The sequence below is a fragment of the Lagenorhynchus albirostris genome, chromosome 16 (genome assembly GCF_949774975.1).
Source record: "Lagenorhynchus albirostris chromosome 16, mLagAlb1.1, whole genome shotgun sequence".
Classification (NCBI taxonomy): Eukaryota; Metazoa; Chordata; class Mammalia; order Artiodactyla; family Delphinidae; genus Lagenorhynchus; species Lagenorhynchus albirostris.
The window spans coordinates 67,860,736-68,004,914 of record NC_083110.1 but is presented as its reverse complement, the minus strand read 5'-3'; the positions used below and the strand labels follow the sequence as shown (position 1 = coordinate 68,004,914).

The following is a 144,179-nucleotide window of genomic DNA, read 5'->3' as shown; positions in this document are numbered from 1 at the left end:
CTGCAGAACTGACTGTACAAATCTTCCATCTCTGAATTATTGGGGTCAGGACAGAACAAGAGTTCAAAAGATGATCTGAATCTAATTTTTCCATAATGTACTCAGCACAGTCAGCCTCTGTGTGCCATCCCATCAACTAGGAGCTTTCACAGTCTTGGGTCTCGGGGGACCTCCGCCACTGCTCTGTCTGCCAGGCCGGCACTGTTTGCCACCCAGGGGTCATCAGCTTATTTCCACTCCATTCCCTGTGTGACCTTTATCAGGCCTCCAGAAGAAAGGCAACGTCCTGAGGACAAGGGCCCAGACTAGATTCACTTTTGAGAGTTAAGTCACGTACTTTTGGGCTATAGTGGGAAGATCCAATTGTGGGGAGTCAGGAGGCCTGGCTGGGTTCTGGCCCCGTCTCTGTTACCAACCAGAAGGTGTCCTTCAATGACCCTTTTCAATTCACCGTTGTAGGATGAGGTTGTTGACCTTGAAGTTCTCCGGGATCCTTTCTAGCTCTAAAAATACATGATTTTATAACATAAATGGGGGCAACTGTGGCTAAAACCATCTGATGTTAATTTGGGCTTAAAACCATTCTAATGAATGTTTTCAGGCTTGGGAGGTGGCCTGCAGTGCACTTGCCAGAACCAAGCTGACCTCTTCCAAACCTCAAGTCTACACGAGGTTCGTGGCCTTGGGGAGCCATTTGGAGTCTCCAGGCTGGGCAGATGGTGCAGAATTTGGTGCCACTGACAATAAAGTTTGGTCAGTATCTGCCTGGACCCTGCAGTAAAGAACACATCAAGTATTTTCTTTCCGTTTTTAGCTGGATGGGGCTCAGTGCAAACACAGAGCTGGAAACTCCAAATGAGGACACAATATTTTAATAGGTAGTCTGTCAAGAACATTAAAACGCCTCCAAGGGGTGCTGCAGACCTGGAACTACAATGGCATCGGCCTGAGTCCAGGCTGTCAGAACAGTCTCTGAAACTTTGCTTTGGAGACACTGGGGAGAAACAGGACAACTCCCACATGGGAACTGTCTTGCAGAAAAACTGGTCTCTAACAGCATCTGACCCCACATCAAACATCTGCTGGTCTCCTTTAAAAAAAAAAAAGGGGGGGGGAATAAAGTGAAAAAAGTTTTCTTAAAAATTTTTATTAGAGTATAGTTGACTTACAATGTCATGTTAGTTTCATGTGTACAGCAAAGTGAATTAGTTACATGTATACATACACCCACCCTTTTTTAGATTCTTTTCCTATATAGGTCATTACAGAGTATTGAGTAGAGTTCCCTGTGCTGTTCCCTTATTATCTATTTTATATATAGTAGTGTGTATATATGTCAATCCCAAATGTCCCAATTTATCCCTCCCCCAACTTACGCCCTAGTAACCATAAGTTTGTTTTCTACATCTGTAACTATATTTTGTAGATAAGGTCGTTTGTACCCTTATTTTAGATTCCACATATAAGCAATATCATATGATATTTGTCTTTCTCTGTCTATGTCACTTAGTATGACAATCTCTAGGTCCGTCCATGTTGCTGCAAATGGCATTATTTCATTCTTTCTAATGGCTGAGTAATATTCCATTGTATGTAAGTACCACATCTTCTTCATCCATTCATCTGTTGCTGGACGCTTAGGTTGCTTCCATGTCCTGGCTATTGCAAATAGTGCTGCTAGGAACATTGGGGTGCAAGTCTATTTTCGAATTAGAGTTTTCTCCAGATATGTGCCCAGGAGTGAGATTGTTGCATCATATGGCAGTTCGATTTTTAGTTTTTTAAGGAACCTACATACTGTTCTCCATAATGGTTTTACCTACCAACCATTTACATTCCCACCAACAGTGTAGGAGGGTTCCCTTTTCTCCACACCCTCTCCAGCACTTATTGTTTGTAGATTTTTTTGATGATGGCCATTCTGACTGGTGTGAGGTGATATCTCATTGTAGTTCTGATTTGCGTTTCTCTAATAATTAGCAATGTTTAGCATCTTTTCATGTGCCTCTTGGCCATCTGTATGTCTTGTTTGGAGAAATGTCTATTTAGATCTTCTGCCCATTTTTTGATTGGGTTGTTTGGGGGTTTTTTGACACAGCTGTAAAATGTTTTTCTTGTAGGGGAAGAGCAAAGCAGGCATGACTAAGGGTGGCCACCCTTTCGCATGAGCTTTAGACAAACCATCTAGTGTGACTGTAGAGGGAACTTTGCTCAAAGAAAACGCTGTTCACAAAAATTTTAATTCACAAAGTAAAGAGTGAAGCGTAAAGGGATTTTTCACTTCTCTAAAGGATTTACTGTAAGTTCATTTGAGTAGGATGGGGTTTCCCAACAGGCTGCTTACAGGTAGAAAGGAAGCCCATCTCCCAGGATGTGGTGAGCAGAGGTTGTCTGGGATCTGGATACACAGAGGGGGGCTCGGCAGCATCAGATGCTGGGCCAGGCTCCAGGAGAGCCTTGGCTGGTGGTAACAGGTGACCAGCTCTCTCCAATACTCCCTATGTGATGCCATCCCCTTACTGTGTCTGCCACATGTGTATGCATTTCTGACATGGGAGAAGACTTTTTTCCAGTTATAAAAAAAGGTTATACAGTGTAGAGAATGTCCCAGGACTAAAAGTGGGCTCGCTGAAACTCTGGGACACCTCTTTAAACATACCTCTTACTTATATGGTAGTAAAGAGTGACCTGGATATTTCAAAACCACAGATAGTCCAAAAATAATTTATATCAGGCACACATGTGATTGTCTTGTATTGTTTCTTGAGTCCTGTCACGAAATCACATATTTTTAGAATGGGAAGATCAGTTAGTTCCTTTACTTAAAAAAAAAATGTGGTTAATAAACACATGGCATAAATTTACCTTCTAACAATTTTAAAGTGTACGTTACAGTATTGTTAACTATATGCATCTTGTTGTATAATAGATCTCTAGAACTTTTCATCTTGCAAAATTGAAACTCTGTACCCATTGAATAGTTCCAACTTTCCCGCCTCCCCCTAGCCCCTGGCAACCACCATTCTACTTCCTGTGTCTAAGAGGTTGACGACTTTAGATACCTCATATAAACGGAAGCATGCAGTGATTGTCTTTTGTGACTGGTTTATTTCATTTAGCGTAATATCCTCAATCCTTATCCATGTTGTAACATGAGACAGGATTCCCTTCTTTTTTAAGGCTGAATAATATTCCATTGTATGTATATACCACATTTTGTTTATCCGTTTATCTGTTGATGGATATTTAAGTTGCTTCTACCTCCTGGCTATTGTAAGCAGTGTGGTAGTGAACATGGATGTGCAAATATCTCTTCAAGATCCTGTTTTCAATTCTTTTGGATAAATACCCAGAAATGGAATTGTTGGATCATATTGTAGTTCTATTTTTAATATTTTGAGGAAACTCCATAGTGTTTTCCATAGCACCAATTTACATTCTCACCAGCAGTACACAGGGTTCCCTTTTCTCCACATTCTCACTGACATTTTTTATTTCTTGTATTTTTGTTAATAGCCATTCTATCAGATGTGAGGTGATATCTCATTGTGGGTTTGATTTGCATTTCCCTGATGATTAGTGATGTTGGGCATCTTTTCATGTGCCTGTTGGCCATCTGTATGTTTTCTTTGGAAAAATGTCTATTTAGATTCTCTGTCCATTTTAAAAATCAGATTCTTTATTTTTTTGCTACTGAGTTGCACTAGTTCTTTATATATTTTGGGTATTAAACCCTTGTTAGATACATGATTTGCAAATATTTTCTCCCATTCTATAGGTTGCCTTTTCATTCTGTTGATGGTTTTCTTTGTGCAGAAGCTTTTTAGTTTGATGTAGTCCCATTTGTTTACTTTTGCTTTTGTTACCTTTGCTTTTGGTGTCAAATCCAAAAAAAATCCTTGCCAAGACCAATGCCAAAGAGTTTACCACCTATGTTTTCTTCTAGGTGTTTTATGGTTTCAGGTCTTATATTAAAGTCTTTAATCCATTTCAAGTTAATTTTTGTGTATGGTGTAAGATAGCGGTCCAATTTAATTCTTTTACATGTGGCTGTCCAGTTTTCCTAACATTTTTTACTGAAGAGACTGTTCTTTCCCCATTGTGTGTTCTTGGGTTTTTTGTCATAAATTAAATATATATATTATATACACACACATACATATATATATATATATATATACACACACACATATATATATATTTATATTTACTTCTCTCTATTCTGTTCCATTGGTCTATGTGTCTTTTTATGCCAATACCATACTGTTTTGATTATTATAGCTTTGTAATATAGTTTGAAACCAGGAAGCATGATATCTCTAGCTTTGTTCTTTTTTCTCAAGATTGCTTTGGTTATTTGGGGTCTTTTGTGGTTCCATACAAATTCTGAGGTTCTATTTCTGTGAAAAATGCCATGGGAATTTTGGTAGGCATTGCATTGAATCTGTAGTATGGATATTTTAACAATATTCTTATCTATGAGCACAGAATATCTTTGTTTATCTGTGTCTTCTTCAATTTTGTTCATTAATGTCTTATAGTTTCACCTCCTTTGTTAAATTTATTCCTGGGAATTTTATTCTTTTGATGCAGTTGTAAATGGGATTGTTTTCTTAATTTCTCTTTCTGATAGTCCATTATTAGTGCATAGAAATGCAACTGATTTTTTTATATTGATTTTAGTTTTGTAAAATCGATTTTTTTTCCTGTAACTTTACGAAAATCGATTTTTTATCCTGTAGCTTTACCGAATTTGTTTATTCTATCAGTTTTTTGGTGGAGTCTTTAGGGTTTTCTGTATATAACATCAGGTCATCTGAAAATAGAGACAGTTTTACTTCTTCCTTTTCAATTTGGGTGCCTTTTATTTCTTTTTCTTGCCTAATTGCTCTGGCTAGGACTTCAATACTATGTTGAATAAAAGGCAAGAATGGGCATCCTTGTCTTGTTCTTGATCTTAGAAGAAAAGCTTTCAGCTTTTCATTGTTTTTTTTTAAATACATCTTTATTGGAGTATAATTGCTTCACAGTGCTGTGTTAGTTTCTGTTGTACAACAAAGTGAATCAGCCATATGCATATATATATCCCCATATCCCCTCCCTCTTGATCCTCCCTCCCACCCTCCCTATCCCACCCCTCTAGGTTGTCACAAAGCACCGAGCTGATCTCCCTGTGCTATGCTGCTGCTTCCCACTAGCTATCTATTTTACATTTGGTAGTGTACCTATGTCTATGCTACTCTCACTTCACCCCAGCTTCCCCCTCCCCCTGCCATATCCTCAAGTCCATTCTCTATGTCTACATCTTTATTCCTGCCCTGCTACTAGGTTCATCAGTACCCTTTTTTTTTTTTTTTTAGATTCCATATATGTGTGTTAGCATACGGTCAGCTTTTTATTGTTGAGTATGATGTTAGCTGTGGGCTTGTCATATCTGATCTTTACTATGTTGAGGTATGTTCCCTCTATACCCACTTTTTTAAAGAGTTTTTATTGTAATTTTTAAAAATTAATGTGCAAAGATGGGTCTTTAGTTGGGGAGGTATTCAGAGCAAATTTCTTGATATCATAAAGTTGGATGAATTGTGGTTTTCCCTTGGTGGGTAAGGAAACTGGAGTTTGGGGACCATCAGACATGGAGATAACATTCCTGGTGGAGAGGAGCCCATGGAGAAAAGGAGCAGGGAGAGATCCCCAGTGATGGGAATTAATATATCAGGGAAGTGATGCCTGATGTTGAATTATTACTGATTCCTGTGTTCTCCCACCCATTTGCTCCAAACCCTTAGTAAAGATATATTGCTGTGTCCATGGTTCTGTGGGGAACAAAGGAGGAGCAGTGGGAGCTGATGTGGGACAGAAAGAGGACAGCGGCAGCAGGGGGAGGCCAGGAGTCACAACAGGAGTAGGGAAGATGGTTAGAACATGAGCCCCTTGGAGAGCCAGGAAGTCTGGAGATGGTGCTGGGCCTCACACTGGGAAGGGGGTTGCATTTTGCTCATTTATTTAAGAAAAGGGGGCTCAGGAAGGCTAAAGGGGGACACCAGCCCTGCTCCTAAAACTGGCAACAACCCAAGTTAGGAGGAGAAGGTGCACAGACATGGGCACACACAGGAAATATTCCTGATAACTAAGGGAGCAAAAGCTAAATGCCCATTTATTGAATAGAAAAGACAGGAAGTGCTATACGAGTTTAGAATTCAGAGAGATTACTTTGGTTGGGGTCAGTGGTCGTGCTGGTAAATGTTTAACAACTGGCTCTCTGGGAGGAAAAGAAAAGTTTTCCTGTGTAGCATTTGCCAATTTCCATGGTGTAAATACCATACTTCCAACATGGTCAACTTCAAGTCACCAAGATGACTTCATGGAATGTGGAGTTGGGAAGAGACACACAAGGACATACCATGATAAAGTAGTTCCACCACAAAGGCACAATGAATGTAAATAAATGTGAGCACAGATTACAGTCAAATGTATTATAATAATTCAGAAGTGATGAGTTCTGAGCATTTACTACCTTCTTAAAAAATATAATTTATTTCATTGTAAGTTTACATATATTTAATTTTTAATTATGCCTGTGTTCAATAATCAGCTTGCAAAATTCCTGAAAAAATTACCAACTGGCTCTTTTGAGCTGGTATGAACCAAATTCAGCATAAACTGGCTACAGTGTCAGGGAAGGCATTCTGCAGAAGGTGAGACTTAACCTGGGCTTTGGAGGATGGATAGGAGTTTGATGGTCATGGCAAAGAGTATTCAAGGCAAGGTAAAAGATGTGGCAAAGGGTGGCCAGTAAAGTAGATGACATGAGAAACAATAATGAGGGTTTCTCCTACTTCTGTATTTTAAGGTTAAGAAAGTACTTTTAAAAAACATTTATTTATTCAGTTGCACCGGGTCTTAGTTGTGGCAGGCAGGCTCCTTAGTTGTGGCATGCAAACTCTTAGTTGTGGCACACATTTGGGATCTAGTTCCCTGACCAGGGATCGAACCCAGGCCCCCTGCACTATGAGTGTGGAATCTCATCTACTGTGCCACCAGGGAAGTCCCAGAAAGTACTTTTTTAACCAGAAAAAAACCCAGAAGGGATGGAAAGACCAAGTAGGATTAAGTATTCATAATACACATAAAGCATACATGGCACCAAATATTCATGATACACTAAACACACATAAGTACATACATATGAGACGCTCAGTATTCATCAGGTCTTAACGTGGCCACACATTCTGGTCCCATATGTCCTCTGCCAGATAAAATTCATAGCTGCTCAACAGGCTAAAGGAGAAGGTACAGCTGTGGCCCTGAGTGCTTGCCCCTACATCTCCCTGTGGAGCAAGTGTGCATTATTGGCCCAGGTACCTTCTGTCTATGGGTCCCTTTGCTCAAACCCTCAACTTTGGTTCTCATAATCAAACCATCAGTGAGGAAGCCTGATATGGCTGACAGAGGCTGGATATGTGAATATTGCATAATCCAGGGCTCGGGAAATGTGGTCTTTCATTCCACTCGGACCTACCCCATCTCCTTCCTCTTGTTTCTTAATTTTTAAATTGCTTTAATAAACTGTATTAATGGCTCAGTCCATTCTGGCTGCTGTAACATAATACCATAGGCTGGGTGGCTTATAAACAACAGAAATTTCTCATGGTTCTGGAGACTGGGAATTCCAAGATAAGAGTGTTGGCAGATTCAGTGTCTGGTGAAGACCTGGTTCATAGATGACTATCTTCTTGGTGTGTCCTCACGTGGTGGAAGAGATGAGGGAGCAACCTGGGGTTTCTTTTATAAGGGCACTAATCCCATTCATGAGGGCTCCACCCTCATGACCTCATCACCTCCAAAAGGCTCCAGTTCCCATTTCCATCACACTTGGGATTAGGGTTCAACATACGAATTTTGGGAGAGACAGAAACATTCAGTCCATAGCAGTTCATTATCTATGGTTGTGTAACAAATTACCCCCAAATTAGTGGCTTTAAATAAATATGTAATATTTCATAATTTCTGTGAGTTAGGATATCGTCCTCTGCTCAGGGTCTCTCATAGGCTATAATCAGATGTTGGCAGGGACTGCAGTCCTCCCAAGGCTAACTGGGGAGGATTTACTTCTAAGCCCGCATAAGTGGTATTGGCAGGATCCTCCAGTTTCTCACAGGCTGGAGAGAGACCTCCCTCAGTTTCTTGCCATGTGGGCCTCTCCATAGGGCCACTTACAACATGAACCTGCCTTCCATCACAGGGAGGAAGTGAGAAAGCAAGAGTCTCTTCATAACTTAATCTCAGGATTCACATCCCATCACTTTTGCCTGATTCATTAGAAGTAAGTCATGAGGTCCAACCAGTACTCAAGGGGAGGGGATTACACAAGGATGTGAATACCAGGAGGTGGGAATTCCTGGGGGTCGTCTTAGAAGCTGCCTGCCACCTAATGTTCTATGACTTCTGGCTTAGCCAGTCTGGTGGTAGACTTGGAGGCTGCTGTTACATCGAAGTCATTCCCACACCACAGACCCTACAGTCGTTCCCACTCTAGTCTCACGACAGCCTTGAGTGTAGGTATTATTATTACTGTTGTTATTATTTCCATTTTATAGCAAAAGCGTTGAGAGTTAAATGACTTGTTTAACTTCTCAAAATTAGTAAGTGGGGTCAAGCCAGACCTTGAACCCAGGTCTTCTGACTTCTAGGCTACGGCCTTTGCAATTTACTGTATTGTACTCAGTTGAATATGTCCCCCCCAATTCATGTCTACCCAGAACCTCCGAATATGACCTTATTTGGAACTAGGGTCTTTGCAGATGTATTTAAGGTGAAGTCATACTGGATTAGAGTGGGCCCTAAATCTAATGACTAGTGTCCTTATAAGATGACCCTGTGAAGACACACACAGAGGGAAGATAGCCATGTGAAAGTGGAGGCAGAAATTGGAGTGATGCTGCTACAACCCAAGGAATGCCAGCAGTACCAGCAGCTAGGAACCAGCAGCTAGGAAGAGGCAAGGTAGGACTCTTTCTTAGAGCCCCCAGAGGGAACACGGCCCTGCCATCACCTTGATTTCAGACTTCTAGCCACCAGAATCATGAGACAATAGATCTGTGTTGTTTTAAGCTACCCAGTTTGTGGTTATTTGTTACGGCAGCCCTAGAAACAGGACATGTATTATCTCCCTGGAAAGATTCCAGCCAAACTTCCCCAGTGTCTACAGTGTGTTGAGGGGGCTTCTGATAGTGAGTCAAGCTGCACAGCTACCCTGGTTTAGGCCCCATCTACCAGCCCCTCGGAGGCTCCGTCTAGAATTCAGTCTCCAGTTCCCCTCCTGGGGAGCGACATCTGTCTTCTCTAATCCCAGGCCAGAGCCCCAACCCAGGGATGGAGGAGGAGAAGGGACACAGTGAGTAGATTCATTGCCTGTGATCTCAGGACAGAAGCATGGGTACATGAGATTTTCTTTCTTCTTCCATGTGACAGACCAAAGATTAGAATCCCTCCTCCCTTCTCCCCCTCACGTTCTTGAACTTGAATGCACTCGGGGCAATTTGTTCACAGCAGCTCTGTGTATGTGTGTGTAAAGTTTTTGGTCATCTCAGCTTCCTCGTAATTGTGCTGGTTTATAATAAGAAGCAGAGGTCAGGGTTCAGAGGGAATAGAGATGGGTGTGGAGAGTGGCTGTGGGACACATTGTTCTGTGCATCCAAGTTGGCAGGTTCACACAGAGGAGTCAGCAGCGTTGTGCAACAGAGAGGGAGGCTAGAAGGATGTTCTCCAGATTTAGTGCCACAGCAAGGGGCTTGTGTTCCTATTTGCAGAGTCTTTGAACTGCGAGAATTTCAGAGGAGGACAAATAGCTCATCATGTGACTTATGATTAAGATGTAAGGATTATGTTTAAAATAGTGCTTAAAAATGACCGCCACGCTCCAGCTCATCTCCTGGTGAAAGTAGTTGGGCCACTTGTGTCCACCAGCTCCCAGTGACTAGTAATTCACAATCCATGGCCCAAAAGGCTCTCGGGCTACGAGGGACCTTAGAGTGATCTGCCTACTCATTTGGCAGACAGAGTAGCAAAGGCACAGAAACCCTCTCCTGTCTACTCAGAACCTTCCCTGTCCTACCCCCGAGCCAGATGGTCCAAGGGCTCTGCTCTGTTTCTCTCCCTACTTGCCCCTCTGCTGTCTTCTTAAATTCAATCTCCATTCCTACAGCACCTATAGTTTAATTTGTGGGCTCCAGTGGGGTGTAACCATCCATCCAGCATCCGTTCATCCACCCATCACATAGTTATTGAGCAAACTGCTATGAGTCTTCCACTATGAACCACGGATATGGAGATTATTAGGACAAGATCCTTGTTCAACGAGCTTATAGTCTAATCAGAGAGAGAAAACTTGTCTGCAAGTAGCTGGACCTCCAACAAGACTCCTTCAATGGAGTGCAGACTAGCTCCCACCTATCAAACCATTTGAAGAAGTGGAGAAGAAATTGTAACTAGAGGACATGGTCCTCTGTTGACCTATATAATTTGAAAATTTTTTGGAATATATATTTGAATTTTTCAAAATAGCTCTGATTTTAAATATTCTTTTCAGTTCATGCATCCTGACTACTGGTAAGGAAAAGCTGGATGTCATTGCAGTCAAAGGTTTTCTCTACCCAGTCTGTCTTCTCTGCTGTGTTCCTTCTCTGACTCAGACAGATTCATTCTTTGGACTTCAATCTTGTTACAATGTATCTGTCCTTGGAAGGGTAATGCCCTAAGCCATATATCAGGTCCATCTTCATCCATCACCTGAAGCCCTGCTCTGGATGGGCTTTGGATGGGGTACTGCACAGGTGATACAAAGGTGCTTAAGTATGTCCAGGAGCCCTGGGCTACTGGGCTGAATAGGGGATGGAATCTTATAAATATCATGAAAGAAGCACCAACTGAATGCTTAGGGGATATTACCACTGGGACTTGGAACAAGTATTGGGGATGACTGGGAAGAAACTGAGAGAAGATCACGGGAAGTGGGAGAGAATCAGAGAGATTCTTTTGGCCATTTCATCACTTTGCCCAGCGTCAGCTCTGTTGGACAGGAGCTTACCGGATGGGGGCCTGGAGACAAACCATTACAAGGCAGCATCTTTCAAGTCTCTGTGTTTCAGTTTTATAGATAAAGGGAGCCCTGCTGTCTCTTTCCCCGACAGCTTAGAGAGAAAATAAGTCAACATTGCCTTTTAGGTTAGTGCAAATACCTTTTCTCTATGTGTAGGGACAAATGGTTCCCTGAGAGACAAATATTCACGCAATCATGGAAAAATTTAACCAGAAATCAGGGAGCATGCCAGGGAGTGGCCACAAGGCATCAGAACTTTATCCAGCCTGGTAGCCCTGACACATGTCCCTGTGCTGTCACAGAGGTCCTCATCCCCCCCAAAGACTTTGCCTTACTGCTGTTTCAACTCCAATTGTCAAGGTAATTTAAAAATAAATATGTTCTATAACGTGCATATCTAAGTGGATGTACAAGTTTAGCATAGATTTGTTATAAACAGACATTTTCCCTCAAGAAAACATACTCTGGACTTCCCTGGTGGCGCAGTGGTTAAGAATCCGCCTGCCAATGCAGGGGATATGGATTCGATCCCTGGTCTGGGAAGATCCCACATGCCGTGGAGCAGCTGAGCCCACGTCCCACAACTACTGAACCCGCGTGCCACAACTATGAAGCCTGCACACCCTAGAACCTGTGCTCCTCAACAAGAGAAGCCACCGCAACGAGAAGCCCGTGCACCATAACGAAGAGTAGTCCCCGCTCGTCGCAACTAGAGAGAGCCCGCGCACAGCGACGAAGACCCAATGCAGCCAAAAATAAATAAATAAATTTTTAAAAAAAGAAAACATATTCTGTTCATCTAAACATATTTGGAGCACCAACTGTTTACCAAACACTAATGGGGCTGAAAAGCCAAGAGTCACCGACGTGAGGCATGGTGTCACAGTCTTCTGGGAAAGAAGCAGAAGTTGCGATTGATGCCTGCTGGGGGCGTTTCCTCTTTAGACCTAAAACTGCTCTATAAGCTACACCATCAACTCAAGGCTCCTGATGGACTCTCTTAAATGCCACTACAAGGAATCTAAAGTGTTGTACCAATGTTCCTCTCCATTGATATTGTCTGAAACAAAGTTCAGAAAACCTCTCTTTTATCAATGTTTCAACTTCAGTCAAATGACTGGTTGCTTTCCGCAGTGGTGCTTCAAGCACTCGGTGGGCTGTGTTCTCTCAGTCAGCAATCTTGTCAGGAAGACCGAGGTCAGGAAAGACCTCGGAGCAAGGTCCAGAGAAGGTCAGTGACCTCTTCCAGGTTGGGCAGTGAGTGAGGATGCCGGGCATGGCCTCCCACATATGCCAATTTACCAGGCAATACGTTTATCTCACCTCTGGCTGGGAAGAACCTTAGATGTCTATTGTGTATCAAAGCCCTCACTTTCCAGATAAGAAAACTGAGACGATTGAGACCAGAGTGGGCTACTGACTGTCCAAAGCCATGGAAGTATATGTTTTTAGAGAGAGAAGTCACCTTTGGTCTTTTATGATCTAGTTTCATCTCTAACCCAAAGGAGAATCACTTTTCACACGCTCTTCACCAGGTGATCACCCAGCCTCTGCTTGAACACCTCTGGCGGGGACGACATGACTTTTCCTGTCCATTCCATTCACAGATGTGTCTAATTGTTGTCTCACCCTTCTCTATAATAAGAGGGCATCTGCTTTCCTGCTGCATCCATGGACAGCTGCTTCCAAAGCTACCAGAACAAAACCTGGAGACTTCTGTGTCCCAGGGGAGTTACTCCCCCCATGGATCCCTTTACTGACTTGACTGCTAAGCTTGCCTTGCCTCAGTTTCCAGTGAGGGTTAGGTCCAGATAGACTTTATTTAGTGTAGCTTAGTATGTTTGTTTATTTTGCTTTTATTTATTTTTATTTTTTTAAACATCTTTATTGGAGTATAATTGCTTTACAATAGTGTGTTAGTTTCTGCTGTATAACAAAGTGAATCAGCTATACATATACATATAACCCCATATCTCCTCCCTCTTGCATATCCCTACCACCCTCCCTATCCCACCCCTCTAGGTGGTCACAAAGCACCGAGCTGATCTCCCTGTGCTCTGTGGCTGCTTCCCACTAGCTAGCTATTTTACATTTGGTAGTATATATATGTCCATGCCACTCTCTCACTTCATCCCAGCTTCCCCTTCCCCCTCCCTGTGTCCTCAAGTACATTCTCTACATCTGTGTCTTTATTCCTGTCCTGCCCCTAGGTTCTTCAGAACCCTTTTTTTTTTATAGAGTCCATATAGATGTGTTAGCATACGGTATTTGTTTTTCTTGTTCTGACGTACTTCACTCTGTATGACAGACTCTAGCTCCATCCACCTCACTACAAATAATTCAGTTCTTTTATGGCTGAGTAATATTCCATTGTATCTATGTGCCACATCTTCTATATCCATTCATCTGCTGATGGACACTTAGGTTGCTTCCATGTCCTGGCTATTGTAAATAGAGCTACAATGAACACTGTGGTACATGACTCTTTTTGAATTATGGTTTTCTCAGGGTATATGCCCAGTAGTGGGATTGCTTGGTCGTATGGTAGTTCTATTTTTAGTTTTTTAAAGGAACCTCCATACTGTTCTCCATAGTGGCTGCATCAATTTACATTCCCACCAACAGTGCAAGAGGGTTCCCTTTTCTCCACACCCTCTCCAACATTAATTGTTTCTAGATTTTTTGATGATGGCCATTCTGACTGGTGTGAGATGATACCTCATTGTAGTTTTGATTTGCATTTCTCTAATGATTAGTGATGTTGAGCATTCTTTCATGTGTTTGTTGGCAGTCTGTATATCTTCTTTGGAGAAATGTCTATTTAGGTCTTCTGCCCGTTTTTGGATTGGGTTGTTTGTTTTTTTGTTATTGAGCTGCATGAGCTGCTTGTATATTTTGGAGATTAATCCTTTGTCAGTTGCTTCATTTGCAAATATTTTCTCCCATTCTGAGGGTTGTCTTTTGGTCTTGTTTATGGTTTCCTTTGCTGTGCAAAAGCTTTTAAGTTTCATTAGGTCCCATTTGTTTATTTTTATTTCCATTTCTCTAGGAGGTGGGTCAAAAAGGATCTTGCTGTGATTTATGTCATAGAATGTTCTGCCTATGTTTACCTCTAAGAGTTTGATAGTGTCTGGCCTTACATTTAGGTCTTTAATCCATTTTGAGTTTATTTTTGTGTGTGGTGTTAGGGAGTGTTCTAATTTCATTCTTTTACATGTAGCGGTCCAGTTTTCCCAGCATGACTTATTGAAGAGGCTGTCTTTTCTCCATTGTATATTCTTGCCTCCTTTATCAAAAATAAGGTGACCATATATGCATGGGTTTATCTCTGGGCTTTCTATCCTGTTTCATTGATCTATATTTCTGTTTTTATGCCAGTAACATACTGTCTTGATTACTGTAGTATAGTCTGAAATCCGGGAGCCTGATTCCTTCAGCTCCGTTTTTCTTTCTCAAGATTGCTTTGGCTATTCGGGGTCTTTTGTGTTTCCATACAAATTGTGAAATTTTTTGTTCTAGTTCTGTGAAAAATGCCAGTGGTAGATTGATAGGGATTGCATTGAATCTGTAGATTGCTTTGGGTAGTAGAGTCATTTTCACAATGTTGATTCTTCCAATCCAAGAACATGGTATATCTCTCCATCTATTTGTATCATCTTTAATTTCTTTCATCAGTGTCTTATAATTTTCTGCATACAGGTCTTTTGTCTCATTAAGTAGGTTTATTCCTAAATATTTTATTCTTTTTGTTGCAATGGTAAATGGGAGTGTTTTCTTGATTTCACTTTCAGATTTTTCATCATTAGTGTCTAGGAATGCCAGAGATTTCTGTGCATTAATTTTGTACCTGCTACTTTACCAAATTCATTGATTAGCTCTAGTAGTTTTCTGGTAGCATCTTTAGGATTCTCTATGTATAGTATCATGTCATCTGCAAAGAGTGACAGCTTTACTTCTTTTCCGATTTGGATTCTTTTTATTTCCTTTTCTTCTCTGATTGCTGTGGCTAAAACTTCCAAAACTATGTTGAATAAGAGTGGTGAGAGTGGGCAACCTTGTCTTTTTCCTGATCTTAGTGGAAATGCTTTCAGTTTTTCACCATTGAGGACGATGTTGGCTGTGGATTTGTCATATATGGCCTTTATTATGTTGAGGAAATTTCCCTCTATGCCTACTTTCTGCAGGGTTTTTATCATAAATGGGTGTTGAATTTTGTCAAAAGCTTTCTCTGCATCTATTGAGATGATCATATGGTTTTTCTCCTTCAATTTGTTAATATGGTGTATCACGTTGATTGATTTGCGTATATTGAAGAATCCTTGCATTCCTGGAATAAACCCCACTTGATCATGGTGTATGATACATTTAATGTGCTGTTGGATTCTGTTTGCTAGTATTTTGTTGAGGATTTTTGTATCTATGTTCATCAGTGATATTGGCCTGTAGTTTTCTTTCTTTGTGACATCCTTGTCTGGTTTTGGTATCAGGGTGATGGTGGCCTCGTAGAATGAGTTGGGGAGTGTTCCTCCCTCTGCTGTATTTTGGAAGAGTTTGAGAAGGATAGGTGATAGCTCTTCTCTAAATGTTTGATAGAATTCGCCTGTGAAGCCATCTGCTCCTGGGCTTTTGCTTGTTGGAAGATTTTTAATCACAGTTTCAATTTCAGTGCTTGTGATTGGTCTGTTCATATTTTCTATTTCTTCCTGATTCAGTCTTGGCAGGTTGTGCATTTCTAGGAATTTGTCCATTTCTTCCAGGTTGTCCATTTTATTGGCATAGAGTTGCTTGTAGTAATCTCTCATGATCTTTTGTATTTCTGCAGTGTCAGTTGTTACTTTTCCTTTTTCATTTCTAATTCTATTGATTTCAGTCTTCTCCCTTTTTTTCTTGATGAGTCTGGCTAATGGTTTATCAATTTTGTTTATCCTTTCAAAGAACCAGCTTTTAGTTTTATTGATCTTTGCTATCGTTTCCTTCATTTCTTTTTCATTTATTTCTGATCTGATTTTTATGATTTCTTTCCTTCTGCTAACTTTGGGGGTTTTTTGTTCTTCTTTCTCTAATTGCTTTAGGTGCAAGGTTAGGTTGTTTATTCGAGACGTTTCCTGTTTCTTAAGGTAGGATTGTATTGCTATAAACTTCCCTCTTAGAACTGCTTTTGCTGCATCCCATAGATTTTGAGTCGTCGTGTCTCCATTGTCATTTGTTTCTAGGTATTTTTTGATTTCCTCTTTGATTTCTTCAGTGATCACTTCGTTATTAAGTAGTGTATTGTTTAGCCTCCATGTGTTTGTATTTTTTTACAGATCTTTTCCTGTAATTGATATCTAGTCTCATAGCGTTGTGGTCAGAAAAGATACTTGATACAATTTCAATTTTCTTAAATTTACCAAGGCTTGATTTGTGACCCAAGATATGATCTATCCTGGAGAATGTTCCATGAGCACTTCAGAAAAATGTGTATTCTGTTGTTTTTGGATGGAATGTCCTATAAATATCAATTAAGTCAATCTTGTTTAATGTATCATTTAAAGGTTGTGTTTCCTTATTTATTTTCATTTTTGATGATCTGTCCATTGGTGAAAGTGAGGTGTTAAAGTCCCCTATTATGAAGTGTTACTGTCGATTTCCCCTTTTATGGCTGTTAGTATTTGCCTTATGTATTGAGGTGCTCCTATGTTGGGTGCATAAATATTTACAATTGTTATATCTTCTTCTTGGATCGATCCCTTGATCATTATGTAGTGTCCTTCTTTGTCTCTTCTAATAGTCTTTATTTTAAAGTCTATTTTGTCTGATATGAGAATTGCTACTCCAGCTTTCTTTTGGTTTCCATTTGCATGAAATACCTTTTTCCATCCCCTTACTTTCAGTCTGTATGTGTCTCTAGGTCTGAAGTGGGTCTCTTGTAGACAGCAAATATATGGGTCTTGTTTTTGTATCCATTCAGCCAATCTGTGTCTTTTGGTGGGAGCATTTAGTCCATTTACATTTAAGGTAATTATCGATATGTATATTCCTATTCCCATTTTTTAAATTGTTTTGGGTTCGTTATTGTAGGTCTTTTCCTTCTTTTGTGTTTCTTGCCTAGAGAAGTTCCTTTAGCAGTTGTTGTAGAGCTGCTTTGGTGGTGCTGAACTCTCTCAGCTTTTGCTTGTCTGTAAAGGTTTTAATTTCTCCATCAAATCTGAATGAGATCCTTGCTGGGTAGAGTAATCTTGGTTGCAGGTTTTTCTCCTCCAACACTTTCAATATGTCCTGCCACTCCCTTCTGGCTTGCAGAGTTTCTGCTGAAAGATCAGCTGTTAACCTTATGGGGATTCCCTTGTGTGTTATTTGTTGTTTTTCCCTTGCTGCTTTTAATATGCTTTCTTTGTATTTAATTTTTGACAGTTTGATTAATATGTGTCTTGGCCTATTTCTCCTTGGATTTGTCCTGTATGGGACTCTCTGTGCTTCCTGGACTTGATTAACTATTTCCTTTCCCATATTAGGGAAGTTTTCAACTATAATCTCTTCAAATATTTTCTCAGTCCCTTTCTTTTTCTCTTCTTCTTCTGGAACCCCTATAATTTGAATGTTGGTGCGTTTAATGTTGTCCCAGAGGTCTCTGAGACTGTCCTCAGTTCTTTTCATTCTTTTTTCTTTATTCTGCTCTGCAGTAGTTATTTCCACTATTTTATCTTCCAGGTCACTTATCCATTCTTCTGCCTCAGTTATTCTGCTATTGATGCCATCTAGAGTATTTTTCATTTCATTTTTTGTGTTGTTCATCATTGTTTGTTTCCTCTTTAGTTCTTCTAGGTCCTTGTTAACTGTTTCTTGCATTTTGTCTATTCTATTTCCAAGATTTTGGATCATCTTTACTATCATTATTCTGAATTCTTTTTCAGGTAGACTGCCTATTTCCTCTTCATTTGTTAGGTCTGGTGGGTTTTTATCTTGCTCCTTCATCTGCTGTGTGTTTTTCTGTCTTTTCATTTTGCTTATCTTACTGTGTTTGGGGTCTCCTTTTTGTAGGCTGAAGGTTCGTAATTCCTGTTGTTTTTAGTGTCTGTCCCCAGTGGCGAAGGTTGGTTCAATGAGTTGTGTAGGCTTCCTGGTGGAGGGTACTAGTGCCTGTGTTCTGGTGGATGAAGCTGGATCTTGTCTTTCTGGTGGGCAGGTCCACGTCTGGTGGTGTGTTTTGGGGTGTCTGTAGACTTATTATGATTTTGGGCAGCCTCTCTGCTAATGGGTGGGGTTGTGTTCCTGTCTTGCTAGTTGTTTGGCATAGGATGTCCAGCACTGTAGCTTGCTGGTCGTTGAGTGAAGCTGGGTGCTGGCGTTGAGATGGAGATCTCTGGGAGATTTTCGCCGTTTGATATTATGTGGAGCTGGGAGGCCTCTTGTGGACCAGTGTCCTGAAGTTGGCTCTCCAACCTCAGAGGCACAGCACTGACTCCTGGCTGGAGCACCAAGAGCCTTTCATCCACACGGCTCCTTAATTTGGGATGATTCGTTGTCTATTCGTGTATTCCACAGACGCAGGGTACATCAAGTTGATTGTGGAGCTTTAATCCGCTGCTTCTGAGGCTGCTGGGAGAGATTTCCCTTTCTCTTCTTTGTTCTCACAGCTCCCAGGGCCTCAGCTTTGGATTTGGCCCCCGCCTGTGCGTGTAGGTCGCCGGAGGGCGTCTGTTCTTTGCTCAGACAGGACGGGGTTAAAGGAGCCTCTGATTCGGAGGCTCTGGCTCACTCAGGCCAGGGGGTAGGGAGGGTCTCGGAGTGCGGGGGCGGGCCTGCGGTGGCAGAGGCCGCCGTGATGTTGCAGCAGCCTGAGGCGTGCTGTGCGTTCTCCCGGGGGAGTTGTCCCTGGATCCTGGGACCCTGGCAGTGGCGGGCTGCACAGTCTCCCTGGAAGGGGGGTGTGGATAGTGACCTGTGCTCGCACACAGGCTTCTTGGTGGCGGCAGCAGCAGCCTTAGCGTCTCATGCCCGTCTCTGGGGTCTGCACTTTTAGCCGCGGCTTGTGCCTGTCTCTGGAGCTCCTTTAAGCAGCGCTCTTAATCCCCTCTACTCGCGCACCAGGAAATAAAGAGGGAAGAAAAAGTCTCTTGCCTCTTCGGCAGCTCCAGACTTTTCCCCGGACTCCCTCCCGGCTAGCCGCGGTGCACTAACCCCCTGCAGGCTGTGTTCACACCACCAACCGCAGTCCTCTCCCGGTGCTTCGACTGAAGCCGGAGCTTCAGCTCCCAGCCCCGCCCGCCCCGGCGGGTGAGCAGACAAGCCTCTCGGCTGGTGAGTGCCGGTCGGCCCGATCCTCTGCGCTGGAATCTGTCCGCTTTGCCCTCCGCACCCCTGTTGCTGTGCTCTCCTCCGCGGCTCCGAAGCTCCCCCACTCCGCCACCCGCAGTCTCCGCCCGCGAAGGGGCTTCCTAGTGTGTGGACACTTTTCCTCCTTCACAGCTCCCTCCCGCTGGTGCAGGACCCGTCCCTATCCTTTTGTCTCTGTTTATTTTTTTCTTTTGCCCTAACCAGGTACGTGGGGCGTTTCTTGCCTTTTGGGAGGTCTGAGGTCTTCTGCCAGCGTTCAGTAGATGCTCTGTAGGAGTTGTTCCACGTGTAGATGTATCCAGGTCTTGTTTTTGTATCCATTCAGTCTATGTCTTTTGGTTGGAGCATTTAATCCAATTACATTTAAGGTGATTATTGATATGTACGTTCCTATTACGCTTTTCTTGATTGTTTTGGGTTTGTCATTGTAGGTCTTTTCCTTCTCTTGTGTTTCCTACCTAGAGAAGTTCCTTTAGCATTTGTTGTAGAGCTTGTTTGGTGGTGCTGAATTCTCTTAGCTTTTGCTTGTCTGTAAAGGTTTTAATTTCTCCATCAAATCTGAATGAGATCCCTGCTGGGTAGAGGAATCTTGGTTGTAGGTTTTTCCCTTTCATCACTTCAAATATGTCCTGCCACTCCCTTCTGGCTTGCAGAGTTTCTTCTGAAAGATCAGCTGTTAACCTTGTGGGAATTCCCTTGTATGTTATTTGTTGTTTTTCCCTTTCTGCTTTTTTTTTTTTTTTTGGCGGTACGCGGGCCTCTCACTGCTGTGGCCTCTCCCGTTGCGGGCACAGGCTCCGGATGTGCAGGCTCAGCGGCCATGACTCATGGGCCTAGGCGCTCCGTGACATGTGGGATCTTCCCAGACCCGGGTACGAACCCGTGTCTCCTGCTTCGGCAGGCGGACTCTCAACCACTGTGCCACCAGGAAAGCCCATCTCTTGCTGCTTTTAATATTTTTTCTTTGTATTTAATTTTTGATAGTTTGATTAATATGTGTCTTGGTGTGTTTCTCCTTGGATTTATCCTGTATGGGACTCTCTGCACTTCCTGGACTTGACTATTTCCTTTCCTATATTAGGGAAGTTTTCAACTATAATCTATTCAAATATTTTCTCAGTCCCTTTCTTTTTCTCTTCTTCTTCTGGGATCCCTATAATTTGAATGTTGGTGCATTTAATTTTGTCCCAGAGGTCTCTGAGACTCTCCTCAATTCTTTTCATTCTTTTTTTCTTTATTCTGCTCTGCAGTAGTTATTTCCACTATTTTATCTTCCAGGTCACTTATCCGTTCTTCTGCTTCAGTTATTCTGCTATTGATTGCTCCTAGAGAATTTTTAATTTCATTTATTGTGTTGTTCATCATTGTTTGTTTGCTCTTTAGCCCTTCTAGGTCCTTCTTAAACGTTTCTTGTATTTTCTCCATTTTATTTCCAGGATTTTGGATCATCTTTCCTATCATTATTCTGAATTCTTTTTCAGGTAGACTGCCTATTTCCTCTGCATTTGTTTGGTCTGGTGGGGTTTTATCTTGCTCCTTCATCTGCTGTGTGTTTCTCTCTCTTCTCATTTTGCTTATCTTACTGTGTTTGGGGGTCTCCTTTTCGCAGGCTGCAGGTGCATAGTTCCCATTGTTTTTGGTGACTGCCTCCAGTGGCTAAGGTTGGTTTCAGTGGGTTGTGTAGGCTTCCTGATGGAGGGGACTAGTGCCTGTGTTCTGGTGGATGAGGCTGGATCTTGTCCTTCTGGTAGGCAGGACCGCACCTGGTGGTGTGTTTTGGGGTGTCTGTGAGCTTATTAATATTTTAGGCAGCCTCTCTGCTAATGGGTGGGGTTGTGTTCCTACCTGGCTAGTTGTTTGGCATAGGGTGTCCAGCACTGTAGCTTGCAGGTCGTTGAGTGGAGCTGGGTTTTAGTATTGATACAGAGATCTTTGAGAGAGCTTTCGCCGTTTGGTATTACATGGAGCTGGGAGGTCTCTGGTGGACCAGTGTCCTGAACTCGGCTCTCCCACCTCAGAGGCACAGGCTTGACACCCAGCTGCAGCACCAAGACCCTGTCTGCCACACGGCTCTTTTGGGAAGTCTGAGGTCTTCTGCCAGTGTTCAGTAGGTGTTCTGTAGGAGTTGTTCCACATGTAGTTGTATTTCTGATGTATCTGTGGGGAGGAAGGTGATCTCCACATCTTACTCCTCTGCCGTCTTGAAGGTCTCCTCCCTATTTTGCTTTTATATATTAATGATAACCATCACCTTCAGAAAGTCCCACCCATTTTCCATTCCTTTCTGAAGTGCAGAAGGCTCTCATTAGAACCTCCGTGAGTTCACTGCACTGTTTAAAATCAGGCAACAACAACAAAAAGCTTGCGTGTGCCTCCCCTGACACGCCTGCTTAAATATAATTATAGATCTGTCACAAAATGTGCGGGCTTATGACGGGTTGTCAGAGTCTTTCCCGAAGTGGGAGAGGTTGGGGGAAAAATTTTTTTTAAGTTAACTGAAAAGGAACAAAGAGGAACAAATCAAGGACCAAATGTTTTTATGACAGTTTTGCATAACTACAGCGTGGCAGGCTTTGCCTGGATTCATGATAATGCAGAGGGTTCCTGGAGGAGAGAAAAATGAAGTTGTGTGCTGTACACTTAATTGGTCTCGACATCTCTCTTCTCTGAAGTTTTTATTCTTTTAACCCAGTGAGGAAGCAGGTGAGATGAAAGAACTAAAAATGTTCATTTTCTCTCATGCAGATGTAAACTGAGTAGACCAGAGGGCAGCCACTGAATACACACCCGGGTTTCTTTAAATGATGCCCTGCTCACATGATTCCCGTTATTAGTTGCGTTTCACGTCATGATGCCAGAGGGTGATGGGCTCTTAAGGATTTCTCGAAAAAGATTTTAAAATTTCTCTTTAAAGCCATTTGGATTTGCGTCACAACACGAAGGAGAAGAATTCAGATCCTTCTGGGTTCCGTAAATGGGATCGGCGGAGGGTGTTCTCATTTTCTTCATTTCTTGGGGCCACCTCTTTGAGGTCCTATGGGCAGCAGCCCAGGCCTCCAAATGCTGAATGGATTCCTCTCTGGCCCATGCATCCGGTTGCTTCAAGGGCCAGTGTAGACACAGCCCCACCTTGCACAGCATTTGCAGAAACAATTTAATGTGGGATGTGGGACTGACCTGGTGCAGTGGCGCCTCTGCGGCCGTTGGGCTTTTCCATGGGCTTCCCTGCAACCTTCCCTCCTTGTTGTCCAAAACTGAATCTCCCTAGCACTCTAGTGATTTGGCAATGACTCAACAGAAATAAGATTTCAGAGCTCTGCCTGGTTTCGAATGTGCTTTCCACTTTCTCACCAACCCACTTCTCTGACCACACCTTGCCCTGAATGAGAAGTACATCAGCAGGAAGACTCACTGGTCCTTCAATTGCTCCAGTGGCATATTTCTATTTAACTCTCCAGTGAACTTCCCCATCCTTCACGCAGCCAGGCTAAAGAGGGCATTTCATTCAGACATGGCTAGAATGCCCTGCCCCAAAAACAGCATCGTGAAAATCAGCTTACCGTTTCTTCCAAATGAGAAAGCAATCCCACCCTTTTTAACTCCCAGGAGCAATTGTAGTGAGGATTATGAACAAGCACCACAGATATCAATTTTCAAATGTAAGAACCTTTTCAAGTGCCCTAACCCTAATTGTAGACTATAGCAGTATGATGGTTTTAAAAGCCAGGTTGATGATGCCTCAAGTTAAGTTATATTATACCTGCACGTGCAAGGGAAAGGGACATCAAAGAAAAAATGGATTTGGATGGCGAACAGAAATAGATGCCGGGCACAGACATTGAACACATCTGGCTTTCCTGGAGCCTGATGTTCGTTTCTTAGGCGAGGACAGTTAGGACTTTCGTGAGAGCTGGGTGTGGCTTTGTTACGCCCTCTTACTTTCCTGTGAGTCTCTGAAGGCTTCTCATTTCCAGGCACCAAGGATGTATCAGTTGTCTTAATTAAAGTCTTTAAAGCCTATTCCTTCTTTTTTTTTTTTTTTTTTTTTTTTTGCGGTACGCGGGCTTTAACTGTTGTGGCCTTTCCCGTTGCTGAGCACAGGCTCCGGACACGCAGGCTCTGCAGCCATGGCTCACGGGCCCAGCCGCTCCGCGGCATGTGGGATCTTCCCGGACCGGGGCACGAACCCGCGTCCCCTGCATCGGCAGGCGGACTCTCAACCACTGCGCCACCAGGGAAGCCCTAAAGCCTATTCTTGTATTTTAACAAAGGAAGGTAATCTTTCGGGTGAGAAGTCAAGGTTGACCCAATGAATGCATGCAAAGTCAGGATTAGGTTATTATCAAGGAAACGCAGCTTCCTTACTGTCAACCTAGGGGACTAGAAAATTGCTTGGGAGAGGGAGGTCTTTGGGGGAATTGCTCAAGTGGAAGAATGACAACTATTTGTAATTAATATGTCATTTGTCTTTTTTATGGGCTTTGCGTTTTTGAATTTATTCTTGTATGTAATTTTAACTCTACCTCTTAAGATCTTTTTACCCTTTGATTTATCTAAATGTATCAGGTTGTAAAGTGACAGTATCTTAACAGAAGGGGTTTGCCCTCTATGAAGCAGATTGGTGGCTGGAGAGTCTCAGGGACTTGGGTTTGAGTCCTGGCAGCGCTCTCTGGGTGACATTGGGGGCATGACTCCTAAGTGCTGTCTCCTGGCTGATAAATGGGGGATAATAACACCCTCACTTCCTGTGGTGCTGTGAAGGGTAGGATGACATAATGCACACAGCCACTTATACCAGGGCTGGGCACATGATGCAAAGAACATTAGCTCGTTCAGGGATTTCCGAGGAAAATGGCACTGAGAGTTTCCGATTCATCAGACAAACGCCTGCATCTGTAAAGGTCTCTGCTCTCTATCATGCTTCCTAGGACCAAACCAGACAGCAAGAACACCCCGGCTGTGCCCACGTTTAAGCCCTAAGTAAATAACAGATATAATCTCATGGGGAGCAAGTGCATTTTGTTATGGGTATGGAAATATTTTATCAGTCTTCAGACAAAGTAAACAGTAGATGAAAGGACGCTTTTTTCCAATTTTTCTGACGTGTACAGCGAGAAAATAGCAGTGTGATCATCTCAGCGGCCTTAGGGGAACCTGGGGTACAGTAAACAAGACCATGATGGTGTTGAGTGCAAAATAAGAGTGCTGGATGGGCCTTTCTGGACCCCTGGGTTCTAAGCCCAGTTCTGCCACTAACAGTGGGACTGGGATAAGTCACAAGCTCCATGGGTCTGATTCCCTCTGAGAATATGGTGGCTCGCCTAGCTGGTCCCCATGGTCCTCAAATCAGCTCTCAACAGCTGTCATTTCCCACTCTGGGGGTTAATAAAAGCATTTTATGACAGCAGCAGGCTTAGAAAAAGGATCAAGGCAAGATGTGTTTTTCTTCCCAGATATCTGTGTCTAGGGAAAACGACTCCACTGGCTATGCTCTGGGGTGACACAAGGCATCCCAGCCATCACCTCTCATCGGGATCCGCTTGGGGATTATGAGGTTGATGGGACTTATGGTTAAATGGAGTCTTCTCCATTTGGAGGAGAAACACCTTTAACTGAAGCCTGTGGTGATTATCAGATGGCCGAAAAAACCTACCCAGTCTCCATCAGCATGATGGAAGGTCTTCACAGGGAGTTTTAGAACTTTCCATATTTAGTTCCAAACTGCACATACTAGTCACTCTCTTGCAAACCGGCCAGCTGTCTCTCAGTGGGAGTGCATGCTACTGTTTCTTCCTGACGTGGGTTTACTTGACACTGTCGTGCCTGCTCCGTCTGAAAGCAGAGTCCACTCGCCCTAACCAGAAGAACTGGAGAATCACATGCAGATCTCTGTGGCTCTTATATGAGGAAGGAGCCTTTTGCAGGAAAACGGGCCACCGGTTTGGTCGTGTGTCTGGTTTAATTGCTCATGATTTGTCAAGGTATAGCTGTCCTTTTAAAGTGCTACATAAGCAGAATGGAAGCAGAATTAACCCAAAGAATGCCTCATTTCCCATAATTCACTCCCCGAGTAAGCTGTTTACCTTCCATCAGCTCGCCAGCTACTGTGACATCTGTAGTAAGGGTGTCACGAGAAGTCCCTCGGCTTTGCTGCCGTCAAGGGCTTGCTTCCCACAAAGTGAGTGACACTCTTGCTGTTCTCTTAATTATTTTTATTTAGATTCTTGACTCCAGTTTAAAGAAGGAAGGCCTTATTTAATCGATCGTTTTTTAAAAGCAAAGGCTGGTATTGAGACTCGGGGTTGAATATGTGGTTATGAGGGGCACACCTAGATACTGGTGAAGCTAAGTGCAGGATGGTGCTAAAAACAAAAACAAAGTAAAACAAACAAACAAAAAACCCAGAAGCAATGAACTTGTGAGACTGTGACAAACCGTCCGCGAATTAGTGAATGAATGCTTTCCACCCAGGCCTGGTGCCTGTATATAGAGCACACAGCCGGGGCTTCAGACTCACCAACCTTTTCAAGGAGAGCAGCTTCATAAAATAGGTTGATACAAGATGGCAACACCTTTGCTGGGCTAAGACGGGAGAGGTGCCAAGGCCTGCTTTCCTTTTTTTCCCTCGCTCCTTTCCTTCTTTTTTTCTTTAAACCAGAACTTCCTACTTGTCTTAGTTTCCTGTTGCTTCTGTAACAAATGACCACAAACTCAGTGGCTTGAAACAGCACAGATTTGCTCTCTAACAGTTCTGGAGGTGGGAAATCCAAAATGTCTCACTGGGCTGAAATCCAGGTATCAGGACTGCGCTCCTTCTGGACGCTCTGGGAAAGAATCTGTTTCCTTGCCTTTGTCAGCATCTGGAAGCTGCCCACATTCCTTGGTGACATATTCAGAGGTTCCAAGGGCCAGGATGTGGTCATTGTCAGGGAGCCCTTATTCTGCCTTCCACACATCCAGAATCACTGAGTGCTCTGAGCGAGGGTGTGGGGATGGGGGAGGGCAGTGATTCCACACGCCAGTGATGCTCAGCGTGCTGCTCTAGCTCTTGGAGTCAGCTAGGAGTCCAGAGCTTCTGGAATGGATTTGGACCAAACCTATCATTCTGGATTCTTTCTTGCAAAACCATGCGGCCCGCTGTGCATTTTACCAAAACATGAACTCAGTGCACATGACAGAGGCAAGTGTATAAAAAAATATAAAGAATTATCCAGCATATTTTACAAATCTGAAGGCACCCGGAGACAAAAGGAAAAGATTTTCTGTTGAATTTAGCCCTTATTCTTCACAGGTAGACGAGTCTCTCAGATAAGAGTTTAGGAAGGGGAACCTTGTCTGCAGCGTAAGATACGAAAAATCCCAGAGTGCTTTTGAAGCAAGGATAAAGGGAGTTTTCACCAAGCGAGTGCATTTATTTTGACCCAACCCATACTTACCATTGTCTGCACCTGTTCCTTACCCTACGGTAAATACAATTAGGATGTTTTTCTTAAGCAAAGACCGTTGCTGAGTTTCCCCTTAGAAAGCAAAGGGCTGCCACTACCACCAAAAGCAAGAGCAACAGATATATTCTAATGCCTTTGGGACAAAACACATTTTTAAGGAAAATGTTTTCTTTGGGGGACCTAAAATTGTCTTTAAAAGATTCCTTCCCGGGACTTCCTTGGTGGTGCAGTGGTTAAGAATCTGCCTGCCAATGCAGGGGATATGGCTTCGAGCCCTGGTCCGGGAAGATCCCACATGCTGCGGAGCAACTAAGCCCGTGCGCCACAACTGCTGAGCCTGCGCTCTAGAACCTGCGAGCCACAACTACTGAGCCCATGTGACACAACTACTGAAGCCCACATGCCTAGAACCCACGCTCTGCAACAAGAGAAGCCACCACAATGAGAAGCCCGTGCACCGCAACAAAGAGCAGCCCCTGCACGCCACAACTAGAGAAAGCCCACGTGCAGCAATGAAGACCCAGTGCAGCCAAAATAAATAAATTTATTAAAAAAAAAAAAGATCCCTTCCCTTCCCGCCCCTCCTCCCCCCACAGAATCACAATCTCCAAAAAAAATAATTTTGAAAGTAGAGGAGGTAGGTTGGATAAATGTCCATGGAACTTCTGGGCTATTCTCACTTCTTTTTGAGGGCCAGCAGCCTGCTGTGGGTTAGAAGATTATGTTCATTTGTAATAAATTTTGAGGCTAGGAAAAGCCAAGCTAATAGTCCTTTGACAAAGACCAATTTCATGCCCTTGTTTTAATCTTTAATCTAGTCACCATATGTTGTTTCTGAAGGATTAGTTAACTAAAAGACCTTATTTTGAGGACAAGCTGGACTAACGTTGGCAATATGCCAGAAAAATGAGAAAATAATTGCAGAAATGTCTGCAAAAATGCTTAATAATTTCTTTTATTAATAAAAATTTTAAAACTTAAGCTGGACTGGAAAGAGAATATAGATTTTACTCCAAATTCACGAGCTTTTAACCCACAAGAAACAAATGCCCACAATTCTTTTAGAGAACACAATTAAAGGTCCACAGATAATCGTAATGACAGTACCTATGGGGTAGAGACATCTCTAAATCAACTGTATTTCTGAGGTAAAATTTAAACCAGTAAGCAAGCACTACCCAGTTAGAATTCAATATTACCTTCTTGTTATTTTTTTATACAATAGTAAATATTTGCATAGAGTTAATTTGCATAGTTGCTGTATTGTTTTCCTAAGGCTGCTGTAGCAAAGAACTACAAACTTCGTGGCTTAAAACAATAGAAAAGTTTCTCTCCCAGTTCTGGAGGCTGTAAGTCCAAACTCAAGATGTTGACAGGGCCATGCTTCCTGAGTCCAGAGAAGGGTCTGTTTCATTGCTCTTTCCCTAGCTTCTGAGGGCTTCTGGCAACCCTTGTCGCTCTTTAGATTGTAGATGCATCATTCCAGTCTCTGCCTCTGCCTCTGTCTTTATGTAGCCTGATCTCTGTGTGTCTCTGGATCTCTGTGTCTTCACATGGTCTTCTCTCTCATGTGTCTGTGTCCAAATTCCCCTCTTTTTATGAGGACACCGGTCACTGGATTAGGACCACCCTAATACCTTATGACCTCATCTTAAATAAGCGCATCATCAAATACTTCCAAATAAGGTCACATTCTGACCGTTACCATTTCACTGGCTCTGCATTTCCATCCGTATAATGGGAATCACATTTCTTGTTCCTGTCTGGTTTTAGTATAATGGATGTATTATTAATTGTTCTCCAGTAAGATCTATCCTTTGAGTCTTACTCCTGAGATCTAGTAAGATAGGAGGTAAAACTTTCTGTGGAATTATTTTCATGTAACATGAAAATTATTAAGCACGGAATCTTTTTTCATATAAGCTTTTCAGACTTGCATTTCCTAGAACATACCTTGGGGAAGATCAGTTTAAGAATTTGCCCTATGTATCCAGTAAAAATAATAAAACTAGAGACGTAGGTATGTGATCTGAATGCTTGTGTCCTTCTCACCGCCCCCCTCCAGTTCATATGTTGAAATCCTACCCCCCAAGGCAATGGCATTAGGAGGTGGGGCCTTTGAGAGGTGCTTAGGTCATGATGGTGGAGCCCTGTTGAATGGGACTAAGCTCTTATAAAAAAGGCCCCAGAGAGCTAGCTCCTCCCTTCCACCATGTGAGGACACATGAGAGATTGACAGTCTGCAACCCAGGAGAGGGCTTTCACTGGAACCCAACCATGTTGGCACCCTGATCCTGGACTTCCAGCCTCCAGAACTCTGGGAAATTTATATTGTTTACAAGCTACCCAGTATATGATATTTTGTTATAAGCAGACTGAACAGACTAAGAGAGTAAGTAATATTCTTATCTTCAACACACACACACACACACACACACACACACACACACACACACACACGCTGAACCACTGAGTGCCGCATGAGTTTTTGGCTTTAGGAGACTGTTTGGAGTTTCTACAAGTGCTGCTGAACATTTTCATTAGCTCTTGGATAAAGGCCTTCTTTCGTTGACAACTTTAAAAGATTTATGATGACTTTGGAGATGGCTACAGTTGCCAGTCATAAAAGAAAAAACAATCTCATGAGCACAAGGCAGGGAATGATGGTCCTTGCCTGCAGTACAACCCAAGAGGATGGGGGAGAGGAGGTCCCTTGTGGAATGACAGTGTGCAGGGCTTGGCTGACTCACTCCCCGGGGAAACTGGTTAAAATTATAAGAAAGGAACCATTAAAACCTCTGGAAATGGTCCTAAGGACAAACAGTAAATGAAGAAACGTCTATTCAAGAAAAATCTACAAGAATGTGGTGAAGAGTTGAGTCTGTGGTATTTGAAACAAGACTGCTTCCTCCCTCATCTCTCCAGCTCAGTGAGGTGAGGACTCCACTCCAGACTGCTGTAGCCAAGAGCACAAGGCTGCCTAACCCCCCAGCTCCAAAATGGGGGGGCTTCCTTCCTGCAAAAAAGCAGGACTTGAGTGTTTCCAGCTCCCAGCTTCCTGCTTCTGAGGCTGAGTCCCAGGCCAGTGTGGTCAGGAGGTGGGTGCTCCCTGCTTCTGTCCAGCCCTCGCTAGTGGAATGAAGGCTGTACCTTGGGTAAAGTGCACCAGAAACACTGGGGCCCCTATTGCGCTTGCCTGGCTCCTGAGGTATTGGTAGAGGCAAAGCCAAGAGGACCTCGGGCTGCGGCCACCCCAACCCGCACTGAGCACTTAACCCCAAAACAGGAATGTCACTCAGGGAGAAGCTGTTGTGTCATTCCTGGTTCCAGAGCCCCGGCTCAGAGATTTTGCCCCAGGGGAGAGGGAGAGCAGGCTGTTAAACAGTTAGCTCCTAATCTCTTTCCAAAGGAACTGCTTTTATTTATAACAGAGTGAAAAAGCGCAAATATAAAGGCACTCTGAAGAACAGTGGAGGCTGTGGTTAAAGGCAATACAGAGGTGATTCATGGACTTAAAGGACAGCCTAGATTAAAAAGATTTGGCTTAGACCGTGGGGTGGCCGGTTTGGAGGAGAGAACTGAGAAATAAAACAGCTGAGGAGGAGCCCTCATGAGGTCAGAACAAATCACAAATGCTGACCTCAGAGACTGTTCCTTTAAAGGAGCCACCATTTGATTGGACTCATTTGTAGAGCAGTTGAGTGCACTGTTGAAAACAATAGAGCAGTCTGCTGGAAATTAGTAGAGTTTAACAAACAGCTGGGTGTGGTCAGTGGAGGGGGAGAAAAGCCCTCTCGATACCGCAGTCACTCAGGGGTTATGGCAGGGACACCCAGAACTGCACCTTCCTAAGGAGCAAAATCAGAGTCTTATCAATGTGTGTATGTATTGGGTTGGGGAAGGGGTGGAGAGACTTACAGTAAAATAATCCAGCCAGTTACTAAAATTAAACAAGCAAAACAACAATAAGAAGTGGATGTCAGTATCCAGAGTTGCTATGTCATTGAATATGTCCAGTTTCCAACAAAAAAAATTATGAGGTATGCAATGAAACAGGAAAGTATGACCCATACACCAGGAAAAAACAAAACAAAACAGCCAACAGTAACTGCCTGTGAGAGCACCAGATGTTGGATTTAACAGAAAAAGATTTCAAAATAGCTACAATAAATATGTTCACAGAACTAAAGGAAAGCATGATTAAAGAAGTAAAGGAAGGTATGTTGCATTAAATAGAGAATGGCAATGAAGAGATAAAAATTATAAAAGAAGCAAATGGAAGTTCTCGAGTTTAAAAATATAATAATTGGAATAAAAAAATCACTAGATCAAGAGAATGAGAAGACAAGTGACAGATTGGGAGAAAATATTTGTAAAAGACTTATCTGATAAAGGACTAAAAAGCCAATAATAAGAAAATGAGCAAACTGATTTAAAAAGGGCAAAAGACCTGAATAGACACGTCTCCAAAGAAAATATACAGATGGCAAATAAGATGCTCATCGTTATATGTAAAAGATGCTCATCATTACATGTAATCAGGGAAATGCAAATTAAAACAACAATGAAATATTACTACACACCTATTAGAATGGCCAAAAACTAGAACACCAACAAGACCAAAATCTGATAAAGATGTAGAGAAACAGGAACTCTCATTCATTACTGGTGGGAATACAAAAACGGTACAGCCACGTTGGACAGCTTGTCAGTTTCCTTACAAAACTAAACATACTGTTACCATACAGTCCAGCAATTGCACGCCTTGGTATCTACCCAAATGAGTTGAAACCTTATGTCTACACAAAGACTTGCACACAGATGTTTAGAGCAACTTTATTCAGAATTGCCAAAACCTGGAAGCAACCAAGATATCCTTCAGTAGGTGAATGAGTAAATAAGTTGTGATACATCCAAACAATGGAATATTATTTGGCTCTAAAATAAATGAGGTATCAAGCCATGAAAATACATGGAGGAATCTTAAATGCATACTATTAAATGAAATAAACCAATCTGAAAAGGCTACATATTGCATGATTCCAACCATGTGACTTTCTGGAAAAGGGAAAAACCACAGTGACAGTGAAAAGGTCACCAGTTGCCCAGGGTTAGGTGGGAGGGAAGGATTAACAATAAGAGCACAGAGGAGTTTTAGGACAGGAAACTATTTGGTATGATACTGTGATGGTAGATACATATCATTATACATTTGCCAACCGTAGAATGTACAACACCAAGAGTGAACCTTGGTGTATGTTATGGACTTTGGGTGATAATGATGTGTCAGAGTAGGTTTATCAGTTGTAACAAATGTACCCCTCTGGTGCAGGATGTTGATAGTGGGGAGGCTGTTCCTGTGTTGGGTCAGGGTACATAGGGGAACTCTATTTCCTGCTCAATTTTGCTGTGAACCTAAAACTGCTCTAAAAAATAAAGTCTATGAAAAATTCACTAAAGAAGCTCAAATGTAGATTTGAACTAGCAGAAGAAAAATTAGTGAACCTGAAGATACATAAATAGAAAATATGCCAGCTGAAGAATAGAGAGCAAAAAGAAAGATGAATGCAGCCTCAGAGAAATAGGGGAAACCATCAAGCATGTCTGTATACACACAATAGAAGTATTGGAAGGAGAGGAGAGAGAGAAAGGAGCAGAAAAAAAAACCAAATAAATTTTCCAAATTTATTGAAAAACAACCTACACATCCAGGAAATTCAATGAACTCCAAGTAGGATAAATACATAGAGATTGACAAATAAACATATCATGGTAAAAAATGGTGACAGTCAAAGACAAGAGAAAAATCTTGAAAGCAAGAAAAAAAAACTTCTCACAAGGGCATCTCCGTAAGATTAAGCACTGACTTCTCAGCAGAAACAATGGAGGCCAGAGGTTGGGGAATAACATTTAAAGTGCTCAAAGATAAAAACTGTCAACCAGATGGAGTTACTATAGAACCCACTAGTTGAAGGACATGGTCTACAACAAGGCTGATCTCATGTTAGATCAACTGACTACAAGCCTGGTGGGATTCACCATCAAGCCACAGAACTCAGGACAACACTATAGTTACATGTAAATGAAGACACATGTAGTGTGAGGTCTGGGAGGACCCCAAACACAGAGCTTCAATGCCTTTTCCCAAGGGAATCAGTGTATGTCACCCTTCTGGCTCAGTGATGTGACCAACCAGGAGCTCTACCATTCATGCCCAGAGTTTTTATTAGGTTATCATTACATAGGCATAATTTATTGAACACTGGACATGTGATTGAACTCTGTCTCTAGCTCTTTCCTTCCCTCTCCTCCCTGGAAGTCAGGAGGTCAGGCTGATGTCATGTGACTCAAAGTTCCATCCCTCTAATCACATGGTTGATCTTTCCAGCATGACCAGCCCCCATCCTGAAGCTATTGATACCTAGGGGCTCACTGTGAGTCAACTCATTGGCATAAATTTAGTTGTAATCCAAGGGGCTCATAAATAACAAAGATACTTCATCACTCGGGAAATTATAAGCGTTTTAGAAGCTCCATGCCAGGAACCTTGGGCAAAGACCAGATAAATATAATATTTTTTATACCACAGTCATGGTGTGTCATTCTTTTTATATGTTGCTAGATTGAGTTTGTTGGTATTTTTTATTGAGGATTTTTACTTCTATATTCATAAGAGAGATTGGTTTATAGTTTTCTTGTGATGTCTTTGTCTTCTTTTTGGTAGCAGGCTGATAGGATGAATTGGGAAGTATTCTGCTATTTTTTTGGAAGAGTTTTGTGAAGAATTGGTGTTAATTCCTCTTTGAACATTTGGTAGAATTTACCAGTGAAGCCATCTATTGCTGGGATTCTTTTGTGGGAAGTTTTGCAATTAATGATTCAATCTATTTATTTTTATAAGTCTTTTAAGACTTTCGATTTCTTCTTGAGTCAGTTTCAGTCATTTTTATCTTTTCAGAAATGTGTCCATTTTATCTGTTAAAATATTCATTTTATTCATTCATAATCCTTTTTATTTCTATAAGTTCAGTAGTAATGTCCCCTCTTTCATTTCTGCTTCTTTGTATCACTGTTCCGGAGATGGTAGTGGGGATAGTGCCCTACACTTCTGGAGCGACACTCATGCTTTGTGAGCGTGGCACTGAGTGGGGGTGGCAGCCTCTCATCTTCTTGGCTTGTGTCTTATGCTGTGGAACCTCTGTCGAATGAGTGAGGTGGGGTGAGGTGTTCAGGGCCCCAGCGTTCTTGGCTTGCTGTGCCTGGGGTAGAGCCTTTACTGTATGAGTGAGGCTAGGTGGAGGAAGGCAGCCCATGACTCTTGGCTGCACTCACCTGGAATTTAGCAGAAAGGCAGGGATAAGAGGGAGGTGGGCGGGGGGAGGGGGGTAAGAATGCAGGCAGCCTGCCCTCCTGGGGAACTACTGCAGCCCTTACCTGGGAACTGGAGAGAGGCCACACCCACCCAGAGTGGGGCTTCTGTTACACTGATCTGGGGCAAAGGGAGCAAGGGAATGGGTCATGGTTCTAGTGCCATGGATTCTTGAGGTTTTAGTAGATTTTCTTGAATAAATGTTGCTTCCTTTGCTGTATGCAATTGGGACAATTTACAGAGATAGTTATTTATAGATAGTTTTCACCAGTTATGATTCACTGGAGAGAGGGTCCTCAGAACTCCTCATGTGACATTCCAGAAGTATGCCTAATCTCCAGCATTAGTTTGCCTTTCCACAGAATGCACTTTAAGTTTTGGCTTTATAACTTTAGGTGGCTGTGGACAGTTCAGGGAGGGCTGGTGAAAAACAGGAGAATAAGACAACAGGGCTTCCCTGGTGGCGCAGTGGTTGAGAGTCCGCCTGCCGACGCAGGGGACACGGGTTCGTGCCCCGGTCTGGGAAGATCCCACATGCCGCGGAGCGGCTGGGCCCGTGAGCCATGGCCGCTGAGCCTGCGCGTCCGGAGCCTGTGCTCCGCAACGGGGGAGGCCACGGCAGTGAGAGGCCCGCGTACCGCAAAAAAAAAAAAAAAAAAAAAGAGAAAGACAACATAGGAGGCCTATATGTGGGGAATTAATATTGAATTGAAAAAAATGTTAAAATATGATATGATTAACTTTGAAAAGAGAAGGTTAAGGTTATGAAGAGCTTAGTACAAAGTGGAATGCTTATAATGCAGAGCAAGACACATAAGTTAGACACACATAATCTCTTTGCAAGGTTGTTATATAATAGAACATATTGCCCATAAAGGTTGCAGAATAGCATTTTAAAACAGACTGGATCCTTTACTTTAGGTGGTTGATCTCCTGAGTGACTAAAATGCAGCTTCCCCATCACCACATTCATTATGGTAGAATTTGACAGAGGTACTTTATTAACATAAATGATTAAAATAACATCAGTGTTGTACCTTTTACCTACAACACTGAGCCAGAGTGAAGCACCCACGAATATTTTAAAGTTTTTAATAGCAAAGTGCAATTAAACCGAATGAGGTTCTGGGCCACGCGGATGATTATTTTGTTCTTCCTCCAGAAAGCTAAACAAATAAAAGCAGCTGTCTTTCCTACTTGACTTTCCGCAAAAGGCTGAGTTGGGCTTGTTGCTCCCCAGACTGGGGCACAGGGTAAACAGCCTCGTTAGATCCCTGGCAATGCTTGGATTCTTAGGGCATGTCAGCTTCCTGAACATGGGTAAGCTATTGTTTTTCCCTTTCCAGGATGAGGAGATAAACCCTACTTCAAATATTTATCCTCCTTATCTTTTTTTTTTTTTTTTTTGGCGGTACACGGGCCTCTCACTGTTGTGGCCTCTCCCATTGTGGAGCACAGGCTCCGGACGCGCAGGCTCAGCGGCCATGGCTCACGGGCCCAGCCACTCCGCGGCATGTGGGATCTTCCCGGACCGGGGCACGAACCCGTGTCCCCTGCATCGGCAGGCGGACTCTCAACCACTGCGCCACCAGGGAAGCCTTATCCTCCTTATCTTGCTTACTCTAGCAAGGGACTTGGTTGTGGTGTCATTTCAAATGAAATGCCAAATATAGAACAATTTCAATTTAAAAAGATAGATATTATTTAATGAGATGCCTCTTTGCAAATTAAAATCTCAAAAATATTAGGGGAAATGCATGCTTTCATATGTTGGCAAGATTATAGAACTTGGCCTTTCTTTGGGATCCTCCCACTCTTCCAGTGGCAGTTCAGTAGTTTCTTCAATAAGAGGAAGAAGTAGCTGGTATAGTGATACTACCTGACAGCTTCTCTTAGCAACAGAAAATATACGGAACATATATTTAAATGGTAATTTGCAAAGTTTGGTTAAAATTACTACTTATTAAAGTTGTGCTCTAAGATACTAGGATTTGACTTTGGGGTCAAAAAGGGAAAACTAGTAACTACAGGTGGTGAAATATATACACAAATTATACATACTAAATTATATATGTATGTCATGATTATATACATATAGATATATAGATTTAGATAGTGATCAATATATATATTAATATATATTGAGTATTATAGAGTCCTAAGGCATAAAAGTGGTTTAAAGTTTATAGAGATGTCTTTAAGCTAAAAAGCTAAATTCTATCTGAGATAAAAGTCAACTTAAAGTGCTTTGATGAACAGCAAAAGTACAGTACTCACTAATGTGAAAAAAATTCTCATCTTAGTTTCATTAAAACCTAGTGATTTAAAAGCTGATTTGAAGCAATCCTGTTTATTTGGGGGGTTATCCCCCTCTTGGAAAATAACTAGCTGCACTGACACATCCGTGGATGCTGACAAAGTGTTGTTTCACGTACTGAAAGGCAAACTCCAGACTGCAGGAGTTTGGAAATACATTTGCCTGTCATTTCAGTTATCCAGGTTCCTTGATTATATCTGCTCCTAGACAGTTGACAAGATAAGGACTGAGCACAAAATATCACCAATGTCGATGTATTCCACGTGTCATGAAAAAAATCACATAATAAAGAGCAGTATATTCTTTGGAAAGCTTTGAAGATCAAGGTCACAAGTCTGTAAAATAGCACAATTACTGTACATTGGGCAGCCCATGATTTCCTGTAAACCTTCATTTTAATGGAGTTTAAAAATATCCTAAGTAAGGTTTTATATACATAAAGGATATTTAAAATATTTATTGTTGCATATTCATAAAGCAAAAAAGGGAAGGGATGAATATCCAATTTTTTTTTAACTCAAGATCCTTTTCTTTCTTTCTTTCTTTCATTTTCGGCTGCGTTGGGGCACGCGGGCTTTTCTCTAGTTGCAGAGAGCAGGGGCTACTCTTTGTTGCGATGCGTGGGCTTCTCATTGCAGCGGCTTCTCTTGTGGAGCACTGGCTCTAGGTGCATGGGCTTCAGTAGTTGTGGCACTCGGGTTCAGTAGTTGTGGCTCGCGGGCTCTAGAGCGCCAGCTCGGTAGTTGTGGCGCATGGACTTAGTTGCTCCGCGGCATGTGGGATCTTCCCAGACCAGGGCTCAAACCCATGTCCCCTGCACTGGCAGGTGGATTCTTAACCACTGCGCCACCAGGGAAGCCCAAGATCCTTTTCTTAGTAAGAAGTTTCTTACTGCGTTAGGAGTTCAAAACGGCAATTGCATTAGGCAGAGATTGGATTTGCACAAAATTATAATAACAAAGTTACATTTGGTTACCTAAAAGTGTTTTAAATCATTTTCTGGGTCCTATTAAAAAATCTGTGTATCTTTATAAACATATTGATATTTGAATTGGTTTATAGTGTATGTTTCATTCTAGAAAATGTTATAAAGTCCTAAGGCATAAATAACAAATTATTATTTTGAAGTAAAACTAAACAAAAAGATTTTTTCCATATATATTCCAAATCACAGAATCTTAGAATGATTCAGAACTTGAGGTCATCTGGTTTCATTTCCCACCCACTGTGATAAATACTTGATCCAACTACCTTATAGCCTCTATTTGAAGACATTCATGGGCAGAGAACTCAGTGCTCTCTGTGGCATGAATGACTCAATGTTTGGAGCATGGACTAGTTGTTAGTCACTGGGCTAAGTGCTTTTCTAATATTATCAAAAAATAATTCTGTGAGGTATTAATATCCAGTTAGATGAAGAAACAATGTTGGAGGTGAAGTAACTTGCTCAAGGCCATTCTGTTATTAAGTGAGTGTCAGGTCAGCTGGAACAAAATTGGTGTTTTAGACATGACACTATGCTGTGTGACAAATTCACTCTCATTTTACATGAATTCTCTTTGCATATTCTAAGATAACCATCACAGGCTTTCCTCACTCCTACCCCCAAACAAACATTTTCTTTCTCATATTACTTCTCATTACCCTCTGGTTACCCTTACCAGGCCACCCACAAAGCTAGCAGAAGTAATCTTTTTCCCACTTTAATTTGCTCTAAAAAGTTAGAAATATTAATTTGCAAAAGTTCAAACAATACAAAAATATATCAGGTCAATAAATACTAGTCTTTCCCTATCCTCTGTATTTAACTCTATATAATTATTAGGAATTTGTTGTGTCCTTCCAACTAGCTATTTCTTGTTTCTCTCTGTATATGCAGGCAGCCCTTGCTTTGAACAATTCTGATGTGCACAGTTTCAGTGAGTATAGTTTAACACCAGTTCCCCAACAACACAACTCCAGTTTCAGTTATCACAGTATACTAACTGTTATTACCTATGTACAAACCTCACTGCCAGCTCTTCAGTCCACAAATCACCATGTAATAACAGATGTGTCCCATGACCATGACTAATAATGTCACTTTCAAAGTCTGTTAGTGACTAGTCACTGTTCATGTTATTTAGTTCATGCACAGATAGCAAATCATGCAGTTGTGTTGCCTTGTCGTCTTCTAGTGATAGAGCCATGTGACATTTTACAAAAGTGGAAAATCGAAAGAGGGAATTGGCCTGAAAGACAAAAGGTACAGCAAAGAAATGAAAAGTGAAAACACTGGAAGTGAAATTTGAATGGAACGTAAATAGAGTTACAGAGGAAACAGCTGCCCATGGGAATGTTTGATGGACTCTAGGTACACAACCAGAGAAACTGAGTGAACTTATTAACATAAATGAGGAGAGTGGCTGTGATGAAAAGAATGATGATGTCTCAGAGGAAGTGACACTGGCAAAAAAAAAACACTTCACATTAAAGGAACTCTTGGAGAATATAGCACAGTACTGAAAGCACAAAGATTAAAATGTTGGTAGCTCATCCAGACTTAGAAAGGAGTGTGACAATTTGCCAGGGCAGAGGAAAGGTACTTGCTCTATCTCATAAATTTATGATGGGAAGAGAGCAAACAATGTTCAAATACTCTTGATAAGTTTTCTTAACAAAGAAATGAAAACTTTAACTCTCAATATTTGTAATGTTTTACATTAGTGTGCTAAATATTAGCTTTATTTTTAAAAATTTCCCATACATTTATAACACTAAGAGTTTTTAGTATTTTTAAAGGTCATGGAAAATAATACTTTCTCCCATTGATTATTAAGATTGCTTTGCAGTTTCAGCTTACATGCATGGTCTTTTTTTAAAAAAAATATTTATTTGGTTGTGTGGGGTCTTGGTTGTGTGGGGTCTTAGTTGCGGCACACGGTCTCCTTAGTTGTGGTATGCGAACTCTTAGTTGTGGCATGCATGTGGGATCTAGTTCCCTGACCAGGGATCGAACCCGGGCCCCCTGCATTGGGAACACAGTCTTATCTGCTGCGCCACCGGGGAAGTCCCTGCACGGTCATTTTTATAATCTTGCATTACTGTACAAAGATTGTCTGTCATTTGTGTGTGTGTGTGTGTGCGTGTAAACAAATATGCACCTGTATAGAACTAGTTTTTTTTTTTTTTTTAACTAGAAGTTGGTACCTTTTGACCCCCTTCACCCATTTCACCTATCCCTCACTTCCCAGCCACCAGTCTGTTCTCTGTATCTATGAGCTCAGTTTTTTGGCTTGTTTGTTTGGGTTTTTGTTTGTTCTTAGATGCACATGAAAGTGAGATAATACGGTATTTGTCTGTCTGACTTATTTTGCTTATCATCATGTCCTCAAGGTCCATCCATGTTGATGCAAATGGCAAGATTTCCTTTTTTATGGCTGAATAATATTTTGTGTATATACGTGTGTATATACACACACGTATATACACGCACATATATCACATTTTCTTTATCCATTCATCCATAAATGGACACAGGTTTTTTCCATATCTTGGCTCTTGTAAATACTGCTGCAATGAACATGGGGGTGTATATATCTTATCAAGTTAGTGTTTTCATTTTCTTCAGATAAATACCGAGAAGTGGAATTACTAGGTCATATGGTAGGTCTATTTTTAATTTTTTTAGGAAACGCCATACTGTTTTACATAATGGCTGCACCAATTTTAATGCATTCCCACCAACAGTGCACAAGGGTTCCCTTTTCTCCACATCCTTACCAACATTGTTTGTTTTTGTCTTATTTGATTATATAGTTAAAAAAATAAAATAGGATATTTACATTAATTCTGTTGATGGACATTTAGGTTGTTTCCAGTTTTTCACTATTACAATTGCTGACACACTTTTGCGCACATATGCAAGTACTTGAACGAATCGATTTCTGTTAAGTACAACTACTGGGTCGAGACATTTATGCATTTAAAATTTTGATAGATATTGCCAAACAGCCCTTGAAAAAGATGTATAATTTATATTCCTTTAAACCATTACAAAAGTGCACATTTCCATGTGCCCTCACCAAGACTTCTTAAATTTTGCCAATTTCATGGGCAAAAAGTCAGATCTATCAGCAAATCCTATTGGGCTTACCTCTACAATGTGTCAAGTTCTATCCACTTCTCCCATACTAACCCAATTCATAATCCACTCTTTATTGCTTGGGCTAATAGCTTCCTAACTGCTTCCTCTCTCCTGGCCCCATTCCTCATAATCCATTTTTCACACAGCAGCCACAGTGATCTTCAAACACATAAACCAGATCACATGACTCCCTGTTTAACATTCCTTAATGGCTCCTAGCTGAACTTTGAAAACTCAGAATGCAAATCGCTCAAAATGTGGCTGCTGCCTACCCTCTGACATTGTCCCCATCCTCCTGACGCCCACCCAGTTCAGCAAGTTTGTACCAGCCTCACTGCCTTAGGCTTTTAACGGAATGCAGGTGCACGAAATTGTATTATCCATAACCCTTGGCTTTATCACTCTCAGTAAAAACTCCTGAGTCACTTAACACACAAGCTAGGCTGTTGATACAACTCACATCTAACGGTCACCCTCATCTCCCTGCCTCCCGCCCAAACTACCTACCAGTCTTAATCTGGTAGTTATCATTTCCTTGTTTCTCCTTTTTGACAGAATTTTATCTATAGGTATTCCTAAAATATTTTCAGTTGTTTAAAATGCTATAGAAAGAGTATCATGACCTACAGGATTCTAAGCAGTAAAATTATCTCATGATATACTTAAAACAGCACAGAAGAGAGAAACATGGCTTTAGAGGGAAAATATTTAATCTATTTCCTGAAAATACTGTACAAAGCTTTAGAAAAGCGGCATTAGGTTTCAGTGCACAGTATAAACAGATTCTTGTTTTCTATAATCACACATATTATACACTTCTTTTGAGTTGGTAACGAAGGCCACTGTGTACTCATTCCAACCATCTTCTGTTAACACATGCACTTGAAAAAGTCACTGAAGATAGACTTGAAATAAATGTAGAAACAGTGTTGTATAAAAATATATTACTCCATCTACATGACATGCTTAAAAATGCAGACCAAGTAAATTCTTTTAGAACTTGACCATATCTAGAAATATCAATAGATGACCCTGTAAATTGGATTTTCATTGCTTTCATTATTTTTGAAGAAAAAATAGATATAATCAAACCCTTGGAATGACAGAGATGAAGTTAGCACAGCAGACCAACTCTATTCTCAAAAATAAAATCACAAGTTTATACACACAGAAGAAGGCAAGAGTCTTGAGTTTTTAAAATCTGACAGATTTATGAAATGTTACAATTTGAGTGACTGTGTGTGTATATGTATGTGTGTGATATATTGATTTGTCCATAATCCACACATGAAGTAATGACAGCAGTTCAAACACTTCTAAACTGGCTCTCGATGTACCCTAACAGTGAACATTTCAAACTTTAAAAAAATATTAACCTATGTATAACATAATTAGAAACATATACCTCCAAGTAGAGAGAAATTACTTCTGAAGTCATGTCGGGTACTGTTCTCCTCCTTTGGAAACTGACGTATTAGGAATTTTAGAAGAAAAATTTACCACAGCAAAACCAATCTACTGTATCTGTTATTCTGGAAACATATAGTTCCTCACTGAAACTTCTATAGAAACTACTATACTATTGTTTTCCAAAAGCGGGAAGCCTAAGGTGTGGAGAGGAAGTGGTCGTGTGTTTTTACAGGTAAATTTGGACGATGAACATCAGAGGCACTCGGGGAAAACACATTCCAACTCCATACAAACACACACTTGTTAGTGTTTGAACAGTGTAACGAACACAACAGGTAGCCATCCTGCACGTGCTCACAGAATGAATATATTTCTGGTGGGATTAAGAATAATGACTACAACATCTGAAAATGGAAGACAGCTCCAAGGCTGAGCCCTTCTTCATTTTCAGAAAGGAACGTGTCTATTTTTACCCTTTGTTACCATAATTTATCAACTGTTTTGCCCTATATACCTTAACACATACTTTTCATGAGCATAGCACACTAGTTAAAGAATAAAAAATACTGTTTAAACTGGTTCTATTCAAATCTGAGGGCTAATTTTTTTCCCCTCAGTATTATGAGGTCTCATTTCATTTTATTGCAAATGTAAATATGTAACCAAGTATATTAAAAGCAAAAGGTAGTAAATTCTGCTTGTCCATCTAACTCATAAAAAAATCTGACACTCTTACTTAATTCTGTATTACTGAAAAACACCAGGTCTGCAAGTTGCTGCTTAAAGAGGAAGGAATTCATACCGTGCCCTGACATGTTACAGAAATACTTCTGAGTATATGGCTGTTAGGCGCTCCGCTGTGCTTGTTTAGTGCTTCTTAGTATATGGTTGTTGGTATAGGCCGGGAAGTAGATTTGGAAATACTTGCGATTCTTTCCTTTTGGTCGTGGGGCTTTCAACAGAACAAAATGTCCTTCGGTCCACTTGAGAGCAACATGCCAGTGAGGAAGAGGGACACACCAAACAAGGAATAACTGTAGCCGGACAAACATTCCACAAGTATCTAGGGTTCGCATTTTCCAACTCCAACCTTTGAAAAAAACTAAACCAAATCAGCACACTAAGAAATGGAGGGGATGCAGTCAGAGAAGCTGACCACGCTGCCTCCTGTTCTGCTTTTCCCAGGCTGTGGTCAGACCGGCAGCCTCGGCCCGAAGCAGCCAGGCTGACCTGCAGTCTAATAATATGTGAAAGGGCCAAGGTCTGCTGGTCACAGAACACACACCGGAGATCAGTCCAGGCTCTACCTCTTAACGCCATGCTTTCTATTACCCTATTGCAAGGAAGTGGGGGGAAAGAAAGCAAACTTTTAATTATTCAGGACAAAATCATGACTTGTGGCTAGCGTGAATTCATTTAAAAAAAACCATGTGCCACAGGAGTCGGAAGAGGAGGAAACCTTGGTGATTAACAGTGAATTCTAAAGTATGACGCTATCATTACCTTTTCAAGTTGATGTACATTTCTTTAAGGGTTTCAGAAGTGGACTTTTATAACAATGTTAACAAATTATAATATTTAAATTAGCAAACGATTTAAATGAAAAACATCTGCATTCTTGTATTTAGATGACCATGAATCGTAATCAATGGTACGTAGCATTTTACTTCATACCTTTTAACAGTACCTAAAGCTGGAACGATAGGTTGACCTGGTGAAAACTTTACTATAATAGAATTGCAAATATCTGAGTCTTGCGGGGTGGGGTGAGGCCTACATACTTCAGTGCTATTTACGAATCAAGTAGGCAGATGACTTTGTGTTAACAGATTGGCCAAATATTACGTTTCTAGGGCTCACTTTGGTTATTAAAACGGTATTTTCTTAAATATGAATAAGCTTTTAAGGGTTTGAGAGAGTCCTGTGCTAAGAATTCTGTGAGAAGGTCTTACAATTACGTTCTGAAGACTAATTAAAATAGCACTTTTGGAACTAGAACTGAAAAGCTATTTAATTCTTTAATACATCCATCTGCTAAGAAAAACTGGATAATATCTGAATTTAAGAAAGAATGGTACATAAAATCTTCTGGGAAAAACAATTATACAGACTGTTCCAAACCCTGAAGGATAACTATGTATAATGAAAAGTCCCCAAAGCTAGTAAAATTAAACGGATTTACTTTACATTTCAGTCACCACTAGGATTTTTGGGGTTCTTTGTGTTGATTAGTTACTATATATAACTATGAAGATTTATGCTTAAAAAAAAAAAAAATTGAGAGACAGGCATCACAGCATGGTAGTTGAGTAGATGTACCCAGGCTTGGCCAGTCCTCAATGTGTGATCTCCATTACACTGGTGTAACTGCTTATAACTTCTGTATGTCTCAGTTTCTTCATCAGGGAAATAAGGAAAATAGTACCTCCCTCATAAGGTGGTTGTGAGGATTAAATCAGTTAATACACAGAAAGCACTCAGAAAAGTGTCAGGCACATAGTAAGCAATGAATAAATTTAGCTATTATTACTTTAAGTACTGCCAAAGGCTTAAGGAAGCATTCACAAAAGTAAGTACTCTTAATCCCAGTCTGTTTTCACTCTACATGCAGGAGTACAGCTAGGAATTAGGAGATCTGTGTTCAAGTAAAAGGTCCATCACTCACTAGTCACCCTTAGTCATTCAACAAAACTGGCTGAGCAACTGCCCGCACCAGGCACCGCTCCAGCATCAGCCGTTATTCGGGGAGCGCTGATCTCGAGACACGTTGCCAACATTCTAAAGCTGCTTCCTCATCTGTAAAATGGACATAAGATCTACCTGTCTGATTCATAAGGTTATTCTGAAGCTCAAATGAGGCAAAATGCATGAAGGCACTTGGAAGATTTAGGAAAGCACCGTCAGAGTATGTTCCAGGAATGTGGTTTAGGGTATGTCTGGACCCTCTAAGGAAGTGTATTACTCAGTTCCAGGTCTTAAAAAAACAAAACTGTAGGTGTTTCTTTATAACAACGTTTATAAAACAGTACTATGTTTATTATAAAACTTTCTCTTCTTGAATTCCAACTCTGTGGAGAGTATTAAATACCAAACAAACAGTTGATAGAGAAATTCGTTTCCTTTAGAAACTGTGGTTGCAAAGAAAATGTGAAGCCATGTGTTTATAGACATAAGTTATTATCATTATTATTAACTAAGCCAATAACTAGCAGTTTCATTTTTTACTAACTGCTATACAAACACTATTTCATTGAGTCCTTACAGCAACTCCATAAGGCAGGTATAGCAACCCCAGTTTATAGGGCAGAATCCAAGCGACTGCAAAGTCTGTGCTCATAAACGCTACGCTACATCACACGATAAAAACTCCAGCAGAAAAAGCCATAATCATTTCTGTCTCCACCATATCACATACTTAAGAGAAGTGGTAGATCAAAGAGCTCTAAACTGTGTTCTGATCTTTGGTAATAAAAGTGACGTTAGAAAAGCTATTATAGAACAAGTCCTTACTGTTCAGTTCATTTTAAATCTTTAAAGCACATTCCCAGTTGGGTTTTTTTTTTTTTTTAAATAACCCATTGCTCAATTTAAAAAAAATTACGGAAAAGTAGAAAACAAAAATATTCACAAGTCCACCATTCATAGTCCGCCACTGACACAGTCCCTCTGCATATATATTTTTATGCAACTTGTGAGCTATGAACTTTAGTTTTTGATGACTGTTCTTAAACATGATGCCAAATATAATGGCTAGACTGTTTTTAATTGGCAGATATAAACTAATGCTAAATGTTGGGTAAGCAGAAAATTATATTACAGAGGTATGTATTATTAATGTCTTCGCAAATTTTCCAACTATGGAAAAACAAGCAGAGAATAACATTTCAGTGGTACTAGCTCCAAAGTATGTTGGCCATGTGAGAAATTGAGTTGATCTTTGTATCTGCATAAGTATATATACACATACATACATATATATATATATATATATATATATACACACACACACACACTCATCTACCTATACTAAGCTTTTTTTGGCTGTTTTAAGATTTATAGGTTTCTGCAGACCTGATAACACTATAGCTAAATATATTATTAGAACAGTTAAGGAGAAACTTGTTTAGTCATTGAACTTTACCAAAGTTACCCTTATGGGTGATTAAACTGTAAAGCTTCCCCTGTGAAAAGGTTAAATATTTGCTTCAGACAGCATTTTCAAGATAAGCAAAATGCTTTTCAGAGCTATCAATCCTGACTACAAATTCAGAAAAGAAAATTCTACCGTTTGTGAAATGATATCATAACGAGTGGCAGAAAAAATGGTGACAAAGCAGAATAATTTAGGGCAAAGATCCCAGGTATCATGTCTAAGTGTATGTAATGCCACATTACTGGCACTTCGATTACAGTGACTAACACTAAAATCTTTTTTTAAACTATCACTGAACATAACTTTTGCTTTTCCTCATGCATAAATTAAAAAATATGCAGAAATCTTTATAGAAAACAAAGTCAGGAATCACAAAGTTTTTAAAAATAGACTTTCTAGTGCTTCCTCTTACGTAAGAGATTTATGTTAGTCATAAACTCTAGGAACCTATTTATATTGCTTAATATGATTTACAAAAAATCATACCAATCCATATAAATAATACTTTGAATGTAGAAAACAATGCAGACTAGTGGCTGGCTAAGAATAAGAATGTTCAGTAAAACTGTACTTTGAAAGTCAAGAAGAGCATAAGCTTAATACTAACAGAAAACTGTCTAGATAAAGTGAACATCTAAAATATTTTTGGATTTTAGTGTATATGAAAATACATACAGTGTGTATATTTGTGTATAATACTGAAAAAACAGTTATCAGGCATTCCTGAATTAGCAATTTAAAACTGTATATACTTCTTTCAGAGAGTGAAATTATTGTCCTTAAATAGGAAAAAATTAAGCCAACCTATCCTGTCCAACTGGAAATGAGAACTATAATAATAAAATGAGATTAAAAAATTACCATGGCCTATTCTCCATAAAAGAGCAAATTAATGTTATATATCCTTTTATTACAGAACATATTTTTTTTATGGAGAGAAAAGGTTTATGCGGTACTTATATATAATTTTAAACAGAATTCCTTTTAACTTTACATTTATAATACTTCTCTTTAAAAATATCTTTAGCAGGCTACAAATTAAATGAAAGTCATGATCTATGCATTTCCTTACTTCAGATTTAGGTAACTTGAATAAAAGAAGTGAATAGTATGTTCAAAACTATAGTTCAAAAAAATATAAAGATATGGGCAGATGATCATGCTTAAAAATTACACTTCAAATTGAGCACTGGTTTTGAAGGGAGAAGGCATATTATGCTATATTGTCTATAAATATTTACTGAATAAATATGATTCTCCTGTTTTTAAAAATCTTATAAGCTGACTAAACCACAAACATGTTGAATCAGTTTTAGTAAAAACAAGCAGAGGCTTTTAAAATAGTTATAAAGAGAAATTATGATTAAAAAAAACCTTTCAATATCTTCTGGTGACTATTTCTTTTAAGGTTAAAAAAAACCCCACCAAAAAAGTGTCATCAAATCACTGTATGTTTCAGCCTTAATATTTTAAAGTAATATATTAAGATATACTATACATATTAATAGCATGAAAGTACTTCACATTGAAATTTTCACTTTGAAGCCTTGACAGTAATTTTTAAAAACATCACAATAAATGATCATAATTTAAATTCTGAATATGGGAACCAAAAAAACCCCCAAACCCAACAACATCTGCATTTAACGCTTCAACTGAAATGTAAACTTCTAAGACAACATACATACCCATTTGCATCAGATTCAGTGTCACAGTTCTTTAAGTGGTATCACAGACAGTAATGTGTCCCAAAGTCCCTCCTTTCTCCTCGAAAGTCATAACATTTCTGTGGATTCATCCGTTATTTGGTAAGACTGTTCATTCAGAAAAAAGTTAAAGGAGTGAGCCTGTATGTCCTTAGAGACTCTAACTTTTAGAAATATAGAAATATATTTTCTGTATATTGAAACGTACAGAATATTTAACATACCATTAATAATGGTATGTTAAAATAGCAAATAATTTAAAATAGACTGAATAAATATATCTCAAATGAGAAAATCGCAGAAGAGAACAAAGAACATTTTTACCACCTAGGTACTCTTTAAGCTGCTACTGTGATGAAAAGACGTTTTTGGGGGCCTAAAACAGAACTTGCACCTTGAATGGCAGGCGTCCTTATAATATGTGGACTGGATCTTAACTCTGTTTAAAGTTATTGTGCAATTTACACATTCAGATGTGCTGCTTGATAAATGTAAAAAAGTTAGTTAAAATATTTGGTATCGGGGCTTCCCTGGTGGCGCAGTAGTTGGGAGTCCGCCTGCCGATGCAGGGGACACGGGTTCGTGCCCTGGTCCGGGAAGATCCCACATACCGCGGAGCGGCTGGGCCCGTGAGCCACGGCCGCTGAGCCTGCGCGTCCAGAGCCTGTGCTCCTCAACTGGAGAGGCCACAACAGTGAAAGGCCCGCGTACCGCAAAAAAAAAAAAAAAAAAAAAAAATTTGGTATCATTATTGTTATCAGTATTCACTGCAAATTATCTCATGATAATATTCTGTCCTATAATGTGGACTTAGGTCTTGTGCCAAATAGCAGCACAGATTACAGGATCATGGTTCAAATCATGGTCAATGACTTAGCTGGTACACAGTGAGAAGGAAGGAATTTGTCTATAATAAATAAATAAGGAGCCTAGCTTTATTTTAGTATCAGTTGCTAGAACTCAACAATGGCTTTCTGGGTACCCAGAGGCAGAAATAAAGTTTCTTTTCATAAATTACACAGTGATGGTGGGGATGGAGAACAGGAGGCACGGGGATGCTAGCCAGCTTGCTAAAATATATACTTGAGTTCTACTGGAGGTATGTAGTCTTGTTGTGTATCGGTTATTTGTAAAGGCTGACTGAACAAAATTCCCTTCATCATACAGGCACTGCTGTCTGCACTACAGTAATAAAGAAATACGCTGATAGAGAGAACGGCTTCGAGTGATAAACAATCCCCGGGGATCTGCAGTGAGATTGTTGGTTGACTGGAAATGCTCTCTATCTCTCCAGATGGTATCTGTCCTTGAAGAAGCCATTCATTGCCTAGAAAATAAGAAGGTAAATTATTAAGACTGCATAAGAAGTCAAGTAGGAAATTGGACAGACCTTACGAACACTAGATTCATTCAATCAACAAATATTTACTGAAAGCCTCTAAGTGCCAGGCATTGTGCTCTGTGTGGAGGATACAAAGTAAGATAGAAGAAGTTCCTCGTCTAATCATGTTGATGTCAAATTAAAATTCTTCCTTTGAACACTGTAAAATAAATTATAAAGTTATTTCTATTGAAATCCAGATGAATACTGCCAATATGGTTATAGATTTAAAATGTGATTATGGAATTTAAAATGAAAACTATTAATAAGTTCTAGAAATAAACATAGGATACTTCAGAAAATAGATCATTTTTACCAGATAAGTGTCTAGAAATATAATATGCAAACTACAAAATAATCCAGGGAATACAAATGTATGTATAACTCTGCAGTGACTTTCAAGACGATGAATTACTGAATATCCAAAGGTGGTAATTAAAAAAAAGCCACTGATTTTTTTAGAAACAAGTAACACTGAATACATTATTCCAAGGGACTCAATGTAGAAACCGAATAGACTTTGTCTACCTCATTTTAACACACAAAACTCCTCTGAGACTTAAATACATAGATTATCTATGTAACAAAAGTCTAAAAAACCACTAAAAATCATTAAGTCTTCTAGTATTAAAGTTTTTAAAATGTTTTTATTCACCCAGTGCCTTCTCTCAGAAGGAACATATGCGTCATATTGAGGAAGTGCATACTTAGGCTGACACTCAGCATTAGCTAATTAAGAGCCATCACTTGGGAAATGCAGGACCTGCTTTCCTGCCATCTTAAATAGAATACATTGAACGTAATCTAACGATTTAACGACAACTCGGGGCCATCTGTACAAAAACTGGACCATCTACTGAGTAGTGATGAAATTCTATGTCTACTTTTTAGCTTTTCTCTCTTTTGACCTCAGGATGAGTCAACAGACTAGAGCACCTGCCTCTACTGGTCCTCTTCATCTCTCCTTTAGTTTATTGCTTCTAATATTCTGTTGATTGAAAAATTAAATCTGAGATACATATATCAAATAAGAGTAAGGAGAATGTGAAAGGCTGAGAATCTAAAGAGTTAAGTGCAGAGCTTTTAAACAATTCTTTTAAAATTCTCTGGCCTTTTTGCTTGCTTCTGGACTGAAGAATATGTTTTATTTTAATGTTTGATTTTGTTAGATAGCAGGCTAGTGGGGGAACTTCTTATGTTAAATAAAAACAGGAAAATAGTAAATTACACTATCTTAATGTCCAATTCTAGAAATAAAACAGTGTTTCTCTAGATAATTTTTGGACACATCACGTGTATCTAAAATAGACAGCTAAAAATAGCTAAGAACTTTCTCTTTAGATCACTTCACTTTCCTTTAATACTATCCATGTTTTGTACTCCAATAACTTGATACTAATTAACTTGTGTATTTGACAGGGTTAAAATAAACATGTTAATTTACCAGTATCCTATTAAAAAAATACTCTGTTAATTTAATTTTTCTGTGTGCGGTTAAAGAGCAGTTATCTCCAAATGATGCAATGCTTTCAGACTAATGGACACAGGCAGGACAGTTAAACTGGCAGTTGAGGACTTGCTCTGAACATACAGAGGACTGCGGAATGAATGGCCAGGGTTTGAGTTCTCTTCTGCCCAAACATCCTCCTCTAGTACTGCACGGGTCAGCCCTCTCCTTTGTGGGGAGTAGATGGGGGTTATTTCCCCACAGGCTCAGTCAGTCACTCCAGAGCCAGCAAACTCTAACTCAGCAGTTCCTTCCGGCAGATCTCTCTGTTCTCTTGGTGTGGATACCAAGTGGGCAGTTGCAGGACAGTAGCTGCTGCTCTGAGAAGGTACCAAGGTAAGAAGGCATAAAGCCTGGATCTGGGTGATGTACAAAAGAAAAGCGTGTGAGAGGGCCTGAGACAGGAGGAGTCGGGCAGCAAATTCAAAACTGAGTGAGAACCTGTGAAAGAGCACGGGAGGCTAGGACACAGCAAGATCACTAGGGACGGGAACTTACTACTGTTCACTTTCAAATTGTTGCCTACTCTCTTAGAGATGTTGGAAAGCACTGCTAGAAGACAAGCAGTACACTGATTACTTACAAGTTCATGAAATAAGTTCACACTGTGATTCAAACACACACCCAAATCTTTACATAATTTACAGTAACTGAATACTTTCAAGAATAGACTCAAACAGGAAATGTTCTGAGATTAAGAGATCACAAATTAGTGACTGAGGACAAAGGCTCTGCCTGGACTCTAATCATAGTAATTCATCTGTATTTAATTACACATCCTCCTCCAACAATGTTTTTTCTTCTACTTGAATGGCATACTTTTAAGCAATGGCTTTGGCATTCTTGTAGCAAGAAAGTTAATGGGGCTCAAATTCTACCTTTGGAATCCCTAGAGGAGAAAACACAGCTTCAGGCTTAATAACTGGTAAGTCAAGTCCTAATGATACTACTGAAATAAAATGAACAGCAACTGAAAGCTCTAAAGCGTTTGACAGACGCTATCTGGAAAAGTGAAAGATAATAATAAAACCACCAAAGAACTGAATTAGAGTTTGTGTCAAGTTAATTCAGTTAAAAGCAAGAATATATTAAAAAAAAAATCAAACTCCAGGGAAAAATCAATTTAATTCTTTAGAAGAGAATCTGAGATTTAGTGGTATAGTGGTAATCATAATTAATACTGGATCAGGACCCCAGAGACCTGCTGATTAAACTGCTTAGCCAATACCTACACTTCTGCTCCCTTGTGCCTCACCTTGGCTGGAGACAAACAGCCTCCACGTGGACTAGCCTAACTTTCAATTCATGACAGCCAGCCTCAAACACAGCCTCCCGGCCGTTCAGCAATCACACTGTATTTCCCTCATGCAGTCACCCTCCCACCTTCCTGACCCTCTTCTTTTTTCAAACCGCCAAAACCTCCCCCACCACCTCTCACTCCCACTCTCAGCTGATAGCTGTGCTTCCCAATAATTAAGAAAACAGAAGCATGCAGAAGAGTGCTTCCACAAGCATCCACTTCAGTTACCCATCTAGATCTCTGGGTCGCATACCGGGCCCTCCCTCCTTACCGTGGAAATGAGGTCCACATTCCTGGCAAAGGCCAGCCTGCCACCTCTCCTATCCTCCTATCCTTTAGGATACCCCGCAACACATACCATCAGTCCTTTCCTCTACTGATCTTTGCCATCAATATAACAAACACACTGCTCGCTCAACTCCGTTTTCCCCTGAGGGCAAGTGCTCTCTTTTCCCTTATCTTTTTAGCTCAGCTCCTCTAAGAGCTATCTATATTTACTTTCTCCAGTTCCTCTCCTTCAATTCTTTTTTAACCTGCTCTAATCAGGCACCTCCTCCATCACTCTGAAACGGCCCTGGTCGAGGACATCAATTAACTATAACATTGAATCAACGATCAATTCTTAGTCCTTATTTCACCTGATCTATCAATCGCGCTCAACACAGCTGATCCTTACGCTCCTTAAAACACCTGCTCCAGGAAACTACCCTCTCTCTTGGTTTTGCTTCTACTTGCTTATTCACTCTTCAGTCTTCCATGTGGGTCCCTACCTCCCTCCTTGATCTCTTTATGCTGCAGTGCTCTAGAACAGGGTCACCAAAGTATAGTCTGTGGACCGGTGCTGGTTCACAAACCATGGTGAGTTAAGTACAGAAACCGAGAGTGGGGTTTGGAAACTTTTGTAACATCCCAATGCATAACTGGTGGCTTTGAATTTTATGTCTTTAAAAAACTAACTTCGTTTTTAGGACTAATAACCCTAGAGCTAGTTTGAGATGGAGTAGCACAATGGAAAAGACACTACACTAAGAACCAGCAGAGCTGGGTTCAAATTCCATCTTTTGACCTAATTCAATATATGCCCTTCAGCAAATCACTTTATCTCTTTGAGCCCGTAGTCTCACTTATAAAATAAGAGTTTTAAAACAGATGGTGTCCTTTGGTGCCTCTCAGCCCTAATATTCAAGGGCCTAACATTCTAAGACCACACGAGTCTGTCTCATGTAATGAATTTGCTTAATAGCAAATGGCGGCAATTATGATTAACTTCAGGTGAGTTACACTGTTATTTAATAAAAGAATCTCAAAGGCTAAAGAAAACTGCTAAAGTGGGGTTCAATCTGGATCTTTCTGTTTTACAAGACCTTCCTCAAATCCTGCCCAACTGTAAACATATCACAAATGAGAAAAATTACTAGATCAAATCTCAAGAATTTATGAAATATTTGCATTTGCAAGATTACTGTCATACCTTCAGCTGATAGAAACCAGCAACTGGGTGCTCCTTCAGTTAGCTTTGTTCCTGATGGGAGGTCTAATCTTAGCTTGAACTGAAGAGTTTGCCCTGGAGATGCAGCCACCGGGGAAAGTCTAATGTCTGGAGCAGATTTAGGTAGTCTGGGTAAGGTCTTCTGTTTTTCTGCTGGGAATGGGCCGTCCACCATAGCACTTTCAGATCTGAAGACTGGGAGCTAGAAAACAAGAAAATCTGTTTTTTAAAGCACAAGTACTTTATAGTATTATAGACTGACAGACCTTATTTTCAGACTTCAGTACAAACATGAGATTCTGTGTCAAGGAAACTTAATTGCCATTCTCTTCTGAATCAGAAGTTGTTTACTTAAATTTCCTCATGATTATTTTGTAGGTTCAGAAAAATATTTCATCCTGGCCAAAAAACTGCCAACATTTATGAATGAAACTGAATTAACTGTCCAATATGTTCATAGATAGCAGGAAATTAAAATAAAACTTTATCAATTTAAATGTAGTGGATATAATATACACCCTCTTATAATTTTCATTGCCAACTATAAGATGTCATTCACCTTATATCAGAGATCTATGTCAAGAGAAATGACACTTATGATGGGAATCTGTGTTTTTATTTTAAAACACATCTTGGAAATTCCTACAATTTTAGGAAAAAAACTTGCATTTTTCCAGGCAAATGTGATATATAAAGGGCTAACTTGTATTAGAGACCATGTCCATATCTTTAAAATTAGAACTTACTTAAGTTTCTTCCAATCTTATTTTTAAGTCTTGAGAAATGTGGCTCCTAGAGCTTCCTTTAAAGATTATTTGGTAATGGATTCACCATAGGAAACAAAGATTACCCACTAGTCAGAGGATCATTAAAAAAAAAAAAACACCCAAGATTAAACAACCCAACCCACATAGTTTGTATGTGTAGTGTGTCAGTATGTCCATACATTTAAAAAGAGATGAGTCCTTTTTTTTTTTCCCTTTTCTGAAAGTTCATCAAATTCTCTCCAACTTCTAGAATCTTTCTCAAACACTCTTGGCACAAATGGAATTTTTATTTTAAAAATAACAGGATATCCTTGGAATAGGCACCCACTCACTACTCTACCCACATGTTTCACTTTCACCACTAGAGATGGCCTAACCAAAAGTGCCTCTGTTGTTGCTGAGGATCTTAGAATCTTTCTTAAAATGATGCCCTTTAACTTAAAGATTACTTACCACAGAAACTGTTTTTGTTTCTAAATCCATCACTTTAATTTGATGGTTATTGGTGTCTGCCACATATAATAACTGACCATTCTCTCCAATACACAAGCCTCCTGGTTCATTAAAAGTTGAGTCGGTGAAATTGGAACCGATAACATTACTTGCATCTCCAGTTCCCGCTAATGTTGTACAGTTTTTTGTTTTTGGATCCACAACTTTAATCTAAGAAGATAGAACAAAAATTTATATATCTGAAGCTCAACTGCACATTTCTAGTATGGAAAAGTATCATATTAAGCAAGCCAGAGAATTCCTGATTGACATTAGTATTCTTAATAAATCTCAGAAAAAGAACAGACATTTCCATATTTTCTTAAAAAGCCAAACATTCAAATTACAGTCTAAGGGGAGATATTTCATTCTGAGGGCTAAACACTATAAAATCCCCAGTTACGTCCTGTCTTCTAGAAGCAATCTTTGATAAAATTATTTATGGAATTAAAAAAAAAATTTTAATGTTCTTCTCTCCCCTCACAATGGGACAGAGTGGAACTGACTTTCTTCTCATGAATATCTAACATTGGCTGAGGATTTGGCTACTTACGTTAAACTTAATGACTCCTCGCTGTGTTTCAATTACATTAAATTCACAGCCTCTCATCACAAAAATATTAACATTTGGGTTCCACTGATTTTATAAAAAGGAAAAATGCACAGTAAGAATGCAGTAGAGACAAAAAAATGGAAATGCTGATGAAAATGGAATTACTTGCTAACAGGCATGGCAACTGTGCAAAGGCTCAAAAATGTTCATTCGTTAGTTGACATGTTGATTTCCCTGCTACCCGCCTTGTCCTCATTTACTCAACATGTTACTAAGCAGCTTTAATGGCTTGCAATTCACAAGTTTTGGCTAGTCATTGGGAATTTGTTCAGTCCTTTCCCCCCAGCTCAGAGTACCATCACATCCTCTCTGCAAGAAAGGACCAAGAAAAGAACAGAAAGGCTTATGTACAGTTGTCCAAAACTGTCACTCCTCGCTATATTTTAGCGGCAATTGTAGGAGGCTCACAGATCTTTCAGCATTTTAAATACCGCAAGTGAAAAGCAGGGTATTATATAATTCTTTCAAGACTCACCTTGTGATTGTAAGAGTCTGCCACGTAAACTAAATTCCTTTTCTTGTCCCAAGTTACTCCAAGTGGGTGTTGAAGCTTTGCATTGATTCCTACTCCATCAACATCACCAAAAGCAAATAAATTCTTTTTTTTTTTAAAAAAAGAAAGAAACAGCATGTATTAAAATTTTTTTACAGTGCTTTGTTAGGGTATAAAGTGAAAATTAAGATAGCTGTATATGCTACTTAAAGGGGAAAAAGTCTGATTTCATATAAATAGGGCTGGGCATTTGACTGAAATTAGAAAAAAATGATGGAATTCTGAACTTGAATTAATTTGTGGTGTTTAGGAATTTTATTCACAAAAATCACACATCTGATCAGGAACAGGTCAAGTCTACTGATCTGGTGCTCTTTCCACCCTACTGCCAGATATCTAATCTACGTTTTCCCCTTGCTTGGTAATCAATATTTTATCCTTCCTTTTCTCCTGAAACTTTGCCATTTATATATAATCAAGTCGAGTCATTTTATTTTCTTAGGTGGTTTTGTTACTTGTAGTTCTTCATACTCACATTTCCTTTGGTTTGACTTCCATTTTAACATGGACAAGCCAAGAACTTTCTCCTTCCTAAATTTTATTAACTCTTCACAATTCAGAAAATCACAAGCTTGTCAAGCAGGCACACCACACGAGAGCGCTTCTCATTACCATAGGATCTCTCTCTCCTCCCACGAGGTGCTTTACTGCTCCATCTTTCAGCGAGACGGTTCTCACTGTACTGCTCTCACTATCTGCTACAAACAGGCAGCTCCAGGGATCCTCTGAGGCCAGAGAAAGACCTGAAGGTTGGGCAAAACCGGCTTTGTGAGGATATGAGTTATTTCGATTCTCTTCATTTCCACTTCCAGCAAACCGAAGGCAGGTTCCTTTTTTTAACTCACTAAAAAAGACAAATTCATAGGTGAAGTCAACATTGTTATACTGTGTCCAATTTCATTAAACAAATGAATGTAAATCAATGGTGACAGCATTATATACAAAAAAAAAAAATCCAGTGATCTTGGCCTAAATTGTGCAAATCACCTTTCACTGTCGTTTCTAATCATTAACTTATTTATCCACTGTGTAGGGACCTTTCTACCTTTTTAAATTTTTGACATACACAAAAATGAAACTATTCTCAATGGCAAGACAGGAAATCACTGACAAAGTTAGAAATATAAGAATAAAGATCATATCATTGATGGGATAGTTTTTTTTTTTTCCTCCAAGTGATGAGAGGTAGGTACAGCTAGATCCCACCTTTACTTCCTGACCTCTTCTTAGCTTCATGCAACATTAGGTTCTGAAAGGGAATTAAAAAGATCTAGGTAACCTTTTCTAGCTCTTGATAGCTTAAAGCTTAAATTTTCATTAAAAATGTTTTATTTTCTTGTATATAAGTAGAGACTAGAAAAAAGAATTAAAAGAATAATTTGTGAAAGACAGCCAGGTACTCATTTTAAGATAATAATATGATTACACTGCTTTAACTAATCGATTGTACAAATCCATTTCTTATATACAGTAGGGAAATTTCTATTTAAAGGACTATCGTAATGATTCCTTTTGTAATGCAGAGAAAGTTTTATACCTTGGCTTCTAAGTTTATGTCAGAGGAACTGTAAGGAAGACATGGTAATGTCCTGGGTTGAGGGAAGGGAAGAAGCTGACTTCAGATGCAAAATAACGAGACTATATGTATATCATTTCCTAATAGGGCACAACATGCAAAAGTCTAAAATGACCATCATATCATTTACTAGTTGATATGATCCCAATGCTAACTTTGGTAGGGAGCCAGGAGTGGAGGCAAAGGGATACAAAATGTATAAATACAGCCATTTATTCAAGGAACTCGTAAAAATAACCTACTCAGAGGAATACATGTAATGACCAATATGCCAAACAAATAAAGGAGTTACAACAATTTTAAAAAGGAGTTCCCTTAATTAAAGGTAGAAAGAGTGGGGAGAAACGGTAACTTCTAAAAGCTCAGGAGCTATTACCACTTGAAGATCAGTAACAAATAAAGGGTCCTTAAAATTATACTACAGGTCAATGTGATCCAAATGGACACTTTACTATTGCAAACAAGTGACAACTCTACTTATGTGGAAATTTAGTCCACTGTTGACCATCTAGGTCCAAAACAGCCATCGCTTACAACAGCATATTCTGGTCACCTCTGCTACTACTTTCTTCCTCATCTTATATGTTATCGGTCCTGTCGCTGTTTGGGCTACTATCGTCTCTGGCCTGGATAACAGCAATCGTCTCCTCACTTGTAGCTCTGTCTCCAGTACCGTCACACTCCAAATGCTGCCAGTGTCCTTTCAAAAACACAAATCTTATGTCGCTTCCCCGCTTAAAACTTCCTATAAAGGTATAAGCAGAATAACTTTCAAATCTCTAAAGAAGACTCACAAGGCACTTCATGATCTGGCTGCTACTGACATCACTAGGGTCATTTCTTGCCTAGAAAACCTCTACTCTTCTGAACTCCTTTCTACTCTCTATCAGGTTTTAGTTTAGTACCATCTTCCAGGAAGCCTTCCTTGATACCTCAGATCTTATTTATATCAGGTGTTCCTCTTATTTATGTAAGGGACAACTTCCATTTAAAGGACTACTGCAGTGATTCCTTTTGCACACAGCGCCTGTACTTCCCAACTATTTTTTGTTTGTTTTTGCTGATCTGATTCTTCCTCTGAGAACAGTAACCACATTTTTTCATTTTATTCTTAATATAGTAAACATATCATTTCATCCCTACGGCCAAGCACAGTGCCTAGTTTGCTTAATAAATATTTGTTAGATGAATGATTAAATGTTGCAAAACATCGTACAAAGCAACACACACATATACACTCCTTAGAATATCTGATATTTTGGATTATCTATATAGCTGCCCCTTTCTACTGATAAAGGTAACTGAGGTGACTGACACTTACTTTCTAGGGTGGTTTGACAGTCTTTATGGTCTATGACTTTCATTCATTTATTTCTTCTGCAGACCCTTACTGAGCTCCTATCATGTGTCAGAGACTGTGCTAGGTACAGGGGACACAAAAGTGAATGCGAAAGGGTCCTTTCCTTTAAGAGGCAGTCTACTAGGAGAGAACAGTTATGTAAACAAGTGCAACCAAAAACAGAAGGTGAGAGAGAGAGGGGTGAGAGGGAGGGAGAGGGGAAGAAGGGAGAGGTGGGAGGGGAGGGCGGGGAGGGGAGGGCGGGGAAGGGAGGGAAAGAGAACCCTAACCCCAGTGTCAGGGAGAATAGGACAGGCTCTATAGAAAAAATACAAGAAAATTTGTAGAGACACTACTTTTCCAGCTTTATACCCCTAACAGTGGCAGCAATGCTACCAACATTTACTGTACATGCCAGGCACCAGGCTGAGCTCTTCACACACATTAATTCTCAAAACAAGCCTATGAGGTAGATATAAATAAGGAAACTGAGGCTTAGAAAGTTAAAGTGACTCTCCCAAGCTCATGTAGATAAGTGGCAAAGCCAGGACTCAATCTCAGGCCTGACTACAAAACCTGAGCTATTAACTACTCTGCTATGCAGTCTTCAGATATCTGAATTAATGATCAGGGATATTAGAAATACGCATTAAAATAAAAGATGCTCCCAGTTCTCCTTGTGGGTGCTCGGGGGGACCGCTCTTCCCAAGCTCCCCGAGGTTGGGTGTGGTCACGAGCCTTACTTGGGCTGACGAAATGTGGGTAGAAGTGATGTGTGTCACCTCTGAGGAGCTTTCAGAGCCAGTGAGCAACGCACCAGCTCTGTCTCTCTCTGCCAGGACAGCTGGCAGAGCTCCAGACGGTGGCTGCTGCGTCAGCCGGGGGCAGAGCAGTGCTCCCCCGGCAGACAGACCTCGCGCTAAGCCACCGGGCACCCGGGCTGCTGGTTACGGTAGCACAGCCCAGCACATCCTGAGCAGCACAGTGAGAGCTACGAGGATGAAGGCTTCGGGAAAAGGAGTTCTGTGAACGCCACGTTTACCCAAAGAGAGATGTTACCGAAGTTACCACTTACTTTTTCTTTGGTAATCTGCCACAGTCCAACAGGAATGCCCATATCTGGTGAGTCCCTGCCATGGCTATCCACAGAATGTCATCTCTTTGGACCTCTGAACCTTTATGAAAATAAACAGTAATTACTATAGATATATCTGGTTAATACAAACATTCCCAATCTTTCAGAAATTTAAATTAAGGGAAGACAGTAGTATGTTTATAAATCATCCGATAGAAGAAAGTAAAAATATTTGCAATGTTTTAAGTCATTTTGGGAATTTTTCCATTTTCCTCATGAAAAGTTTACTTCTTTAGACTTATAAATTTACATTCACAGAAATCCGAAGTATTCTTAATAGCAAAATGTCCCTCTGCATCTCTGGGCACAATGTTTTTAAGCGTCTGAGTTCTCATTTTATGTGGCAGAGGGATGGGTTGGCACACACTCCCCAAAGCAGCTCTGGCACCCAAGTACCTAAATCACATGCTCGGGGAATATAGGAATAGTTCTTTGAACAATTTCTCACGAAAGGACTGTATCTTTTAATAGTTTAAGAAATGTATATTTCTACCCCAGTATTTAGCTTTTAAGACTTAGACTCACATCACTGCTGCTCTTTAAAAATCTACTGTTTAATTGTGAACCTTTTTCAAAAAGATATGGTTGACATGTAATAAGGCTAAGAGTACACTATATTACAATATAGCTGTGTTCTAAAATTAATAAATAATGTTGTTTTTTTAGACTGATATTACAACTTATTACAATGTGACAAGGCTCTGTTTCTCAAATTAATTCTATTTTTAAAATATTTAATTAAGCTGTATTCTGAAGCTACTTTTACATGTAGTTGAGACATTTTCACTAAAATAATTTGGTCAGACATATGCTAAAATAAATATATCGGAAAGGCTATTTTATTTGTACTTTCTTTAACTTCAAGTAGTTGTGTCCAGAAGGAATTTTTCTTCCTTAACTTGAATTACTTTCAAGTGTCTTTTAATTTAACAAAATTAAATTTTGTTTATTTAATTTAAATTTTGTTTAATTTAACAAAAATAATGTTGATGGTCAATAAACTGTGGTTGCTACGTGCCAAGCACTTTACAGAGATTATCACTTGAATCTTCTCAAAAGGCCCTTCTTACAGGCCTTTTACAAAAGAAACTGAGGCTTAGACAGGTTAGCTAACTTACCAGAATCACAGAGCTAGTAAATGAAGGAACTGGAATCTGAACCCAGGAAGTCCAACAAGAAAATCTATTTAACGTGCTGCCTCTTTCGCTGTGTTAATTGCTATCATATGAAATCTAAAGGAAAGCAGTTTACTTCCATTTAATTTTTCAGTCAAATATTTTTAATAAACATAAATTAAAAGTGACAGTGCATCCATGTATTCTGGGGACTCAGTCTCTGCTTAATCACTTTAGAACTAGATCAAAAACTTTTCATTATTATATTCTTTTATTTTGCCCCTGCCATGTGAAGACAAAGGTTGAAGGTGACCGTCTATAAGCCAGAAGAGAGCTCTCACCAGAAACCAATCATGCTGGCACCTTGACCTTGGACTTCTAGCCTCCAGAACTGTGAGAAAATAAAATTCTGTTGTTTAAGCCACCCAGTCTGTGGCATTTTGTTATGGCAGCCCGAACTAAGACATTCCCCCTGAGAACAGAAATGAGACAAGGAGATCTGCTATCAACACTTATTTAGTATCATATGAAGGTCCTAATTCATACAAGAAAAAGAAGCAAAAAGCATAAAGATTGGAAATAAAACTATGATCATTAGAAGATGACATGGGTTTAAAGCCTCTCTACTTTGTCAAAGAAGAGCTGTGTTGGTATATACAGGAGTGAAAGACCAAATCAGGTCTCCATTATCTACTTCTCCAAACAGGCCAGGCTAGTTCAACTAGGGTCTACCTATGAGGCCAAAGCTTCATCGTAATATTAGTGTGAGCATCTGTTTGGTCTTAGTCTCTGTGTACTTATTTCCTTTAGAAGCTGGAGGTATGAGAAATAGTGTAGAAGCAGAGGCTGTGTCAGGTCGGGACTCAGGAGTTTATGATTCTACATACCAGTTGATGAGGATGACAATGACGACGGGGGGCATGGTGGTGAAAATGAAAACCATTCGGAACATCTCCTGTTTAAGGCACTGAGCTAATAATAAGCACTTTATATGGATTATTTCCTTTAACAACATTAGCAAGTCTAGTTATTATCATCTCCATTTTATGAAGAAATTGAAAGTCAAAGGGGTTAAATAATTTGTTGGTATTCACACAGCTAAATCTGGAATAATAATCCATTAGAGAGTCCAATTCCAGATTATTAGTGTTCTGATCAGAATGAAGGAACTACAGGAGTGAGCCTGTGCTCTTCTGGCCAACACTCTGCTTGGCCCGTTCTCTTTTCCCTCCCTTCCACCCCTGCTCCATGGACTTAGCTTTGGATTCAATTACCCAAGTGCATTTTAATGTGTGATCAGAAATTGAGATCTGATCAAAGGTAACCAAGGCTTTACACTCCAGTATTTGTGGCTAGGTCACTCCTTCTGCCCTTCTCTTCTTGTAGCCTCTGGAATAGCCGGTGGCCAAATAATCTCTTTCAAGTATTTTTTCCAGTCCCTCGCCTTTTCATTTTTGGTTTGGTTCAGCTTATCAACATCTTGAGATTTTTATAATGAGAATCTTATAGCAAACAACAATAACAACGGACACTTATATAGTACTTTCTATGTGCCAGGCACTGTTCTGGGTGCTTTCCATATAGTAATTCTCCCAATTCTCACAATAAACATTTGAGGTAGATACTATTAGTATCTCCCATTGAGATGAGGAAACTGAAGCATCAAGAGGCTGAGTAACTTGTCCAAAGTCACACAACTACTAAGATGTGAAACTAGTTAGAACCCAAGTGGTCTGGCCCCAGAGTCCAGGCTCATCACTTCCTTACTAAACTGCCACTCAAGAAGTTTTTACCCTGCCTAACCATTTCAGTGAGGGCTGAAGAGTTTGTTCTTGTAAATAAAATGGGAGTTTAAAAAAATGGGGGGGGTGTAGTCTGGCATTTATAATGTCTATCAAACTAATAATCATGTTTATACTGTTCATCCTGGATTTTTAAATCTAAAGTATATAGTTGTGGGACTTCTCTGGTGGTGCAGTGGTTAAGAATCCTCCTGCCAATGCAGGGGACATGGGTTCAATCCCTAGTCCTGGAAGATCCCACATGCCATGGAACAGCTAAGCCTGTGCACCACAGCTACTGAGCCTGCACTCTAGAGCCCGCGTGCCACAACTACGGAAGCCTGTGCACCTACAGCCTGTGCTCTGCAACAAGAGAAGCCACCACAATGAGAAGCCCGCACACCACAACAAAGAATAGCCCTTGCTTGCCGCAACTAGAGAAAGCCTGTGCACAGCAATGAAGACCCAACACAACCAAAAATAAATAAGTAAAATAAAATAAAATAAAAAATAAAATTTCCATCCTGTTGGGAAGAAGTATCTTGACTTTCCCCTCAGCTTTAAAAAAAAAGGGGGGCTTCCCTGGTGACGCAGTGGTTGAGAATCTGCCTGCCGATGCAGGGGACACGGGTTCGTGCCCCGGTCTAGGAAGATCCCACATTCTGTGGAGCGGCTGGGCCTGTGAGCCATGGCCGCTGAGCCTGCGCCTCCGGAGCCTGTGCTCCGCTCTGCAACGGGAGAGGCCACAACAGTGAGAGACCCGCGTACCGCAAAAAAAAAAAAAAAAAAAAAAAAAAAGAGTAGGGGCTTCCCTGGTGGTGCAGTGGTTGAGAATCTGCCTGCCAATGCAGGGGACACGGGTTCAAGCCCTGGCCTGGGAAGATCCCACATGCTGTGGAGCAACTGGGCCCGTGAGCCACAACTACTAAGCCTGCGCGTCTGCAGCCTGTGCTCCACAACAAGAGAGGCCGCGACAGTGAGAGGCCCGCGCAACGCGATGAAGAGTGGCCCCTGCTCGCCGCAACTAGAGAAAGCCCTCGCACAGAAACGAAGACCCAACACAGCAAAAAATAAAAATAAATAAATTTATTTAAAAAAAAAAGTATATAGTTGTATCACCAAGTATGGGTATTAGTTCCTTCTAACAAGAATGTGGCAATCATGAACATTTCAACCTTAAATTAAGAGTACACTTGGGACTTCCCTGGTGGCGCAGTGGTTAAGAATCCGCCTGCCAATGCAGGGGACACGGGTTCGATCCCAGGTTCAGGAAGATCCCACATGCTGTGGAGCAACTAAGCCCGTGAGCCACAACTACTGAAGCCCATGTGCCTAGAGCCCGTTCTCTGTAACAAGAGAAGCCACCACAATGAGAAGCCCCTGTACCACAACAAAGAGTAACCCCCACTCAACACAACTAGAGAAAGCCTGCGTGCAGCAACGAGGACCCAAAAATAAATAAATTTATATATATATAAAAAAAGAGTGTCCTTAGAATCACTGACTTACAGCAGTCACAAATTAAAATTAAAAAAAGGACAATGCCAATAGCTAAAAAGGTTTTGGGAGTTAAGTATTTTTAAAGGCAAAATGCCTCATAGTTATCAATTATCAAGAAGGATTAGTAAAATAGTTTCAGAAAACAGGAACAAAATCAGCAAATGAAATATGAATATAAAAATTACCTGTAGTCCAGCTTTTACAAATTCTGTGTTATTTTAAGCAACTATGATCAAAATAGATCCCACTGACTAGAAGCCTCTTAATGGCATCTGTGAAATCATCCATTAGTGTAAATGGTTTTTTCTGCGCAGCTTCTAAATCTCCCCTGTAAAGCAAAGCCTTAATCCACTAGGAAAAAGCAAGGAAGTCTGTCACTGCCAGGGCACAGGAAAAGACTAATTATAACTGGAGGAGGAGGAGAGGAAAAAAAAAACCTCTCTACCTCTGGCGGAGGGGCAAGGAAATGTCTTTGGCCAAAGACCCCAGACACCAAGCAGAGATTTCCCACTACTGGGAGAGAAGCAGGAAATGCTTCAAAACCACTCACAAATATAAGACAGAGTTAAGCTGCCAGAGAGAGAAGGAACAGAATCACTGAAAAAGCTCTAAGCTCTCCACCTTGTTTCATGGAGGCCCAGGCACACAGTGCCTCCCTAAGACTGAGGCTCACCAGAACAACAGAGAACTCTCCCTTAGCCCCAATGCGATCTAGTACAGAAAGACAGCAGCAGTCTATCCCTTGGGGATCTGTGCTGGCTGACTGAAAGCTGACGGGGGAGTACTAACACTAAGAAAAAGTCTCTAGCATCTAGCCCCCCAGGCTTAGGCAACAGCACACTGCTAGAGGACTGTGAAAGCTATGGTGATTTGACAGAACTCACAGCAATAATAAAATCCAGATCCAGGCCAGCTTCTGACTAAATTGACTCGACCTCCCATAATAATGACAAATACTATTGATCTCAGCCTCTATAGTTCCACGCATGACTGGAATTTAACAAAAAATGAGAAGACGCACTTAAATGTAAGCAAAACAAAATTAAAAAACAAACAAAAAAACATTTTCAAGAGACAAAGCGATCAACAGAAACAGACTCAGAGCTGACCTGAAATTTAGATCTATGACATAGACTTTGAAATCACTACGCTTACTATGGTAAAGAATCTAGAGAAAAAGACGGTCAACATACCTAAATAGATGGGGAATTTGAGAAGATAGATGAAATCTCTAAGAAATATTAAAATGGAAATATTGTTAGAAAAAGAATAATATCAGAAATGAAAAATTCCTTCAACAAGCTCATCAGTTGACTAGACACAGCTGAGGAAACAATCGATGACCCTAAAGATAAATCAACAGAAACTATGCACACTGAAACACAAAGAGAAAAGGGTGACATTTAAAAAAACCCAAAACCATAATATGTAAAAGTTGTTGAATATAATATTAGAATCTAACATACGAGTAACTGAAATCCCAGAAAGAAGAGAAAGGAGCAGAAAAACTATTTGAGAAGATAATGGTTGAGAATTTTTCCAAATAACGAAGGACATCAAGAATCCTAAGCAGGTAACTCCTCGACATATCAATCAAACTGCTGAAAACCAAAGAGAAAATCTTGAAGGCAGCCAGAGGAAAAAACACATTTTTTATACTAAGGAACTAGGAAAAGAATTAAATCAGACTTCTTGTTTATACTATGTAAGCTATAACACAGTGGAATGACATCTTTAAAATATCAAAAAAAAAAAAAAAGCCAATCCAGACTTATTTATGGAGTAAAAATAGCTTTCAAAAATGATTGCTAATTACTTTTTCAGACCCTCTCCCTCCAAAGAAAGGGCTAAGAGAAATCACTGTTAGCAGACATGTGCTGCAAGAAATGTTAAAGTTAGTTCTACATGCAAAAGCAAAATTATTCCAGCCAGACACGGGATTTTTAAGAAATCAGCAACGTTGGGAAACAGTCTGGCAGTTTCTTATAAAATTACACATACACTTATCATATGATCTAGCAATTTCATTCCTAAGCATTTGCCCAAGAGAAAATATATGTCCACATAAAAGCCTGTACACAAACGTTTATAGAGGCTTTAATCATAATTGCCATAAACCAGAGACAGCTGAAATGCTTACCAACTGGTGAGTTAATAAAATGTGGTACAACTGTACAATGGAATACTACTCAGCAATAAAAAAGAACTACTGATACATGCAAGAACATGGATGAATCGCAGAAGATTATGGTAACTGAAAGAAACCAGACATACAAAACTATACTGAGGAACAAGAAATCATTGTTGCCAGTGGGTGGAGTGGGTAGAGTGGGTGGTAGAGGGCGAGGGAGGGAGACTGAACAGAGTCATAAGAGAACTTTTTGGGGTGATGGAAATATTCTATATCTTGATTGTAGCAATGGTTATAAAGATTCTTCATAATAGAACTTATACCTATTAAGGGTAAATGTTACTTTCTGTAAATTATTACCTCATCATTCGAACTGAAAAAAAACCCTTATAAACACCAAGTCAGTGTGATAATAGTTATTCAGATATAAAAATACTACTACTGTTTTTATTTTGTTAAAATAAAAACACACTAGTCACATTATATAAAATTTATTCCTCAAAAAAATTTTGTATCATCTGATAAGAGGATAAATGTATTTTATTTAGAGCATATTAATGGAAGTCAGAGAAAGATATTATCTAAGCTGTAGATTACCAGACTAGCATACTAAATAGTTGGATTTCAATCATTAAAGGTCAAATAAGTACAACTAAATTTCTATCTAGGGAAATGCTGATTAAAGGGCCAAGGAAGGTTAATGGCATTTGGGCACACTATCCTTTCTGTAAATGATTTAAAATCAGGTGAAGTCTGAAGTACTTAGAGACTAGCAGGGGTTCTGACCTTTACGATAAAAGAAATTCTCAGGTTATTGTCGGGCATGAGTGGAGACAGCACAGACTTGGTATGCATTTTAGAAACATGGCAATGTTTCTGGTGAAAAAATGAATTTATTGGAGTTCTTTTTAATTATTTTTAGTGCATTATAAAGTTTTGACCATATTTAGAGTGATAATCATAAATGGACAAAGATGAAAATAACTTTTATAAAGTGATTTTTTGTAAAAATCAATTTATGTGAATTATTTCCATGCTTTTATCACTGTAATGGCATAATTAGGTTAAATATTCAGGTACTATTTAAAATACAAACACACACATTTACATATTACATATATATTTAAAATAATCAGAGGTATTTCAAGTCCCTTTCCCTAATCTCTTTTTGAAGTATGCTGTTCATTATCTGAGTCTTTTGGTGGGGTATATATTCAACTGTATATTGTCTTTGTTATTTTTCACTCTCTTTATCTGATCTATTTTCTTTCCTTTTAAGGTTTAATTTTTACTTAAATATGCATATGAATGGATAACTGTTCTACATAAAGTTTAAATAATAACTAAACATCCATGTGCACAACACCAGCTCAAGAAAAGGGAAGATTATTTGAAAACTTCCTGCATCCCTCTGTTAGCATATCCTCCTCCTCTTCCCAGAAGGAACTACCAGTCTAAAAATGTGTTTTTCATTATCTTCTTTGATTTTAAAATTTTACCATGTCTGAATGGATCTCTCAATGTATAGTTAATCTTGCTTGCTATTGAACATTCTATAAAAGGTGCTTTCTCCACTCAACAGATTTCCTGATACTTCTCCATGTTGTCAGGTGTAGCTGTGGTCCATGTTTGCACTGCAGAACAGCTTAATATATGAAGATACCACAATACCTTATCTATTTTTCATGTTTTCCTTCTGATAATGCCATCCTTTCTCATATTCCTAACTATGGTAGAATTTCAGAAATATTCAATATAATTCTTAAAGTATTAAAGAATTTAAGTGCTTACAAGAACAATTTTTCTTAACCACAGTCCCCTTTAAGTTGCATTTAATCCCACATCTGCTTAAACCAGTTGTACAATTACATAATTTAAATATATTCAAACCAATTCAATATGAATGAATTGGAAGGAAGTTTTTCCTCTGAAAACAAAGTTAATACTTTGGAAAGACAATAAAGGCAAGTAGCAAAGTCAAATTGTTAGTGAATAAGATGTGGAAAGACAATTAAAAAGAATAGGTTTTAAAATTTTCAGCCCTGTTTTCTTTGCAGGTGTTTTAAAAACTCATCACAGTTTAAGGAAACCAAAACAATACATTGTGATTGGTATAAGACTGTCAGAAAAGACACACTTAAACATCAAAAGACTAGTTAAAAATGTACATTCTATAGGGCTTCCCTGGTGGCGCAGTGGTTGAGAGTCCGCCTGCTGATGCAGGGGACAGGGGTTTGTGCCCCAGTCCAGGAGGATCCCACATGCCGTGGAGCGGCTGGGCCCGTGAACCATGGCCGCTGAGCCTGCGTGTCCAGAGCCTGTGCTCCGCAACGGGAGAGGCCACAACAGTGAGAGGCCCGCATACCGCCAAAAAAAAAAAAAAAAGTACATTCTATAAATGTACATTTATAGTCCTTAAAGCATTTTTAGTTTTATGATTAACAGATTTTTTCTTCCATATGGATCAATTATCATACCCAATCAGTTCAGTAAATTATTCTACTGGGGCTTCCCTGGTGGCACAGTGGTTGACAGTCTGCCTGCCAATGCAGGGGACACGGGTTCGTGCCCCGGTCTGGGAAGATCCCACATGTCACGGAGCGGCTGGGCCTGTGAGCCATAGCCGCTGAGCCTGCGCATCTGGAGCCTGTGCTCCGTAGCGGGAGAGGCCACAGCAGTGAGAGGCCTGAGTACAGCAAAAAATAAATAAATAAAAATAAATTATTCTACTGGATTATTTACTTCTACTTTTATTTCACAAAGTATTCAGGTAGTTTACAAGGAAATAAACCCTAGTAAGATAAATAAATTTAAAATAAGAAAATTGAAGCAATAGGTAAATAGAGTAGAAAAGAAAGATGCAGCCAAGTAATATTAAAAAATGAATGTCAGCCCAGAGATGGAAGCAACCTAAGCGCCCATCATCGGATGAATGGATAAAGAAGATGTGGCACATATATACAATGGAATATTACTCAGCCATAAAAAGAAACGAAATTGAGCTATTTGTAATGAGGTGGATAGACCTAGAGTCTGTCGTACAGAGTGAAGTAAGTCAGAAAGAGAAAGACAAATACCGTATGCTAACACATATGTATGGAATTTAAGAAAAAAAATGTCATGAAGAACCTGGGGTAAGACAGGAATAAAGACACAGACCTACTGGAGAATGGACTTGAGGATATGGGGAGGGGGAAGGGTAAGCTGTGACAAAGCGAGGGAGAGGCATGGACATATATACACTACCAAACGTAAGGTAGATAGCTAGTGGGAAGCAGCTGCATAGCACAGGGAGATCAGCTCGGTGCTTTGTGACCGCCTGGAGGGGTGGGATAGGGAGCGTGGGAGGGAGGGAGACGCAAGAGGGAAGAGATATGGGAACATATGTATATGTATAACTGATTCACTTTGTTATAAAGCAGAAACTAACACACCATTGTAAAGCAATTATACCCCAATAAAGATGTTAAAAAAAAAAAAAGAATGTCATGTTTCCGTTACACTTTGCTAGAGACAAATCTGTCTCTAAGTTTCCTAGGAATCAATATAACAAAGCAAACACAATCAGTTATGATATTCAAATTATCCAGGAGCTTAAAAACAAACTTGATACTTAGAAAAAAAATAATTATCTATAACACAGAAAAATTCTCTAGTAGATAATCAGAGGTTATTTATAAGATAATAACTGAAATTAGCAGCAAACTCTTACAGTAAAAACAGTTCAGAAGTCCCACAGGACTGTGTTTTGATGAAATATATAATATGAAACATATACATATATAAATGAATGTAAGATATGTTGATGTGTTAATACATTTTTAAATGAATGACATGATGTCAAAACACAGTTAAGTAAAAACAATTTTAAGGAGAGCAATTATTCTATGATCCAATTTCCCCATACTCTGACAATAATGCATTAATCCAGGATTAGACTTCAGAGTGATTTAAAGCAGTGGCTCTTAAAATGTTTTGGGGTAACACACCACTTCGAAACTGATGAGAATCTGACCAACTCCCCCAAACCTTAAATAGAATTTCTGGAAAATTTAAGTACTTCGCAAAATCTAACCATGAATGCCTTGAGTATATAACTCAAGGTTAAAAACTCTTGTAGTCATTGTGATTATAGGTCCTTCATACAGTACTTGAAAACCATTTTCTCTTAGCATTTTGAAAGGTGTTGAGCTTATTTAAGTGCATTCAAGATTACTCCTCTTGCCAAGTACCTGGAGTGAAGCTCATTTAAACTGTAAGTTAAATGTGGTACCATATGCTTTTAATGATCTATTGAGCTAAGGTAGGATTCACTTCCTTTTCTAAAAGCTGAGCTTAATAAAGACACAAGCCTCAGCACATCACTCCAGTTGGAAGCTGAGGGAGTACTTGTCAACAGAGCCAATATTTTTCTTGGAAAGCAATTTGGGTACACTCTCAATATGAGATAAACAACCAGAAATTCCATGCCATAAAGTATGACTGAAAAATTTTTAGCCGATAAAAATATGTGAGTACGTTATTAAATAAATCCAACTTAGTAAAGCATCTGGTAAAGTACACCCTGTTTTTAAGCAATGTATATTCTGAAATACGTAACAGACTGAATTACTGGTCTCAAGTCTTTATTCCTCTGTGGTAATAATACAACCACACCCTTGCCATTGCCTCACTGTAGGCAAAGTGCATATCCCTGCCCCATAACTTTGAGCTTAGTTATGTGACTTGCTTTAATGACAGTAGGTAAGCAGATACGACATGAGCAAAGGCTTTAAATGTGTGTAACTGGGCTTACTCTCCTGTGCTCCTGCCTTTTGCCAAAAGAATATACCTCAGTCAGCTACTGGCTCAAGAAAAAGGAGAAACAAATGGAGATCTGGACCCAAAAAACAGTCTGGAACCAAGCCCAGGCTCAGCCTTGATCAACTGAACCCCAACCCTGTATGTAAGTGAGAAATAAAGGTTCAGGTTTATATGAGTTTGGGGATGATTTCTTATGAAGCTTTACTGTGGCAATTACTGACAGACAGTAAATACAGGCTGTAAGATGTAAAATATAAATATCAATAACTGAATTGCTATATGGACTATTAACTATAAATCACTGGGGCCTTACATATTAAGAGAATTTTTTTTTCCCTTGAGGGAAGGTAATAACATACCAAAATAACAGTTCTCATCCACTTTGACTATTTTACTAACAGATATATTTCAGACTGTTTTTCCATCTATAAGATTATGTTCAAATAGCTCAGGTGTGTACCAAAAGCAGAGAGGCAAGTCCGGTTAAGTCCTGATGGGGATGAGTATTTTCAACCCTGAAATTATTTAGAATTGCTGGTGCATGGTGATAAAAAGAAGATCGAGGTGTAGTTGGTTTTCTTATTGTTTTTAAAATCTCTACATATAATATATCCCCTTATTGACTGCTCTTGAGACACACTGCTCCCTCTACCTTCTCAACCCCTCCCCACTCTGAGCCACTAAAACAACTCGTCATTATTAGGGCACCAAATTCCCAAAATGGACTTCTCAAAAATGACTTACACAAAATACCTAAGTTACATATATTAAGTGCAGGTAGTACCAGAAGTTCATTCAGTTACTTTATAAATATTAAAAGCTTTATAAAAAGTTAATCACAATGAAAAAATTAAGGTCTTTGAATTATAACCAAATTGGCATCATAAAAAAATTATCTCAAATGTAAAATCATCCAACTAAGATGGTGCTTAAGTCACTCTATAAATATATTAAAATCATACAAACCATTTAGCTCCAAGTTCCATTTTCAATATATTCTACTAAGTTTCTTTCTTCATTACTCTGGTTTTAAACATGTAGGATAACCATGTCAGCAACGCTGAGGGCCAGTGAAAAATAAGAGTACTAGCACTCCTGGATTGTCTTTTAGTCAAGTAATATATAGGTAACAAAGATTGTAAAAATAAGGCAAATCTCATTTTCAATTTTCTAAGTAATTCAGTAGGATAAAGTTTTTACTTTTTAAATTAAGTTTTATTTTTTAATCTTAACTTTTTCTTCCAGTTTTATTTATATAATTGACATATATAGCACTGTATAAGTTTAAGATGTACAACATAATGATTTGACTTACATACATCATGAAATAATTACATTGTTTAGTGACTATCCATCACCTCATATAGATTAAAAAAGAAAAGAAAAAATTTTTTTCCTTATGATGAAAACTCTTAGGATTTACTCATCTTAACAACTTTCATACACACATACAGCACTGTTAGTTATATTAATCATGTTGTACATTATAGCCCTACTTCTTATGTATCTTATAACTGGAATTTTGTACTTTTTGACCACCTTCATCCAAATCCCCCACCCCTGCCTCTGGTGACCACAAATCTGATCTCTTTCTCTATACGTTTGTTTGTGTTTTGAAGTATAATCGACTACAACTCTATGATGGCTCCTGGTACACAACGTAGTGATTTGATACTTCTATACATTGCAGAATGATCACCGTAAGTCTAGTTACCATAGATATTATATTATTATTGACTATATTCATGTTGTACACTGCATTCCTGTGACTCATTTCTTTTGTAACTGGAAATTTGTGCCTCAATTTTCCTCACCTATTTCACTCATCCCCACCATCCCCTTCCTTGTTTGTTGTATCTATGACTCTCTTTCTGTTTTGTTATGTTTGCTCATTTGTTTTTAGATTCCACATATAAGTGAAATTATACAGTATTTGTCTTTCTCACCCTCTAGGTCCATTCATGTTGTCACAAACGGCAAGATTTCATTCTTTTTTATGGCTGAGTAATATTCCATTGTATATAGGTAAAGATTTTTTTAACTACTCAAAAGAAGCTATAATAATTAAATAAAAATTTTATTGATAATCTAAAAAAACCCTCTCATTTCTTGATTTTTTACACGACAGTAAATGAAAAGGACATTGTTAAACAGTATAGTGTGTGAATAATCTTTTGAAATTCTGAAACTATAGTCCGTCCAATTTCACAATATTCAGAACTCTCTTAATTGGAAGGTGCAACTAAGATGAAATTCTTTAACATTAGAGAAATACATACCCTATCTTGTGTATAAAATATAATATGTATGTAATGTTACATGTAATATATAATGATATATTTACTCTATCTTCTATATATTACTGCTGGCTTTGTTTTTATGCAATTAACAAATCCCAAGTCATTGGTATAAAAGCATAAAATAACTAGTAAAAGAATTAGTCAAAAATGAATGTTCCCATAATATCTTAAAATTTTACTTAGCAAAATTTACTTATATTTAATATCAAAAGTTTACATACCTGACCTTCCAAAAACTATATCCCAAGGAGAGCTAATGGGCTGTTCTTCTCCTTTAGCTCCACCTTCTTTATCTGTACCTTGAATTCCAATGCCAGCTACAGTGCTCACCATCTCAGCTTCTAGGTCAATCTATAGACATTAATACAGGTTTTATGCAATGCATCTATTTCCCATAGAACATACAGAAAACATGTACTTTATTTACAGTATGTGTGAACTTATTATATGTTAATAAAACTGGTTTTTAGTGTGTAAAAAAAAAAAACCATGTGCAACACACTTAAAAAAAAAAGCTCAAAAAAAAAGGCTAATCAAGCACATGGTGACCTTGTTATTGAAATGCATAAAACTCAGTCCTTTTCATTTCTCCATCCGTCCATTCCCCCACTTTCCTCTTACTCCCCTCCCTCATCATGCCTCTACCAGAACTGCTGTTGATCTCATCTCGACTATAAAATATTTTAAAAGAAGGTGAAATTTGAAAATTTAAAGCAGAATCAAGGAAAACACTTGCTTCTTAAATTAAATGTATGTATTTCAATTATGCTTGGCCAGTAACTGACACATATGGAGCTTAATATGTGGTAAGAACTAATCCAAGTATCAACCATCCATCCATCCATCCACCCATCTTAATAACCCTATTACTGTGATTTTGATTACTGTAGAGGAAACTGAGGCACAGATCATTCAGTAAGATCCCAAGATCCCACAGGTAGTAAGTCAAGGATCTTGGATTTGAACCAGTTCTAGCTCTACTATGTTATATAGCCTCTGCTTCATAAACCAAAAAAATCAATGCATTCTACTGAAAAAAGATGCTCTGGTTTCATCTCCTGAGACACTTTCAACATTTTATCATGAAAATTTTCAAACACAGAGAAAGTTGAAAGAATACTGCACCAAACATCCATATATCAACAGTTCACTGACTTGCTTTACCACATATCTCATCCAGCTATCAATCCTTCAATTCATTTACATTTTCTGATGCATTTCAAAATAAATCATAAACATTAGTACACTGTCCCTAAATATTTCAGTAGGCTTGTCATTAACTAGAGTTCCATATTTTTTCAGATCTCCTTTTTCCTTTTTTGAGGCAAAACTTACAACGAAATGCACAAATCTTAAGTGTATCACCTGATAAATTCTCAAAAATGCATAAACCTGTGTGGCCCCAACTTATATACAGAATGTTACCTTCACTCCAGAAAGTTCCCTCATACCTCCTTCCAGTCATTCTTGAACCCAGTGGCAAACAGTGTTAATTTTTTATTTCCATCACAGATTAGTTGTAACTCCTCTAGGATCTCAGATAAATGGAGTCATACAGTAATGAACTCTTTTGTGTGAGGCTTCTTTCATTTAACATGTTTGAGATTTATTCATGTTCCTTTTTATTGCTGAGCAGTATTCCATATAAGGAATACATCACAGTTCATTTATATATTTTCTTACTCACAGACAGCTGGGCTATTTCCAGTTTGGGGGCCTTCAAATAGAGTTGCTATTAATATTCTTGTATAAGCCTTTTTGTGGACATGCTTTCACTTCTCTTGGGTATACACAGAGGACTGTAACTGCTATGTTATACGGAAAGTATATGATTAGTTTGATTAAAAAACTCCCAAAAGGTTTTCCCCAGTGCTCTATCATTTTCTATTCCCACCAATGATGTATGAGAGTTCAAACTGCTCCACATCCTTGCCAACCTATGGTATTGTCAGTCTTTTTAATTTTAACCATTATACTGGATATAGAGTGGTATTTCATTGTGGTTTGAACGTACATTTCCTTCTCAGCTCATGATGTTGATCACTTTTCTATGTGCTTGTGGTCATTCTTATATCTTCTTTTGAAAAATATTCAAATCTTTGGCTCATTTTTCATTGGTCTGCCTTCTCATTTTTCAGTTGTAGAAGCCTTTATATTTCATGGATACTAATCCCCTACATAGATGCGTTTTTGTGAATTTTTGTGACTATTTTCTGACAGCCTGTGGCTTTTCACTTTAACAGTGAAGTTTAATAGAAGTTTTACATTTAGATAAATTTGAATTTATAGTTTTTTTCTTTTATGATTATTGTTTCTGTGTCCTGTCTTTGAGAAACCTTTGCCTACATGCAAGTCACAAGGATATTCTCATGTTTTCTTGTAAAAGCTTCATAGTTTTAGCATTTACATTTAGGTCTGTGATGCATCTTGAATTGATGTTTGTATATGGTGTGTGAAGTAGGTGTCATATTTATTTTTTCCCCATGTTGGTATTTAGTTGTTCAAGCACAATGTGCAGAAATGACTTTCCTTTCTCCTCTGATTTCATGCTTTTTAGAAAATCAGGGGACATGTATACACTGATGTGTATACAATTGATGACTGATAAGAACCTGCAGTACAAAAAACCAAACAAACAAAAAAACAACTAATACTAAACTTTCTTTGGGTTATTTGTATGGAAATATGTTAATATAAATGTTTCAGACATTACATGAAATTTCTAAAAATCTTATATGTTCTGGTATAATGCTATAAGTCATAATTCTAGTTATTACTTTAAAATGTATATCTCAGAAATAACTAAATTTCCTTGTCAATTGCATTATTATCAACTTTCATCAAATCTTTAACCATGGTCATTTTTAAGTCTTTTGTCATTTACAGACAGTTCTGGGTATACTCTGATGCTTTTGCAAAAATGTTCCTATAAAAGGGTTTCATCTTCAAGGAATTCATGGAAAAGACTCTGACAAGTACAGGTTTTTGGTAACTGACTATACTGCTGAACTGAATGAATAAGCATTTTCAGAACTCTAATGGAAAACTGATGAATTCATAAAAGTGCTAACAAAAGATCAAGATGAAAAAAAATTAATTACATGGGACTGAGTGAACTGATGAGGATGATTATAATTTTTGTGACTTTCTGTTTGAATAAAAAGAAGAAAAAATCCCACAAGGACTCAGAAGCAAAAAATATACCAATCAATTTTCACTGGAAAGTAAAGGAGCCGTTACAGTGGAGAATTACTGGACTGAATGTCAATATTAGGACATAGTATGAGTGTGTTTCATGTTTGGTAATTGCAATCATTGTTGCTTTTGTTGCGGTCATCCATTTACAATGCTTGGTGTCAGTTTATCTCTTGTAAAAATAAAATACAGTGTGTGTGTGTGTGTGCGTGTGTGTGTGTGGAAAAAAAGGAGTTTTCAGTTAACTAATTGATAGTCATGCTCTATAGAAATAGTATTTTAGAAGCAATGTTCTGATTACCACTTATCCAGGTGATTGATTAACATAAACCTCAAGGAAAAGAAATCCTAGTATGGAGTTCTCTTTCAGTAAGTGCACATTTCTTAAGATGACTCCCATGAATACCGACACCCATAGACTGAAATTCATTTTTTTCACTTTTCTCCCAAACCCACATCACCAAAATTCCAAGCTATTACCTTAGAGCTTCTTGTAAAAAAAAAAAAAGAAAATCAAGTAACTGCACAGGTGTAAGGTTACTTCTAGGTGCTGCATTCTTTTTTTACTGATCTATATATCTATTCTTATGAAAGTATGACATTGTCTTGATTATACATAGTACAGCATGAGTATATAGCATAGCATTATAGCAAATCTTGAAATCAGGTAGTGTAAATCTTTCAACTTTGTTCTTTTTCAATATTGTTTTAGATATAATAATCCTTTGCTTGCATTTCCACATAAATTTTGGAACCCATTTGTTAATATCTACCAAAAAAGCCTGATGGTGTTTTAATTGGGATGGCACTGAATCTATAGATCAATTTAGAGCAAACTGAATTTTAATATTGAGTTTTTCAATCCAATATTAATTTTTGTCAGCAATTTTTATAGTTTGAAGTATATAGTTTGAAGTTCAAACTGCTCCACATCCTTGCCAACCTATGGTATTGTCAGTCTTTTTAATTTTAACCATTATACTGGATATACAGTGGGCTTGTATATACTTCTAAAAACTTATTCTAAGTATTTTATTTTGGTTGCTAAGTAAATAGAATTTTAAAATTCCATTTCCAGTTGACTATTACTAGTATATAAAACAAATAAAAATAAAATAAATAAAATAAAAATACAGTTGATCTTTATATACTGATTTTGTATTTTGCAACCTTTCTAAATTCACTTATTAGTTCAAGCAACTGTATAAATTTCTTAGAATTTTCTATGTACATGTCATGTCACTGACAAATAGAGTTATTCTTCTTTCTTCTCATCCTCTATATCTTTTATTTCTCTTTCTTGCCTTATTATAATGGCTAGTACTTCCAGTACAATGTTTAATAGGCATGGTAAGAGTGGGGATCCCTGCCTTGTTCCCCCTCTTGAAGGGAAAGTATTCAATACTTTGCATTAAGTGTAGCTGTAGGCTTTTTGCAGATGGCCTGATTTTATCATATTGAGGACATTCATTTCCATTTGAAGTTCACTAATTTTAACATGATTAGGTATTAAATGTTTTCCAATGTTTTTCTGAATCTAGTGAAGCATCATCTTTTATTCTGTTACTATGGTGAATTACATCTATCACCAGATTTATTCTGGTGAAATCCTCTTGCATTATTTTTAGTAGCTGCTCTATAATATCCTGAAATTGTAAAGAATATTCATCAGTGTAACTTTATTTATATTTTTACTCAACTCAAAATCTGCAAAATATAATCTGCAAAAATACCATAGGCAGCTACAGATGGGCCCTTGAAATAGATCTTCATTTAAGAAATGTATCACAGAAACTGATAGGATAGTTTAAAAAATCCTCTTGGAAGAAGCCCTGGGCCCAGGTAATGTTACAAGGGAGTTTTAATAAATATTCAAAACCATTAATTCCTATGTTAGACAAGTTATTCCAAAAAACAGGAAAAGAATGAAAACTAGCTCATTTGATGAGGTTAGTGTGACCTTGATTCCAAAATCTGGTGAGAACAGTACAAGAAAATATAGAGCCATTTAATTGTAAAATATTAAATATAATTTTGGATAATCAAATCCAATTTGACTTTTTAAAAAATTCATGATTAGGTAAGGTTTATCACAGGATTAAAAAGATGGTTCAACATCAAAAATATCTATTAATGTAATTCATCACATCAGAATACTAAGGGCAAAAAACTATACAATTATTTCCATAAATGTAGAAAATGCATTTAATAAAATCATATAATAATTCTTAGTAACAAGGAATAAAGTTCCTTAACTTCATAAATATTTTTTTCCCAAAGCTATGGAAAATATTAAACTTGTGGAGAAAGTTTACAAGAGTTCCATTTAAGACTATGAGCATGACAAGACACCCACTATGGCTGTAATGCTTAAAAGCAATATAATAAAAGGAAATGGGAAGTATAAAAATAAGAAGGGAAAGGATAAAACTGTCATTTGTTCCTTCAAAAAATATAATTTACTTACATGAGAAAAAAACAGAAGTTTTTGCAGAAAGGGATAAGTTGATCCTAAAATTCATATGGAATTGCAAGGGATTCAGAACAGTCACAACAATGTTGAAAAAGAAATAAGTAGGAGGATTCATACTTTCTGATTTCACAACTTATTAAAAGTTATAGCAATCAAAACAGTGTGGTACTGGCATAAGGACAAATACATAGATCAATGGAACAGACTTGAAAGTCCAGAAATAAACCCATGCATGTATGAATAATTTTCAAAAGGTTGCCAAGACTATTCAATGGTGAAATAATAGTCTCTTCCATAAATGGTTCTGGGATAACTGGATCCACATGTAAAAGAATGAAGTTGGACCCTTACTTCATACCATATGCAAAAATCAACTAAAAATGGATCTAAGAGCTAACTGTGAGAGCCATAACTATAAAAACCTTAGAAGAAAACATAGGAATAAATCTTCGTGACCTTGGATTTGGCAGTGGATTCTTACAAGACACAAAAAATATAAGCAATGAAAGAAATAAATAGATAAATTGGGAATCATCAAAATATAAAACTTCTGTACATCAAAAGACATGATTAAGAAAGTGAAAGAAGGAGGAGGGAGGAACCAAGATGGCGGAGTAAAAGGACGTGCTCTCACTCCCTCTTGGGAGAACACCAGAATCACAACTAGCTGCTGGACAATCATCGACAGGAAGACGCTGGAACTCACCAAAATAGATACCCCACATCCAAAGACAAAGAGGAGGCCACAATGAGATGGTAGGAGGGGCACAATCACAGTAAAATCAAATCCCATAACTGCTGGGTGGGTGACTCACAGACTGGAGAACACTTATAACACGGAAGTCCACCCACTGGAGTGAAGGTTCTGAGCCCCAAGTCAGGCTTCCCAACCTGGGCGTCCGGCAACGGGAGGAGGAATTCCTAGAGAATCAGACGTTGAAGTCTTGTGGGAATTGATTGCAGGACTTCGACAGGACTGGGGGAAACAGAGATTCCACTCTTGAAGGGCACACACAAAGTAGTGTGTGCATCGGGACCCAGGTGAAGGAGCAGTGACCCCAGGTGAAACTGAACCAGACCTACTTGCTACTGTTGGAGGGTCTCCTGCAGAGGCAGTGGGGGGGGGGAGCTGTGGCTCACCGTGGGGACGGAGACGCTGGCAGTGGAGGTTCTGGGAAGTACTCCTTAGCGAGAGCCCTCCCAGAGTGTCATTAGCCCCACCAAAGAGCCCAAGTAGGCTCCAGTGTCGGGTTGCCTCAGGCAAAACAATCAACAGGTAGGGAACCCAGCCCCACCCATCAGCAGACAAGCGGATTAAAGTTTTACTGAGCTCTGCCCACCAGAGCAACAGTCAGCTCTACCCACCACCAGTCCCTCCCATCAGGAAACTTACACAAGCCTCTTAGGTAGCCTCATACACCAGAGGGCAGAGAGCAGAAGCAATAAGAACTACAATCCTAGAGCCTGTGGAACAAAAACCACATTCACAGAAAGACAGACAAGATGAAAAGGTAGAGGGCTATGTACCAGATGAAGGAACAAGATAAAACCCCAGAAAAACAACTAAATTAAGTGGAGATAGACAACCTTCCAGAAAAAGAATTCAGAATAATGATAGTGAAGATGATCCAGGACCTTGGAAAAAGAATGGAGGCAAACATTGAGAAGATGCAAGAAATGTTTAACAAAGACCTAGAAGAATTAAAGAACAAACAAACAGAGATGAACAATACAATAACTGAAATGAAAACTACACTAGAAGGAATCAATAACAGAATAACTGAGGCAGAAGAACGGATAAGTGACCTGGAAGACAGAATGGTGGAATTCACTGCTGTAGAATAGAATAAAGAAAAAAGAATGAAAAGAAATGAAGACAGCCTAAGTGACCTCTGGGACAACATTAAACCCAACAACATTCGCATTATAAGTGTCCCAGAAGGAGAAGAGAGACAAAGGACCCGAGAAAATATCTGAAGAGTTTATAGTCGAAAACTTCCCTAACATGGGAAAGGAAATAGCCACCCAAGTCCAGGAAGCGCAGACAGTCCCAGGCAGGATAAACCCAAGGAGAAACATGCCGAGACACATAGTAATCAAATTAGCAAAAATTAAAACAAAGAAAAATTACTGAAAGCAGCAAGGGAAAAATGAAAAATAACATACAAGGGAACTCCCATAAGGTTAACAGCTGATTTCTCAGCAGAAACTCTACAAGCCAGAAGGGAGTGGCATGATATACTTACAGTGATGAAAGGGAAGAACCTACAGCCAAGATTACTCTACCCAGCAAGGATCTCATTCAGATTCGATGGAGAAATCAAAAGCTTTACAGACAAGCAAAAGCTAAGAGAATTCAGCACCACCAAACCAACTCTACAACAAATGCTAAAGGAACTTCTCTAAGTGGGAAACACAAGAGAAAAAAAGGACCTACAAAAACAAACCCAAAACAATTAAGAAAATGGTCATAGGAACATACATATCGATAATTACCTTAAACGTGAATGGATTAAATGCTCCAACCAAAAGACACAGGCTTGCTGAATGGATACAAAAACAAGAACCATACATATGCTGTTTACAAGAGACCCACTTCAGACCTAGGGACACATACAGACTGAAAGTGAGGGGATGGAAAAAGATATTCCATGCAAATGGAAATCAAAAGAAAGCTGGAGTAGCTATACTCATACCACATAAAATAGACTTTAAAATAGAGAATGTTACAAGAGACAAGGAAGGACACTACATAATGATCAAGGGATCAATCCAAGAAGAAGATATAACAATTGTAAATATTTATGCACCCAACATAGGAGCACCTCAATACATAAGGCAACTGCTAACAGCTATAAAAGAGGAAATTGACAGTAACACAATAGTAGTGGGGGACTTTAACACCCCAGTTAAACCAATGGACAGATCATCCAAAATGAAAATAAACAAGGAAACAGAAGCTTTAAATGACACAATAGACCAGACAGATTTAATTAATATTTATAGGACATTTCATCCAAAAACAGCAGATTACACTTTCTTCTCAAGTGTGCATGGAACATTCTCCAGGATAGATCATATCTTGGGTCACAAATCAAGCCTCAGTAAATTTAGGAAAATTGAAATCATATCAAGCATCTTTTCTGACCCAAACACTATGAGATGAGAAATGAATTACAGGGGAAAAAAACGTAAAAAACACAAACACATGGAGGCTAAACAATACGTTACTAAACAACCAAGAGATCACTGAAGAAATCGAACAGGAAATCAAAAAATACCTAGAGACAAATGACAATGAAAACACGACAATTGAAAACCTATGGGATGCAGCAAAAGCAGTTCTAAGAGGGAAGTTTATAGCTATAAAGCCTACCTCAAGAAACAAGAAAAATCTCAAGTAAACAGTCTAACCTTACACCTAAAGGAGCTAGAGAAAGAAGAACAAACAAAACCCAAAGTTAGCAGAAGGAAAGAAGTCATAAAGATCAGAGCAGAAATAAATGAAATAGAAACAAAGAAAACAATAGCAAAGATCAATAAAACTAAAAGCTGGTTCTTTGAGAAGATAAACAAAATTGATAAACCATTAGCCAGACTCATCAAGAAAAAGACGGAGAGGACTCAAAACAATAAAACTAGAAATGAAAAAGGAGAAGTTACAACAGACACCACAGAAATACAAAGCATCCTAAGAGACTACTACAAGGAACTCTATGCCAATAAAATGGACAACCTGGAAGAAATGGACAAATTCTTAGAAATACACAACCTGCCAAGACTGAATCAGGAAGAAATAGAAAATATGAACAGACCAATCACAAGAACTGAAATTGAAACTGTGATTAAACATCTTCCAACAAACAAAAGCCCAGGACCAGATGGCTTCACAGGCGAATTCTATCAAACATTTAGAGAAGAGCTAACACCTATCCTTCTCAAACTCTTCCAAAACATAGCAGAGGGAGGAACACTCCCCAACTCATTCTACGAGGCCACCATCACCCTGATACCAAAACCAGACAAGGATGTCACAAAGAAAGAAAACTATAGGCCAATATCACTGATGAATATAGATGCAAAAATCCTCAACAAAATACTAGCAAACAGAATCCAACAGCACATTAAGAGGATCATACACCATTATTAAGTGGGGTTTATTCCAGGAATGCAAGGATTCTTCAACATATGCAAATCAATCAATGTGATACACCACATTAAAAAACTGAAGGAGAAAAACCATATGGTCACCTCAATAGATGCAGAGAAAGCTTCCGACAAAATTCAACACCCATTTATGATAAAAGCCCTCCAGAAAGTAGGCATAGAGGGAACTTACCTCAACATAATAAAGGCCATATATGACAAATCCACAGCCTACATCGTCCTCAATGGTGAAAAACTGAAAGCATTTCCACTAAGATCAGGAACAAGACAAGGTTGCCCACTCTCACCACTACTATTCAACATAGTTTTGGAAGTTTTAGACACAGCAATCAGAGAAGAAAAGGAAATAAAAGGAATCCAAATCAGAAAAGAAGAAGTAAAGCTGTCACTGTTTTCAGATGACATAATACTATACATAGAGAATCCTAAAGACACTACCAGAAAACTACTAGAGCTAATCAATGAATTTGGTGAAGTAGCAGGATACAAAATTAATGCACAAAAATCTCTTGCATTCCTATACACTAATGATGAAATATCTGAGAGTGAAATCAAGAAAACACTCCTATTTACCACTGCAACAAAAAGAATAAATTATCTAGGAATAAACCTACCTAAGGAGACAAAAGACCTCTATGCAGGTAATTATAAGACACTGATGAAAGAAATTAAAGATGATGCAAATAGATGGAGAGATATACCATATTCTTGGATTGGAAGAATCAACATTGTGAAAATGACTCTACTACCCAAAGCAATCTACAGATTCAATGCAATTCCTATCAATCTACCACTGGCATTTTTCACAGAACTAGAACAAAAAATCTTAAAATTTGTATGGAGATACAAAAGACCCCGAATAGTCAAAGCAACCTTGAGAACGAAAAACGGAGCTGGAGGAATAAGGCTCCCTGACTTCAGACTATACTACAAAGCTACAGTAATCAAGACAGTATGGTACTGGCACAAAAATAGACATATAGATCAATGGAACAGGATAGAAAGCCCAGAGATAAACCCATGCACATATGGTCACCTTATCTTTGACAAAGGAGGCAGGAATGTACAGTGGAGAAAGGACAGCCTCTTCAATAAGTGGTGCTGGGAAAACTGGACAGGTACATGTAAAACTATGAGATTAGAACACTCCCTAACACCATACACAAAAATAAGCTCAAAATGGATTAAAGTCCTAAATGTAAGGCCAGACACTATCAAACTCTTAGAGGAAAACACAGGCAGAACATTCTATGACATAAATCACAGCAAGATCATTTTTGACCCACCTCCTAGAGAAATGGAAATAAAAACAAAAATAAACAAAGGGACCTAATGAAACTTCAAAGCTTTTGCACAGCAAAGGAAACCATAAACAAGACCAAAAGACAACCCTCAGAATGGGAGAAAACATTTGCAAATGAAGTAACTGACAAAGGATTAATCTCCAAAATTTACAAGTAGCTCATGCAGCTCAATATCAAAAAAACAAACAACCCAATCCAAAAATGGGCAGAAGACCCAAATAGACATTTCTCCAAAGAAGATATACAGAGTGCCAACAAATACATGAAAGAATGCTCAACATCATTAATCATTAGAGAAATACAAATCAAAACTACAATGAGATATCATCTCACACCGGTCAGAATGGCCATCATCAAAAAATCTGGAAACAATAAATGCTGGAGAAGGTGTGGAGAAAAGGGAACCCTCTTGCACTGCTGGTGGGAATGTGAATTGGTACAGCCACTATGGAGAACAGTATGGAGGTTCTTTAAAAAACTACAAATAGAACTACCATGTAACCCAGCAATCCCACTACTGGGCATATACCCTGACAAAACCATAATTCAAAAATAGTCATGTACCAAAATGTTCACTGCAGCTCTATTTACAATAGCCAGGAGATGGAAACAACCTAAGTGTCCATCATCCAATGAATGGATAAAGAAGATGTGGCACATATATACAATGGAATATTACTCAGCCATAAAAAGAAACGAAATTGAGTTATTTGTAGTGAGGTGGATGGACCTAGAGTCTGTCATACAGAGTGAAGTAAGTCAGAAAGAGAAAGACAAATACCGTATGGTAACACATATATATATGGAATCTTAAAAAAAAAAAATGTCATGAAGAACATGGGAGTAAGACGGGAATAAAGACACAGACCTACTAGAGAATGGACTTGAGGATATGGGGAGGGGGAGGGGGAGCTGTGACAAAGTGAGAGAGTGGCATGGACATATATACACTACCAAACGTAAAATAGATAGCTAGTGGGAAGCAGCTGCATAGCACAGGGAGATCAACTTGGTGCTTTGTGGCCACCTAGAGGGGTGGGATAGGGAGGGTGGGAGGGAGGGAGACGCAAGAGAGAAGAGATATGGGAACATATGTATAACTGATTCACTTTGTTATAAAGCAGAAACTAACACACCATTGTAAAGCAATTATACTCCAATAAAGATGTTAAAAAAAAAGCAATTGACTTTTGTATATATATAAAAAAAAGACAACTCACAGAATGTGGGAAAGTATTGAAAATCATATATCTGATAAGGAATTTGCATTAGAATATATAAAGAACTCTTACAACTCAATAATAAAAAACACAAAAACCCAATAAAAAATTGTCAATGAATCTGAATAGACACTTCTCAAAAGATGATAAACAAATGGTCCATATACGTAGGAAAAGATGCTCAACATCATTCCTCATTAGAGAAACACATATTCCAAACCACAATGATAGGCCACTTCATATCTAGTAGAATGCCTAGAAGTTTAAAAATGGAAAATGAAAAAAAGAAAAAACAAGAAAATGGAAAATGATAAGTAATGGTGAAGATATGGAGAAATTGGAACCCACATATATTGCAGGTAGATATGTAAAATGATGCAACCACTGTGGTTTAGCACGTTCTCAAAAAGTTAAACACAAAATATAAAACATATGAATCAACACTTCCAGTATTTACAGACTTACCCATGAGAAATAAAAATGTATGTCCACACAAAACTTATATGTGAATTATTTATAAATAGCCAAAAACTGGAAAACACCTTAAATGCCCACCAACTGTTAAACAGATAAAATGTGGTTTATACATGCAACAGAATGCTATCCAGCAATACAAAGGAATTAATTACTGACATGTTACATCATCAATGAACCTCAAAAACATTACACAGAATAAAAGAAGCCAGACACATAAAACCATACACTGTATGATTCTGTTTATATGAAATGTTCAAAGAGGCAAATTTACAGAGACAAAAAGTAGATTAGGGCTGGGGGTGGGAATGGGGATTAACTGTAATTGGGCATGAGGGTTCTTACTAGGAGGATGAAAATGTTCTAAAAATGATTTATGGTGATGGTTACACAACTTGTTAAATCTACTAAAAATTCCTGAATTATATTCATGAAATGCGTGACCTTTGTACTATGTAAAATGTATCACAATAAAGTTGTTATAAACACACACACACCAAAAAAAAAAAAAACCACACACAAAATACTACATGTTTTACAAGATCACAGATAAATAAGAAAATGTGAATCAAACATATCAGAAAGGCTGCCTATAGGAGTACTTATGTACAGGGAATGGCAGGGGAAATGGGAATGGAGATGAAGAGGAATTTACAAATTAATAAATAAGTTATTCTAACAAGAGACAGGTCGGCATGGAACGATGATGTTCATGAGCTGTGAATGTAGGAGTATGATCAACCCTCTGCAAATGAGATCTTAAACAAATGTAAAATACAATAAATACATTTATACTTTTAAAACTTTTGTTTTTTTAAAACAAAAGGAAGAAATCATAATTCTCTCATTTCCATTTTTGCAGACACTAAACTAAGTCATAAAAATGACCTCGAGTAACCTATATTTATCATGATTATGCTACTTAAAAAGTATTTGAAATGCAGTCAATACTCCAAAACCCACTAAGTCCTAAAGCAAGAGAAATAACATAAAATCAAAAAAGGACAAGTACTCCCTGTATGTTGTGGGCTACATATATTACTACTTCAATATCCTGTTAGATATCTATGACACTATGATGAATTTTAGAAGCATAGAACCCCCAAAAGATAATGATAAGGAAATACTGACCTCTAAGGAGTTATAACATAAAAGCACTCTTCCCAGAGTATACAACATTAAGATATTAGTCCTATGAAAAGTTCTGCCTAAAAAGGGCTCCTTGGTCAAATAAGTTTAGAAATACCACACACATATCCCCCCACTAGTGTATTCACAATATATTAGCATATTAAAATATATTAGCAAGACTTTCAAAAAATAAGTCTGCTTTAAGGGCTTCCCTGGTGGTGCAGTGGTTGAGAGTCCGCCTGCCGACGCAGGGGACGCGGGTCTGTGCCCCAGTCTGGGAAGATCCCACATGCCGCGGAGCGGCTGAGCCCGTGAGCCATGGCCGCTGAGCCTGTGCATCCGGAGTCTGTGCTCCACAACGGGAGAGGCCACAACAGTGAGAGGCCCACGTACCGCAAAAAAAAAAAAAAAAAAAAAGTCTGCTTTAATTTATAAATCCACAAAATCCTTTTTTCATGTAACATCTTTTCATATTAAGAGGAATTCACGCTTTAGAAAATGCTTCATTCAACAGATGTTATTTGCTTATAAATTAATTCAACAAATATCTAATAAACACCTACTGTGGGCCAGGCACTGTTTTAGGTGCTTAGGATTTCAGTAGTAAAGAAAACAAATGTCATGCCCTCATGGAGATTTACATTACAGTGGTTATTATTAAATGTTCTACATATGTTTTTTCCTATTATATATATATTAGTTGATAATTTTTATAATATAAATGGGCAAAAATATCAAGAGAGAGAAATAGCGAGAAAAGCAAGGAAGTACCTAAATGTACTTAGGTACAATATGTAGTACATATATGTTCAGACAGAATGGGTTAGATGAACTTATTTTCCAAACAGAAATAACAACTTAAAGACCAACAGATTACAGTCAGAATACTCATCAATAAGAAATGTTTAAAATAACTAGGTAATACTATGCAGTCATAGTCATATGACTAACATGGAAAAAAAAGTTAAAAAAAGAATGTAGGAATTATGTATGTACATTATGATTCCATTTGTTTAAAGAAGAAGATTCTCTAGAGACAGTCCTTTCAATATAAAATTATTCGTACATGAGTAGAAAATTTCTGAAGACACAAATTTTAACAATGGTTGGTTACCCCTGGAGAGCCTGAATAGATGATTAGGAGACCTTTTTTACCTTTACATATTAATTCATTTTTTTAAAAACAAGATCATATATTACTTTTATAATGAGATAAAATAAATTTTAAGACTAATTGACAGATAAGTATTCCCAGACAAAGCATAAGAGCTGAAGGGATGCAGGAGTGGTATGTTTTTTTTTTTCTAAGTTTGAGAAAATTTAACTGAAAAAGGACAAAGCATCTCTTTATAAATAGTAGTTAGGAAAATACCTCAAAATGAGGAGCTTTTGGGTGATTAGGCACATGACTTTAAAATAAAGGATTAAGAAAACGATTTGATGTGTTTTGTCTAAGAATAAAGTTAAGCAAGTAACCTCTGAACAAAGCTGAATGAGGATGATCTGAAGTATTTAAGCAACACCCTCTCACTTCAAATATTTATGTAGCAAGTAAATATAAGTTTTTCTGATTAGAAGGATTAAAACTTTATTTAAAATGGAAAATTACCTTTCTTATAAGGTGGTTTTCTGTATCTGCCACATATATGATATTATCCATTATGGCTACACCTTGTGGTGAGTTAAAAGTTGACTCTGAAAACATTCCATCTTTTCTTCCAGGGTTGGGTCCTACAAGACAAGATAGCTGTAAGACAAAATTTTTCCACTTAAAGTTATCTCAAATTAACACCGAAAAAATAAAATTTGTATTTAAAGCTGGGATTTTAATATAAATAACTTGATACTTCTACCTAAAAACTAAACTGTATCCCAAGATACCTATTTTTCTCGAGTAAGTTTTGCTAATGACAGGGCTTACTAGATAATGGTTACTAGTACACTTTAGTAGTAGATAGCAGAAGAAATTACTTTAAAAAGCATCTGAATTACCTATTATCTAGACTAGAAAGAATTAAAAAATAACTTAAATCTTTTACAATCTAGATGAATGATTTTTAACAATTTTGGAAGATAAACTCCTTTGATTACAACTGAAAATTACGAACCCTTTCCTTACAAAAATACACATGCCCATAAAATGTCACAGGAATTTCAAGGGGTTCCTAAATCATGAGGATCATTCAAGCATTTCTTAATAGTCCATGAATCCCAAGTTAACAGACTTCGTTTAAACCCTAGCTCTTCCTAGCTGATGATCTGGGCAAGTTCTGTGTGTCTCAGTTTCTCTTTTGTAAAATGGAATTAATAATATACCTAACTCATAGCACTGTGAGGACTAAATAAATTAATACAGGTAAAGTGCTTAGAATAATGCCAGGCATATTTTTGTTTGCTATTATTACTATTATTAATAATACTATTTATTACTGTTGGTGATGAGAGTTCCCTGGGGGAAAAAAAGGGAGAGTACTGTGATCACTTCAGATTGGAAAATACTGTATACTATAACCTCCTCTCATATATTCATGAGATACATTAGGCAGAGTAAAAGATCTGAGTACAGGGACACCACCACCACCAAAAATCTTTTAAAGCACATCTGACCAGTATTTCCTGAGTGTATCTGACCACGGAATTCTTTTTTAAAAATTGTAGAATAACTATAAATTTATCACAAGATAACAATATTCCTAGAAACATATTTGGAAAAGGTAGCTTGCTGATGGTTCCTCTGTTTAACAAAGGAGAATATCCATCTAAACTAGAAAATTTTAGAAATCTATTAAAAACTTTTAACCATTTAAATGTAATTTGCTATAACAGATGCTTTTTGAGTAACAACTGTCATAACTTCCTGTTATTAACCAAAATACCAAGTTGCCCAAGCAAAATAAACAATATAGAACACACACATACTCTAACAGAAACAACAAATAAGAAACAAATGAATTCAAGAGCTAAGGGAATGATACCTTGGCATACTAAGAATAGCCTCAAGACTTAGGAAACAATTAGTTTATTTTTTAGTTTATTTATTAGTTTATTTGCATCAAGAATGTTGATATCCCTACTTTATGTACTAACACTGCATGTGTGACCAAAGTAGGATTGCAAAGAGATGCATTACTTTTCTCTTTGACTAATTATGTTGTCAGATGTCAGTTCAGCCTGGTAAGCAGGATTAATAATGTACTTAACAGATTTTATTAATTATATAAGATGTCAATAAGAGCCCTTTTTAGATCAAGACCAGGGAGATATGAAAGAAAATGATCTATGCCTATATGATACTTTTATTTCACTACAACCAAATGGAATGGATTCAGAAGTATGCTTAAGTTCTTATGGAAGGAGAGAAAAGTATAATAATATACAAATCCTAGGTTATTTCATAATCTAAGACTCAACTTCCTAGGGTATTGCTGTGGTCTTAAAAAACATATGGCTAGGGACTTCCCTGGTGGCGCAGTGGTTAAGAATCCGCCTGCCAATGCAGGGGACACGGGTTCGAGCCGTGGTCCGGGAAGTTCCCACATGCCGGAGAGCAACTAAGCCCGTGCGCCACAACTACTGAACCTGCACACTAGAGCCCGCAAGCCACAACTACTCAGCCCGCGTGCCACAACTACTGAAGCCCGCTTGCCTAGAGCCCGTGCTCTGCAACAAGAGCAGCCACCACAATGAGAAGCCTGTGCACCGCAACGAACAGTAGCCCCCACTCGCTGCAACTAGAGAAAGCCCGCACGCAGCAACAAAGACCCAATGCAGCCATAAACAAACAAATAAATAAATATATATATGGCTATATTTTGATGGAAAGTGAATACTTCCATTTAAAATGCCTGAAATCTAAAATGTATATAATACTTTCATAAGATACAATACTGTGGCAGTTTTTTGAAAAAACAAGATGGGATATATGAATATACTTGAAAATTACACAAAAGGTTTCCTCCTTTTGATCTTAATGGAGTTTTTTTGGGTAGTTTTGTTTGTTTTTGAGGGAGTGAGAAGAGATTAATTCAGACACAATTAACAAAATAATTTCTGATAAAGTTAAAATCAGTGTATATTGCCCTTCTACAATTAGTTCTTATTTATAAATTTCAATTTTAATGCATTTCCTTGAACTAGTTTTTTACATGTATAATGTAAAATACATTATATAACATAATTAGCAAACTTTACCTCCAATGCTGTACTGAATTTGTCCATTCCTCCAGACGACCAAAATTCTATGATGTCCAGTGTCTGCTATTACCAATCTACTAGAAACATGGTCTACTGTTACTTTGCCAGGAAACAGCAATGGTGAAGGTGGCAAAGAATCTTTATAGAGTTTTATTCCAATTTTATTATCTCTGATCTGTCCCCTGTCTTTGTAATATTTTAAAGCTATTGAAGTATATAAAAATAATTTCTCTCTATGTCCTTCTCCAATCAAAGAAAACAACATGTTTCCACGGGGTCCAAGTATGATCAGAGTTGGCCAGCAGGAAACTTCTAGTTCTTGCCAAAGGCTGGCATCTGCATCATTAACCACAGGGTGGGTGATGTTGTATCGAAGAATAGCACTCTTAACGTTATCCAGGACTTTTTCATTTGGAAACTTAGCCGAGTGAACACCAACAATCAGAAGACCATCTAAACGGGAAAAGTTATACGTTGAACATTATGAAGTATTAAAGTTTGAATATCACCATCCACATATTAGGTTTTGGGTCATAAATAAATATAAACAGTCAGAGATTAAAAAAGAGGAAACATAGAACTAAATTAGTATCTTCAACTGCGTTTACACTCATGAATAAAAAATTAACATTTAAATCTAAATTCAAACACATATGATCAAAACCATGCAGCTATTTTAAGTTTAAAACCCTGTGTCCTTTATCTAGATAAAGCTTTAAAATAATATTCTCTATTTTCTTAGAAGATGTTGAAATTTTATAACTTTTTTCCACCTGTTTTAATCCCCTTTGAAATTCAGTGACTATGATTGCTTTTTGTTGGTATTTATTATCACATTATCCTCTTAAATTTTTCTGACCTAACTCTATTATAGATTAACATAATGAATATAAGCAAGATGTTTCCATAAGGTCTTTATTTAAAATTCCTATTGTATAGTTCTTAGAACAAACCTTGTTGTAGACAGCAGACCTGCTGAAAACTAAAAACAACATATTTCTTCTATCTAATCAATACAGTATATCAAGAAAATAATATAGGAAAAAGAAGTATGAAGTGTTAGGCTGGATTCAGAGAAAAACTCAGCATTGATTACCAAGTAACATGTTACCTCGGGCATGTTACTTCATCTCTCTGTGCATCAGTTTTCTTATTTGTAAAATGGGAAAATAACAGGAATTGCCTCATAGGTCAGTTTTGAAGATTTAAAAAGATAAATCTGTATAATAAATCTGTATAAATCTGTATATTTAGCATAGTACCTAGTTTACTGTAAAACTTCAACAAATGTTCATTATTATTATTTTTTAAAGTTATAAGTACAAAGATAACCAATAAAAGAGAAATACAACACTTCCTACATATCAAAAGAAATCAGTAAAGTAAAATAGCAAAAAAGCACATCATGTTGAGAAACAGCAAATAAAACCTAATACACAAAATAACACAATAACTATACATAACACTACTTATAAATAAATGTGAATGGGTTTAGCTCACCTACTAAAATGATTTGGATCAGAAAAGCTAAAAATAAAGATATGCACAAAGATACGTGGGCAAGTGAAAGCGACAGGAACATAAGGGTGTGATCCTGGTAGGTAGGATCTACCCAACAAGGTAGATTTCAAGCCCCAAAGCATTAAACAGGGCAAAGGAAGAAACGTTTTAATGTGAAAAGCATTCACAACAAAGATAAAACAATTAGGAATATCCATGTACCAAGCAATAAAGGAAGCAACTTATTTCTATTTTAAAAGTTTTCTTAAAAAAAAAAAAGTTTTCTATTTTTGTTCCAGTGGTTATTTTCTATTAATACTTTTTAATCATATTATAAAAGTATTAATCCCCATTTTTTATAACCTTTTGCTATCTGACCTACCATTTTTAAATGGCATCCTTTACCACTTATTACCTATACAATAATCAATAGTCTTCTGTTTCCCCTCTCTCCTTTTTCTTTCCATCTTTCTTTAGTTGCATTCTTTCTAATTTTGTCAGAATATATGATTTTATATTATTCTTCTACTCTTGGGTGATGGATTTATAGATTTAGCTAAGTTGGAATTGTTTTCCAGTATTCTATTCCCTGCCTAGCTCTGGGTTATCCTGGACCACAAGATATTATGTGAGAGAACTGGAAGGTGTTAAGGGCAGCAGCAGCCCTATCCTCTCTTGTTGGAAGACTGGTGCAGGGCACCAGGTGCTACTGCAGTTTACACACTCTGTAGCTCATCCACTGGCTCACCTCAGCGGTTGTGGGGTAGCAGCTGGGCCCCGGCAGCTGCACCAGCTCCTGCCAGATCTCCTCCCTCAGCTTTTGCAACTCCTGGGCCAGGCAAGTTTTTAGCTCCTGATGAGGGGAACAAACTTATTTTTCTGGTCACCTCATTATTTAAATTGGAAGCTTACATAGGTTCCAGTTCATCCTTACGGGTTCCAGTTCATGCGTGCAGGTTGTAGTCTACCCTTGATCTCCCCTACTTCTTATCCATCTTTCCTTTCCAACTGCCTGAACTTCTGACTTCAAATTGAGGCATCAGACACAGAAGCAACAGCTATATACATATAGACTAGTTAACCAGCTCCCACAATTACATAAAGTCAAGTGCCTTTAACAAATCCTTATTATTTCTCCTTACTCCTAGTGGTCCTTCTCCCCTGATCAAACTCTGATTCACCAAAACGCCTCATCCTCATTGGTCACAGCTCTACAAATACATGTATGAAGTCTTCATTCATCCGTCTGGAGTTTCCTTAGTCATACCTGGTTAGAATCTCCCTCAAGTAGATTCACCAGAACGGGCACATGGGCACAGTATTCTCTGAGTTCTTGGACATTCAGAACCGTCTTTCTAGGACTTCCCTGGTGGCACAATGGTTAAGAATCTGCCTGCCGATGCAGGCGATACGGGTTCGAGCCGTGGTCCACGAGGATCCCACATGCCGCAAAGCAACTAAGCCCGTGCGCCACAACTACTGAGCCTGCGCTCTACAGCCCGCAAGCCACAACTATTGAGCCCACGTGCCACAACTACTGAAGCCTGAGCGCCTACAGCCCGTGCTCCGCAACAAGAGAAGCCACCGCTCGCGCCAACTAGAGAAAGCCTGCTCGCAGCAACGAAGACCCGACGCAGCCAAAAAATAAATAAATAAATTTATTAAAACAAATTAAAAAAAACTTTCTATAACCTTGATTGATTCTTGAAAGGCAGCTGCTTAGATATACAATCCTTGGTTTGTACCTCCTTAAGATTCTTAGAAACGTTGCTTCACTGTTACCTTGCTTTGTATGTTATTTGTGAAAAGTCTGTCCAGTCTAATTTACATGTCTTTCAAAGTCATCTTTTCCTAGAGGCCCTGAGGACTTTTTTTTTAAACATCTTTAAAGTGTAATAGTTTTACTAGGATACTTCTTACCCTGTTCTGGGTATTTTCCCTGGTATCTAGTAGGCCCTTTCAATATGTAGATTTAAGGTTCCTTTTATTTCTGGAATGTCTTCTTGGATTCTAATTTTAGATATTAGTTCTGGTCAGTTGTTTTGATTTTCTTCTCCAGTCTCCAAAGTAGTCTTATGTTGGACCTCTTCTCCTAGTCTTCCAATTCAATCATTTCCTCTCTAACCCTTTTTACTACTTTTTTTTTTTAAGCTCGTTTTCAGTCTCTAAGTCTGTTTTTATATCCCTGCTTTAGCTCAATGCCCCTTATAACATTTTTACATGAATTTATTACCCCTTGGACACCCTGTAATTTAGTCTTCATCTCTAATATTATTCGGACTTTTTTCTTCTATTTCTTTTCTGGTTCAATCAACACTCATTTCTTCCTTTGTTTTGTGGGGGTGGGGGGCGCGTCCATTTCTGTTTTTAGTTTTTAAATTTCTGATTCAAGCTTTTTCATTATTCCTAAATACTTTTAGAGGATATGTCATTCAGTATGGAGGACTGTGTTATAGTTTCTGTCAACTTTTTGATTAAGTGAGAATTTTCATCAGCATTTCAACTTTGAATCACATTTTCAGCTTTTTACAGTTTTATATGGATGTGATCTGCTTTTTAATAATCCTAATCAGTTTTTGGACAGAGCTCTTAGTTTGAGAGTGCCCTCTTCTGACAGTCCCCCTTTTCTGTGCAGTCTCTTTTCAGATAGCGCCGTTGGAAGAAGGAGTTGATGTGTAGATTCTTTTGTTTCTGCAGCATCCTTAACTTTTCCCTCTTATCTTCTTCGTTCCCTTCAGTAGACTATCTCCAAGGGAAACTACACACACCTCTACATATCTGATTCTCTTCCAGAAGCGATGCTTCTCTGAGGCTTCTGTTCCCAGTCCCACACTCTTTCAAGAGCTAGTACTATGTTCTAGTATATCCAAACCTGTGTTCAGTATTTTGCACTTAGTGTTGGAGTTTCTCTTTCTGCAGGTAAGGGGATTACTCTTTTTGTGCTTTGCCTAAGTCCTCTGAACCACTTTCTTTTTTTCATGGAGTCTTTTAAGCCTCCTCCATTTCTGTTCTCAGCACCTGCTGGCTAGTAGCAGCAGGATCTTTAATGGAAGTAAGTTCATTTCACAACTTACAGGTAATTTGAAGGCCATGATATTCTCTGTCTCCTAGTATTGCTGAAGGTAGGATCAAGTGTGGTTCTATTTACTCTCCCTGTTGTTTTTATGTTTGGGGAGCGGGCGAAAGAGACATGGGGAGATTCAAAATTAGGTAGCCACCATTCTCCTCCAAACCCAGAAGTAGCAGAGATAGATTTTTGTTTTTAACATCAGGTTTACTGAGATATAATTTAAAGTAATTTTGTACTTTGATAATTTGTTAATTGAGTAAATAAATATAAGTGAGTCCTAAAACCAGCCTCTAACTTAATGGAGAAGAACTAGAAGTTTTCCAGTAAGATAAGGAACAAGGCAGAGATGTCCACTGCTTCCACTACTATTTAACAATGAGTAGGAAGGGTGATAGTAGACAACGAAATCAGACAAGAGAAATCAGTTATAGGCGTAAGAACTGGAAATTTTCTTTGCAGATAATATGATAGTATGTTAGGGAAACTCCACAGAAGCAATTACAAAACTAACCCAAATAATAAAAGATTCAGGAAGTTGTGGAATATAAAATTAACACACAGAAATCAATAGACTTTATATACCTACATAATACCCAGTTTTGGAGGATATAATGGTAAACAAAACCCCATTTACAATAAATAGCCATAAACATATGAAAAGAGTTGTTCACCTCCACTCTAAAATGCAATTTAAAACTACACCGAGATACCATTTCTCATATACTAAACCAGTAAAAATATGTCAACACATTTTACTGGAGCGGCAACGGGGAAAGAGACACCATACACTGTTAGTAAGAATGCAAACTGAGGGAATTCCCTGGCAGTCCAGTGGTTAGGAGTCTGCACTTCCACTGCAGGGGGCCCAGGTTTGATCCCTGGTCAGGGAACTAAGATCCCGAAAGCTGTGTGGTGCAGCCAAAAAAAAAAAAAAAAGAATGCAAACTGGTACAGTCCTCCTGGTACCGAACATGGCAACATCTAACAAAATTGTATATACATTAAACTTTGACCCAGCAATCCCACTTCTAGGAATTTACCCTTAAGATATACTACCAGCAGTACAAAAATGTATCTGCAAGATTATTCACTGTTTGTTAAATATTATAAACAAAGTAAGGGCCAATACACAGGATAGGAGAGTGGCTGAATAAATTATGGTACACACAAAGTACTATGCAGCTACTAAAAGTAACCAGGAAGTTCTTTATAAACTGATATGGAGTGACTACCAGGAAAAATGTCACATGATAAAAGTGAAGTGCACAAAAATGTCAATAGTGTGTCAGTTTTTATGTTAAAAAAAAGAAGAAATTTAAAAAAAGAAAAAGAATGGGTAAAAGAAAGAATGAGAACGTAGGAATAGGCAGAAGAAATGGGTGGATGGATCTATACTTTCTGTATAGTTCTGACTTTCAGACCATGTTATAATTTTGCATACTCGAAAACAAAATCAACAGAAATGGAGAAAGGGGGCCTAAAAGTACAAACAGAAACAAATGAATCTAGCTATATTTCAAATGAATAACATAACCTCATGGGGGGTGAGAGGGACTACTTTAAGTAATTTTTAAATTAGTTGGGAGGGACTGGAAGCAAAGACACCCCAACAGCAACAAACACGTCTAGTGCCCGGATCTTGGTTTCTCAAAACCATTCCCAATGTTCAATACTAAAAGGAATGAGAGCTCCTTGGAGAAGAGGCTGATTCAGAGATGGGGCTGGGAAAGTAGAAGATGAACCCGGAAATATTTTGTTGTGACAAGTAAAGAAGTGCTCAGAGAATGATAAGGACATGTCAGAAGGACACAGGTGATAGCTTGAAGGGGATCCCATTAGTCAAATACAGAAAATTTGAAAATCAAAACAAATGATTGATGATTTATAATAACAAATTAAAAAAGAAACCATGAGTTGAGTCCAAATATATTTTATATATATAATATATATACACAATATATACCTTATTACTTCAAAAAATGTATTTTTTTCCTTTGGTCAATATATCCCAACACTTCTTTGAAAAAGTGATGACTGAGGTGAGATCTAAATGATGAGAAGATGTTAACTATGTGAAGAGAGCAACAGAGGAGATTTCAGGAAGAGAAAACAACACATTGAAAAGTGGGACAAGACAGAGACTGAAGAAGGTAAGCGACTAAACACAGAGAACAAAGGGGGAGCATGGGACAAAACAAGAATAAACATACAGATAGGGTCAGTCTCGTAAGTCATAATAAGGATTGAGATCTTTTTCTTAAAAGCAATGGAAGTCAGATGGAGAATGAAGTGCAAGTCTCAAAGATACTTCAAACTAAACTCACGAACCTCCCCTCCAAACGTCCTTTCTACAGCGTTTCCTGTCACCAAATGGCACCACCGTCTTTCCAATTACACAAGCCAGAAACCTACCTAGGATATCTCTGTGATAACCAACCAGCCCTCTCTCATCACCCATAGTTAATCCATGACTGAGTCCTATTGATCTTAACAGCTATAATGGGCTAAGCTATTATCATATCTCACAGGGAGCACGACAGCCTTGTCACCAATCCATTTCTTGTCCACTAATTAGTTGCCCACCCAGGAGATGAACTGATCTTTAAAAAACACAAATCTGATCACATCACCCTCTGGCAGAAAATCCTTCCTAGGCTTTCCCAATGGAAAACCACATGAAAAAACCACATCTCACCTCTCCAGCATCTTTTTCCACTCTTCTTCCCCTCCCTCAGGGTACTGTAGAGACCAGGACTTTCTTAGTTCGTCCAGAATATCATTATTCCTCTTGCTTTAAAGCCTTGACGCATAGTGTCTCTCTGCCTGGAACCTTCTCACCTAGTAAAGTCATACCTGTCTTTTAGATCTCAGCTCAATTTTTACTCTTAAAAAAGCTTTCTTTAATTCTTCCAGATTAGAGTAAACCTCATTATTTGTTTTCATAGCAGTCTGTAATTTTCTTCTTCTTTTTTTTTTTTTTTTTTGGCGGTACGCGGGCCTCTCACTGCTGTGGCCTCTCCCGTTGCGGAGCACAGGCTCCAGACGCGCAGGCTCAGCGGCCATGGCTCACAGGCCCAGGCGCTCCACGGCATGTGGGATCTTCCCGGACCGGGGCACGAACCCGTGTCCCCTGCATCGGCAGGCAGACTCTCAACCACTGAGCCACCAGGGAAGCCCTATAATTTTCCTTCTTAGCACTAATCAGAAATTATAAAAATATTTGTGTGGTTATTTGATTGTAAGTTTTCCCCTTGTTACACTGTAATTCCTATTAATTATTTAGGGATCATACACTATTTTATTATTTACCAGCATAGTGTCTCATACATAATAGGAAATGAATGGACAAGACATAAACACTGAAGAAACACATTTGTACAATATATAAACCACATTGTATATGTCTAAATAGAATATCTATATTGATCTACATACAAGGACAACTGCCAAATAGCTATGCATCTCATTTTTTCAGTGTCAACAACCTTAAAGAAACCTTAAGAAATTTTTCTTAAGATATTTTGCTTGTTCTATTAATCATACAGAATAAAAAACAGGATGTAAAAGATTCTTCCCTTTATGGATCTTTTGCCAACACATGGATCAAAACTACTACATTTAAAATAAAACATGGAAAGAAGAAAAGGAAGAAAGAGAGACGAGAGGGAGAGGAAAAAGAAAGGGAAAGAGAAAAGGTAAAACCAAATAAAAAGAATAGCTGCTTCTAAAATATTAGTAATAAAATAACTTTTTAAAATCATTTAAGAAACTTCAGGGAATTCCCTGGCAGTCCAGGGGTTAGGACTCCGTGATTCCACTGCAGCGGGCATGGGTTCGATCCCTGGTCAGGGAACTAACTACAAAGGTCTTATTTTTCAGAAACGTATAGACATATAAATACAATTATGCATGGTAATATATAACATTTAAATATAGTATATAGCAAACAGTACAGTTTAATCACAGGCAGTATAATAACTTAGTTCAATGCAAAAACTAAAAATATTTGAGGAGTTTTAGATGTTACAAAACCTGTAAATTGAGGCATTTTGAGATCTAAAAGACGAGCATGACTTTACTAGGCAAGAAAAGATGAAGGCAGGTCACAGAGGCTAGAATACCCCGAGGGGAGGGAAGGGAAGAAGGATGTGGAGAGATGGAAACATGAAGTAAAAAAATCGGGGGCTTCCCTGGTGGCGCAGTGGTTGACAGTCCGCCTGCCAATGCAGGGGACGCGGGTTCGTGCCCCGGTCCGGGAGGATCCCACATGCCGCGGAGAGGCTGTGCCTGTGAGCCATGGCCACTAGGCCTGCGCGTCCGGAGCCTGTGCTCCGCAACGGGAGAGGCCACAACAGTGAGAGGCCCGCGTACCGCAAAAAAAAAAAAAAAAAAAAAATCAAAATCACCCAAACACTACATTAAAGCAGAGATGAGAAACATATGTGAATTTTTTTTAAATTTCAAAAACTGACATTTCCCTGTGTCTACATTAAATACTCTGAAAGTTTGCCATAAATCAGCCAATATTTTCATCATACTTTATTTAAGAACAAAGAATAATCAGTATATGGGGTGCTGCAGAAAGAAAGAGTGAAGTGTGTACAAAAAAGAGTTAACATAGCAGGCCCCTCTACTATTCTTTCAAAGATCTGCTTACAGGGCTGGTCCTTGCCTGTATTTCGGAAGCGTTCCCATCATTCCCAGAAATGATGAGAGCAGCTCACAAGGCCTAAAGTGCTGGGTGCTGTCTCTAGTGAGCTTCCCTGGTTGGCAACGTCCAAACTCGCTGTAACAACTCTTTGCTGGGGGAATTAAGCACCTCCTACGCGACTCCACCAAGAGAGGACTCGGCTTGCTCCTGGCCTCCCCTGGATTCAGCCCCAGGCGTTTTTTCCCTTGGCTGATTCTGCTTTGGGTCCTTTTGTTGTAATAAATTATAGCCATGAGCACAGCTACATGCTGAATCCTGTGAGTCCTCCTAAAGAATTATTGACCTGGGGGTGGTTTTGGGAACTCTGACACAGAGTAAAACTGTATATTGACTCATTAAAAGGTTTAGTTTCCCTATAAATTAGAAATACATTCTTCTAATTTTTAATAAAGTTAAAAACAGCATATACCATATAATGAGAATACCAGCGTTTACTCAGCAGTGTTATGGCATTTAGGTTTTTAAAGTCTGATTTAATTATATATTAACATTCACCTAGCAAACACATTTTAAAATATGCCAACTTTTCCTACTAGATGTTTTCTTATAAAACAAGTCCTTTTCAGGGCTTCCCTGGTGGCGCAGTGGTTGAGAGTCCGCCTGCCGATGCAGGGGACACGGGTCCGTGCCCGGGTCCGGGAAGATCCCACATGCCGCGGAGCGGCTGGGCCCGTGAGCCATGGCCGCTGAGCTTGCGCGTCCGGAGCCTGTGCTCCGCAACGGGAGAGGCCACAACAGAGAGAGGCCCGTGTACAGCAAAAAACAAAAACAAAAACAAGTGTTTTTCCTTAGATGATAGCCATTGTGCTAAATTTGGGTATTATATATCATTAATGTATCCAGCATAAACAGGTAAAAGAAATTAGAAACCCTCAAGGAGAAACCAGAACCATTCATTACTATTAAGTATCTTTTTACTTTTGCTTTAGATCTTTGGCATTTATAATTTCTTTTACGCTATTGTGAAAGTGATACTGGTCACCATTACAAACCAGACTTTAAAAGCTGTTTACAGAGGAAGGAGATTGAGTATTAAAGCGGGCTTCTTTCAGAGTGTTTTTGAATTAAAATGCACTTCCTCACTCAGCTGAGCATTTCCAGCTTACTGATAAAATGAACTGAATATTTCATGGAATAGAAACAGGCTGCTTAATGTCTCTTCAAGAACATAAATAGCATTGCTGAAGATAAATTCAGAAACATCAGATAGTAATGAAATAAGACACAGCATCATGATAAATTAGGAGATTGGAATTAACATATACATACTACTATACATAAAATAGATAACTAACAAGGAACTACTGTATAGCACAGGGAACTCTACTCAATATTCTGTAATAACCTATATGAGAAAAGAATCTGAAAAAGAATGGATATATACATATATATAACTCATTCACTTTGCTGTACACCTGAAACTAACACAACATTGTAAATCAACTATACTCCAATAAAAATTTTAAAAAAAAAGACAGCAACAAGAAAGCAAATTTAGTGACAGCCTACTGAACTTTCATATGATAATCTCTAGGTATGCCTGCTTTTGTGAATATGAACTGAACTCATCTTCTAAGCAATACAAAAATCTTTTATTTCTAAGTTACCAGCATTTTCATACAGCAGCATAATGAAGTAATGTTTCTTTGAAATTACAATGTTGAAACCACTTACAAAGTATTTTACTTTTCAGAAGTGTATTTATATATAAAAAATAGTTATTATTTTTTGTCACAATGTGTTATAAAAATATTTTCAGTAAACTGGTAAAGAGATTGTTAAGGATCCATTCTAAGAAGCCACTGAATTTGCTTCAGGTATGGGGTTAACCAATTAAGTTAAACAGTCCATTAGGGGTGATCTTAAGTAGGAAATGGTTAACTTTGGGATTTTTAACCCAGTCTGTAAGTGCCATTCTGAAACACAAATCGTACTGTCATCCTCCTCTTAAACAAGTAAATCAAAAACAACCTTGAACATCTCTGTACTTTCAGTGGATGAAAAAGTCCATTAACTATTAAGAACGTTATACAAAGCCCTTCGTAACGCAAGTCTGAACCTAATCTGCCTTCCTCCCCTTTAACTCTTCCCAGGGGCCCCTATAACCTTGCGACACTGAACTATTTACCACTCTCCAAACCTACTCTTCTGTGCTTCCCTCCTTGTTTACCTGTCACTTCCTCAGCCAGGAGTGTCCCTCCTGCCCCATTTTCATTTTCAGCTGCACTCCTGCTCATTTTTCAAGTTCCAGCTTAATTGTCTCCTTCTCTTGAGAAATATTTTCCAAAGCTTCCAGGCAAAGCAAGTTGGTCCTTTCCCCATGTTCCATAATGCTTTAATTCAACTTTGTTACATATTTCCCCAGCAGTTAGAGTACCCTGCACATAATACTCAATAAATGTATTTATTACATGGACTTGAACAACACACGTAAGTATCCAAAACCTAGGAGATAATGAAATACTCATGTTTCTTAAATATAGATGAATTTTTGAAAACATGGTTTAGCGATTGGGAATATTTGAGTTCTTGGTGAATCTCACCCATAGGCAATTCCAAGATACAGCCCGTTACAATTTAAAAGCATCTGAAGCTTCACCTGCACTGAAGGTTTTATCCAACACTCCTTTTTTTAAACTAAGTTTCAAGAAATCCTTCATTTTTGTACATGTATACTCTATTCTCATCTTTACTCTCACAAGATCAGTAACCCCCTCTTCTTTTTAGTCACTGCAAAGAGGACAGCTTCAATTAATTTAAGCCTAATTAAATGGAACCTTTAATTAGTTTCATTTACCCCATATGCTCTCTTTTTAAAAAGAAGTAAACAAGAAAAAATCTGAAAAAATGTCAAAGTTCTAAAGAAAATACTAAGTATAACCTCTTACATTTTCAGAATTTGTAATACCATAAAAAAGGATTTCCTAGTGTGCTTTGGAAAACATTAACCTTTATAAACAATTTTTAAATAAAGCAGGGTCAAAGAAAAAGTATGTTATAATATTTTGCCTTCCAAAATATTAGCACAGGTAGTAGTTTATGTCATTTGAGATTAAAGGAAGCTTATTCATATTTCCTAATAAGAACTTTAAACCTTTTTATCACAACAAGAAGAATATAAAATTAGTCACACATTTCATTTTTTCTTTTTTTCATAGAACAAATTTAGGTAAGTCCAGGTATACAAAATGACCTTTTTAAAATACTTGATCATGAAAAAAGTAAACTATGTCCTATCTTTAAAGAAAGACCATAGACTAAATGCTGGTTCTTTAGGAAGGCAAATCCTCATCACTAAGCTTAACTCTTCATGAAAAGGTACATGGAGTCCTTAATTCATAGATTAGAAATTACTTTAGAATCACTGAAGTCTTGCCGAATGTTTCATTCTCCTATGAGCAAAATGAGTCAGCTACTCTTCCAGTGACTATGCCAGGACAGACTGTTAGAAACCAATTAAAGGGCAGATACCTTTATCAGAGTATGTGTGCTCTAATGCATGAAGATCAGGCAACAGGTGAATACAGTTTATGCAGCAGTAGGTGAAGAAATCAAGGACAACCACTTTTCCACATAGATCCTTGTAGACAGAAATAGATTCTTCTGTGTTCAGCCATTCTAATCCTGAAATTTACACAAAATAAAAAATGATTAAAGGAAATGATCAAGATAATTTACTTAAAACTTTCTATTAAAATGTGAACAATTATTATTTCTAAGGAAGGGACTGGCAGGGCAGGAAGGGAGTGGGGAGGTAGAAGATGAGAAAGCTACTACTATGAGACAGTCTGCAAATATAGTAAGAAAAAGCTACTAAATTCTTTCAGAAATGGTATATTAGTCTGTGTGTGAAAGGAAGTAAGATTAACATATTTAGGTAAAAATAAGAGGAAATATCGAATATTAAAAGGACTTAAGTACATGATTAGGTACAAATGGGCTACTGAGAATGAAGGTCAACCTTAAGAATAAATATCAAAAAACAGTGTTAAAATATAAGGATAAACATACAAAATACCTAAGTCAATTTCATAAAAGAGCTGAAATGCTCTGGATTTGAATGAGACCTTAAATACAAAATATTTTAAATGCAAAGTTAAGCAAAACACACTGCTATTATTATAGATTTCATGGAAGCAACATTAATATTGAAGAAGAGCATGTTCCCTTCCCTCCAAAGAAAAACAGAATCTCATTAATCTGTGCTTTTGTAAATTAGAATTTATAATTACTTGACCATGATTTACAATTTTAACTATGCACTATGAAGAAAAATTTTGTTAAACAAAAGTAGATTAAAAGTACAGCATCTCTGTTTAACCAATTTAAGGAAACAAAGATAATGAGTTTGTTGCTTATAAGTAAATAAATGCAGATACTAAAAGTATTAATTATAACTTGAAGCAGGTATTTGGAAATATTTTATAGAAACTGAAAGCCAAAGCTGGGTGGAACAAATGAATAATAACAGCTAACAACTAATAACAGCAACTGAAGTTACTCAATTAAAACAAAATTCTAAAAAAAAAAAAGTCTGCAAATCAAACTAATATTTCTGCCAATTAGTCACACCTAGTGAGGTTTAGGATACAGTGAGGTCTTAAATATCCATTTTGATAAAGTTTTAATAGTATGCCAGATCAAGTGACCCTATAAAACTTCAAAGTAATTATGTATATTTCAAATCCTAATTTTAAAATATTTATGACTTTGTCTCAAATTTATTTTCTGTAAATAGTCAAGTGACTTAGATTGGAGAGGCAGGGAAAGTATAATTACATGTCACTTATTGTGTTAGGTGCTTACCAGACTTAATAATTCACCTTATAATAACAATAATAACAATGAATATAACTTTAAAAGCTGCTAATAATGACATTTACTGAGCTCCCCTATGAAGTAAGAACTTTAGATACACTGTAGAGTCTGCATAATAAACCTGAAAGGTAAATAATTGCTTCCATTTTATAAGTGAGAAAAGTAAGGCTTGGCAAAGTCAACTAACTTGCTCAAAATCATGCAACTGACAAATGGAATAACTGGGATTTAATTCTGGATCTGTCTGAATCCATCCATTATACCACACAGCTTCTCATAAAACATGTTTCTTTGAAGAAATTAACAAAGCACAGTGTTTCTGAGTTATGTTTATGACTTCCTGATTACAGTAACTGATAAAGAAACCAAGAAAAAACTCACATCTAGTATTCTGTTCTCAATAATCAGGTCCAGCAGAAAATTTGTGTCAAATATGAAGCCTGAATATTTTGTTGTATTACGTATGAGTCACAAAGATCAAAGCTCATGGTAATAAAATACACTCATCGTAGATGCAAACAAGAAAATAAAAACACTGGCCCAAATCCTAGCTGCTGGCATGCCCATTTTACGACAGGGTATGATATATAACTAACTTCTTACAGACTTTAAAAAAAAATACACATTCATGTATATAAACTTTTAAAGTTTCTTTGATGGGATAAGCACTAATGCACCCAATTCTTTTGATAGAATTCCACAATAATTCAAGTCCAGTATAAGATTAATAACAGATAAAGTAAGCACGTATGAAGGCGAGAGCAGAAGGCTTCGAAAGACGAGGCTGCCGTCAGAGGCAAGGTTCCAATAGACCTCCCATGAGATACTGAACCCTGCCACATCGAACCAATTAACTATACATGTGGTTTCAGTGTCATGCCAGGAGGCACGCCAACACCACCAGCCAAAACAATGCCAGTCCCAACCAAAGAAGGTAAAGTTCGGTTTCATTTATCATAGCAAGATGAGCTTCACAAACAGCACTGCTGGGACTATCAGTTCCCTCGTGCTCCAAACATTCACAGAGCCAGGATTCAAACCTGGAAACTGGCCATAATTGATTCAGATTTTTAAAATTACAAGGTTCACGACTTTGAACGTAAGAGTGTGACACAGTTAAGAAACCGGCCGATGCAGTGCGGGGGAGTGCGGGGGGCGGTGTCTGTATAATCCAACTCTAGCCGTTCTCAGTTGTGAGGCCCTCGGCAGACGACTTAACCTCCCTGTCCCCGAGACTCAGTTTCCCAACTATAAAATAGGGCTAAGAAGAGCACCTCAAATAGTTTGCAGAGAGGATTAAATAAGATAATACCCTTGTGTTTAGGGCTGTGTGTGGCCCATAAGAAGTGATCAATAAATGGAAGCTAGGATGAGGCACAAAGATGATGACGATGCTGGGCAACCAGACTGAATGGGCACGGACACTGGAATCACTGCCAACAGGGGTCACGAAACAGTCAGGGAAAGTCTATTGAGTTAACACACGGCCCGGGCAGATAGGGAAGAAACAGAGACAAAGATGCATGTGCCCGCCCTCCACAAACCCCCGGTCCGCTGCCGCCGCCGCCGCCGCCGCCTGGAGACAGAGGCTCGGCTGGGCGAAGCGCCTCTGCCCGGCGCGGCCGCAGAACCACGCCTCGCCCACCGCTTCAGGGGAGGGCGCCGTCCCCGAGGAAGGGGAGGTTCCGGGAGGGGTCCCCACCCCGAAGCCAGCCCCTCACCTTCCGGAAACTCGGGCACTGACAAGTCCTGCTCCCAGCCGTCCACCTTCTGCAGATACTGGTAGACCAGGCTGTCCTTCTCCTCCTGGGTGACGGCATCGAGCAGAGCGTACTCCAGCGAGGTCTGAGCCGGGAGCAGGCCCGAGAGGCTGCAGCTCCGGGCTCCGGGCGCCGCCATGTTCTCTCCGGACGGTCCAGAGGCGGCCGCAGAGCCCGCGGGACGGTCTCGTTTGGAGGGAGAGGGACTTACGGTCCTCTGGTTTCAAAACCGCACATTCGCCTCACTCTCCACCAGCCCCACTCCACGCTCACAGCACTTTTTTCAAATGCTAAAGTACAAATTGACGCAATTCCCCGGCACGTAATTAAACTACCGTCCCAACCTACCCCGCCCCTTCTAAATCTTCTCGCCGCAGCTGAGCCTGGACATTCAGAGCGCCAGATTCAACACGGAAAAGGCTTCTGGGCCAGCGTTCTAGAAGCTCCAAGAGAACAATTCCCCACCCTTCACTTTGGAAATTAGCAGGTTTTAGAACTAAAACAAAACAAAATAAATCCGTAGGATTTAAAAGGGCCCTAACTTTTTTCTTTTTAAAGTCTCACGTTTAGACCAGGATCAGCTGATTCGACACAGCATTGGGAACGCGAAGCTGTTCCCGCCACGGCACGAAAGGTAAAGGAGTAGGCTTCTTAAAGTTGGGAGTGACTAGCCGATGGCCTTGGCTTATATGCAAACGCAGCATTTTGTTACCCTGCAGTGCTGAAAGTGCGGGTGCGAATAGATTGTCAGCCAAGCAGGGGGAGGGGGCACGATGGGAGCGGACGCAGCTGGAGCTACTCCCGAGGCGCGAGGGTGGCAGGTGGGCGACCGCGGGGATCCCTGAGGGCCCGGCCTCTGTCTTCAGAAGTGGAGAGCACTGGTGGCTTTTGTGGAGCGAGCTGTGCTGGCAGCTCCCTCGCTCCCTTCCCTGGAGGGGGTGAGGGCCCACTCCGCTGGCCTTGCAGCTTTTAATGCCCAAAGAGGCGGTCGAGCCGGTGGGAGGCATCAGGCAGGTGAAGCTTGGTTTTGAGGCTGCTGGAGAGAGAGCTGATCGCCTTCAGGCAGACTACCTCTGGAGTCTGGAGATAGGAGTGTGGGTGGCCTCAGTGCAAGCACAACTTCACGTACTTGAATTTTGTTTGTTCATTGTGCAGTGTTTGTTCGTTGCCGCTGGAGGAAGATACTGGATTGACCCAGGAAACTGAAGTTGTCGAATATCCACCAGTCACGGATAAGGGCGCGTTTTTTTTTTTTTTTTTTTGCTAATCACACACATTTGATTATGGTGTGACTAGTGTTACTAGCAAACTGAAGTAGCCATTAAGTGTTTGGAACACCTGCTGAGCCAGTTGCCCAGGGGCTGTGGTTGGGTTTGTGAATTATTTGGACAATTGTCCAGTTGAAAGAGAGCTGACAGGAGCTTTATAACAATTTTACGAAGCTCCTTCTAAGATTGAACTGTTAAACCTATACTTCCCATTGGGGTTTAGTGTTCAAAGTATTACTGACACTACTTTTTATGAATCAAGTCCTGGAAAAAGCCAAGATACCTGAATCGAAATACACACAATGGAAAACTCAGATGTTAATTTTATTGTGCTATAAATGAAACAGTAGGTGTTCTCACGTATAAGGTTTGTAGTTTGCCAATATATTCATTATCAGAGCTTTAGATTCCCATCAAGTTGGTGGGTTTTCTGCTACTTTTTTTTCCTGAGCAAAATAATTCCATTTAAAAATTTTGTAACAAGACATAGACCCTCAATTTACTTAAGATTAGTGCTTCTTTAATGATCAAAATCATTTTGCCATGTTAGAGGATGCTTTTCTGGAACAAGACATCTGGGAATACAAATCCAAAAGAAAACCCAAACAAGTACATCCAAATAATTGCTCTGAGAATATTCCAGAATCTGTTGAGAAAGCAACAGATGGACAATACCAGTCAAAACGAAACAGAAATAAAAAAAGAAATGTAAAAGGTAAAAAGAAGGTTAAGGCCCCCGAAACGTGCCTTGGAGAAACAGACAGTCAGACTTCTGTCGCTTCCAGTCAGAACTCTAATTGTGGAGATGGTATTCAGCAGTGTCAAGACAGGGAGGCCACTCCAGGAAAGCACTGTAGGACTCACAAAAACAAACACGTGTCTCCGAAGATACGACCAGTTTATGATGGGTACTGTCCAAACTGCCAGATGCCTTTTTCCTCGTTGCTAGGTCAAACACCTCGATGGCATGTTTTTGAGTGTTTGGATTCCATACCAGTCTCCGAAACAGGTAAGATTCCAAAAAATATAGTGGACTCTAAATAGTCAAAAAGACTTGCATTAGGCCAGACATATCAGTCCAGTGAAACAAGCCAGGTAAGCAGTAAACCAAAAATGAGGTGAGATACTCAAAGTATAAATGACTTAACCGTAGAAGGAAACAAGGTAATGCATTGGTACGCTTCTTGTGAAGGGTAAAAAGATAACAGTCAATTCAAGTTGCAAACTTGAAAACAGTATAAATGCATTTTACTATTTCATAAGAGTCCCTAAAAATCTGTGATTTTTCATAAATGTTAATTGAGCACATATTATGGTAGATATTTTCAGCTGCATAAGGTAGGTGGTATTGACATCTGATAGATGAGGGGTCTTAAAAGCTAAACAGCTTGCCCATTTTGTTATCTTTTATGAAACAAACTTTTAGAGAATCATGAATGTAGTCCAGCCTTCTAAATATGGCTGTTTTGGGGTCATCATGCTAATGGACAGAAAGAAGAACTAGGAAGGAGTGTTTGGTTATTAAGATTCTAATAAATAAAATTGTGCCAAATGAGAACTGAAGTAATACTATGTTTCTGTTATCATTTAAACTATGTAATAAATATCATGTTTAATATGTAGAAAATCCTACTTGTAGTATATGGAGAATGGATGGTTATTGATGATTTGATTATTTAAAAGTTATATATACCATACATAAATTTTTAAATCTCAAAGAATCAAAATTCATTAAAATAAAAATAATATTCAGTATGGCTTTCGTGTTAACTAAGATTCAGAAGACGTTTTATTATTAACTTCTAGTTCTCATTTTAAAGTACTGCATGAAGATGCAAAATAACTTAAAAAAAATTGGCACCAGCCTTATACAACCGAGAAAGCCTCATCAAATGCTAGTAATTTGTTTTTCAGTGGCTTGAAAGTCAGAAATGGCAGCTGGAATCCCGTGGTGAGCACTCAGGGTGAAATATCTTATAGATGAAGCTACCTCAAAGAGTTTTTCTCTTGGTTTTTTCACTGATTAAACTCCTTTGAATGGATAATCTCAGGTGGATTCTTCTTGAATTGAATTTTATTCTATAACATATACTTTTATGAGGTGGGTTTTTAAGCAATGAAGTCTCCAGTTTAATGTGACATCTTTTTGCGGGGGGAGTGGATCATTTTTTGACGGGCCTGAAAATGAACATACAAGGGGTGGGGTATGCCAAGATGCTTTACAGACTGTTTCTCAGTCATAAAGGTATGACAGGGAATAGTTTCCAGATTATTAAAGCCTTATTATTAACCAATTTATCAAACTGAATTTCAAATCTTAGAACAGAACCTAAAATGTTTAGGGTATGAACAGCTCTAATTAAGATTGCTATTACTGTTTCATATACAGTGTGAATATTAAATAACGGAACCTAATTTGGTACTGCAACTGTCATACATATGTGTTGCCTGATAAGACAAAAATTGAGGTAGAACTTTAGTCTGTGAGAGACATACTAGCCTTCTCTACTCTTTATTGCTTGAGCAATAGGGACGGAGTGAAACTGATGGGATCAATTTGTAGCACCTGGTTCAGAAATACCTAGTTCAAGCATGACATGCATTTTGGAGGAGCTCATATTTGTGAAAGTTTTTAGTGGGGAGAAAAAGGTGTTAGTCTTAAATTTTGGGGGGGAAAAGAGTATTTGAAAAGAAATTTAAAAGAATATATTGATTTAAAAATAATAACTAGCACCTTGCAAAACCATACTGGATTACTGTTATTGTGTGCTGATTTTTTGTTTATATAATGATAGCTATTGTCCTAAGGCCTCAAAGTTGGACTGATGACTTTCCACTTACATGTTAATTTATAGCGCTAATACTGTCAAAGCTTAGTCTGTGCTTTGATCCGGTAATGCTTTTTTCTTTATTAAAATTTTCAGAGTGTCCTGATGCTCTTCAGTGTTCCTCAACAATTCCTTCTCATTACAAGAGATACACTCATCACCTGCTAGCTCAAAGCAGGGCTGGTAATAATCTTTTCAGCGATCCATCCCGTGAGTCAGGTGGGAGTTTCAGTGAGGCTAATTCAGGCTTTCTTTGTAGCCGTAAGGAAAGATGGTCTCCATATCAGAAACAAACAGATAACTTAAAAAAAAATGTTTCAACTGATCCCTTGTTAGTGACACAATGTCTAAGAAAATCTCAGTCTCCAACTGAAACTGATAAAAAGGTTTCCTCTTCAACAAATAGCCAAACTTCCCAACAAGTCCCACAATTTACAGAACTTGTTAATAATGACAAACTGGTAGGATTTGGTTTGCCTCCTGCTGAAGAATTAGATAGTCAAAACAGCCCAGAACACATAAATTTGACATTGCCAGAAAATGACTTTAGCAACTGTGAAATCTCCTATTCTCCACTTCAAAGTGATGAAGAAACTTATGATACAGATGAAAAGCTGGATGATTCACAACAGGAACTATTTTTTACAGAAAGCTCTAAAGATGGCAGCTTAGAAGAAGATGAAAATAGCTCCACTTTGTCTAAAGAACTCCATGACCCTTTACTGAAGGACCAGGAGGAGAGCTGCCCCGAAGTGGATAGCTTCTTAACTCAGGATAAATACGATGAAGAATTGTATAAATGCAACACTCTAAATGATTCATCTCAACTTACTTTCCAAAATAAGAGTATTATTTTACGTGGTGATCCAGCATATACTGATGATTTTATATTGTTTCCACCTGCATTAGCAGAGAGGTTTACTTCTCCTAGTTGCCAAGCTACTAAAGCAAAACCTGATGAGCCAGAATTTCACTCATCTCAGTCAAATAAACAGGTAATTGAAGAATCAGCTGTTTACAATCAAATTTCTCTTCCCTTACTTAAGAGTAAAATGTCAAAACCTTTTGAAAGCCAGGGAGGAGGGTGTCATTCTTTCCAACCAACCCAAAGTAAAACTAGAGAATTATCAAGTAAGAATTTCAATGCTAAGCACAATACGAACTCAGCATGTTTCTGCAGAAAGGCATTAGATGGTATGCTGGACAGTAAAGTTACAGCTTTAAATACAGCGATATTTTCTAGTACACCTACTGCTGCTAAGTCTTTGAAAATATTGCTATCTGGCCCTAAGTGTAATGCATCACAACCTTCTAGTAAGGTAATGAAGCAAATGGATATAGGTGTGTATTTTGGACTACCACCCAAAAGAAAAGAAGAGAAATTGCTGGTGGAAAGTGCATTAGAAGGGATGAACTTAAATACAGTTGTAAGTCCTAATGAAAAGAGGTCCCGGCAGCGCAAGAGGAAAACAGAAAAATCATTAAGTGATTTAGAATTAGAGGCAAATAATTTAAGTGAGAGTCAGCCCTCTGTGGAACTTTCTCGTAAGAGGTCACAGCATCAAAGAAAGAGACTTAAAAAGTCAGATTCATTGCAGGAAGGAGTACATCAGAAGAGTTCAGGTCACCATAACAAGACAGAACCTGGAACAGTCAAGTTAAGTAAAGACAGAGTCTTCGTAAAATCAGCTCATGGCAGGCTGCAGAGAGGGAACACGAAAATCCCAGAGTCATTGAATGCAGGAGAATTAAGGAAAAGGACATGTCCATTTTATAAGAAAATACCTGGTAAGTTGAAATATCAAGGCTTACTGTATCTACGAAGATGCAACTTTTTTGTATTACATGTTCATTGCCCATGTTATGTGTGTGTGAAACAATTTTTTTGTGTGTTTACTTTTTATACCTCATTGACCTGTAACAGACTTTTTTCCTATTTAATCTTTTTTACTCCATTCAATTCAGCAAACTTTTATTAAACATATTTTATATATAAGGTACTATACTATTTAGATAGATATTACAGATCTGACAAAGATTCATACAGATCAACTTAATACAGAAGGAGGAAAGGCTCTCTGTAAGTAACCATAATAACAGCTTCTAAGCACTTAAGAAAAATGCAAGTACTAAGTAGCTTTGAAGAAGGAAAATGTCACAGGTTATGCAGGTCATAATAAATGCTAAACATTTTTAAACCATATCATAACTTAGTTTCTCAGTCTTTTCATGTTCTTATAATTTCTCATGTCTTCATAAATGAGTTAGTAGAAAAATGTGTCATAAAATGAATTTTATTATTTAAGAAAACAGGTACCCTTCTTCTGAAAAGAATATAAAACTGCCCAAATATACTTGGTTTCAGAAAAAAATTTTAGTATGCTTTTTTGATATTCTAAATCTATTCAGTATAATTTGTTCAAAATATTTATGTAAAGAAAAGCATTTATGTACATCATAGTACCAGTTCTGTTTTTAATAATTATTTTGATTAATTTTCTGTATTTTAAGTGAGTCCAGAATTAGTGGGCCACGTGTGGATAGGCCTCCGTAGAATTGTGGAGGTATGTTTATTTACCTGCATATCACAGTCAGCGCACTTGTTTTTTCTCATGAACAAATTTCAGAACAGCTCCATCTTTTTTATTTATTTTTTTCATTATTGCTCCTCTAGGGAGGCTGTTTAGGCTTTTTGTTTGTTTGTTTGTTTCCCTTCCTCCTCCCCACCTCCCACAATGAAAGTCAAATACTACAGATACCCTGTTTATCTGTTATTGTACTGTGGCCCTTCGGCGGGCCATTAGATTATTTGGGTCATCACCCATTTTTGCCCCTTAGGAGCATACCAATATCACCCCCATTGAGAATTCATGTTTTAAAAGAAAGTTAGCATTCTCCTTTTGCTGTTTTGCAGAAGTAAAGGATTTTAGGTGCCCAGTAAGTATTGTGAAAACATTCAGCAAAACAAAAAAGTAACTCATTCGTAGCTAGTGTTTTTAATTTTTTTGTACAGTTATTCATTAAAAAGCCTATACCGGGATATTTAATGGAAACTTGTAAGACTCATTTTCATATCTAGTATCACCTTTTACTGAATTTATGTGGTGTAGATTTTTAAATTAAAATGTAAAGTTAAGTTGGAAATGAGATGTAAAGGTGTCAGAGGGTTTGCTATATAAGCAAATTGGGTTGCTTTTACTTAGTTAGCTATCGCTCAAGCAGCTGTGTTGGTGTTTTCATTGTAGGAACTGGCTTTACAGTCGATGCCTTTCGGTATGGATTGGTTGAAGGTTGCACGGCCTATTTTCTCACACATTTTCATTCTGATCATTATGCTGGATTGTCTAAAAACTTCACGTTTCCTGTTTATTGTAGTGAGGTAAGTTTTAGTATCCTAAATCCTGAATTTGTAGAATGCAGCGAATTTCTAACCAGTCTGGTTAAAAAAAGGTAATTAAGATTGTAAGATCTATCATTCTTCTAGAAAATATATGAAAAAACAGACTCCACATTGAGATTCTAAAAGTAAATGAGTTATTGTCAATAGTTACAATAGATTTTTAAAATTATGCTTTATTATGTGGAAACAATAAATGTTGATACCTCATGATGTACTGAAACATGTAAGTTTCATTCAGTAAATATTTACTGCCTGCCTAAAAAGATACTCAAGGCAAAATACCTAACTTCAGGGAACTTTCAGGCTACACATTCACAAACAGTACCGCAATGGGATCTGTATTGTAATAGAAAAGTGAACAGAATGCCTAAAAGTAGGGAAAAGCGGGGCTTTACTGAGTCCTAGGCTAAAGTTAGAAAAAGTTTCACGGTGAAAGAGATACCTTGAAATAATTATTAAAAGGTGAGCATTTTAATGTGTATTACTAAGGGCTTTGGCTAGAATTTGATTTTATCCTCAAGCATTCTTGAATTATCTTCTTTTTATTAATGAAGCAGCGGGGGCTTGGAGAGGTTAAGTGGCATGCCCCAAGTCACAGAGCTAGTAATGGCAGAGCCAGAATTTGAACGCAGGTCTGTCTCATTTCAGAGCAAGGCAGAGGGAAGAGCAGAGAGCCTTCCAGGTAGAGAAGAGTTTGTGTAAAGGCACAGACACCTAAGAAGTATGCCCATTCCAGGAACTTCAGATAATTCAGAATCACTAAAGACAAGATAGGGAATAACAGGAGATAAATCCACAGAAATGGGTAGGGATCAGATCATGAAGGGTTTTGTATGACATGATGGGGATAATGGACTTTTTACAGGTGAGGGAGCATCAGTGACAGTGTTTAAGCAGAGTTGTGACACAGTCATTTTAGAAAGTTCTTCCAGGCATTCTGGAGGGTTTACATGAGTATAAGTGGGAGAACCAGGAGATTATTAAGATATTTGGGTTCTAAACTAGATATGAAATAAAAGACATATTTAATGTTTTAATGTATCAGCAATAAGCACATCCTGTTTTGCAGATAACTGGCAATCTGTTGAAGAGCAAACTTCACGTGCAAGAACAATATATCCATCCATTGCCGACAGACACTGAATGTATAGTGAATGGTGTCAAGGTTGTTTTGCTAGATGCCAATCAGTAAGTATTAAAGTTACCTTAGTAATACCCTATTTTTAAATATTCAAAAGGAAAACACATTGCATGGTTATTTAAGAACTTTTTATTGGAACTATTATGCTTGATATTTCATAAATGTCTTATTTAAGTAAGATAAGAAACAGTTAAGTAAAGTGTGTTTCTCCTTTTGAAAAAAAATGTACCCAATTACAGGATCAAAGATTAAACATAGATTCTCTCAGTGTTCTCTAACCCATTTTTTAATGCAGTTTAAATTACTATGCTTTACATGAGGCTCCATCTTACTTTTTTTTTAAATCTTTTAACATTGCTGCTGTTCTTTAAGAGATAACCTTTTGCCATTTTCTTTAATATCACTTACATAAATTAACAGCTGGTACAAATTAACAGCTGGTACTCCATTCAGATTCTAGAGGGTTTTTTTTTTCTTTCCTTTAAGAAATCCTTTAGGTTTTTGATACTAAAGTCTTGGAAGATTTTTTTCTTGGAAATTGGTTTTCTTTTTCCCTCATTTTTTTAAATGTAAAGTACTGTCAGGATTCACATTGCCAAAATGTAACTGTCAGTCAGCTATGCATCTTTGTAATTTCCATAGAATGTTAGCCTTATGTCCCTTAGAGATCATAGATGCCTAGAGAATTAAAATTAAGACTAAACCTAGGTTTCCTAAATTCCAGGCTTGTTATTTTTTCAGGTTGCCTATAAGTTTTTGTCTGCTAACTTCGCTGCTGTTTATTTTTTTAATCACCAATTATGATAACTCAGGTTCTGATTTATTTTTTTTTTGGTCAACTTTATTGAGTACAATTTACATAAATAAAATGGACCCATTTTAAATCTTTGCTGAATTTTGACAAAAGTAAACACCCATGTAATTCCCACCACAATAAAAATATGGAAAATATTCCCCACCACAAAAGTTTTCCTTGTGTTCCTTCCCAGTCAATCCCCAACCCCGACTCTGACCCAGGAAACCATTGATGTGTTTTCTATGACTGTGGATTAGATTTGTCTTTACTAGGGATTCATCTAAATGAAATCATATAGTATCTTCTGTTTTGTATCTGGCTTCTGTCACTCCTCATGTTTTTGAGATTCATTCATGCTGTTGTGTGTTCCTTTTACTTACTGAGTACTATCTATTGTATGGACACAATACAATTATTCTTTCCATTCACTTCTTGTTGGACAACTGATTTTTGTTTATTGATCTTGTATCCTGAGACCTTGCTAAGCTTGCTCATTAGTTGTTGTAGGTTTTTTGTAGATTCTTGAAAATTTTCTACATATGTCATCCACAAATAAAGATGCTTTCGTTTTACTTCTTTCTTTCCATTTAGAATGATATTTTTTCTCTTATTTATTGTACGGGATTATGCCTTCAATACAGTGTTGAATAGGAGTGATGTGAGCAGACATACTGCCGTGTTCTCGATCTTAAGGGGAACGCTTTCAGTCTTTCTCCGTTAAGTATGATGTTTGCAATAGGGTTTTCATAGATGCCTTTTATCAGGTTGAGGAAAATCCCTCCTATTCCTATTCTGCTGGGAGTTTGTAATCGTGAATGGGTGTTGAACTTTGTCAAATGTTTCTCTGGCATCTATTGAGGTGATAATACAACTTTTGTCCTCTATAATGTTAATGGGGTAAATGACAAAGATGGACTTAAACCAGCCTTGCATTACTGAGATAAACCCCACTTGGTCTGCATGTATTACCCTTTTTCAAAATATATAGCTGGATTTGATATGCTAATATTTTGTTAAGGAATTTTGTGTCTGTTTTAAAAAGTATATTGGTCTATAGGGTTTTTTTTAACTACACTTTTGTCTTATTTTGATGTCAGAGTAATACTGGTCTCATGAAATATTCCCTCCTCTATTTTCTAAAAGGTGTCATGTAGTTATTATTATTATTTCTTCCCTAAGAGTTTAGTGGAAATCTCTAGTGAAGTCATCAGGGCCTGAATTTGGGAGTCAGGGAGAGAAGGGGAAGTTTTTAATTACAATTGTAATTATTTCCTGTGTTTTCCTAGAATTTAAAATGAAAATTCTCTGTGTTTCGGCAGTAATTTCCAAATCCCATTGTGTCAGGGGTCCCCGAGACCACCTTGAGGCTCAATGGTTCACCAGATGGACTCACAGGACACAGAAAAGCTGTTTTATTTGTGGTTACAGCTTATCACAGTGAATGGATACAGATTAAAATCAGCAAAGGGAAAAAGGCAAATGGAGGCAAAGCCAGGAGAAACCAGGTGCAAGTTTCAAGGTGTCCATCAAAGTGTCTAGTGGAGTGGCACAGATGTGCTTAATTCTCCCAGCAACAGTGTGTAACAACACATAGGAGGTGTGGCCAACCAGGGAAGCTCAGTTGAACCTTGGTATCCAGGGGTTTTATTGAGGGTCAATCATGTACACATGCAACACCCATGCTGATTGACCTGGGGTACTTAGACGCCAGTCCCCTAGAGCAAAGACAGATATTCACCATAGATCACACTGTTAACATAAACTATCTTATCAAACTAGTAACACATGGCCCAATATGTCAGGCATACAAAACACTCTTAGCAGGCAGAATATTTCAAGGACTCTAAACTTATCTCCCAAGGGCAAGCCAATGACTATTCCTAAGGACAGGCCTTTCTTGGGGACCTGTGGAGTTTGCACAACACTGGCCTGCTGAATTAACCCTTTCCTGCACACCATTTTTTGTGTGTGTGTGACATAAACTTCCTTAAGTTAAAATGCTACATACCTTTGTAGTACAATGCTATGTCATTGTGGTCAGCTAATAAAGTATATTAATTTGTTGATATTGAAATTAACACTCTTTCTTTAGATGCTTTGCCTGTGTTAAGAATATTCCTTTGAAATGTTTGTGTTCAGCTGTCCAGGTGCTGTCATGATCCTTTTTTATCTTCCTAATGGTTATGTCATACTACACACTGGAGACTTCAGAGCAGATCCCACCATGGAACGTTCTCTTCTTGCAGGCCAGAAAGTCCACACGCTTTACTTAGATACAACGTAAGAGAAACTTTGTTTGTGTACTTCTTTTTTCCACCAACAGCGTTTGCCCTGCATGTTATGAATAATTTGAACTTTTGCTTAGGTAATCAAAATGATGGCTTACTGCCAATTATCATTTTAAGTATTAGGTGGATGCTGTTTGAAAAAATATATACTTAAGAACAAATTTTGGGTTGCATGGCTTAACTGACTCCAGCTCAATTTTTTATGTACTATCCTTTTGAAAATATGGTTTATGTAAAAACCTTGCTACTGAAACAAGGATGAAAAATTGGGGAGCAAACTTTAGGAAAACGCCCTTTAAAGTTATCCTTTCAAAGTGTCTGTGTAACTATTAAGCATGATTGTGAAGAAGAAAACAGAGAATGAGATTCTGTCTGAATATTCAAACTTACTTTGTTCCTTTCTCCAAAAGGTAATCTATAAGTGGCAACCTTGAATTCCTAAGTGCTACATAATGGTATAAGCTATTATCTTCTTTCATATATTGAAATACCTCATCAATTGGTCAGAAATTATGTTAACCATTTCAACCTGTTTCAAGAAGAAGTGAGTTTGGATGGCATATCTTAGTAAGAGATGGTCTTTCCACAACCAGTTTTCTAATACTATAGTTAATTCTTCCATTCACCTAAATACTAGGTGAACTAAGAAAATAATTTTTTTTTAAACTTTATTACTTAATTCTACATACAATTCTGGATTTCTTTGTGAGTATTTATAGGAGAAAGGACTAAGTCTTTTCTTAATAATAAGAATTATGGCTGAACAGCAAAAACAATTTTGAAAATTGGAAAAATATTTCTTTAATGTGTGTACTTTATGAGATTTTTCGTGAAAAAGTGCTTAATTTTCATCTCAAGTATCTATAACTGTGTTAATTTTTCATTGGGTGTTACTGTATTGAAGTAGACCCAACTGGATCTGCTGTAGTCCCATGATACTATATATATTTCTATATCTCCTAAAAGAAAATAACAACCAGATGAATATTAACTGTTTGATTTAATGCTACTTCACCAAATTCATGTTCAGTTTCATTATCTTAAAATATATATATATTTTTTGGGCTTCCCTGGTGGCGCAGTGGTTGAGAGTCCGCCTGCCGATGCAGGGGACACAGGTTCGTGCCCCGGTCCGGGAAGATCCCACATGCTGCGGAGCGGCTGGGCCCGTGAGCCGTGGCCGCTCAGCCTGTGCGTCTGGAGCCTGTGCTCCGCAGCAGAAGAGGCCACAGCAGTGAGAGGCCCGCGTACTGCAAAAAAAAATATATATATATATATATATATATGTATATATATATATAATTTTTTTAACTAAATCAGAATTCTTTAGTCCAAAAAGATAATCCCTATAAATCATATTTCCTTTGATAGGGATTGGGGTTTAAAAAAAAGATATTAAGGCTTATAATTCATAGCTAAAATAGCTACCTAGAAATATTCTTGAAGGAAAAAAAATGCAGTTTCTTTATTTGAGGGTTATAAAAGAAATAGAATTAAAAAGGTATATTGAAATGTATAGTTCCATCATAAATAATCAATAGCTGGTAACAAATATTTTAACCACAGGCACTGGTGAGATAACTGCGGTGGTGGTAATGTACTATACTGCTGTTGTATGTAATTTTGCTAAAGCTTGTTTTCTAAAATAGCATCCAACTTAATGCTATGACTTTCTTGTTGTTCTTTTAATAAGTACCATATTTCCATATTACAGATATTGCAGCCCAGAATACTGTTTTCCGTCTCAGCAAGAGGTTATCCAGTTTGCCATCAACACTGCCTTTGAGACTGTAACTCTAAACCCACGTGCTCTTGTTGTCTGTGGCACTTATTCTATTGGAAAAGAGAAAGTCTTCCTAGGTGGGTGGTAGCTGTAGCTAATTTACTGTATTCTAAAGATCAGATTCTTTTTGCATAAAGCCCTTTCAGGCTCTGTTCTTTCAGTTGATATTTATTTCCTGAAACAGTTCAATATTACCTTTGAGGTTGAAAGAAAAATTTGGTAGAGTTTGATTCATTTAAATTTTGAAAGCCTTAACTTAATGGAAACATTTGATAAGTATGTTTACGGTAGCCTTTATATCTGCAAAATGTTTATAGAGCAAAAGTCCATGCTACATTAGTATTTTAGTGAACTTTGAAAGATGACTAGTGCATAGGTCTTTCACTGCATTCTTTGATGATAACCATCAATTAATTATTTTAGAGACCAGTTTTAGTTTTTGTTCCTAAATGATTTTTGGATATGTAACTGTAGTTTGTCTATATAGTATTGTACTATTTTGCAAAGTACTTCCATTTCTTCTTAACTGTGGTCCCATAATGTCAAACATTAAGACGTGAAATGATAAAGCTAAGGTTTTAACTCCTCCAAATTTTGTTTTTTCCCTCCCTCTAACTCTTTCCATACATCTTATGCAATTTTTAAATACTAGGTCTTTAAAAATAAATTCTTGGCTTTCTCACAATTTATTCCACATAGTTAACTGACAAACCTGTTCAGCCTTTTTGAGATATTATGGCAAAAGTGTGAATGTTTTGAATTTCTTTTAATTTGGTAAATTCTTATTTTAAAGTTAAGTTGTAATTTTATTTTTTTCATAAGCTGTAATTTTACTATTTTTAAACTTTTCCTTTAGCCATTGCTGATGTTTTAGGTTCAAAAGTGGGCATGTCCAAAGAAAAATATAGCACATTACAGTGCTTCAATATACCAGAAATTAATTCCCTCATCACTACAGACATGTGCAATTCGCTGGTTCACCTTCTCCCAATGATGCAAATTAATTTTAAGGTAAGCATTCAAGAGACATGTCTTTTTAGGATGAACTAGAAAAGGCAATCTGATGATTGTAAACTAGAATCCCATTTTACTTGCATTTAACGTAGAGGAATTCAGTTACAGTGGAGTCAAAGTAAACTTTGCCCTAGAAAATTTTTTAAGTGGAATTTTAAATGTTTTAAGTTTGTATGTGTGTGCAGCTGTATAGAGTAATTCATATGCCCACCAGGCGTTTAAGAACTAGAGAACTGTCATAAAGGAAGAAACAAAAATAGAAAAGTGTGCAGCTCTCTGGTCATTCAAACATTCTGAGATTGTTCTCCATTCTTCCTGGATGAGTAGGGAAATGAGTGGAGAATTCTAGGGAGTTCTTACTTTTCTTCAGGTCTATTCTGTATAATATTAAGCCACTATAACATTGATATATATATACGTTGAAAATATACTGGTGAGGATTAAATGAAACAGTAGAAGTGAAAGAGAAAGTTCTAGTGCTAGTTCTGAGATATAAATTAAGATACATATGACATGACCTCCCTGTGATTTATGGGGGCTCATTTGTCAGATTTATTCAGATACTAAGATTCATTCCATTTACTAACGTTTTGACACCTTGCAATGGAATACATCAAACCTATGTATTAAAAGTAATTCAGGGCTTCCCTGGTGGCGCAGTGGTTGAGAATCTGCCTGCTAATGCAGGGGACACGGGTTTGAGCCCCGGTCTGGGAGCATCCCACATGCCGCGGAGCAACTAGGCCCGTGAGCCACAACTACTGAGCCTGCGCATCTGGAGCCTGTGCTCCGCAACAAGAGAAGCCGCAATAGTGAGAGGCCCGCGCACCGCAATGAAGAGTGGCCCCCACTCACCGCAACTAGAGAAAGCCCTCACACAGAAACGAAGACCCAACACAGCAAAAATAAATTAATTAATTAATAAACTCCTACCCCCAACATCTTAAAAAAAAAAAAAGTAATTCAGAACATAATGTACACCAAAAAATATGTTTTTAATTTTGCTATAATGTTTATGAAATAACTTTTATGGAGCTTTTTGAAATAGCTTAGGTGTTGATTACTGTATCTGTCTTATAAATAATAACACTTACATTGTGTAAAGAAAATTAGGATTTTAGTTCTGTCCCTTGAGTAAGGAAATTCTCACTGATGTAACTACTCTTTTCATGAGATTATGGTAAAAATTTTATGGCCTATTTTCATGAGTATATAATTCATAAAAATGTCTAGGATAATCAAGTCATAGTGTTGTCCATTGGTGTTTAAGCCAGCTTTGCAAACATATGTTAAATTTGAGAGGCATCCAGTTTAATGGAGGCTAATGAGGATGTTGGTTAATTATAAAATGAACACTGATATCCTGCGGAGGGTATAGCATATTTTTATAATTTTTATAAAGATTACTTCATGCAATACAGCCTTATTTTCTGCTAACTTAGTTTCATTTGGACAAATTATCCATTTAGGGGGACAAAAGGGGTGGGGAAGTAAGAATATTATGGAAATGAAGGGACTAGACCTTTCCAAGAATAGTGTTTAAAAGTGCCGTATGCTGTGGAGAGGTCATATGAGGAAAAAATGACCTGCACAAGAACTGTTTCAGTGGAGTGATGTTGGAGAAAGCCAGTGACAGCAGAGGGCTAAGGAATGAATGAGAAGGTGTACAGATGGCCAAGGAGCACATAAAAAGAGGATCAACACTGTTAGCCATCAGGGAACTGCAGATCAAAACCACAGTGAGACACCACTGTACACTCACAAGGATAGCTGTACTAAGAAAGACAGTGCCAGTTGTTGGTGAGGATATGGAGAAACTGGAACCCTCATGCGTTGCTAATGAGATTTTTAAGTGGTGCAGCTGCTTTAGAAAGCAGTTTGTTAATTTCTTTCAAAGTTAAACATGGAGTGACTATATGACCAGCGATTCCAGTCCTAGGTATATGCCTAGGAGAATTGAAAACATGTGTCCACTTCTACACAAATGTTCACAGCAGCATTATTCATAATAGCAAAAAACTGGAAACAACTCAGATGTCCATCAAATGATGGATGGATAAACAAAATGTTATATATACTTAAAATAGAAATATTCTTCAGCTGTAAAAAGGAACGAATTACTGCTACATGCTACTATATGAATGAGCATTGAGAACATGCCAAGTGAAAGAAGCCAGACACAAAAGGCCACATATTGTGTGATTCCATTTATATGAAACATCCAAAATAGGTAAATCTGAAGAAGTAAGTAGATTAGTGGTTTCCAGGGCTTGAGGGAGAGGGAATGGGGAGTGACTGCTAATGAGTACAGTGTTTTATGGAGGGGTGATGAAATGTTCTAGAATTAGAAGTGGTGATGGTCATACAACTTTGTGGCTATACCAACAACCACTGAACTGTATGCTTAAAAAACACCCCAAAACCTGGCAGTTACCTGCTTTGAAGACAAAAAACAAAAAAAGGAATATCTGAAATCGTTGCCTGTATTATTTCCATTGTTTGTCATAGGTTGTTGGTATTGTTCAGTAGCCCTTCCCCTTCCTCCATGAAAGTGGCCAGATATTGATGACATTTTTTACAATTTCATATCTTCAGAACACAGACGGAGCAGAAGCTGACAGTTACCATAGACTATATTTTAGTTAGTACTTAAAGCCAGTTTTTTTTACCAGCCAAAAATAGTTTTATTGTATCAGAGCTAATGACTTTTTTGTGAAAATGTAAACCTGATACAATTGTCAGGGTTTCTAAGGCAGGCTTGAAAGACTTAGAAACCCTATAAATAAAACCATTCGTGCTACCTAGTTCAACATCCCAAGTTCATATATGTAAGTATATAGTTTACTATCACCTCTGATTTAAACCTGATTCATGGGATGTGGTAAAACATTATAACAGTAATGTTATAAGTGATTATTTGCATACTGAAAAAATAACTTTAGGGGCATCTACTGAATGCATTTTAATCACAAACTGGTTACCACTAAACAGAGAGACAAGTCATAGATCAGGGACTTTATGTTGACTAAATGATAATAAAATTCCTCATGATAGTAGTTCTGCAGTTGTGGTTAATGAAAGACTAGTGGCTGTCAGCAGTCTTCTCTGTGTGTTTGGCTTATATGATAATATCCTATGTTTTTGTTTGTGGCACAGATTAATGATGTTTTCATGGTAACTCTAATTTGTCTCATGAAAAGCATGGAATTACTTCTGAGTGGGTTCTCCCGAGTGTTTTAACAGAGGCAAATAAGAATGGATAAGTTTGATGACCTGCATTGATAGCTGGACTCTCAGTTTATGATATTATGTGTTTAATTGCGCTAAACCTGTTTCCTATTATTTCCTTTTCTTTGTGAGGACAGGAAGAGAGAGGGATTAGTAATTAAGCAAATAGTATTACGATAGATCTTAGACTAAGTAAGACAAAAATCTGAAAATTTGCAGGGCCAGGGATATGGTAATGAAAACTTAGTTATATAGCTATATAACTTAAACTTTTTGGGGGGGGGTAGTAGTTGGTAAGAAATATGACTGTTTAATGGTAGGTATACAAATTAATAAAAGATCATTATTTGATGCAAAAGAGAAATCAAAGGGTTATTATTAATTTGTCAAGTGAAATCTTAATGTCTGATAAACACAGTAAACTGTTCAACCTTTAAATAGTAATCAAAAAGAAAAATTTTTAAAAAATGATGTGTTTGTCTTCTACCAAATTGGTGGACTTTTAAAAAAGGTAATATTCCTGTGCTGAGATTTAGAGAAATTGGCACTCTTCATCCACTTGGATAATAATGGAAAAGAGGGTAAATCCTCAACTATCTCCATTTCTAGAAATTTATGCTAAAAAATGAGTCCTTTCTGAAGAGATCAATCTGTAAGTTCCTAGGTGCTGATGGTATAATAGATGATGAGAGTCTTAAAAAGTTAGGAAAGGGTAGATGGTTTCCATTAAAAAAAAAAAAAAAAGACTCAGAAGGTGGTGTTTATTGATGTCTTCCCCTTAGGCTGTAAACTTCCAAAAGGTGAAGGCTGTGTCTCACCACTCTGACATCAGCACCTGGTGTTAATACTGGAACAGATATTTATTGAACAAATGAATAGATGGATGAGTGAATTTGTCTTTATCATTTCTTCAGAACTTCCTACCAGCATCTTTTAAAAATTCAGTAGAGTATGTATGGTTAAAGAAGAAAAAAAAGACTTCTAGAAATCCAAGATGTTACTATATACACTTTAGGTTTTTTATTGTTTTAAATAAAATTAAAATTTTATTATAAATTTACACTAAGCCTTTGACACTCTGGGTTGAATCTTTAGCCCAAAAAGTATTAGAGTTTTTTTGTATCCCTCTTGTCATTGTTACATTTATCTGGATTTCTCTTATCTTTCAAAGGTTGAACCTTTGTCATTGATTTTCTGAGAATCTTACCTAACGTCCTCACTAATGATGACCTCACTAATGATGACCTCAAGATTTATTAGCATATTACTTCTGATCATAGCACTGTGAAAAGTTTTGAAATTATTCTAGTTCATGCATAAAGGGTGAAAAGGAGTAAACACTTGAAAAGGGAACACTAGATACTATGCATCTTAAAATGTATGTCTGAGTTGAGTATAATGCCATTATAAAGTTATTTCCATATTTTATCCATCTGTCAGACCTCTACTGGTGTATATGTATGAGGATATGTTTGGATTGATGTTTACCAGTGTTAATATCAGTATCTCTCATAAGGATAGTATTAGATGCTAGTATCTCTAATATCCTAATAATTGTAGGATTTGGAGAGGTGTTTGTTTTGTTTGTTTTTGGTAGCTATCTGAATTGTAATTTTAAAACACATGATTACTTATCTTTAAAGTTGCCTCATCTTATTTTTCTCAGACTGTACTTAAACTTGTTTAACTTAGGTAAGTAAAGGGGAAAAGATTTTTTTTTTCGGTGATTTTATTTTTGGGGGGAGCACAGCACTAGGTTTTCCAAGTTAATGTTCACCAAGTGAAAACTCCGTGACTGTGCCAATGTAACATTTTAATCATTCTGTTTTATTCCATATAACCCATCTTCACTGACCATTAAATAAATATCCTTTTTTTATTTAACAGGGTTTACAGAATCATTTGAAGAAGTATGGTGGGAAATATGATCAGATTTTGGCTTTTCGACCTACAGGATGGACGCATTCTAACAAGTTAACTAGTATGGCGGGTATTATTCCCCAGACCAAAGGAAACATTTCAATATATGGTATAATTATTCAATTTTTTTACTCTTAATGTTTGTAATTACCTTACATTTTTTTTAAAAGCAGTAAAACTAAGATCCAAGGAAAAAGAGGCACCAAAGAATCTTTAATAATTTAACAGGTTCAAATCATTCCTCATGCTCTACACCTGTATCTTTAGTATGTTGTAAATGCATATAAAGGAGTATGACTAGTAAATAGACATTGACTAATACAGATCAGTCTATATGTGTGATCAGTGACATGTAGGGGAGATTGTAGAACTACTTGAAAGGAGGGGTGGGTAGTGCCATTGTGTTCTGGAAGTTTAAATGACGCTGCGACATCAAGCACAGGAAGACAGTGGATTAGATGTGATGACAGCAAAAGATACAGACTTGACTTTAATTTTTTCATCTTTGGAGGATGTTTACCATTGTCCTCACAGATTGGCTTATTACAATAATGGCCGATGGAAACATTTTTGATCCTAGTTTACTCAAAACAGGACCATTTCTCCCTCTTTCTCTGAGGTATTTGATCTTCAGTAAAGAAGATGAAGAGATTTTTAGTACTTACTTTTTTTTCCTTTTTATGTGTACAAAGCTTGGGGATGGAATCTGCTTACTTGCTGTGGAAATCAAGAGTCTTCTGCTTGTCACTCTTTAAATTTTACTCATATTTCTTCCAGAATTTTCCTGAAATCAATAGCTGGGCAAAGTGCTTAAAGGGAAGAATTGTTTAAAAAGAAAAGCCTACTTATAAATAAGAATCTATAGAAATGCCTATTATTAAGTGTCTACATAGCAAAGTAATAGAATTTTTTAATGTTCAAAAGTTTTTGTATCATTTTAATGTTTATTATTTGTAAAAGATACTAGCAAATTTTGTTATCAGAAAAAGAGCACCAATGAATTTTTGGCAAAAATACTCTGGATTGCTTTCCTTTTCTCTTTTATTTTATTTTGGGCTTGTGCAGTTTTCTTTATTAGTTTGATTTTTAGTAGGCACTGTCTTTCGTGTTGCAGGGATTCCTTATAGTGAACACAGCAGCTACCTAGAGATGAAACGGTTTGTTCAATGGCTGAAGCCGCAGAAAATCATACCTACCGTGAATGTTGGCACCTTGAGATCCAGGCGCACAATGGAGAAATATTTTGAAGAGTGGAAGCTGGAAGCTGGATATTGATGTTACCTCAGAGGACTCAGAAGTAGTTAAGTAACTTAGGCCTAGCTTGTTAGTAGTTAAATCTTCAGTGATATGATATTTCACTTTATGTGAAAAACCTCATGAAGGTCACTCATACAGCTTATTTTCTCATTTACGTTTGAATAACATGTTCACAGTGCAGGACCTCTCAGCATCATCAATGATAATTGAGACTGGTCTGCCTAGTACCCTTGTTTCTTGCCCCTCCCTGTGGGGCTGTTGTATTCCGCATCCAACAGTAGGAGCGTAAACATAGGCAGGTTTGGGGACCAAAGGATTCATGATAATAAACTAGATTGAAAGCATTATATGTAAGTAATTACGTATCTTTAAAATTATTTAATATGGGGCATATTTTTATGAGATAAAGCTTTTCTATGATATGTATACTTAAATAAAAAATTGATCTTAAATTTGCCATAGTGTCGTTTGGTTTTTAGGATTTATAACTGACATTTATGCAATCTTATAAAATTTCAGTGACAGTAAGTCAAAATTTGACTCTGAAAAAGATGACTCAAAGAGACTAGACAACTACCCAGTAAATGATGGAGAAAAGTTTGCGTGAATAATGTTTATCTGAATTGTTTACTCAAGACATTAGATAAGTAAAAGTTTAGATTGCAATTCTTTGTTTGTTTGTTTGTTTTTGTTTTTGCGGTACACGGGCCTCTCACTGTTGTGGCCTCTCCTGTTGCGGAGCACAGGCTCCGGACGTGCAGGCTCAGCGGCCATGGCTCATGGGCCCAGCCGCTCTGCGGCGGCATGTGGGATCTTCCCGGACCGGGGCACGAACCCGCGTCCCCTGCATCGGCAGGCGGACTCTTAACCACTGCGCCACCAGGGAAGCCCGCAATTTTTTTTTTAAAGTGAGATTATATAATTTATTTATGAGTCTTGATCTCTCCAACAGAGATTAACTGATCCAAAATGAAACTTTGGGGCAATACATGTTAAAAATGTTTTTATAGGGTTTAAATAAGAAAATGGCTAGCATAATGAAAGTATGCATGTGTATATATGTGTATTCTTCCATTGCCTCTAATGAAATTAATTTAGGGATTCCTTAATGTTTTAATGGAAAATTATTTTCTGTGATGATTTCGGTCACCAGAAGAATAGTACTCTCCACGAACGTTATTTTCATAAACTTGGATTTTACTTTGTTATGGTGGTGTTAGTAGGGAATCATGTTTAGGGAAGGAAAAGCATTTGGGGCCCAGTAGTAATAAATCCAGTGTAACTATGTTCTGAGTTGATTTCAATTACATAGTTAAAATATTTTGACTTCTTTGGGCTTGGTGTTTTAAACTTTTTATAAATCATTAATTAAAGAGTTATAACTAGAAAAATTGCATGTAGTCTACAAATATAGGTATTTTTAACATAGAGGAGATGGCCAAGTCATTAAGGTCTTTTTTTTTTTTTTTGAGTAATAGTTTTTTCCTAAAATTGTCATTTTTCATTGGTAAAAAGATTTCTCATGATTTTGAATGTTTTGCTTTGGAAATCCAGGCATGTTATTTAAAAGCAGCTTCAGCTGTCTTATTTTCGAACACAGAAACATCTTTCTACACAATTAGCACCATGTGGCAGCTTGGAATGATTTGTTTTGCTGTTATTATTGCAGAATATGCAAAACCTCATTTAGGGACCATCCCAAATATGGAATTTATTTTACAAATAAGTCGCAACAACCGAACTTTTCAAGGCTCTGTTGAGAACTGTATGTGAAATTCTTAGTTCCAATAACTTAACACTTGGGTAGGTAAAAATGTTCAATTTTAAAGCAAAACAAAAGAAGAAAAAAATCTACCATCAACCCAAAATAAATGGATGGCAGCTCTTGAACATCCTTACCATGTGTAGAGAAGAAGAAATAGAATTAAGCCAACAAAGGGGAAAATGCTTTACTATACATTACTTGTATTCGGAACTTTTCAGAAAGCTCCTTTACACTCTTATCTAAACATTGAATTACCAGATGCACCAACACTTGACAGGATGTTTTCAAGTTCTCATGACTTTGATTTAATAGGAAAACCTTTTCCACTTGATGTCAATGCCTTTTATTTCTAAGTTATTTATCATTGACCCTGTATTTATTAATGTACCTAAATATGAAACTGGTTTTCAGAAACACTAAATTATTGCTTTCTTCAGTTATTGAGTTATATTCTTGTGAACCAAATGCATTTAGAATTTCCTTATTTGGTCCTGAATAACCATCTATACTAGACTAGGGAACTCCAAGTACTAATACCCAAAATTATCTGTCTTGAAAGACTATTGATATTGCCTTGTAACTTTTCTGGTTGTTTTATTGCTGTTCATTCAGTTCATTTGGTATTGATCTTAGAAAAATTCCAAATAAGTTATCTGAAATCAGCAAAATCGTAAGCTAATGGTTATAGTTAATAGAATGGTTTAGGTATGAGAATTCCTTCTAATCTGAATACTTGGAAGCTTTTAACTTGGTAATCATTTTGTATGCTAATTATATTTCAACTTTCCCTTAGTATCTACCCCTTCTCCAGAAAGTAGGCATACTCTTTTTGCTTAGGAACTCAATCCCCCATGATTGCACTGTTCTACTTTTGGTAAGCCAGAAATATTTTATAAAACACTTGTTATGGAGTGGACCAATTATACAACACCAAGTATAACACAAAATTATTCTTAAACAGTCATAGCCAGGCCAGAACTAGGGTGAGGCAGGAGAGATGCCTAGAATGTAAAATTTAAAGAGGCAAAAGGTAAAAATCCTTGTTAAGGCTGACCCTGCACTTGCATGACCCTGAGAGTGAGTGTCTCCTTAAACGCTATTCTAGGAAATCTCTCTTGCCTCAACCTAGTTCCAGGTCCTGATTCGTAGCGCCTAATTATGTTTCTTTGCTATTTTGGTGAATCCAAAGTGGTTTTCTAAATAGAATATCGTTATAGCTTTGTTTTTTATATAATTGAAACATAAATATTGTAATCTGAATTTAGGAGAGTACATTTTCAAGAATTTCCAGATTCATCGATATAGAGCTAATTATACCAGCACCAAAACCCAGATTCCTTTGAGATCCTTCCGCTGGGGTATTGTAAACCCTTTCTGGGCAGGGCTCATATCTTACTCATCTTATGATCTAGTACCTTTTTCAGTATGTGGTCTGGTTCAGAGACAGTTCTAACAGATGGTAAATGCTTGAACGAATCTTGAATAAACAGTGAAAAATCCATCTATGTTCTAAGAATCTGACTTCCAAAATTCTTTTACATGTTCTCCTCAGGTGAAAATAGTGTGATTCCAGAAGAACCACTAAAAATAAAAATATATTGAAACTACTCAGTTGATTGTTTGTGTATATTAACATGTCCATGACTTCAGTGTAGGAACAATTTAGAGAATAAAGTTTTATTTTTTGTCAAGATCTATCACTTCAGTTTAATTGTCACTAAAATCAGTCACTGAGTATTTGAATCCTCTCTCTTAGAACTTATTCTATCTGTTGAGTAACTGCTATGTGCCCCACACTATTCTTGGTGTTGTGTGGAAATGAAGAATAATTCAATCTAACAAAGATTTATTGAGTGATTATTCTGTGTAAGGTGAAGGGGGTATAAACATGTTCTTTGTTCAGGGATTCACACATAAATAAAATAGTCTCAAATGTCAGAAAAGTAGTATTAGGAGCAAAAGACATGTCCCTAGGCACCGTGACAAGTGGTATAATACCAAACACTTCAAAGGGAGAAATTAATTCTGATAAGGAAGAGTCCATAGAGAAGATGCCTTTTTACACAGTCCTTAAAACATTAACAGACCTTTCATAGGCTGGAGTGAAATCTAAGAGTTAACAGACCTTTCATAGGCTGGAGAGAAATCTAAGAGTTAACAGACCTTTCATAGGCTGGAGAGAAATCTAAGAGTTAACAGACCTTTCATAGGCTGGAGAGAAATCTAAGAGTTAACAGACCTTTCATAGGCTGGAGAGAAATCTAAGAGTTAACAGACCTTTCATAGGCTGGAGAGAAACCTAAGAGTTAACATACCTTTCATAGGCTGGAGAGAAACCTAAGAGTTAACATACCTTTCATAGGCTGGAGAGAAATCTAAGAGTTAACAGACCTTTCATAGGCTGGAGAGAAATCTAAGAGACAGCCAAGTCCTGGAGCTGTGACAGTGTAAGTTGTGCAAGAGGAGCTTTGAGCAATTCGTGTGTTGGCGTGTGGAGCTCAGACTAGAAGGAATAGGTGGAGGAAGATGGCACACAACTCTGATAACCCTACTAAGGAGTTTAGAGGTTATTCTGAAGAATATTGAGAGTTTTTGAAGATCTGGGGGCAGTCAACATATACATATGTGTTGGAAATGAAGTAAAAGTGAGATAGATATTGATATATACACACTTATACATATATGAATATACACAGCTTGACAGGAGAACTGGGCTAAGCCTTGAACCTTGAGAAACACGATAATTATGGAATATCTGAGGTGTTGACATTTAACACAAAATCCTTGCCTTTGAGGAGCTTAGCATTTCCATAGGAGGCTGGAAAAAAAGCTAATATATGTAAGATAGTTAAGAGATAAATTAGCGTGGTTTTAGATCTTGAGAAAGGAAAGTTTGGGGTAGGTTGGAGTTGTATGAGCTAGTTGATGAAATAGGATACACGTGAAACTAGTTAAGAAACAAAACCGCATGTAAACAATTCATGAGTGATCAATTGAACTGGTCTTTAAGAAGTTCATTTAATTTAAATTAAACTTGGTTTATATAAGTGCTGCTGTTCTGTTTGGGACTACATTTTGTGGTTTAAATACCTATAAAGCTATTGTAGATTACATAGGGATTTAAAACACCTAAGAACACTATTTGTTTGTCCTAAATATGATAGACTTTTTTTCAATGAAAGAGGAAATTTCGTAAAGTCAAATTACATTACCTGTATAAGCCCTTCTGCTGTTTCAAAATGGAAAGCAAGGAGCTTAAGATCATAAAGCAATGCTCAAAGCAATGCTTTAATACATTATTAGATAATGTTATTAAACTGTTTTTTTTTAAGTTTGTTTGAAAGAACTGTTGTGGACTTCCTGCTGAGGCTCTGAGCTCTGATTAGGTATCACGTGGGATAAGCAGATAAAATTGTAAATGAACCAAAAGCAACAGTATCTGGAAGGGGAATAAAGGCCAAATACCCTTGTTTTGCTAAATCAGTCAGTTTTTTTTATTAGTGGCTTTTATCCATGGAAAGAGTGCTAAACTCTGTTTTGTTATGTTTTGGTTTTCTTTTTTTTTTTAATAGCTTTATTGAGTTATAATTCACATACCACCACATCACTTACCTATTTAAAGGTAATTTAAAGGTAATGAACCCAATTCATTGGGTTTTGGTATACTTATGGAGTTGTGCAACCATTGCCACAATCAGTTTTAGATTATTTTTCACCCCCAAAGAAATCCTATGCTCATTAGTAGTTACTCCCCAGGCATCTCCTCTCCTCCCCACCACCCAACTGACTACCACCCACCCCCTCGTCCTGGGCAAAAACAAATCTTCCTGTCCCTATAGATTTACCTATTCTGGACATTTCATATAAATGGAATCTAGTACATGGTCTTTTGTTATTGGCTTTTTTGACAATGTTTTCAAGGTTCACCCATATTGTAGCATGTATCAATGTAAGTATTCCATTCCTTTTTTATGGCTAAATAATATTCCAGTGTTTGAAAATACCCACTTTGTCCATTCATCAGCTAGTGGATATGTGGGTTATCCACTTTTTGGCTCTTGTGAATAATACTGCTGTTAACACTTTGTACAAATTTTTATGTGAACATATATTTTCATTTCTCTTGTGTATGTACCTAGAAGTGGAATTGCTGGGACATATGGCAACTCCGTTTAAACTTTATGAGGAACTCCAAATTGTTTTCCAAAGTGCTTCACCATTTTACATTTTCACCAGCAATGTATGAGGATTCCAACCTGTCCACATCCTCACCAACACTTGTTATTATCTGCCTTTTTGATTACAACCATCCTGTTGGATATGAAGTGGTATTTGGTTGTGGTTTTTATTTGCATTTCCCTAATGACTAATGTTGTTGAGCATTTTTTCACTAACTCTGTCTTGAAAGATTGAACTGTACAGAAAGCTCAATTAAATGATTGCTCTAAAATGTATTATTTAAGCCTAAGTAAAACAGTCAGTTTTTATAGATTGTGGCCTTGATTTGCTAGAAGATGATGATTAATAATGACAGGTGTATAATTTTGGTCTGATGAGAATTATTTGAATTATCAATAATAAGATAAATTTAAATGCATAACAGCATTGCAGATATGAAGTGGTTATATGCAATGCAGGTAACACAGATTTAGTGCCTCAGATTGCAGAAAGGAAGCAAAATGATCTTCATAATTATAAGTTGGAAAGGAAGACTTCAGATAGGAAGTTTTAAAATATTACGGTCGATAACAGCAGCTGACTTGAATAAGCAATGCAATTTATAAAAATGGTCAACAGTGTTGATGTGAATATATAAATGTAAATATCCAGTTTTTAAACATTAAAATTGTAGCATGAACAACTGACACTGTGGAAATACAAAGTATCATGAGAGATTACTACAAACAACTATATGCCAATAAAATGGACAACCTGGAAGAAATGGACAAATTCTTAGAAAAGCACAACCTTCTGAGACTGAACCAGGAAGAAATAGAAAATATGAACAGACCAATCACAAGAACTGAAATTGAAACTGTGATTAAAAATCTTCCAACAAACAAAAGCCCAGGACCAGATGGCTTCACAGGCGAATTCTATCAAACATTTAGAGAAGAGCTAACACCTATCCTTCTCAAACTCTTCCAAAATATAGCAGAGGGAGGAATACTCCCAAACTCATTCTAAGAGGCCACCATCACCCTGATAAGAAAACCAGACAAAGATGTCACAAAGAAAGAAAACTACAGGCCAATAACACTGATGAACATAGATGCAAAAATCCTCAACAAAATACTAGCAAACAGAATCCAACAGCACATTAAAAGGATCATACACCATGATCAAGTGGGGTTTATTCCAGGAATGCAAGGATTCTTCAATATATGCAAATCAATCAATGTGATACACCATATTAACAAACTGAAGGAGGAAAACCATATGATCATCTCAATAGATGCAGAAAACGCTTTCGACAAAATTCAACATCCATTTATGATAAAAACCCTCCAGAAAATAGGCATAGAGGGAACTTACCTCAACATAATAAAGGCCATATATGACAAACCCACAGCAAACATCATTCTCAATGGTGAAAAACTGAAAGCATTTCCTCTAAGATCAGGAAAAAGACAAGGTTGTCCACTCTCACTACTACTATTCAACATAGTTTTGGAAGTTTTAGACACAGCAATCAGAGAAGAAAAAGAAAAGGAATCCAAATCGGAAAAGAAGTGAAGCTGTCACTGTTTGCAGATGACATGATACTATACATAGAGAATCCTAAAGATGCTACCAGAAAACTACTAGAGTTAATCAACGAATTTGATAAAGTAGCAGGATACAAAATTAATGCACAGAAATCTCTTGCATTCCTATACACTAATGGTGAAAAATCTGAAAGAGAAATTAAGGAAACACTCCCATTTACCATTGCAACAAAAAGAATAAAATACCTGGTAATAAACCTACCTAAGGAGACAAAAGACCTGTATGCAGAAAATTATAAGACACTGATGAAAGAAATTAAAGATGATACAAATAGATGGAGGGATATACCCTATTCTTGGACTGGAAGAATCAACATTGTGAAAATGACTATACTACCCAAAGCAATCTACAGATTCAGTGCAATCACTATCAAACTACCAATGGCATTTTTCATAGAACTAGAACAAATAATGTCACAATTTGTATGGAAACACAAAAGACCCCGAATAGCCAAAGCAATCTTGAGAAAGAAAAACAGAGCTGGAGGAATCAGGCTCCAGGACTTCAGACTATACTACAAAGCTACAGTAATCAAGACAGTATGGTACTGGCATAAAAACAGAAATATAGATCAATGGAATAGGATAGAAAGCCCAGAGATAAAACCACACATATATGGTCACCTTACCATTGATAAAGGAGGCAAGAATATGCAATGGAGAAAAGACAGCCTCTTCAATAAGTGGTGCTGGGAAAACTGGACAGCTACATGTAAAAGAATGAAATTAGAACACTCCCTAACACCATACACAAAAATAAACTCAAAATGGATTAAAGACCTAAATGTAAGGCCAGACACTGTAAGACTCAGAGGAAAACATAGACAGAACATTCTATGGCATAAATCACAGCAAGATCGTTTTTGACCCACCTCCTAGAGAAATGGAAATAAAACCAAAAATAAACAAATGGGACCTAATGAAACTTCAAAGCTTTTGCACAGCAAAGGAAACCATAAACAAGATGAAAAGACAACCCTCAGAATGGGAGAAAATATTTGCAAATGAAGCAACTGACAAAGGATTAACCTCCAAAATTTACAAGTAGCTCATGCAGCTCAATATTAAAAAAGCAAACAAACCAATCCAAAAATGAGCAGAAGACCTAAATAGACATTTCTCCAAAGAAAATATACAGATTTCCAACAAACCCATGAAAGGATGCTCAACATCACTAATTATTAGAGAAATGCAAATCAAAACTACAATGAAGTATCACCTCACACCAGTCAGAATGGCCATCATCAAAAAATCTAGAAACAATAAATGCTGGAGAGGGTGTGGAGAAAAGGGAGCCCTCTTGCACTGTTGGTGGGAACATAAATTGATACAGCTACTATGGAGAACAGTGTGGAGGTTCCTTAAAAAACTACAAATAGAATTACCATACGACCCAGCAATCCCACGACTGGGCATATACCCTGAGAAAACCATAATTCAAAAAGAGTCATGTACCAAAATGTTCATTGCAGCTCTATTTACAATAGCCAGGACTTGGAAGCAACCTAAATGTCCATCAACAGATGAATGGATAAAGAAGATGTGGCACATATGTACAATGGAATATTACTCAGCCATAAAAAGAAACAAAATTGAGTTATTTGTAGTGAGGTGGATGGAGCTAGAGTCTGTCATACAGAGAGAAGTAAGTCAGAAAGAGAAAAACAAATACTGTATGCTAAAACATATATGGAATCTAAAAAAAAAAAAAAGGTCCTGAAGAACCTAGGGGCAGGACAGGAATAAAGACACAGACGTAGAGAATGGACTTGAGGATATAGGGAGGGGGAAGGGTAAGCTGGGACGAAGTGAGAGAGTGGCATACACTACCAAATGTAAAATAGCTAGCTAGTGGGAAGCAGCCACAGAGCACAGGGAGATCAGCTTGGTGCTTTGTGACCACCTAGAGGGGTGGGACAGGGAGGACAGGAGGGAGACGTAAGAGCGAGGAGATATGGAGATATATGTATATGTATAGCTGATTCACTTTGTTATAGAGCAGAAACTAACACACCACTGTAAAGCAATTATGATCCAATAAGGATGTTAAAAAAAATAAATAAAATAAAATAAGGGCTTCCCTGGTGGCGCAGTGGTTGAGAGTCCGCCTGCCGATGCAGGGGACACGGGTTCGTGCCCCGGTCCGGGAAGATCCCACATGCCGCGGAGCGGCTGGGCCCGTGAGCCATGGCCACTGAGCCTGCGCGTCCGGAGCCTGTGCTCCGCAACGGGAGAGGCCACGACAGTGAGAGGCCCGCGTACCACAAAATAAATAAATAAAATAAAATAAAATTGCAGCATGCTATTTAAGATCTTTTGTGAAGGCTCGATAATGAGATAAAGAACTTATTTGGGTCCTGTTTAGTCTTAAATCCTTTAATTATATAATTCCTGGTTAACATCCAGGTTCTTTTAAGTGCATAATACAGCACAGTGTTTTAAACAGTTCAGCTATTCACGTCATGAGAATAATCGGCCAAGAAACTTATCTTTTTGTTTCTAAGCTGTTGACGTTTATATAAGAACTCTTTACTTACCCCAGGTTGTGTTCTAGTAATTTATTCATATGTATTAAAATTTTTAACAAGTTTCTGACGAAGAACAGGTGAGTTAAGTCAGGAGTCGTGAGAAGGTCAGCATAAAGTTCTTTTTGTCACCATTTGAAATCCCTGGACAAGAGGAAACAGATGGGTTTGGTTACATTACCCTTGCTGTGCCAAATAAACAATTAAGGAAAATGTTGAATATCCTTTTGCTACACGTCTGTGTCTAGGCTAGGAATCGTGCTTAACATTAACAATGCTGGCCTTTCCAGCTGCTCAATATTTAATGGTAGAAGCTTGAAAATTTTTTTAATACATAGCATGGAAACGTTCATTTAAATCCTCATTGAATGACTTAGTTCATTAATTCAGGAAACATTTACTGGGTGCTAATTATCTGTAAGACACTCTGCTGGGCAGAGGAAGGGGCTTGATTCCTTACGGGGACCAGGTAGCATTTAAAGTGAATTTTAAACATGAGTACAATTGGGATACTCATAAAAGATAAAAGCTCAGAGTGGCTGTTGTATCTAAAAAAAATCAAAGATGCTTGTGAGAAAGGTTCTACTGAAGGACTAGGTGGGCAGCATCAATACAGCCTAGAAACATTTAAGTGTCCACAAAAGGAGCTCAGGCAATAAACAGAACATTTCGAAAACAACCCAAAATACGGAGATACCTGCGTTTACAGGGCTTGTGGAATATACAAAGTAAATGGGGAGTCATAATATTGAATACATTATAGGGGAAATAGGATGGTGTGGGCAGAGATAGCGTCCAAGTTGAGAGTTGAAAGATGAGTGTGGCCTGAGCATCCCCTCCTGGCATTCAGACACATTCAAAGCAACAACCTGACAGAGGCATTCTGGAAGCCTTTTGAATCTTCCACGTCTCACAAAAGTATCAAAAGGGGAGTCTTCTTTTCAATGTATATTTGTTAAAAGTTATTGTAAAAGGAGAGAATTCTTAAGCTAAAATATTAATGGAATTAATATTAATGGAATTTCAATTAAACTGGTGGATAGAGCATGCTTATTTTTCTCCTCTCCTTCCCAAAATTCATTAACATGGTAGTAAAGGTATTAAAAAGAAATAGATTCACAAGCATAATTCCATCAGTGGTTGAGAGATTAAACAAGAAATTTCTGGAAGACAGAAAAAGATCAACTGGACAGACTAGATGACAGATGGTATGATAGAGACTCTGGAATGAATTGAAGCTGTGTAATTTTGTGCATATGTGTATAATTATGTAAGTGAAAAACACATGATACTATTAACATGAGGCAAACCAAAGGCTACACAAGAAAGGAAAATGAACTTCAGTTAAACTACTTGGTTCTGCAATGAGCAAAATTAACACTGATGTTAACAGTGATAATGATTTAATCAAAGTCAGTGATGTAAGGCTAATAAGGAATGGAAAAGGGGAAGATGTGAGAGAGAATGGTTAAATCGGTTCCCTGCTGAAAAGTCTCCCGTGGGTTCCAAATGCAATTAGAGTAAAAGTGAAATTCCTTACCATGGTTTAAAATTTCCACATGGTCTGGTCCCTGTCTGCTTCCCTGAACCCATAGCCTCCCACCCTCCCCTCTTGAACCATCATTCAGTGACACTGGCCTTCTTTCTCTTCTTTAAACAAGTCAAGGTCTTGCTCTCCTCAGAGCCTTTGCCCTTGATATTTCCTGTGTGTAAAATGTTCTTTTGTCAGAGAATAAGTTGGTCCCTGTTATCCATTCTCTTCTCCCACAGGAATAGAATTTTAGCTCAGCACATGGCTGTCCAGAATAGAAAACACATTTCAAGTTTCTCTTGCAGCTAGCTGTGACTATGTGACTAAGTTCTGGCCAAAAGTATGTGAGCATAAGACATGGGAAATTTCTGAGTTGTGCCCTTATAAAGAAGAGATGCACCCTTCTCTTTCTTCCATCTTGTTCTGGGAAACATGAATGTAGTGAAGATATCTTGGACCTTACAGATGAGGAACAAGAAAATAGAAGCAGCCTGGACCCCTGGCTGGCCTACCCTCAGGCTATTACATAAGGAAAAAAAAAGAAAAAGAAAACAAAGTCACTTGTTTAGGCCATTGTTATAGGGTCTGTTACATGCACCCGACCCTTATCCTAATTAATACCGTTCTTGTTCTAGATCTTCACAATACAGGCTCAACTCAAATGTCATTTCGGAGGAACATTTCTTGACCACCTTACCTGAAGTCATTCTTACTCTGTTTTACTTTCTTTATAGCACATAGTAGTATATGGGATTGTCGTATTTAGTTATTTGCTTTTTAATTGGCTTTCTCCTAGAATTAAGCTTCACAACGTAATAATCTTGTCTGTTTTGCTCATTGCCTGGAACAGCGTCTGGCACATAGTAGTGAGTAAAAGGTATTGGTTGAATTATTGACTCCATCACACTGCAAGTCAAAAGATAAAATAGATCAATCAATAAAAAGTGGCATACCCATATTATTTGGAAATATAGAGATCAGTTAGTAAAAATATTAGCTAAATTAGCTAAAATATTCTTAAATGGCCGCTTCTGGGGACCAGGGCTGGAGGGGAGACCGTTGGCACAGGGTGCTATTTTTTTTTATTATAAACCCTTTAATACTATTTGATTTTTTTAACGTGCATTTATCACTTTGGGAAAGATCAAATTTAAAAATAAACAAATCAATAAAACACTGTGTGGTCATCACAGTGGTAGAAAAATGTTTAATGACATGGAAATATGAAAATAAAAAGAGTAGGTTATTGGGCTTCCCTGGTGGCGCAGTGGTTGAGAGCCCGCCTGCTGATGCAGGGGACACGGGTTCGTGCCCCGGTCCGGGAAGATCCCACGTGCCGCGGAGCGGCTGGGCCCGTGAGCCATGGCCACTGAGCCCGTGCGTCCGGAGCCTGTGCTCCGCAACGGGAGAGGCCACAACAGTGAGAGGCCCGCGTACCGCAAAAAAAAAAAAAAAAAAGAGTAGGTTACATAACACATCAATATGTAGAGCAGGATCCATTTCTGTATATATATGAAGCATATATGCATAAAAAGATGCTAGGTTAGAGTCAATGCATATGGCAAATTCCTAACTTTAGATATAAATGGATATTCAGGTTTTATTAATAGAATCAGCTTTTTCCTGATTAACAATGTTGAATGAATATTTAAAGACTTCAGGTTTGAAGAGACACCATGTTATCTTCCTTCCTAGGTGTCCTACAGGCCACTTAATGAGCCATTTCTTGAGGAGTTTTACCCTAATCTAAGAGTGGTAAGGAGCCACTGGAATGTGTTAAGCAGGGATGGCGTGATAAGATTGGTTTCAGGCAGTTTTCTCTCCCTGAATTGTGGAAATGGTTTGGAAAGCCAAGCCTAGAATCAGAGAAACGATTCAGGAAGCAGTTGACGTAATCAAGGCAAGAAATGATGGATTCCTAAAGTGGGAAAGCAGCAGCTGGGTTAGAGAGAGGAGGGCTGCCTCAAGAACAACAGGACAGTGTTAGCAGGATTGGTGAGAGTGAGGCATGTTCACAACTATAAGCTCCGTGAGGTCAAGGACAGTTTTTACTACTCCATCCCAGGGCCAAACTAGAACAGTTGCTGGTACATGTGGACACAGTGAATATTTGTGATCTAGAGAAGATGAAAGAATCAAGGGTGAGCTCAGAAGTCTGACTAGGTTACCTGGGCGACTGATGGGCTGTTCGCTGAGCAGTGACATGAGGGGCAGCGTGGAGAGAGGGAGACCAGTAAGTAGCTTGAACTTGTTGGCTTACAGATTCCTGGTGCCTGTTGACATAAAGGCAGTTGGGGAACATTTGGATCTCCAGTGCTAGAAGATCTTGGCTAGAAATAGGTTTGAGAGTCACCAGCATTAAATGAGGAATGCTGCCAACAGAACATTAAGATCAGTTCTGAAAAATGCCCGTAGTATTTAGAACAAAGAGGTCATGAGTGATGATCACTTGGGGAGCTTAGAATATATGAGGAGATAGGGACTGGGGACCATTTTATTGTATTAAGGAGACTGACAGAGTGAGCTACCACCTTTTCCTCCCTTTTAGGGTTTTCCCCTTTTAATTTTAATGCTTCTCTGAACTTGTAACCACTACTACATTGTCGCTTTCTTATCAAGTTTCCAGTGACTAATTTGGCAGCAGGAAGGTTTTTCCACTTGGTCACATTTGTAATCAGTGCACTATCAGTGAGCTGACAGCACTTTGTTTGTGCTGGTCAGAATGTGGCCCTACAAAACCAGTCCTCCAAACGCTTGGCTTTTCCTGCTCTATGATTACATCCACGGTTCCTATGTGTCTTTTTCACCTTTCCTAGAATAACGATATACACACACACATGCACACACACACACACTCAAGATCCAGAAAAAGATAACAGATTTTGTAACTGTACAAATTATGCTGCTGTCATATTTTTGATTATTGATTGACAATTGGATTGTGTATTTTTCCAAATTTTCTTGACTAAGGATATTCTCAGCACATGAATATTTTTCTTTTTTTTTTTGGCCTCACCAGGCGGCATATGGGATCTTAGTTCTCTGACCAGGGATCGAACCTGTGCCCCTTGCGGTGAAAGTGAGGGGTCCTAACCACTGGACCATCAGGGAATCCCCACATGGATATTTCCTGAATACAGCATTCCCCCACCTTTTTCTTTTTTCCCTCAAGCCATTATTTCTCTTTTAGCACACCTCCATAATATTATTGCTTTTCCTTTGTAATTAACCAGCCATGCTTCTTGCTTCCACTTAACACGAAGTCTCTCATCTTGTATTTCATGATTTTCTCTTTACAATAATTCTTGTAAGCAATAAGTGATTTGGCAAATTACATAAGAATATTAAAGGCATGATTATTTTGCGGTAGCTTGTACTGTATTCAAACAAAATGTCTCTAATTGTATGCCACGTATTTTGTCATCAAAACATTTACTCAGCACCTTCTCGGTGACAGGCACCACACATGTGCTAGAAATTTCAATAGCAAATACAGGCCTGAGAAACTATTCAATAATTTTCTGAATGAATGAGAAACCTCAGGCAGTCACTGATACAGACAGGAGTTTGTGGGGAGAGTATGAAATGAGATTAGACGTCACACTTGGAAAACCCTGTAGATAAAGCCATGACAGCAATGGTGGTCCCTACCACAGCAGCCCAAACAGGAGCCGATAAAGTGATGGATGGCAGGTCTTGAGTACCTTTCAGAGATGAACATGAATGTGTAAAGTACCCTCACTCCCCGTGGCTCTTTGATGATGAAAACTTTTTGGTTGGAATGGCCACCAACCGAAGGAAGAAGGAAATTTTTCTAGCTCCAATTAAACATGGTGAAATTAGCCAGATGAGCTGGGAACACTAACATCATTACATGATGCTCAAAGGAGTCAGGTGTTAGCTCTGCAAAAAGGCCATTGCTTTC

At 38.0% G+C, this 144,179-nt stretch overlaps 2 protein-coding genes across 2 annotated transcripts; one reads left to right on the top strand and one right to left on the bottom strand.

The window, feature by feature from the left end:
- Window positions 1-47,266: 47,266 nt before the first annotated feature.
- NHLRC2 (NHL repeat containing 2) lies at window positions 47,267-108,048 on the bottom strand. Its single transcript, XM_060125726.1, has 11 exons — window positions 107,704-108,048; window positions 104,636-104,788; window positions 91,881-92,336; window positions 89,299-89,420; window positions 73,947-74,076; window positions 60,036-60,135; window positions 56,658-56,889; window positions 55,968-56,090; window positions 54,841-55,050; window positions 53,603-53,822; window positions 47,267-49,270 (listed from the first exon to the last, which is right to left on the bottom strand). Exons 1-11 carry the CDS (start codon window positions 107,879-107,881, stop codon window positions 49,014-49,016), a joined length of 2,181 nt encoding a protein of 726 aa, XP_059981709.1. The 5' UTR covers window positions 107,882-108,048; the 3' UTR covers window positions 47,267-49,013.
- Window positions 108,049-109,270: 1,222 nt separating this feature from the next.
- Window positions 109,271-129,117, top strand: DCLRE1A (DNA cross-link repair 1A). Its single transcript, XM_060125699.1, has 9 exons — window positions 109,271-110,019; window positions 111,935-113,626; window positions 115,084-115,217; window positions 116,308-116,426; window positions 119,315-119,455; window positions 121,178-121,323; window positions 122,103-122,257; window positions 127,376-127,517; window positions 128,523-129,117. The coding sequence occupies exons 1-9, from the start codon at window positions 109,554-109,556 to the stop codon at window positions 128,681-128,683; spliced, it is 3,156 nt and encodes a 1,051-aa protein (XP_059981682.1). The 5' UTR covers window positions 109,271-109,553; the 3' UTR covers window positions 128,684-129,117.
- The last annotated feature ends 15,062 nt before the right edge of the window (window positions 129,118-144,179 follow it).

Excerpts from the sequence above, each read along its gene's own strand:
- NHLRC2 (XM_060125726.1), bottom strand. The coding sequence starts at position 107,881 with ATGGCGGCGCCCGGAGCCCGGAGCTGCAGCCTCTCGGGCCTGCTCCCG. Across the intron at positions 104,789-107,703 it reads AGTGCCCGAGTTTCCGGAAG|GATTAGAATGGCTGAACACA; the intron begins GTGAGGGGCTGG and ends TGTAAATTTCAG. Across the intron at positions 89,421-91,880 it reads AATTCAGTACAGCATTGGAG|GACCCAACCCTGGAAGAAAA; the intron begins GTAAAGTTTGCT and ends CTTGTCTTGTAG.
- DCLRE1A (XM_060125699.1), top strand. The coding sequence starts at position 109,554 with ATGTTAGAGGATGCTTTTCTGGAACAAGACATCTGGGAATACAAATCC. Across the intron at positions 119,456-121,177 it reads ACGCTTTACTTAGATACAAC|ATATTGCAGCCCAGAATACT; the intron begins GTAAGAGAAACT and ends TCCATATTACAG. Across the intron at positions 121,324-122,102 it reads AAAAGAGAAAGTCTTCCTAG|CCATTGCTGATGTTTTAGGT; the intron begins GTGGGTGGTAGC and ends CTTTTCCTTTAG.